Genomic DNA, 144,179 nt, shown 5'->3' on the forward strand with positions numbered 1-144,179 from the left:
TTTTTTCCTTTTTGTCCAGCGTCCAGAAACGCTGGACGGTTTGAGTCTGGCACAAACAGTGAGGTGGGCCCTGCTTAGGTGGGCCACCAAATGGGGTATGGTGTGGGTACAATACACACAAAGTGGGCCCCACTTGTAGATGGTTTGGATGGAATACATACCTTGTGGTGGGGTCCATTCAAGTGGGCTACAAAACCTCATTATCATCACACATTAAAAAAAAGAGAGGGAGAGAGAGAGATAGAGAGTGGGACACGCTTGATGGAGGGACCCCGGCACTATGGGCCCTCCCTTGCACTAAATCATACATCAAGTGGGTCCCATTACATGTGGGCCCATTAAAATTAAATCCAACGGTGGAGATCCCTTCTCCACTAAATTAGATGGTCTAGATGACCCTAAATATGCAAGAAAATAAACATCATGATGGGGTCCATGGAGAATGGCCCCATCATGGAATGATCATGATGATCCAAGTGGGCCATTGGCCACATCTTAGGGTCCAAAGTGAGATCCAAACCATTGATCGGTTGGCCTCACTTGGCCCATCTTAAAAACATCAAAAACTACCCTATCAAGGCACCCACCACTTGATCTTCTTGCTCCCTTGGCTTCCTTAGCTCCTTGTGCTTCTCTTTGATGGAGGAAGATGAGAAATGGATGGTTGAGATGAGAGATGAAGGGGTAGGAAAGGTGGGCCACGCTTGAAGCTTGGGAGATAAGGGGAGTGACTCATACGTATGAAATTTTTCTTGCTTGGGGAGAGTTTTGAAAATGAGAGAGAGACTTGTAAAGGGAGAGAGAGAGGGAGTGATGGGTGATGGAGTGATGGATGTGGTGGTGATGGGTGTAAGAGGCTCCTTTTTGACTTTTGGGGCAAAAGTTGTAAGAGAGGGTATAGGTTGTAAGAAACTTTTTTGACTTTTGGGGCTTGCTTGGGAAAGGGTGAAAGGTGATGTGTACTTGACATGATGGGATTGATAGGTTCATGTGACACCTTGTAGAGATTTCTTCGTAATTCGCACGCGTGGCGTTTTTCTCGCACCGAACGCTGGCCCACATCTCCCAACTAGGGTATCGCCTCGGCGCGCAAGTCCCGGCATCGGAACCGCGACGATGACGCGGTCGCTAAGGTATAAGTCCTGGGTTGAGCCGACTCGGGTTGACGGCATGAGAATTAAGGTCGCGCGTAAATACCGGTTAAGGGTCGAAGGTTGCTGGAATTCGACCGGGAAGACCGCGGAAGCTTATGGAACGGTACGGTCTAGGATACGGGGCTTACAGCTCTCTCCTCCTAATAAAAATTTCATCCTCGAAATTTACATAATCATCACAGCTAAGCAGAACTTACAAGGAAGAAGAAACATATCATCACTATATAAAATCAGAGATAACATACAGAATACAACACATGATCAATCATCAAAAAGATGGGGATAATGCTCTCGGATCTCAGCCTCGAGCTCCCAAGAAGCCTCCTCAACAGAATGGTGACCCCACTGAACCTTCACCAATGGAATGACCTTAGTTAGGAGGACCTGCTCCTTCCGATCAAGGATACGGACTGGCTGCTCGATGTAAGAAGCGTCCTCACGAACCTCTAACAGTTGCCGATCGATAACAGGAACGATGTCTGACCCACAATTCCTCAACATGGAGACATGAAAAATATTGTAGACGCCAGACAACTGAGATGGCAAGGCAAGCCGATAGGCCACGGTGCCAACGCGCCCAGTGATCTCAAAAGGTCCTATGAATCTCGGAGCAAGCTTGCCCTTCGCTCCAAATCGAACTATGCCCTTCATGGGTGAGACCTTGAGATACACATGGTCCCCTACATCAAACTCAAAGGGACGACGCCGACGATCAGCAAAACTCTTCTGCCGGCTCTGAGCTGTGCGCATCCTCTGCCTGATGATATCAATAGCCTCTGACGTCTCCTGCACAAGCTCGGGACCTAGGAGACGACGCTCTCCAACCTCGGTCCAACAACTCGGTGATCTGCATGGTCTGCCATATAGTGCCTTAAAAGGAGCCATGCCGATGGTCGCCTGATAGCTGTTATTGTATGCGAACTCAGCCAATCGTAGATGCTCATCCCAGCTACCCTCGAAATCAATCGCGCAGGCCCAAAGTATATCCTCAAGGATCTGGTTGACCCTCTCGGTCTGGCCATTGGTCTGCGGATGGTACGCGATGCTGAGCTGCAAATCAAAACCCATCGCTCTTTGAAAGCTCCCCCAAAACTGAGATGTGAACCTCGGGTCTTAATCAGAAACGATCGAGACTGGAACGCCATGCAGTCTCACAATATCCTCGATGAATAATCTCGTAAGCTGGTCCAGAGGCTAAGTCGCACGTATCGCAATAAAATGCGCCGACTTCATCAAACGATCCACAATAACCCAGATGGCATCATGACTGCGCTGAGTCCTCGGCAAGCCCATAATGAAATCTGTCGACACGTGCTCCCACTTCCACATCGGGACACTCAACGGCTGCAATAGACCAGGGGGTCTCTGATGATCGGCCTTAACACGCTGGCATGTGTCACACTCGGCCACAAAACTGGCGTTCTGACGCTTCATCCCCGCCCAAAAATACTGTCGCCTCATGTCGTGGTACATCTTCGTCGAGCCAGGATGGATAGAAAACCACGATCGATGTGCCTCGGTCATAAGATCTCTGCGTAACTCAGGAATATCCGGGACACATAATCGGCCTCTGAAGCGAAGTCCACCATCAGTACCAATCTGCCTGACCCTTAGATGTTGCCTCTACCATATAGCTCTGCAACGACTCATCAACCTGCTGAGCCTCGATCACCCTTGTGACAAGAGAGGGTTGAATCGACAGGCTCGATAACTGCACAATAGAAGACTGTAAGCCAAACTCAAAGTCGTACTCTGCTATATCCTCGAGCATCCGCCACTCTTAAATCATTATATGCGCCACCAGGCCTCGTGGCTGACGGCTGAGGGCATCCGCCACCACGTTCGCTTTACCCAAGTGGTACTGGAGATCGAAATCATAGTCCTTCAGGAGCTCTATCCAGCGTCTCTGCCTTATGTTCAACTCAGACTACGAGAAGAGGTACTCTAGGCTCTTGTGGTTAAAAAAGAGCTCGAACCTAACCCCATAGAGATAGTGTTTCCACACTTTCAGTGCGAAAACAACTGCAGCCAACTCTAAATCATGCGTGGGGTAGTTCAGCTCATGGACCTTGAGCTGGCGAGATGCGAAGGCCACTGGTCTCCCGTACTGCATCAGGACAACACCCAAACCAATATGCGAGGCATCAGTAAATACAATAAATCCGTCACTCCCAGAAGGAAGAGTGAGGACAGGAGCGGACGTCAGACGGTCCTTTAACTCCATAAATACTCGCTCGCAGGCATCGCTCCAAATAAACTCTGCGCCCTTCCGGGTCAACCTGGTCAACGGGGCTACAATACTAGAGAAGCCCTCAATGAAACGCCGGTAGTAGCCCGCTAAACTAAGGAAACTACGGATTTCGGACGCAGTCGTGGTCTGGCCCCACTGACGCACTGCCTCAACCTTTGAGGGGTCCACTGCGACACCCTCCCTTGTCACCACGTGACCGAGGAACTTCACCTCCTCCTGCCAAAACTCGCACTTCTTCAGCTTTGCATACAACTGGTGTGCGCGGAGGGTCTGCAATGTAACCTCCAAATGCTACTCGTGCTCCTCACGAGTCCTCGAATAGATCAGAATGTTGTCGATGAAGACTACAACAAACTGATCGAGATACAGACGGAAGACCTCGTTCATCAACTGCATGAACACTGTTGGCGCATTAGTCAGTCCGAAGGACATGACCTGAAATTTGAAATGACCATAACGCGTCCTGAATGCTGTCTTCGGAATGTCCTCCTCTCGGACCCGAATCTGATGATAACCGGAACGCAAGTCAATCTTCGAAAAGAACTGTACACCTGCAGCTGATCAAACAAATCATCAATCCTCGGGAGCGGGTACTTGTTCTTGATCGTGACCTTGTTGAGCTTGCGGTAATCTATGCAGAGCCTCAACGAGCCATCATTCTTCTTCACGAAGAGTACCGGCGCTCCCCACGGCGAACTGCTCGGATGGATAAAGCCTAACTCGCGCAACTCGTCCAACTGCTTTTGCAATTCCCACAACTCCAATGGTGCCATACGATATGAGGCCTTTGAAATAGGCGCAGTACCGGGCACGAGATCAATCTGAAACTCGGTGAGTCGATGAGGCGGTAAACCTGCAATCTCCTGAAATACATTGGGAAAATCGTAAACCACAGGCAACTGGTCGATGCTCACCGCCATGGGCTCCTCTATGGCACACGACATTAAACAAGACAACGGCTCTCCTCTGGGCTCAGCAATAAGCTGGAACTACGACAAGTCAGGTATACAAAACGTGACTGTCCTCGCGGAACAATCCAATATGGCGTGATACTCGGCAAGCCAATCCATGCCTAGGATGACGTCGAACTCGGACATCGGCAAAACAAAGAGGTCGGCAGGCAAAAAGATATCCCCAACCAGAACAAGGCAAGACGAGCAAAATCGGCCTAACACTGCAGTCTTCCCCAAGGAAATTGATACTGTCAACTCCTCACGAGCAGACTCTAATGGCAAACCAGTCGATCGGCAAAAACTCTCAGCCACAAAAGAATGAGATGCACCAGAATCAAACAACACACGTGCAATACATACAGATACTGAAAGTATACCCTCAACGACTCCTCCAAATGACTGAGGATCCTGCTGGGCCGCATAGAATCGAGCCTGAGCTGGCTGAGGAGGTGCCTGTCCCCTCTGAGCGTGCTGCTGCTGCTGCTGTCGCTGAGGCGGTCAAAACTGCTGCCTCTGCTGCTGCGGTCTCGGAGGCTGGTGCTGATGCTGTTGCTGAGGTGGCCTCGGTGGTGGGGGCTACTATCGCTGCTACTGTGGGGGTCTCTGGTGCTGCTGCAGTGGTGGAGGCTGCTGGGGACCTCTCTGCTGCTGCTGATGGGGGCGAGGACACTCCCACATACGGTGTCCTGCCGCACCGCACCTAAAATAAGTGCCGGTGAACTGCCTCGGAGGTGGTGCTAGAGGTGCTGCTGGCGCTCGGAAGGCTGGGCGACCTGTGCGCCTCTGCTGTGGTCGACCCTGCTGGGTATCACTGGAAGGAGCCTGCCTCTTTCGGTCTCTCCTCTGACCGCGATCAGACTGAGAACCGTCCCACTCAGCCTCAAAAATCTGGGCCTTTCGCACCACTTCCTCGAAGGTAGGGAGCTCATGCCTAATAACACGGCCTCGAAGACTGTAACGCAAGCTGCCCTCAAATCTGCGGGCTTTCCATTCCTCATCATCTACTAAGTATGGTGCAAACCTGGACAGTGCTACAAAACAAGCAGCATACTGAGCCACTGTCATATCGCCCTGCACCAAGGCCTCAAACTCCAACGCTCGTTGTCGTCGGATGTGATCAGGAAAATACTGTCGGTCAAACCGATCCACAAAATCCTCCAAAGTCCATACAAAGTCAGCGCCTACTGCTCGGGAGACTGATACCCACCAGTGCTCAGCCTCACCATGAAGGAGGAATACAGCTAATCAGACTCGCTGTTCAATCGTGCATCCCATCGTCTCAAATATCTTCTCTACATCGGCGTGCCATCTCTCAGCTACGGTCGGGTCTGGCTCACCCTGGAAATGCGGGGGATCGAGTCGTCGGAACTCTCGAAGGAGGGCACTCGCACGCTCCTGCTCTGCCTGCGCTGGTGAAACAACAGGGTATCTACCCTGCCCCTGAAGTGTGGCCGTCACAGCCTGCAGCATCTGCTGTAACTGGGAAGCACTCACGGATACGGTCGGCTCCGCACCGGTCTCTGGTGGAGGAGCTGCATCCATAGGCTGGGCAGCATGAATCCCTGGTAGAGGAGCGGCATCCTCAGGCTGGGCAGTAGGAATCTCGGGTGGTGGAGCAGGAATCGTAGGTGGTAGTGCGGGGGCTGCAAGTGGTGGAGCAGGAGTCGATCGAGTCACTCTCCTACGCGGCGGCATGTCCTACAGAAAAAAAAGCGAAGGCGCCTAACACTTTGAAAACTCTCGAAGGCACGCTCGTTAAGGGTCGGTAATAAAAGATCGCTAGGCTATCCGAATTAAGGACTTAAATCATTCATAACAAACATGTAATATTGTTCTTCATTATGCCCGAGTTATGCTTTGATACCAACTTCTGTCACGCCCCAAACTCGGAAACCGGGCTTACAAAATTCCTGATCGCCGAATCCGGCGCCGACAGCCTCCATAGAACCCCATTCTCGGCTTCCAGCTCCCATTTGCCAGGTTTTGATCCTGGGATGCTACAAAGAGGATTTTCAACATCAGTTTGATTCGTAATAAGCATAACCAAAGGCATAACCCACAAACAACAACCAAAAACTCCATCACATTTTCACTATAATAAAAAACTTTACAAGTACAATGAGCATAAAGGGAAATACAATGATGATAGACCAAAAGCTCCAAAAAGATCTGTTACGTGCTCAAGCCTCAGCGCTGCTGCGATCCAACGTCACCTGTACGCAACGGTCGTGCATAAGCTTATGGAAAGCTTAGAGGGTGGTGAAAGTGTATGCTCAAGGTGGTAATGCAGCCATGCAGTATCTGAGTAATATGGAACATGCTGATGAATGCCAAGAATACCATTAGCCGTACCAAAGCCATGCGGTGCAAAGAATGATGTCGGCCATACCAAGGCCATGTAAATGCGAAATGCAACTCAAGCATACAAACCCTCATCTAAGTCTACATGTCAATACGGCTCAAATCTGGAATATCACCGTAGTACACTTTAACCCAGATTGCTACCCCATCGCGCGTAATAAGATGAGTGGAAAAGATCTCACTATCCGTCTGCCAATATCGGGCTCGGCTCGTCAATAGCGGACCCATTCCTCAAGCTGGTCAGACTCAGCCTAGCATTGCCCCCTACTCTCTGGCGGGTAAGGCGCACCCCCTTCCAACCGACCACGACACAGTGAAAAGCCAACCGTCTGGTAATCGGCACTCGGCGCTCATGCACCCACTCGGTCTAGACGTTGGAGCAACCTCTTGGTACCATAAGGGTTTAGGGACTTTCACCTAAGGATATCTATCGCACCCCATGTAGAACATTATTTCCGGTATCCAATCCTGTCAACCACGATACGTCTGTGGAGGCTACGGCCCAGACGTCGCTAGGGCGTACAGTAATACATATCACACAATGCGAATGCATGAATCACACTATCCAGTCATACAGTAATCCTGCGCGTATCGTGCGCTCATATAAGGCAACACCCCTTGTACGGGAGCCCCTAAACAATTTGCCCGAAGGCATATGCGATGATCAGTCATTTCTCATATCAAGCATACGTATGATGCATATGATCATGAATCATGGAACTAAACATATTATATAGGATGGATGATGTTCATAACAAAGATGGGCCTAGACGGCCTACACATTAGACGTACGAGGCTAACAATAGGCCCTTGAAAAAGGCATAATGCGGACATTTAACCAACACTATACTTGCAATGTGGACGTCAAACCAACATTGCTCCCAAGGCACGACTGTCACAAATATCATTACATAAATTATGTTGGGATCACACATTGCAATGGACCTTAGGTACATCCCATTGGGCCTTAAATATATCAAATGAGCCAAATCACATGGGCCTTATATTCATTAAGTGGACCACATCAATGGGCCGCACCAATGGGCCTTATGTACATTGCAATGGGCTATAACCCGTGGGCCTTAGAGTGCATCAAATGGGCCTACTCACATGGGCCTTATGTGTATCAAATGGGCCTCGCCAATTGGGCCCCATACGTGCATCAAATGGGCCTCAACCCATAGGTCCCAATGCATCTTAATGGGCCTTAACCCATGGGCCCCTAATACGTCAAATGGGCCTCGACCCATGGGCCTTACATATAAATCAAAGTGGGCCTCAACCATGGGCCACAAGTAAACTGAGATGGGCCTTGAATACATATCAAAGTGGGCCTCGACCACGGGCCACAAGTAAACTAAGATGGGCCTTCAATACATATCAAAGTGGGCCTCGACCACGGGCCACAAGTAAACTAAGATGGGCCTCCAATCACCCGTAAATTATATATAATCTAATATAATATATATATATATATAGTACATAAAATATTATATATAATATAATATTATATATATATATACATATATATATACACACACGTACACACCCACCCACGCACGCACAGGAGCCCACCCACTCAACACAAACATCACAGTGGGCTCCACCGTCCGCCTGGACGGTGGCAGCAACACATATATCACTGTGGGCTCCATGTGGGGCCCACCATAATGTTGATATATCATCCAACCCGTTGGGAAGGTCAAGTAGACCGAGATGAAGGGTGAGAACAAATTTCACCCTGATCCAAAACTTCTGTGGACCCCAAAAGGATTTCAAAGGTAGAGGTTCAATCCCACTGTTTCATACGGTGTGGGCCACCTGAGTGTTGGATGGACTAGAAATTTTAAGGGGGCCCACTGCTGGGAGTGTCCCACCTCATGAACGGATTGGATGACAAATAAACATCAAGGTGGGGCCCACGGCTAGAGCCGTGGGTTGCTGACTGCCAGCCCGCCCGTCGTTCGCCCGGGCGCTGGTACGCAGGCAGCGCTGCTGCGTTTCTGACACAGCAGCAGCAGCTGCTGTGATGTTTGTTTTTATATTTTTTATTTCTGTTTTTCCGTGGTTTTCGCAGGTGGGGTCCATATTTTGACAATTCACTCCGTCCAATGGCCTTCCATGGCTCAACACGAGCAAAACAAGTCTAATATTGGACATATTTTGGCGTATAATAATTTCAGGGAAGGCTTCAATGGTGAAAACCACCATTTGATATAGTGTGGCCCGCCAAAACCTCGGATTGACTTTGTATTTCGGTTCAACGCCTGAAATGGGGTTGAGAAGGGAATGGACGACATGGATTGAATACATGCATCAAGGTGGGGCCTACATGAGTGGGCCACCCTAAAGCTTGGGAAGAAGTTGATATTTGCATTTTTTCCTTTTTGTCCAGCGTCCAGAGACGCTGGACGGTTTGGGTCTGGCACAAACAGTGAGGTGGGCCCTGCTTAGGTGGGCCACCAAATGGGGTATGGTGTGGGTACAATACACACAAAGTGGGCCCCACTTGTAGATGGTTTAGATGGAATACATACCTTGTGGTGGGGTCCATTCAAGTGGGCCACAAAACCTCATTATCATCACACATAAAAAAAGAGAGAGGGAGAGAGAGAGATAGAGAGTGGGACACGCTTGATGGAGGGACCCCGGCACTATGGGCCCTCCCTTGCACTAAATCATACATCAAGTGGGTTCCATTACATGTGGGCCCATTAAAATTAAATCCAATGGTGGAGATCCCTTCTCCACTAAATTGGATAGTCTAGATAACCCTAAATATGCAATAAAATAAACATCATGATGGGGTCCATGGAGAATGGCCCCATCATGGAATGATCATGATGATCCAAGTGGGCCATTGGCCACATCTTAGGGTCCAAAGTGAGATCCAAACCATTGATCGGTTGGCCTCACTTGGCCCATCTTAAAAACATTAAAAACTACCCTATCAAGGCACCCACCGCTTGATCTTCTTACTCCTTTGTCTTCCTTAGCTCCTTGTGCTTCTCTTTGATGGAGGAAGATGAGAAATGGATGGTTGAGATGAGAGATGAAGGGGTAGGAAAGGTGGGCCACACTTGAAGCTTGGGAGATAAGGGGAGAGGCTCATACGTATGAAAATTTTCTTGCTTGGGGAGAGTTTTGAAAATGAGAGAGAGACTTGTAAAGGGAGAGAGAGAGAGGGAGTGATGAGTGATGGAGTGATGGATGTGGTGGTGATGGGTGTAAGAGGCTCCTTTTTGACTTTTGAGGTAAAAGTTGTAAGAGAGGGTATAGGTTGTAAGAAACTTTTTTGACTTTTGGGGCTTGCTTGGGAAAGGGTGAAAGGTGATGTGTACTTGACATGATGGGATTGATTGATTAATGTGACACCTTGTAGAGATTCCCTCGAAATTCGCATGCGCGGCATTTTTCTTGCACCGAACGCTGGCCCACATCTCCCAACCAGGGTATCGCCTCGGCGCGCAAGTCACGGCATCGGAATCGCGACGACGACGCGGTCGCTAAGGTATAAGTCCTGGACTGAGCCGACTCGGGTTGACGGCATGAGAATCAAGGTCGTGCGCAAATACTGGTTAAGGGTCGAAGGTTACTGGAATACGACCTGGAAGATCGTAAAAGCCTATGGAACGGTACGGTCTAGGATACGGGGCTTACACTTGGTATGTTGTATGGAAAAATCTAGAGGAACCTAGGGATGACATGTGGTTGGAATTGTATGATTTGCATGTTTATTTCTCTTTGATGTTAATCTTGCCTCTCTCATGATCTAGTGTATGGATGATTACATGCTCATGTTTGGTTGATTTCTTTTTCTCATATGTGTTATTTCATATTGTGTATAATTCATTTGCTCTTATGTATTTGATCCCTTGAGGTGTAGGAAGTACTTAACTTCTACACCAACCCACACCACACGCATACACCTTATTCATGATATTAATAGTTTGTTTGCTAGAAAAATTTGAATTGTATGTTGAGCAACACGAGAACATGGTGTTGAATATGCTTGTTGTTACATTGGTAGTTGACATGCTATGAGTCACTATTCCTACCCTTGGGTTGGTCAGGAACATGAGGAGAGCGAAGGTGGTTCCGTTGGTAGGACCACCTTGAGGCTAAACCCATGGGTTTAGGTGAGTACATGTGGGCGACAGTAGTTAGACTACATGGGTCGCTTGTATCCGATGACGTTCCGCCACATACTTGCCTGGGCTCGTGCGGTTTAGCCCACTGGCTGACCTACCTAGTTTGTTAACCTTGTTTGCTCACATATGTATGAAAACTGGAATACTCTACCACCATTGTAGCCCATCGATACCGGATGGAATATTGATCCACAGTCTCGTTAGCCGGGCATGGTGGAATGAGACACTGTGTCCGAGCTGTCGGCCTACACTAGGGTGATGAGCCTCCCCGTAGTGACTGCGAGTGATCCCACATTCAGCACATCCATGTGCTTGAAGTCGGAGATGGGGGAAACCCGACGGGGTCAAGGATCATGGGGTCTCGGCCTCACATATTGGGGGGCCCTGGCCTCGCAACTAGTTTAGGACATTTGATATATGGGGTGTATCAGATTCTCAAATCTGCTGGATGAATGGACTTAACTAAGAACTTAGTTAACATCATCATTGCACGACATTAGCTAGGTTGGCGACTCGGCAGTCGAGGTAGCTCTGAGGGAGTGTTGTCATACGCGATCGTTAGATGGAGTCGCTCGAGGGAGCGTTGTGGCGAGGGCATACATCATATCATCCTGCATGCATGCGCATTAACAAGACTAGATAGATGTTTATGATTGATTGATTTTCATTAAATTCTTATTATAATTTATGCTTGTTACAACTTATGGCTAATAGCACCCGCTGAGTTGATCACTCACTCCCACTCTGGGACGGTGTTTTAAAACACCAACCAGATCCGTTCATAGATACAGGTGATGCAGATTTCATGGAGCCTGGCGACGCGAGCCTCGAGGAGGAGGACGAGTTCTCTTACTTCCAGCCGATGTACGGGCCCTCGTCGGATCAGTAGATGGGTCGTTGGATCGCCGAGCAGCGGCTCAGCTTTATTCTTTTGGTCATGCCATTCTTTTTGTGATTTTGTTGGGCGTCACCTTGTGCGCCATTTGTATTCTTTTGGTCATGTATATATAGGTATAGTTGATTTTCTTCTATTTCAGTAGACTTGTGTGGTTGCACTTCATGTTCCAGGAAATTTCAGAATGCGCATTTTGACTGGATTAATCGCATAGTAATGAAAACTGGTTATAAGTGACCCCGGGAACTCGGGAGTCGAGCATATGCACGACCCCCAATTTTCAGGGTGTTATATGTACTGGTCAACTTGAGATTTGGATAGCTTCACTTTTTGACCTACTCTGTAAAATGAGCTCGTAAAATGGATAGATGGCATAGATATTCAATGTATACAATTAAATGGGTCCCACTCACATAGGGAGATCCGAAGTTGTCGGGTTCTTTCTTTTATACTCGGATCACATGGCATAGTACACAACACCAATGTTGGTATTGTGTTCTACTAAAAATTAAAAAAGAAAGAAAGAAAAAAACATTTGTCGGCTTCACCGTTATTAGGGTTGGGCAAGTGACGACTAGGTAAACCTGACTTGTCCGACTCTATATGGACGGAGTGGGTGAGTCGATCCTAATCGAGCTGACTTCATCCAATCCGAACTAAAAACGAGTTGAGTTTGAGTCACCTAGTAATTCAACTCGACTTGACCCAAAATCCAACTCGGTACTCACTCGACTTTATCCGAAACTCGACTTGTATATATATATATATAAACTTAGATATGACATTTTAAATCTGAGATGTCGTGTAGCTATGGAGAGGCTGCAATTTTAACAAGTGAATCTCGATTTTAAGTTGTGATTTTAGCTCGTGGATACCCAATGCACCCGACCCAACTCGGTCCGACTCGACCCGAATCGGTACTTGTGATGATTCAGTCCGGATTAATCCAGGCTAGACCCAGACTCGGATCGGGTTAGGCATGTTGGACTCGGTACTAAGTTACGTCGAGCTCGGGTCAGGCTATTTCAAAACCGAATTGAGTCGGGTTAGACCTAACTTGGTCCAAATTGACTCGATGCCTACCTCTAACCCTGATGGTTGTTTTTTTATCCACACCGTTTATCCATTTTGCCTACTTACATCAGGACATGAGTCTAAAAATATATAGATCGATATCTCAGGTGGACCACACCATAGGAAAAGTGGTGATTGAACACATACCATTACATCGGGTCATACTGTGATGTTTTCTGAAAAATCAACTTGGACCACAAGGCGCATCATCCCATTTTGTGCCATAGGCTAAAAAAATCAGTTCTATAATTCAGGTTGACCACATGATTGTAAACATTGTATAGAAAATCCTTGCCTTCCAAATTATTTCCATTAGTCTGGCCCAAGTGATTCATGTATCGATATGATTTTTGGTAAAACGCTTTTATTTATTTTTTAATAATCTAGTTGTTGCAGTGGATTTTGATGTAAGTATAATGTTTGACCCTTTAAAATGAAGGTTGGACATCTCACTCCCAGCTATTTCCTTTAGTGCATATCTCTAGGCTTGATATGGGACTTAATAGCCAATTGTCATAATAGATATTACATAAACACCGCAATGGGGCCCGGAAAAATCAAGAGTCACGCCCATATTATATATATATAAACTCTCTTTAAAATTGAAGAAATATGGGGGATTGAATTTTTGGCGGGAGCCCATCATGATGTGTATGCAAAATCTACACTGAAAATTAGATTTGTGATCATTTAGGCCCGAATCTAAATTTTTTTTTTTTTTTAAAAAGGTTAACATGAGATTCATGTAAGCCACACTAAAGAAAATATTTGGAAGAGAGACATCCACCCTTGAAACTTATAGGACCCACCATGATAATTATATAAAATAATCTAATGGAAGCCTATCATTTTGTCTAATGAAACTCTATCACTTTGTTTATTGAAACCCCGTCATTTTATTTGACAAGCCGCCACTTTATCTAGTGAAATCTTGTCATTTTGCGGAATAACATCATCACTTTGTCTAGTGGAACCAAGTCACTTTATTCAAAAACTCGTCATTTTATCAAGCAAAACCCTATTAATCTGTCTAGCAACCCTATCACTTTATCTAGTGGAACATCATCATTTTGTCTAATGAAACCCCATTACTTTGACCAATAATCACGTCACTTTGTCTAATGAAACCCCATTACTTTGACCAATAATCACGTCACTTTGTCTATTAAAACCTTGTCACTTTGTCTAGCACACGTTTCACTTTATTTAGTGAAATCCCGTCACTTTGTCCAGTAACCTCGTCACTCTCTGTCATCCCGTCACTTTGTACAGTAACCTCGTCACTCTCTGTCTAGTAGAACCCTGTCACTTGATACAGTGGAACTTTGTCACTTTGTCCTACTGAATAGTCTCTTTTTCTAGTAGAACCTCATCACCTTGTCCTATAACCTAATCACTTTGTCTAGTGAACCTCGTCACTTCGTCCAACAACCTCGTCACTTTGTCCAGCAACCTCATCACTTTGTCTAGCGGAACCCAGTCACTTTGTCTTACAGCCTCATCACTTCGTTTAGTGGAACCAGGTCACTTTATCTGGTAATCCATCACTTTTTCTGATAATCTATAACTTTGTCTAATGGAACCCTATTTATTTTGTCTCATTTAACCTTATTACTTTGTTTAGTGGAATCATGTTGCTTTGTCAGACAATCTTGTCACTTTGTTTAGTATAACTCTATCACTTCGTCTAATAATCCCGTCACTTTGTCTAATGACTAAAAAAAATTATCGACAATGGATGACCTATATTGTCGATGGCCCCACATGATTTAAGGCCCATGTTAAATTGTCTTATTACCATGAAAGTTATTCAGTATATATTGTTCCTAAAAACCATGCTTAATTATCTTGATGTTTGGTAAATCTTGGGGGTTGTACCTCACTGGGATAGTCATTGATACTATCAAACCATATTCAGTGCGTAGGAAATGCAGATGATGGGTATGTTGATGTTCACTTGGGTTTTTGGAAAACGAGTACTGTACTCAAGTTTTGGGAACCGGGGTGTTATAGACGTGATTATTGGTCAAAGTATTGAGATTTTATTAAACAAAGTGACAACGATACACTAAATAAAGTGATAGGGTTGTCAGACAGATTAATAGGGTTTCTTTTGATAAAATGATGAATTTTCGAATAAAGTGACTTGATTCCACTAGGAAAAGTAACGATGTTATTCTGCAAAGTGACAAGATTTTACTAGATAAAGTGGCGGCTTGTCAAATAAATTGACGGGGTTTCAATAGACAAAGTGACATGTTCGTTTGACAAAGTGATAGGGTTCCATTAGAAAAAATAATGGGGTTCCATTAGATAAACTAATGCGTCCCTTTTATATAATCATCATGGTAGGTCGTATAAGTTTCAAGGGTGGATGTCTTTCTTCCAAATATTTTTTTTGGTGTGGCTCACATGAATCTCATGTTAACCTTAAAAAAAAAAAAAATTATTCGGGCCTAAATGATTACGCATCTAATTGTCAGAGTGGATTTTGCATATACACATCATGGTGGGCCTCCGCTAAAAATTCAATCTCCCATACTTCTCCAATTATAAAGAGAGAGAGAGAGAGAGAGTGTGTGTGTGTGTGTGTGTGTGTATATATATATATATATATATATATATATTGTATGGGGTGTGACTCTTGATTTTTTTCCGGGCACACTGCGGTGTTTATGCAATATCTATTATAATCATTGACTATTAAGTCTCATATTGAGCCTAGAGATACGCACTAAAGGAAATAACTGAGAGAGAAATGTTCACCCTTTATTTTAAAGGGTCAAACAATATACTTACATCAAAACCCACTTCAACAACTAGATTATTAAATTATTATTTTTTAAAAAAACATTTTACCAAAAATCATACCGATACATGAATCACTTGGGCCAAACTAATGGAAACAATATGGAAGGCGATGATAAAAAATGTGGACCCTAACAAGCTAACAGTGCTTGTATTGACAGTGGGTGTGTACTAACAAGCTAACTAAAAAAAAGAAGGTAGATTTTGTAAATATTTTTTTTTGTCTTATAAAATTGTTGTGAGATGATGTGGCCTAATTAAATTTCATAAGAAATAAATTGGAGGCTGATTAGCTACCAACAAGTTGAATAGCTAGACTCGCTACTGAAGTGATGCCGCCAAGTTCTGTGGGGCCCACCATGATGTATGTGTTGTATCCACACTGTCCATCCATTTGGAGAGATCATTTTAGGGCATGATCAAAAGAATGAGGCAGATCCAACGCTGGAGTAAACCCTACCATAGAAAACAGTGAGGAGAGTTGTAACAACCATAAATTTTGATACATTATATATAAAAAATAAATAAATTAAATATTTAAAGATTTTATTTTTAAATAAAAAATAGGAATAAGTTAATAGTTGAGTTGGTAAAGATATTCATAGTTGAGAAAGATGTTTAGGGATCAATTCTTGAAGTAGTAATAATAATTTCTTATCAAATGTCATTAAAAAAATTTAAATTCAGGATAAAGGAGGATGTGCTCATCCTATCTTATGAGAATTTTCTTTAAAAGGGGATACGGAAGGTTTCTGCATTAAAAAAAAAGAAAGATAGGAAGCCCTAAAGTAAGTTCCAACCCTTAGATTGTTTTAATTTTTTATTATGTTGTTAATTTCTTCTTTATCTATACAATGGATGGTGTGGATCATCCACATGATCATTGTATGGGTGTGTAGAGACAATTTTAATAAAGTGATGCTTTATGATTTTAGATCTGTTCAGTATTATTTTAGGAATAAATTTAATGAGTGCAACCTGATCGAATTAGATTAGATCTATACGGATCATATGATCCTTAAGGCCAAAATATACAAGGGCCCTAATTTTCAGATCAATCTGACCATCAGATGGGTCACATTAGTTAGATCTAGAAGTGTTTAATAAGAGAATCTTAGATTTTTTCGCAAGTGTTAGATCCACATCATTCATCCAATGTGTAGAGACAAAACATATCAAGACCTCAAGAATTTGAATGATCTAATCATCCAATTGGCCACCCCGATCAAATAATTTTCGATCAATTTTATGATCTTAAAAAGGAAATAAGAGATAGAAATATAAAATAGGAATTTTAATTATTTGATCATTTTGGATTTGACCACCTATGAAGTTAATCAAAGGTGGGCCCTACAATGTAATAAAAATATATGAATAATAATATCATTTATATAATTGATAGGACCTTGGAATTCAAACCAACCTAATTACCCTGCAGAGTCTATACTACCAAACTTAGGTGAGTAACCTAACTTGTTTCATGATTCATTAAAATAAAAATAAATTATTTGTGATTGTTTGATTGATTGATATACTGATTTGAATATTTTTTATGATAATTGTACGCTAAATTTATATGTGAATATTTTGATCAAAACAACTATGCTAAATATGAAAAGTATGCATTTATATATCATCAATCATTCATTGCATTGCATAATGCAAGGTCAATCTTAGGGGCCCTCCCTGAAAGAAATGTCGATCCTAGTAAAGCGTTACCAGATGCGGGCTATGCCCAAGCCTACCGAAAGGTAGAAGCCTACCAAATGGGTGGATGCAAGTTGACGACCTCCAACCCAAGCAGATGGACGATCACCCATCTAATGCATTCATACACCATTTGCATCAATATCATTGTGCATACATTTTTATGTTATTTTAATTGCTATGATTATGAACTATGTTGGGTTATTTCACTAAGTCTGGCCAAGTTACCTTTTTATTGATGGAAAAACCGTACATAGGAGACATTAGTAGATGATGTGGTACAAGAACCGAAAGGATCTACCGTACCTGAACATGACCCATGTGAAATGTAGCCATACTTATTTGAAGATGAAGTAGCGGCATTAAACAATTTTTGATTATGTGATTTATTTATTAGCATAGTTTGATTAATGTATAATGCATATTGGTATTGATTTTGAGATTTTAATGAATTATTTAGATTTATTTTATTGAAACAATTTTAGAATCGAATAAACATCATTATAGTATGATGATAAAATAAATGAATGATTTTTAAGGTTTATTTTATTTTAAGGGTCGTCAAGATTTATATATGTCTGGTTGATTGGTGCTAAGTGTTATGTATGTGTGATTGGAGTTGTGGTGGAACTTAGACTGAATGTAATTATTATCTCTAATTAAATTGATTAAGCAATTAAATTAGTACACTTTGTGTACGAGTTACGAACTGAAACTCGGGTCTGAGGGTTCACACTCTATACCTGAATTTCAGGGCATGACAAGAGTGATGTCCACCGTTGAAGCCTTCTTAAGGTCCACCATGATTTTTATTTAAGATCCAACCTCTTCATAAGTTAACACAGACATTAAAGAAGGGAAAACACAAATATTAGCTTGATCGGAAACTTTTGTGGCCCTTAGAAGTTTTTAATGGTGGGCATAACTCTCTCCACTGTTTTCTGTGGTGGGGTCCACTCGAGTTTTGGATTTGATTCATTCTTTGGCTCATGCTGTAACGTCCTGAAAATTGAGGGTCTTGATATACTTGACTCCCAAGTTCCTGGGTATCACTTATAACCGATTTTTACTAATTTGCATTTAATCAGGTTTAGATGCGCAGTATGGAATTACTTGAAACATGAAGCACAACCACAACTAGTTTACTGAAATGAAAGCGGCTAAATATATACAAGTCCAAGATAACATAAATGGGTCACACAAGGCATTGCCCAACAAAATTACAAAAATTTATATAAAAAAGAATGATGAGCTGAATCCAACACTCAGCGATCCAAAATCTGTCTACTAGGCCGATGGAGAACCGACCATCAGATGGAAATAGGATAGCTCGTCCTCCTCATCCAGGCTCAGCCGTAAGGCTCCTCGTACTCAGCGTCACCTACATTTACAGGAGAGTCTGGTTAGTGTTTTAAAAGACCGTCCCAGAGTGGGAGTGAGTAATCAACTTAGTGGGTGCTATTAGTCTTAAGTGTAACAAACATCAATTATATTATGAATTTAATGAAAGACAAACATTCATAAACACCTAACTAATCTTGTTAATGCAGGTGCATGATAAATGATATGATGTATGCCCTCACAATAACACTCCCTCGAGCTACTCCATCTAACGATCGCGTATGACCAGTACTCCCTCATTGCGACCTTAACTGCCGAGTCACCAAATCATAGTTAATGCAATGCATGAGAAATGTTAACCGGGTATTTAGTTAGTTCAGTTCACCAAGTAGATTGGGGAAACTTGTACACCCCACATATCAATACTCTCAACTAGTTGCGAGGCCAAGGCCCCTCAACGTGCGATGCCAGGACCCTGCAATCCTTGATCCCGTCGGGTTCCCCATCCTCAACTTCAAGCACATGGGGAGTGCTGAGAAAAGGGATCCCTCGCGGTCACTACAGGGAGGCTTGTCACCCCAGCGTAGGCCGACAGCTCGGACACAGTGTCTCATTTCACCATGCCCGGCTCACGAGTTAGTGGATCGGTTTCAATGTGGCTATCGATAGGTTACAACGGTTGAAGGGTGTTTCAGGTTCCATACATACGTGAGCAAACATAGTTAACAAACAAGGTTGGTCAATGAGTAGGTTAAACCGCATGAGTTCAGGCGAGTATGTGACAGATGACATTGGGTACGAGTGACCCATGTAGTCTAACTACTGTCACCTATACGCATCGTCCAAATCCATGGGTTTAGCCTCAGGATAGTCCTACTAACGGGACCACTATTTCTCTCCTCAGAATCCTGACCAACCCAAGGGTTTTGATAGTAATCCATAACATGTCAACAATCCGGGTTATCGACTAGCATAAGTAATATTATGCATATATATTTTCCAACATAAAATTTAGATTTTTCTACAAAGCAATGCTAACAATTTTACGAAATAAAGGTGCATGTGTGTTGTGTGGGTTAGTGAGGAAATCAAGCATTTTATATATCTCCTAAAACCAAAAATGTTCACAAAAGGATAGTGCATCAAACATATTATGAGGAAACATCATATAAGATTCGAATAAGGAATGCACAAGCAATCGTCAATTACATACCCAATCTTATTGAGAAACATCAAGCATTTCATCATTACCCCATATTGATTTGAGGGGGATCTAAGGTGTAGGGTCTTGTTTAGGTTTTTTAGATTATCCAAATACATCACTCAATAAGCAAAATCATTAGACTCATATTAAAATTGGTACTAGGTCACCTAAGAACAATAGTCTACACCTTGTGACGTTTCGCCCAACTCATGGCGCTCCTTGGGTTAGAAAATTGGGGAAAATGATTCCTATATCAATTTAGAAGCAATTTGGTAAGATTCATGCAATTTATTTAAGAAAAACCTAGGTTGGGGAGTAAGTTTTGTTTCTTACCTTCCAATCGCAAATGAGGCGAATTCGATAGAAGGAAATGATCGACGCTAGGGCTTGATTGGAGAAGACCGATGAAGGGGAGCACAAAAGCCTCCCCCACCCTACTCTCTCTTCTTCTCTTCCTCTCTCTCTCTTCCTCTTTCTCTCTTTCTCTCTTTCTTTTCTCTAGGGCAAAATCGTATGGGGAGAAGGGGTGCCCAAATGAAGCCCTTTTATAATGTCAGATTTGGTGTAAATGGCCCCAAGGGCTAGGTTTTTACTATATTAGATCTATGGGAGGGTCTTTCTAAACTCTAGTACCCACTATGGGGTGTATATATTAATATACACCGTAGGATAGTTAGCCTTAATAATGATCTACGTATGTATATGATCGGCCTGCCATTTGGATGCGCCGATCGACAGATATGATTAGAAGTCTGTTCAACGGTTACCGTTAGTCGATCGAGGCTGTAGCTATACGGATATGAGCAAGGAAATATTCTTACTTTACAGGTGAAGTTCGGTCGTAAACCGACGGTCGTAAGAGTGGATGACTGTAACAACCCGATCTTTTCAATACCCGAGTATTGAAAGTCCTCGAGTGTTACCATGAAGTTTAACTTGATACATGCATGTGTACGACACCAACTTAGTTATCCTATACCTACATCCATTCCCCAACAAAAATTGAACCATTGAAAATGATCTTCTTTCATAGATCAAGCCATCTGACCGTAAACTTCAAGGTAAGACTCTCTGTCATGAGATCTAACGTATGTGTCTTCCCTTAAAGGAATTGACAAATAACTCCCTATCCATAACAATTTAGATATACGTTCTTTTGTAAGAATTTCTTAGTAACATACTTAGAACTATGTGGAGCCATTAGACTTCTCAAAACTCTTAGATCAGCAATAATTACGAAAATGCCATCAACCTATATCCTAAATTCCAACTCACAAGGTTCTCATGATCTGTTTCGTGTGAAACTTTATACCATGCCTAATTACCAAAAATTAACCGTACACGTCGAATTTTAGGCCTTAGATCACAGTAAATCAACTACTTGACCTCTACATCCGTTCGTACACTTATCAGATCAAGATTCTGATCCGTCCATCTTATTCACACCATATGAAAATGCTTATCCCACCATTAGAATCAGAATCTGAGAAACTTTCATGTATAAGAAAGTCACTCGAATCTAACGTTATATAAGTCTTACCCCTAATCACTCTGGAAACCCACTTTGTGTTTACCTATTCACAAAACTGACCATACATCCACCCATATGCATGGTTAGAGTGCTAACCATAAAGCTTCCTTATTTTTAACAAGTCACCTTACCATCCATCAGGTTTGGATCCGCCAAATGGACCATCCGAATATCAAGATGAATCGGTCATTGTGAAGATCTTCGGGTTTAAGTCCCAACTACCTGGTAACTTGTCAATCGGAGGTATATAAATGTCATTTTGAATTACGGAATGTATAGGCCACTAAAGAAGCATCTTAGACACCCTTGGGAGATCGGGGCCCAAACTAGACCAAGAGAAAGAGCACGAAAAATGAAGAATGCTTGCCAAAATTCAAGAAATTCGGGCGGCGCACTTTGACGTAATGGACGTCGGACGCTGGTTGAGAAATGAATGACAACATCGTAAATATTTTTGAATGCCATTATATAATCCGTTGAAGCTAAAACATACCGTGCGGCCCACCCGATCAACAAATCTGCCCCATTTTTGGACCTTAATCCTAGCAGGGCATGTTAAACTTAATGAGTAGAGTGGATCGTACAACTACAAGTAGTAAAGTGGACTTTTTGAAAAATATCAATTCATTCAAATTTTCTACGTGCATGGGATTTCACGGTAAATGCCATTTAATGTATTATCAAATCGTGCGGCCCACCTAAAGTTCGGATCTACTTCAAATTTTAGACCATCGGTTAACACGGCGTGCCAAAGACGGTGAATGGAGTGGATCTTCTGGAAGATCATCACAGGTGGAACCCCATCTATTTTGAACAACAAGAAAGAAAAGAAACTGTTGCGTGTTGTAAAAGCGGACGAAAAAGGAAGGTGACGGAATTATCACCACATGTTGACTAGTGGTGTGGCCCATCCAAAACTCGGATCTATCCCATATTTTGGCCCATGGCCTAACATTATCATACAAAGCAAATGAAGGGAGAGGATTTGCCTAAGCGATATCAAGAGGGACCCTACATGATGCCACAGCCAATCATGAGAGTGGTTCCAGAGGCAATTAGACGCTGGGCAACATCTACTGTTCAAATATGTTGTGTCCCACTAAAATGCTTAGATCCTTTCCATATCTGAACCCATAAGACTACATGATCTGGCCAAGAGATGAACGGCGTGGATTAGTCACAAACACCCGGTGAGCCTTATGTTTCTGTGCACGTACACCATGGTGTAGTGCACCTGGTGTGCATCAGACGTGCCAGGCAAGCCGACCGGCGCTGACCCGCGCCCTCTCTCGAACTGAGAGATTTCTCTCTCTCCCTCTGGTTTTCAACAGCGGACGGACAACTGTCCGTGTCTATGATCATGGCCCATGAGGGTGGACCCGATTCCATGATCCAATCCGTTCATCTTGTAGAGGGTGAGATTTTGACCACAACCCTGTTGGTCACTCACCTTGAAGCTCCCATACAGGGTTGCAATTTCCAGTGCAAGAGAGCCATTTGTGTTTCTTTCTTTCCCAAAAAAATGGAAAGCCCGGTTTTCTTCCACACTGGCGATCCATGTGAGGGCCTCTCCTCCAATACATGCCCTTGTTTCGGATGTACCAAAACCATTCACGCGCTAATCACGTGCTAGGTTTTCTATGCAAAACCAACACCTATCCCTCCCACGGTTTTGAGAAAACCGAATGGCTGTATTCAATCCGGGCCATCCAGTTCTCATCCAATGGCCCTAGAGAGCTAGGATTTTTCCATAAATGAAGAGGATCGAGCAGCCGCAGCTGCTCTCCATTTTCGCAGCCACAAGCCAAAAACCGACCGTTTCCCTTCCACCAGCGAACCCACCACCCAAATCATCCTAAAGCTTCAAATGAGCTTATCCATAAGCTCCCTAGGGTTCATATGAACCATCCCATGCTGTCAGATCGGAGGAAGAAGCCTCCATTCGAGATCCGCCATTAATGGCGTCATCTTCTTCCTCACCGATCCACCGCACCCGGCAACCCAAACCGAGTCGAATCTGGCCGGATTGGCGTCCTCAATGGGACATTTCTGACTGGAAAAGAGAGAGAGAGAAGATGGAAGAAAGGAGAAAGAGGAAGATGGAGTGGTGCGGTTGTTGCACCGCACCAACACAACCAACTCAAACTGGGCCGAATCTGGACCGACTCCAGATTGAGTCACACATGGGACTGATTCAGTCCAGGCACCACTGGTCCTTTGCACGTCCAGGAGGAGGAAGGAAAAGGAGAAGTCAGTGAGAGAGGAGCAGAGATAGAAGAAAAAAAAAAGGGAAAGAATAGGTGCGGCTGCACCATCACCAAGCTACTGCACTAGCTTGACTCGAGCTGAGTCTTGCGTCTGGCCCAGTCCAGACGTTTCTGATTTTCAGCTTATTGAAAACAGAGAAAGAAGAGGAGAGAGTTAGGGAGAGAAGAAGACAAGTTGAGAGAGTGAGTTGTGTAGCTGGCGAGTCGACTCGACTCACCTGAGTTGAGTTGGCCCATCCTTGAGTCGAGTCCAGCCACCTCTGGACTTCCCAGAAGCATAAATGAAGAAGGAGAGAGAATGGAGGGAAAGAGGGAGTGGAAGAAGAGAAAAGAAGGAAGTGAAGGAGAGCGAGTGGTGGTGAGTCGAGTTGACTCAACCCGAGTCGACTAAGGTGAGTTCACCTTCTCCTTCCTAAATGAAATTCTTTCGATTAAAATTTATCATTACTACTATTTCCATCATTATTAGAATCATGAGTATTATAAATGAATGGCAGTTGATAAACTATCTATATTGATGTTAGTTATTACATATAAGAACTATCATTATTAAATATTAGTGTCTTATTTTGTTATTACTAGACATTATCATTGATGTTAGGACATACTATGCATCTTCACCAAAATAATTGTTAGCATCACTTTAGCTAATATAAATTATAACACTAATGCTAACAATATTTTTTAATTATTAAAATTTAGTGCTCACCACCTAGAGTTCAAACCCTAAAAACCTAGCCTAAACTTACGTAATCTGGACCGTATGTTATGATCCTAGTCGTTAGTAAATTATCCATACAAATATTAGTTAATACATATAAAAGTTATGATTGTTAAAATATTAATATTTTACCTTGTCATTCTTAAGATATCACTATTAACGTTAGAACATACTACTCATTTTCATCAAAATGATCATTAATGTCACGTTAACTAATATTAGGGATATTGTTAATACTAATAATCATTTTAGAATTATTAGTATTATTGTTTGTGGTGGGTTCTTGTTAGGAAATTTAATATAATAGTGGCCATTGTTAATATTCCTAAATTTAATAACCAATTTATCTAATTAATTTTATTCATTTATTATTCCAGTTGATAATATCATTAATGACCACACAAAATAGAGTTCGAATTCCATAACTGAAACCGGGAATCTAAGCCTAAAACTAAACCCTAGGTAGTAGGTAGAACTTGGATCTAATTGTACGAGTTCTTGATTTATGGTAGGATTTGATTTTAAGGGCACGCGCTTCCTAGCAGCCTTAGTTGGCATTGGCAATTCGACTAGTCAGGTGATGATTCTTCCCCCTGAGCTTTCCATCTTCTCATTAGCTTAAGTCATAGTTTTTATTTAAATTTATATTTAATATCTCTCTCTTATAATCACATGTGTTAGTTGGTGGAAATTGAATTGCTATATTGCCTGCTCAACATTCATCTTGTATGATTGTTCATGGATTATTTGTGGATTGCTTATGGAACTTGAATTGGTGCACCAGTGGGAAACCCCCACCTATATGTGTACACCCATACTTGGGATGTAACCCGACTGGTTGTGATAGTAATGGACCTTCGGCTTAGTGGTTATTGAATGGTGGTTTAAATTAACCAGTGATGTGGGCCTACCATCCAGGGTTGTTGTGTCCAACGGTTTTCAAGGATGGTCTTTTATCGCACGATTTTGATACTCGCCCTATGTGGCTTATTTTGATATTTGTGCTTTGATATCGTCGTACGTGTCCTTGTCCTGGTATTTTCCCTATATGGGCTCGATGTTTTTATACGATGCAACCATGCGATGGCAAGCCCCATATGTTGTAATATGATTGACCACTAGTCGATGAGTTTCCATTAAACATCCTAAGATGGTAGGCTCATGAGCCGGGGATGGTGGTAATGGGACACTATGCCCGAGCTGTCGGCCTACGCTGGGCTCTGAGCTCCCCGTAGTGACCTTGAGCTTACCTAAATTGGCTGATTGTAACTGGACTAATAACGGTTTGGCTAATCATGCATCCATAGCATGTTGGCGATGACGGGTGGCTAATCTGGATGCTGTAGCACGTGCCCTTAGGATCTTCGGGGTATCGTTTCGCTAGCTCCCAGACCACCGACTATCGACCCCTGTCCGACTGGATGATTTTCCCAGGTCGATGATTTGCATGGGTGACGAGCCCAAGTCCGGCTGGATGTGCATCCCCAGGCCGATGTGCATACATGCATCCATACATTTAAAAAGATTGCATCATGTATTGTTTTGATTGCTTTGTTGTTTTATAACTATATGCTTACCTGATGCGGCGGTGTGTAATCTTGAGGAGAATTCACACTGAGCTGGCCACTCATCCATCAAATATACAACCGTACAGGTAGTGCAGGTGGCCCTGTATATTGGTGAGGAGCAGGCTATGTGGTTGACAAGGGTGCATGATTCTATTTGCTAAGGGTTGCTACATGATTTTACAATCAGTTCAAGATTGTTGCAGTTTACCTTGTTTCACATGTAATATTATGTCAATTTTGTATTTGTAAGAATGGGGACATTGGTTTGTATAAGTCATTATGGGCAACCACTTGTATATTCTAAATGAAAATTTAAACTTCCCTTTTAGCTTACTTGTCCATTCTACGCTCATCTGCTTACTCTGATAAAGAAAAGAAAAAAAATACGTGAATTTGACCATCCTTTAAGATTAACACTCGGGTTTTTGGGAAACGAGTCATATACTCGGGTCCTGAAAACACGGGGCGTTACAATGACCTAATTCACTTAAGTTTCAGCTCATTCCTTTAGGGTATTTGTACTTCTCATGCACTCGTCCTTTGGCTCAAGTTGAGCGGTTCTGGACAGTACTCAGCTCTGACTCCCGCAATGGATGTCAAGCCCAGTAAGATGGACATTATTCTATAGTTTTAGAACTAGTGGCCCAATAACGAGCAGTCTAGAGCTTGTTTGGAAAATCAGGGTATTTCTGGAATGAATTAGGTCTTGAGATTTCTCGTGGGCAGTGATTAGGGTTTGGATTAACTATGTTTATAGTGTGGCCTATTTATAAGTAGTGAAAGTGGAGATTTGGTCATGTTTACTCTAAACTGTCGGTTTTAGGGTAAAAGAGTAATGATGTTGATTTGGTCTATTAGTCAAGATCCGGGTCTTATCTGACTCGACTTCGATTAGATCTTTAATTTAGTTATGATTGTCATGATTAGTTAGCGATGAGTCGGTTGGATTTGGGCCCTACGTGAGTAAATCATGGGGCTAAACTTGATGTTCAAGTAATCGGGCAGATTCGTTGGCTTCCTACGATTGATTAATCGGACTTGTGCGATTCTTCACTAGCATCACCCATGTATAAACTAACATTGAGGGCTAATGGTCAGTAAGTGACATTATAAGTTAATTACACATTTTTTTAAAGGATTTTTGGAAATCCAAAACAGTGAAAATCCAGGATGTTACACATGCCCAAAAATGATCTCTCCAAATGGATGGATGGTGTGGATACAAAACATACTTCATAGTGGGACCCACATAAATAGGTGATATCACTTCAGTAGTGAGTCTCACTACTCAACGTGTGCTCTGAATCCCAAATGGAAACAGGAGCAGATTGGCCGCTCCCCCTAACACCAACCCGATGGTGGTGGTTAGTGATCTATGAGCCCCACCATGATGTATGTGTTTCATCCATTCTGTTAATCTATTTTTACCTATAATTATAGGGCTTGATCCCAAAAATGAGAGGGATATAAATCTCATATGAACCACACCACAAGAAAATAATGGTGATTGGATATCCATCATTAAAGTCCTCCTAAGGCCGGCCCATTGTACTATTTATTTTACATACAATCTGTTGATTTAGTCATAAAGACCCAGATGAAGGGAAAAAACAAAGATTAGCTTGATCCAAAACTTTTATGGCCCCCAAAAAGTTTTTAATGGTCGGTGTTCATTCAACACTGTTTCATGTAATGTGGTCCACTTGAGATTGGGTTATACCTCATTTTTGGTGTCATACCATAAAACGATATAGAAAAATAGATGGACGACATGGATGAAATACATACATCATGGTAGGCCCACATAGCACCGAGTGGAAGGGGAGTAGTTAATCTGTTTCCAATGGAAACCGTCCGTAGACGCGGATTCACTGGGGAAAGCCTTTTGCAGGAAGTTCCGGCGCGATGTAAGGTGGGGTCCACCATGATGTTTATAAGAAATCTAATCCATTCATCCATTTTTAGAGCTCATTTTAGGATATGTAACCAAAAATTAGGATGATCGAAAACTCAACTGGGCCATCCAAGATGAAACAATGGAGAAAGAAATTCCCACCGTTGAAACCTTCTTAGGCGTCTTGATGTTTATATGCCATCCAAACCGTTTGTAAGGTCATTTTTACTGGGATGAAGTGAAAACACCAAAAAATTAGACCGATGCAAAACTTTTGTGGCCACGTAAATATTTCAACGGTGTTCACTAAATCCCCACTGTTTCCTCTCGTGTGGTCCATTTGAGTTTTGTATATACCTTAGTTTTGGTATAATTTCCTAAAATAATATCTAAAAACGGATGGACGGATTAGATTTATCTCAAACATCGCAGCAGGCCCCATCCAAAATCCTTGCGCCACGAGCTTACTGCAAGAGGCTTTGGCAGGAAATCCGCTTGCAGTGTTTAACGTCTCCGTTAAATGTAATTTTTTAATATATTAAAAAAAAGTGGAGATGTGGCACTTTTAGTGACGTGGACTATGAAAACCCTGGAGTAAGGCAGTTCCTGACACCAGGAAACACCGGATCTGTTCTCACTCGACTAATGCCTGTTTGGCCGGGCAGATCCCGTGGTATTACGAGGGATGGGATCAATTTTAAGATAATGATGGTGATGTCAGTGGATTGTCTTAAGATCCATGGGATTGCTTATATCCCAGGACCAGTTCACTGGGTCTGTTTGGCACGCCGTACATATTCCGGGGTTTTACCTTCGAATCCATCCAACCAAGGGATAGGATCAATTTTAACGATGGTGATGTCAGTGGATTGTCTTAAGATCCATGGGATTGCTCATATCCCGGGACAGGTTCACCAGATCTGTTTGGCTAATCATGCCCATCCCAGGAAATTGCCGTTCCCATCCCTCCTAATACCGTGGGATCTGCCTGGCGAAACAGGCCTATATTTTTAACCGTTAGTAATTAAACCACGTGCTGGTAAGTATCCATACGAATTGATTTTTGTATTTTTGCAATTACAAAACTGCCCTTATTTTACTGCAGTTGGCAGCCTCGGTTCAGATTATTAAGTGCCAACTCCATCCCGAACTTTCACAGGCCACCTTGAAGTTTGTGAAAAATACACTCCGTTCATCTGTTTTTCCAGCTCATTTTAAGGGCATAGGGTAAAAATGACGTAGATCCAAAGTTCAAAGTGGGCTCCTTGGTTGCCCTAAGATATTTCAATGGTAGACGTTCTTTTTCAGTGTTTCCTGTCGTGTGGCCCACTCGAGCTTCGTTTATAGCTTATTTTCGCATATGGTATAAAATGAGCTGATTTAACAGATTGACGGATTGGATTTGCCACCAAATATGTATGACCCATGAATATTTAACGCCTTAAAATGAGATGAAAAATCTGATGTAACATCATGGTAAGCTCCACCAACTAACTGTGGAAGTGGACTGGCTACTCCCCTGCCACCAGCTAATGTTGGGCACCTCATACCAACTTTTTCCTAGGGTGTGGCTTGCCTAAAGTTCTGGATGGTCATGAGTTTTGGGTTCCAATGTGAGCATGAGGCAGTGTATCTGATGGATGGGGTGGATCTCATGAAAGTTTCACCCACATGGCTCTTGGTGCACGTGGCTAGCGGGGTTCTAAGGTAAAAGGAAACAGAACAGCTGATGTCATGCCTGTAGGCCCTGCCGTATGTTGCTGATAATGGGACATATATGGAATGATAAATATATCATTCCACAATTTATATCATTCCACAATTTATCATTCCACACCCCCCCCCAATTCTGGTGCCTTATTATATATTTGTTATCTGTTGATTGAATTGAAATGTTGATGAGAGTATCCTGTGAAGCTCTCTGATTGGATTTGCATAATGTCTTTCGAGAGTTTCAATGATATTCATTGGTGATTAATTGTTGTTTGGAGCTTAAATTCACACAGATGTCATGGATTCCTAAATCTCTTGGAGTTGCAGGGCTTTTGACAGATGAATTGAGGAACTTTTTGGAGCTGAATCTTCCTAAGGAAGGAGAGAAGCCCAAGTTCCGTCTGGGTGTCGCAGAGCCAAAAATTGGGTCACAGATATCTGAATTAACCAAGATTCCTTGCCAAAGCAATGAGTTTGTCCTGGAAATCCTTTGTGGTGTACGCTTACATATCGAGAGGTTTGTCAAGGACCTTAAGGTTTGCAATTTTGCATCTGAGTTCTATATATGGAATTGTCCTTGTTTTCTTTTTAAAATAACAGTTAGTTTATTTCTTTTTCCTGTCTGTTATAGCAAGCCGACTTAGAAAAGGCTCAACTGGGTTTGGAGCATAGTTACAGTCGAGCAAAGGTCAAGTTCAATGTTAATCGAGTTGACAATATGGTTATTCAGGCCATTTTCCTTCTTGATACTCTAGACAAAGATATCAATTCCTTCTCCATGAGAGTCAGGTTTGTTGGCATTCAATGTATATTTTTTGAAAGCATAATTTAGATTCGTTTTCTTATTTGGAAACCGCTTGCTACCTTGTGCTGAGTACCTACCATGGTTACTTTGTCTATTGTTGGGGAAACGATTTAACATGCATGAAATCCATGTCCTCCGTTAGGGGGCATTTGGCGCAGGGCATTAGATGATATTAGGTGGGATAGAATTGCATTGGGTCCCATGTAATTCCATCCAGCATTTAGAGAGGATGGGAAAGGTTGGGATGGAATTGCATTTAATCCCGTGGATTTGCATTTGGTCCCATGCAGGATTTCTGTGGATTTTGAAATCCACTACACATGTAGGCCCCACATTGATGCATGCGTTTATCCATGCTGTCCATTCATATACACTGTTTACACATGACATTCTGGTTATAAATGTGTACAAGTGAATGACATCCGTTGTGAATTTGGTCCGTTGATTACAATTCCATGGTCCACCAAACATGATTTTGCTGAATCCTGTGTTTTCCCGTACCAAAAATTTTATCCCAAACGTGAGATTGGATGGCTACAATACCATGGTATTTCCAAACATGCAATCATTGTGCAATAATGATGGTAATCACATCTAATACAATTCAATACCGTTCAATTCCACGGACCAAACACGCCCTTAGGTACCTTGTTTGGCCTTGATCCCAAAAATCAGGCTGATTCAACACAGGGGGACCACCCCAAAATAATTATACCTAAAACCTCCAAATTGACTTGCTATGGTGTGTTTACCATGTTGTCAAACTTTAGTTGAGATAATGTTGGTTATGCTTAGTGATCCAGATCCAGGGTCCCTGCTAGACACTAGCATCTTCCAAACCCACGACTGGGTCATCAGAATATAAGGGGTCATTTGGCAACCTGGATTTGGGTTCTAAATCCAAAAGACCTTATCCTTATGTTTGGCAGCCCCTTTTCTACCTGGAATTCCAGATTTCAAGCCACTGTAGGTTGGAAAATCCATAGATTCCAACTCAACCCAAGGGTCAAAATTTTCAAACAGTTCCCTTTTGGTGTGGCCCAATTGCCTACTGGAATAGCCTTATTTTAGTGTAGCCCACCAAATACAATTTCCGAATTCTATAGGATTGAAAATCCAGGTTGCCACAACTGACAGAATCTAGACGCAGGGATTTCAATTCCTAGCTGACCCCTAATGGTCTTGGTCAGGATGAAAGGTTAAGGTGGACAACAACCTTGTGCACCAGAGCATTTTATTTATTGCTGTATTACATACTGCTAGAAAAATAAAAAAAATCTGTGATTGAGGCTTTCTTTGATTTATACCTTTCTACTGAGAATGGTACTCTTGGCACTTCCCTGAACTTGTGAAGATTGTCAATGATAACTCTCTTTACGCCAAAGTTGCAAAATTCGTGGTGAACATGTCAGAGTTGACTGAGGACAAGATTCCAGGGTTAGCAGACATACTTGGTGATGAGGATAAAGCAAAGGAGATTGTTGAAGCAGTTAAAGCATCCATGGGTAAAGCTCATGAAATTAATTTGTTTTGCTAGCTGTCTGATGTTCTATTCATCATTTTCTGCTACATTTTCAGGACAGGATTTGTCTCCAATCGACTTGATTAACGCTCAGCAATTTGCACAGAGGGTAACGGACCTCTCTGAATACAGGAAGAGGCTCTATGAATATTTCTTGTTACAAAGATGAATGACATTGCACCGAATTTGTCTTCTTTGATTGGTGAAGTTGTTGGCGCCCGTTTGATTTCTCATGCTGGTAGTCTTACAAATCTAGCAAAGTGCCCCGCTTCTACTCTTCAGATCCTCGGTGCAGAAAAGGCACTTTTCAAGTGCATATTCCGCATCTACTTATGCCTTGATGATGATGAAATGACGCAGGGATGAACGTGATGAGGATAACTACTCCGAATCCACGGAGCTTCTCTGGACTCCTCACAGAGACTTCTCGAATCCACGAGGAAAGAAAACAGAAAATAGAAATAAATTCTAATAAATTCGAAATTGATTAATTGATGAATAAAAACGAGTTTACAACCCTTTAAATAGGGCTACCAAGCAATGGGAAAGAAATTAGAATCAAACTACAACTCAAACTCTTAGAATCCGCGACTTACTATAAATAGTAAACTTACTATTTATAGACGGTCGTGATGTTTACTAGTGCGCAAGGTTTTCGGCCAAAAATAGTAAGTGTCCTATTTGGTTTCACCAACCCGTTCGCCTAATTATTCTAAGCTCTTTTCACGTTGGGCGCAACTCCTAAAGCCCGACGGGTGAAGAGTTATAATCAAACTAAAACTTACTATTTATAGTAAAAACGAAATTAAAACAGAGAAACGATCGTCAATCCAGGGGTTTTTCGCAATTCCGGGCTGCGCAACCCGGCATAGCAGGGTTGGTTGGCTTCAGTAGCTCGTTCTACCCCAAAATCATATATTTTACGTCAGATAACTCATTCCGGATTGCAAGATACGCCCGATTTAAGGTTCGATGGTCTGGATCACTTCCGTCGTCGACCGGGCCTTTTCTGATCCATCTTGGCCATGTAATTGTCCGCGACTTGCTCTACATCAGTCTCCTCTACTTCAAAAGAACTCGTCCTCGAGTTCTCGTCATGCTCTGGTTCATGATACTCGGTCAGGTCCGCGACATTGAAAGTCTGTGAGATTGCCATGTCATCTGGAAGATCAACAATATAAGCGTTATCATTAATCTTTCGGATAATTGGGACGGGTCCAATCTTCTTATTTTTTAACTTGTTGTACGTCCTGGTCGGAAATCTCTCTTTGCGCAGATGGACCATAACGCGGTCGCCCACCTCGAACACTTTTTGTCGTCGATGCTTGTCCGCTTGTTCCTTGTACTTCTCGTTCGAGGCATGTAGCTTGGTCTGCACTTCTGCATGGATGCCCATGATCTTGTCTGCCATATGTTCTGCTGCAATGCTCGTGCACGGGTGCTTGGGTAGAGGGACCAAGTCAAGTGTATGGCGAGCCAAGATAATCTGGAACGGTGATCTCCCTGTCGAACGGTTCACCATGTTGTTGAATGCAAACTCTGCTTGGGACAAGGACAAATCCCACTGCTTCAGTTTTTCTCCTGAAATACAGCGAAGGAGGTTTCCCAATGTGCGATTCACAACTTCGGTCTGCCCATCAGTCTGTAGGTGGTAAGCACTGCTGAATTGAAGTCGTGTATCGAATCGATTCCATAAAGTTCGCCAAAAGTGGCTAATGAACTTCGTGTCGCGATCGGAAGTAATGGTCTTGGGGACCCCGTGTAGCCGAACGACCTCCCTGAAAAATAAATTCGCCACGTGTGTTGCATCGAGGGTCTTCTTGCATGGGATAAAGTGCGCCATCTTTGAGAAACGATCTACCACCACGAACACCGAATCCATGCCGCGTTGTGTTCGTGGGAGATCAAGCACGAAGTCCATTGATAAATCCTTCCAAGGACCGTTAGGCACAGGTAATGGGGTGTAGAGGCCCGTATTCTGAGATTGCCCCTTGGAGGTCTGACAAACATCACAACGTTGTACGGCTTTTCTCACATCACGTACTGCTTTTCTCACATCACGTACTAACTGCGGCCAGTAATACCGCTCTTCCACAAGAGCTCGCGTCTTGTCTCGCCCCAGGTGTCCACCAAGGCCACCTCCATGTAGCTCCTGAATAATCTGCTCCCTCAGAGAACTTTGGGGGATGCATAATCGATTCCCTTTAAAGAGAAAATCGTCCTGTATATGAAGGTCACTGGGGTGACCTTCTTGACACTTTATCCAAGAATCTTTGAAGTCCTCATCCTCTGCATACAACTCCTTGAGACAGTCGAAGCCGACTACCTCGTTGCTCATTGTAACTAGTAGTGATGCACGACGGCTAAGTGCATCAGCCACCTTGTTCTGCTGCCCTGACTTGTGCTTCAGAACGAACGTGAATTCCTGTAAAAACGCAACCCATCTAGCATGCACACGATTCACGTTAGTCTGACTATTAATAAACTTTAATGCTTGATGGTCAGTGTACAAAACAAACTCTCTTTGAATCAGATAATGCCGCCAATGTCGCAGCGCCTGAACAACTGCGTACAACTTAAGCTCATAAGTCGACCACTTCTTTCGAGCTTCGCTGAGCTTCTCGCTGTAGAAGGCTACCAGCCTGCCTTCCTGTGATAATACTCCTCCAATTCCGATGTATGAAGCGTCACACTCAACCTCAAATAATTTGTCGAAATTAGGAAGCACCAAGACCGGTGTTGTAGACAAACGATGCTTGATCTCATGAAAGCTCTTATCAGCTTTATCGGTCCACTGGAACGGTCCTTTTTTCATGCAATCTGTTATAGGCGTGACTATGGTGCTAAAATCTCGCACAAATCGACGATAGAAAGTCGCCAACCCGTGAAAACTCCTCACCTCATGAATGTTTATCGGGATCGGCCATTCCCTAATAGCTCGCACCTTTTCATCGTCCACACGAATGCCTGTGGATGTTACAACAAATCCTAGAAACAATAGGCTGTCAGTTAAAAAACTACACTTCTTCAAGTTGAGGTACAACTTGTTAAGTTGTAGGACCTGTAGCACCTGCCTGAGATGTTTCCTGTGCTCCGCCTCATCCTGGCTATATATCAATATGTCATCAAAATTTACTACCACAAATCGGCCGTGAACGGTTTTAGAACTTGATTCATTAAACGCATAAAAGTACTTGGTGCGTTCGATAGGCCGAAGGGCATGACCAGCCACTCATACAACCCTTCCTTGGTCTTGAATGCCGTTTTCTACTCATCACCGGGTCGAATACGAATCTGATGGTATCCGCTCCTTAGATCTAGTTTAGAGAACACCTTGGCCCCTTCTAACATATTGAGCATGTCGTCCAACCGTGGTATTGGAAACCGATATTTGATGGTAATTTTGTTGATTGCTCGGCTGTCGACACACATGCGTCAGCTTCCATCTTTTTTTGGCGTTAATAATGCTGGTACGGCACATGGGCTCATGCTCTCTCTCAAGAGACCCTTACGGATTAATTCTTCCACTTGCCCCTGAAGTATCTCACACTCCTTCGGACTCATCCGATAATGAGGGCAATTGGGCAGGCTAGCTCCAGGGACGAGGTCTATGTGATGTTGGATGTCCCTTATGGGGGGCAATCCATCAGGTAAATCCTCAGGCCAGACTTCTTTGAATTCGTTTAGCAACAGCCTTAAACTTGGAGGGATGTTTGAGGATTCCTCTTCCTTATCCTTTACTACTACGGCGTATATTTTACGTCAGATAACTTATTCCGAATTGCAAGATACGCCCGATTTAAGGTTCGATGGTCTGGATCACTTCTGTCGTCGACCGGGCCTTTTCTGATCCATCTTGGCCATGTAATTGTCCGCGACTCGCTCTACATCATGAAATAGGTTCTTTCTAGGCAAAATTTCTCTTCTATAAGGGTCCATTTGGGTAAGGGATCCTACAAAATCGGGATTAACCTAAATCCTAATTTTGGTTGTCTCATGCCTTCCAAGTTGGATTAGTATGCGCGAAACCAGTGCTGTCTTCCCTTTATTGCAACTATTTGAAGATCTAATGATCAATGATTGTGATTAAATAGGGGAAATTGCATTAGGATAAATGGATAATATGAATATGACGAGGAGGGTATGGAGATTCCCCATCCAAAGGGGCCCAAAAGCATAAGGAGCTGAAAATAGAGTTTTATTTTTATATTTATAATTCCAATTTGTGCAGTTCAATTATTTTACAAAATCATAGCTAGCAGAAATTAATTTGCAAAGTCACAGTCAGTTTTTTTATCATGCAGGACATGTTTGTGTTCAAAGCTGTGTACTGGCTAATTGGCCCATTCTCAAAACCATTGGAAAGCTTGAGTTTTGCTAATTTAGTTAAACCCATTCAAAATACAAATTTTATAACTATTTTATTTCTACGTGTTTATGATCTCTCTCTCCCTCCCTCTCACACTCTCTCAAAATCAGTACAGGTTCTATCGGTGTGTTATTTAAATGAGATATTTTGAAAATTTCTTTCTAGTTACATTAGAGTCAACGACTCCTTTTTTTCCTTTCAATGAAATGCCCATTGTGAAAGCTCATAACCATTTTTATTATTTGGTTATTGACATATTTAGTTCTTTAGCTATGATTCATGAATCATTGTCTCATCGATATTGTTTGTCTTTAGGGCATTGAAAACCCAAGGGAACACGCCAAAATATGGCCTTATATTTCATTCTTCTTTTATCGGCCGAGCATCTGCACGGAACGAAGGTCGTTTAGCTCGTCACCTTGCAAACAAGTGTTCCATTGCATCCCGTATTGATTGTTTCTCAGGTTAGATTTTTCCTCAGCTTAACTATTTTAACATGGGTCTTTTTGTATTCTACTTCTCTCCCTGTCTGGTGGATTTGTGCTGGACTACAGTTAATATAGTCTTCTTTGTGTAGATATGAATGCCACTGTTTTTGGGGAAAAGCTTCGTGAACAGGTGGAGGAGAGGCTGGACTTCTATGACAAGGGTGTTGCCCCACGGAAGAACTTGGATGTTATGAAAGCAGCTATTGATAGTGCATTAAACAAAGACTTGCAGGAGAAGCAAGGTAAGGGCCTTTGCCCAATGCCCACTGCTACCATACTTGTTTCATGTAGATCAAATTATTGACTGCTACAATTTCCTCATATGTGGATCACCTGTATATCACTTGTATGCTGTACCATTCCAAACTCGCATGTTCAACGTTCGAATTAGCTAACAGATCTGAATTACCATTAGATGATCTTGTAACCAATGTCAAATTCATAATGCTCCACCAAATTAGGCATTCTTCATTGCTTACAAATTTATGTGCTTCAGAAAGTGTTGCAACTATCAAATGACCATTTATCTTCTAAAAGTGTGCATTTTTCCAGTGCTCTTCTAGGAATGTGTATTTTTCTATTGAACTTGGTCCAGAGCCTTTGAAGGCATAGAGCTCACTACATCCTTATTTTTTACTGCACATGTTTCATACTTAGCCGACATATAGACCATACATTCAGCTGGTCCTCAACCATATTGGTCCGATAGGTCACAAAGATGATATTAAGGGCCTGTTTGGGAGCGTGGATTTGAAACCTCCTGGGTTTGAAATCCTCTTGTTGTGTTTGGCACCCTAGATTGAGAATCAACTTTAATCCAAATGTAGCTTTTCATAATATATTTGCAGGGGTTTGAATTTAATTATTAAATCAACTTTAATATCTCTAATTAGTAAACTTATGTAATTTTTGACCCAATGGTTGTAATAAGCCCGCTGAAATAAATACTTTGCCAAAAAATGATGAAATTCCAAGTCACGGATGGGCCACAAGCACAAGATCATGTCCGAGTGACTAACCAATGATTTTTAACCGTTGATTTACATGGACAATGTTTGGACAGTGCTGATCATCGTATTAAAGTAATTATAGTGATGCAATTGATAATCTAATTATTTTAGGATATCATTAGTGGGCCATGTGTCCAATAGATTAATAGTCTAGTGATACACATGTTACACATGCAACTATGGGAATGATTTTAGATGTAATCCATGGTCTCACCTTGGATTTGAAACCCCTTGGATTTGAAACCCCTGGTTACATTATGGTGCCAAACAACTTGGGATTTCAAATCCCCCCAAATCCATGGTGCCAAACAACCCCTAACAGTTTAGTTGGTGTACAAATGACACTAATAGGCAAAACTTAGCAATAATTCACAATAGTCAGGTGTATGTTTTGGCTGATTTACAATTAATGGTGGAGTCACATGTCATCGGCATATTTCATGTGTACAGTATTTGATGTGGTGTTGTAACTTGTGTGCCTTTGGAGGCTACTTGGCTCCAACTAATTTCATCTTTACATGCTTCTAACTTCTTCTTCTTCTTCTTCTTCTTTTGAGAATATACAAGATTCATATTTTGCATTGTGGTTCAACCCTAGAATATGTAGTGTCTTTTAGCCTTTCAGTTTGGACAAGCAAGGTGTTTATGCCTAATCTGACTGCGTTAGATCTGGCGACTCAAATGATGCCACGCGGTAGGGAAATCTCAACAAGAGACAAATGAAAGATCTCTTCAGCTGCCTTATGGCTGAATGTGATCAGAATATGTAAAGTCTTGAGTTTGAAGGGTAAGTTCAATGGGCTACAACAATGCAACATGTGTCATGTCGCGTATCCTGCTTACGTGGCAAAGCCATCTAATACGATAGTGGTCTCCATGACCGAAGATGTGTATGGATTGAAACACAGTTGTGTCAAGTGATGAATTCGATTGATGCACCCTAACATCTCATGGAAGCCTTATGCCTGAAAACGCTCGAAGGGTGGAATAACAACTACACCAAGCTAACCGAGTTTCATAGCGCATTACACATTCGTGTGGAGAAATAGATAGCTATCACCAACACATGGCATGTCGAGTGTGACTCTCGTCCAGGTAACAGGTGTAGAATGTGCGTACAACTAGTGCTCAACCCACAACAAACGACTAGCATACGTGGTGTTGTTAGGACCCAGATAGTTATTTTCACATTAGTAGACGTAAAGAGTGACTACGAAGATTTCTCTCCAACTACCGCCTCAAAATCATATAAATAAGAGAAAGATCGAAGAGCTCTAGGTCCTCGCCAACTCAAGACAAGTCAAATCTACATTGCAACATTGCCTATACTTTTATTTTATCAAATCTATAGTGTAATGCTGCTTATCCTTTTATTTTATCCCATCTTAGCTTATTTTAGACTAGGATAACCTGTCTATGTTACTATGTTTGACTAGCTTTAGCATAATAATGTATGATGGGGACATCTCGTGCACATGCACGTCCCCCTTATGCATGTACGCAAGGAGGAGGGCCCCACCATCGATCTGGATCGATGACGACGTCCAGGGAGGACCCCCTAGTTAGAGGACTGTATTTTAGTTCCTTGGAGTGGACTTGATCGTTATGTGAATCCCACAATGGGTTCTCATGATCGTGGCCCACTATTCCAAACAATTTAGTATTTTAAGTTTTGGTTATTATTATTACTAGGAATATCATGGACGATTTAGATTATTTTAAGTAATAGGTTACGCACATGGCGCGAGTTTTGGGGTATATGATTTTATTATAAATAGGCACCCCTTGTAGTCTTTTTCCTCATTAAAGATGATTAATAAAATTCTGCATTTTCCTGCTTCTCTAATTCTCTGAGTTGTGGAAGCCTAATTGAGTGCGAAACCCTCCCTTCTTCGAAGGGTTAAATACCATGGTGTGAAGCCACACCCATCCCAAATCGTCCCCATCTCCTACCCTCCATATTCCTCATCTTCTACAGTCATCCCCTCATCAAATTCACTAACATTTACAGCTAATCTTTCCCCTACAACAGATTTTCAGAATCTGGCCCTGTAGGAGGGCTAAAACTTTGGCAGAACACTGTGTTCAAACCGATCATCCGTTTGCCTGAAATTTGGAGGGAAGGTGGCCTAACCCAGGCCGACTAGGACCTAGCTTACCGATTCCAGATTCGTGGACCCCACACATGTGCGGGTGCCATCCACGCACGTGCATCATGCCGGTTTGTTGTACACATGCGGGCTGATCAAAGGTTCCCTCTCATCTCTATTTCACTCCTCTCTCGTTTTGTTTCAATAACCCTAATCCTAGATCGTCTCAAATCCCCAAGTTCTATTCCACTTTTGCAGTCCTAGGGTTCCCCGAATTGAAACTTGTGAATCCCTTGGATTGAGAAAATATTTCTATGCATGTGTGAATGAATTTACTCCCCTTTGAACATTGTTTGGTCTATAACTTTAATTGATCCATCCCTAGCATGTGTAGGCTTGGACCCGCATAGATTCCCCTTGTTGAATGCTTGACTTTTTTGTGGGATGTGAAATTTTGTGTGATTGTTTCTGAACTAGTATGATATTAAGCTTGAACTCTTGCATATCATATTTAAATTTCCATGTCCCGCATCAGTGTAATCTTGTTTATCTACACTGCAACGCTTGGCCGACTTAAATTAGGAATAGTGTGATTCCCTTCCATCTACAAGTACTGGATTGTAAGGATGACCTTTTATTTATTATTTATTTACTAGTGTAATTCTCTTGGTCCATGCCCAAGACCAAGGAAGACTTAGATCTAAGGCCTCACCATCTATGCCATAGATGCCGGATCGCAAACAGATATTATTGTAAGTTTTTATTTTCATTTCTATTTAATACAATTGAGTTCCTTCTACTCTCACATTGCACGAATTGGGTTATTTCTGCTATCATGATGAGAACAATTCCTTTTGGTTGAAAGGCAAAAAGAACTTATTAGAAGGACGAACCCTCCATTTTGTAAAATTGCTTGATTTCATTTATAGGTGGCTGAATGGATGGCTGAACTGCTTCGATTCTTGATTATAGACAACCGCTCACGATCTTTCTGTCTATCTCGGCGTTTGGGGTCATAGGTTTTCTGTTCGGATCAAGCTGTAAAAAGTTCTGGCATGCCTGACAGCATATACACATGCCAACAACTGAATTTTGAACCAAACACAAGGCCAATAGATCAGGGGTTAGCTTTTGGTCTGATGTGCCCCACCATGTATTGACCATGACTCCAAATCCCTTAAAAAGTTTGGAAAGATCCTAACCAGCAAATTTGGCCTTCTTTAGATGGATGTGGACCTCTCCTCTTTAAAAGATCCTGGGGTTAGAGCGGCAACTCGGGCAATTCTGGGTCAGGTTGAGGGTCAAACTGAGCCCGACATGACCTCGAGAGGACCTGGCCTGCAACTTGAACCAACCCAAAATCTAACTTGAGGTGCCCAATCTGAACCCAACCTAAATTCCTCCATGCTCAACCCCGAGCCAACCCAACCCAACCCAAATGCATGTGATCATTCCCGACCTAGCCTAACCTGACTCGAATATGCTCAAACCTGAAATCGGGTTGAAGTTTACCAACCGTAACTCGACCCAAGGACCCTGACAAACAGACCCAGCCTGACTCGAACTCGGGCTGTGTCAACCAGGTGTGGGTTAATCCAAAACCAAGTTGCAACCCTTATTAGGGTCGTCCAGTTAAGGAGCTGTTGCTTCCATAGTCTGTCTACTTTGGGGCTTATCAGAATTACATTTTAGATCACTGACCACGGAACTAGGGCCTGGGGATGCTAGACACATCCTGAGGTAGAGGATCATACGAGTCTCCTGGTAATGAATTACTAACGAATACCATGTGCTCACCACTTTCTGCAGCAGCATTTGCACATTTTGGAGGGTTTTTCTCACCTTAGTTTTTACGTATCGAATTGTTCACCATTGATATGGGGTCATATTGCCCCTGTATCCGGCCAATATGGTTTGTATTGTTCAGGGACGACACTGGTATGTCCGGAGATTACATACTGGTATTCGACAGTATGTCAAACATTGGTTTTAACAAATAGTGCACTCCCTTTTGGCACAAAGATAAGTGACACCCTCCCTCATGTATTTTCCCAAATAATCCCTTCTGTTTTCCATTTCAGGTATCGTCTGTCAGCAAAATGTGATTGAACAATGTCATAGCTGTTACAATTGACTGTTGCCAAGGAAAAAGACATTTTTGTGCTCAAGTTGGGAGTGGGTAGGGTTGGGCCTTGGGGTTGGGAGGAAAGAGAAGAGATGTTAGTGGTGGGGTCGGGGTTTTTGCCGGTTTGGGAGGGGTAATATTATCATTTTCAAAAAAAAAAAAAAGTTCTTTTCCAAAAATCTGCTAACCCAATCATGGTTAGTTTTTCCCATCCAAAAACTTAACAGCAGTGTGTTTTTTGGCCACATTTGGAAAAATGCTTGAGGGTGGGTGCTATTTATCTTTGGGCTGAAATAGAGGGTGCCATATGTCATAACCTTAATAAATTAAAAATTAAAAATTAAAAATTAAAAATAGAACACAGGACAGAAGTCAGGGTTCTCTTGTCAAATTTATGTGGAAATGATCTGATGCAGATTAAGGAAAAGCAAGTATGTCGTTGTTTGATTTGTTCTGTATTTGATATGAATGCTTGCAGATGGAGAAAAGACCCAAATGGATACAGATTACAAACCCACACAAGTTTCAGTAAAGAAAAGTAAGAAAAAGAAGGCCAAAAGTGAGGGTGTGGATGGTGTTCCAATGGCAGAGGATAAACTAGCTGAGACTGTGGATGGAGATGCTCTTGATGAGCATGAAACCAAGAAGAAGAAGAAGAAAGAGAAGCGCAAGCCAGTGGATGAGCCAGTTCCCAAAATTTCCAATGGCATGAATGGCTTGGATTATGAACAGAATGGGACTGCTAAAAACGAAGAAAAAGAATTAAGGGTGAAGAGGGTGATGGAAGTGAACTACATACCCCCAGTGAAATGAAGAAGAAAAAGTTGTCGAAAAGCAAGGATGAGTGAGTTTTATATTCTTTTCTTTTTTGGTACCGAGTCTTCTTGAGTTTTGTTTATGTTCTGGGCCTCATTAACCAATGCTTACTCATGGGTCTCATTGTGCAATGCTTGCTCCTTGTTGCGGCCTCAGTTATGCCATATGTATTTTGCCGGAATCTAATGGAATTTTTATAATTTAGTCAATTGTTTATTTCTGTTTTGGTAGAATTGATCCTGTAGTTTCTTAGCTATGTGCTTTTGTCACATTGGTCACCAATCTTTTTATCATGGATGTAGGGGTCGTTTAGCAGGACTAGCATTCTTCAACTTCGTTTGTTAATGCAGATTTATAATCTTGTAAAATCCAGAAATTGTTTGACAACAGACCTTAAAAGAGGGGAGAGTAGTTATTGCAGTTGGAGAGAACTAAAAATCCATGGATTTTACATGCACCTTTTTTTTTCCCCCTTCTAATTTAAAAGGGGCTCCTTTGGGGATCTTCAGTCTTGTTTTTTGAGGGTTCTAAACATGATTTGGATTGAAAATCCTGGGTTCTAATTCCTAACTGCCCAATATCCATGCTACCAAATGATCCTCTTTCTTGAAGGGGGAAAAAAAAAAGGAAAAGGAAAAACTCACTTGGGGCTTGTTTGGATTTATAAAAAGCAGGGGAAAAATTAGTAGTGTTTCTTAGAAACTTATTTCTAGGAAACTGGGAAAGGAAACAATGCTTCCCTTTCCTTGTTCACAAGGTTTTTCTAAAAAGTTTGGACATTTTTCAGTTTGTTGTTTGCAAACAAACATTTTCTAATTTATTTATTCATTTTTCTGAAAGTTAGTCACATGTAGCATTCACAATATATATGATTGTGGCATATGTGTCACGTGTGATATGCTTGAAGTTGTATAGTGGCACGTTGCGCCTGCGTGCGCACATGCACACATATGTAATCACATGTTTATGCAAGGGACTCGAATTCCCGGTAACCCATCATTAGAGAGGTTGCTCGTAACACCGACATGACCCAATGAAAAGGCACCATGCGTCCATATTAGATCTCAGGCGGGTAGTGAAAAAGCACCATATGAAATGACAATATTATCATTTTCAATGTGGGGCCTGCATTTGACACATGCACGTGACTTTGTAATGATATTGTCCAAATTATGTAACTATAACAACAATGTTCATCCCCGATCTATCATAAAAACCATGTCTAGGGGGTTATTGGGACCAAATGGCTTGTTGGCGCACATGACAAGACAATGACCATGTCGATGGCAAGGGAATTAAATCACCCTGGGGTTACATTGAAAAATGTGGCACATATGAGGTTATTAAAAGTGAATAGTGGCACATTTGGATTATAAGACCAAATGACACGATTAAACCCACCATTATCCAAAATCATGAGACAAAATGATGTAGAGGGTTACATTAGCAACTGCAGCACATGAGAGGTTATTAAAGGTGGATGGTTTAACTCTTGAAAAATTTATTTTCCTTCCATCGTAAAAAATAAAATTAAAAAAAAAGGAAAAAAGTTTTTCATAAGGAAGAAAGTGAGAAAATAATTTTATTAATTTTTCAACAAAATAGTAAGTGGAAAATTTTGTTTTCTATAAATTTCTAAAAAAATTGGCTTCACACATGAGGAAAAATTACTTGGATGAAAAAGGGTGCTTTCTTGTCTTTCCTTTCCATGATTCCAAGCAGACATTTGGGCTATATTCATTAGGCATGTGTATGTGGTCGAATTCAGTCAAATAGTTGACATTCCAAAATACAACGACAAAGGAATCTACCAAAAAGAATTTCAAGATTGGAAAATCATAGGCATTGAAATCAATAACACTCAAAGCGGTGCTCAAAAGGATCATCTAAATTCAACAGAAAACATTGAATTCCGTATATGGTGAAGCCCATCTTGTATATGGTTTGGATCATTGAACACATTACTAAATATCATATTATCACATTGTGATCAGAGTTGTATACAAGTTGAACCAAGTCGAGCTTGGCCTAGCTTGGCTCAGCTCAGCCGGGAGGCTACCCCAGCTTGAACGTAGCTCGACTTAGTCCTCGAGCTTGACAGGCCATCTTGGCTCAGTTAGCAGCTTGGGCTAGCCTGATGCAAGTTTTAGCCAAGCTTGAGCTCGATCTTTCGAGCCAAGTTCGAGTTTAGATTTTAAAATTTTTAATATATAGTATATATAATTTATTTAAATATATAAATCTCTATATTAAGTGAACCTGATCCAAGTTGAATCTATTTGAACCGAGTCAAGTTTTGAGCCAAGTCGAGTTGAGCTTGGTGTAGCCCAAATTCAGCTCAAAATTTTTTTGGAGCTCAAAAAATCAGCTGGACTTGGCTCAAACACAATTTCAAGTCGAGTTGAGTTGAGCTTATCCGAGTCGAGTGAGTTAACAGAGCTGATTCGGTTTGCTTACAGCTCTAATTGTGATTCCTCTTGGGATGTATTCAGCACTCAGCCTTCTTAAGTTACAGTGCTCATGGTTGCATTGGGACATTTTGACAGTCCAATCAGTTTCTAAAGTATTTATTTGGTCCGCCACACGTTTCATGGACTGTACATGCAAATATTAATCATTCTGACCAATGACCATTAATATCCAAGGTCTAGATCAGTCTACACAAAAATAAGTTAAATCAACAATTCAATTCAGTTTTTCTTAGGCAATTATAACCATTCTATCTCTGAATTAGAAAAAAGGACGGCTATAAAAAAAGGGCCAAATTAAAGATGGATTGGATCATCTAATCAACCTAACTTTTACATTAGGTGGTCCTCAGGGCGGGCTAACCTATTGAATGGGTTGGATGTGGCTGGGGCATGAACGGTTAGAGTTATGTATTGGGTGAACTCACTTGTAGTCGAATTGGTTCGACCTGCTTGTGTGTCAACCGTCAAAACACGCTGCCAGATAATCAAAATCTCTCTCATATGTAATACATTAAAGCCCCTGCATGTGTACATATGTCTGGAATGAAATTGTCACATGTGTAAAAAATAAATGGACGGTTAAGAGAAAGTGACGGAAGCGGATTGGCTACTCCCCCTGCCACCAGCCCCGTGGCTGATGGTCGGTGCTCTGTGGGCCCCACCATGATGTATGTGTTTCATTCATTCTACTCATCCATTTTTACAGATCATTTTAGGACTTTATACTAAAAATGAAAAGGATATAAATCTCAAGTGGACAACACCACAGGAAAACAATAGTGATTGGATATCCACCATTAAAATCCTCCAAAGGCCTTTATTTGACATCCAATCTTTTGATTAGGTCATACAGGTCCAGATGAAGGGAAAAAAACAAAGATCAGCTTGATCCAAAACTTTTATGGCCCCCAAAAGGTTTTTAATGGTTAACGCTCATTTGACACTGTTTCCTCTAATGTGGTCCAGTTGAGATTGGAATATATCTCATTTTTTTTCTCATACCATAAAATGATCTGGAAAAATATATGGACGGCGTGGATGAAACAATTACATCATGGTGGGGCCCACAGGGCACCGACCGCCAGCCATTGGCTGGTTGCAGGGGGAGTAGCCAATCCGTTTCCGAAAGTGACCGACTTTCCAATATACATGTGCGCGTGTGCGCGTGTGTGGACAGGACCATCGTAAGCTCTATTAATAAAAAAGAAAAAGAAAAAAGTACATAAGATAGAGGGGAGGGGGGCATAGAACCTGACCTCCAAACAGAGAACAAGGTCACACGTTGAACCAACTAAAATACAATCAACATCTGATAAACAGCTGAAAATTAAAAAAACAAACAAAAAAGAAAATGAATAAAAAAGAAGCAGAGTTACAGGGAGAAGCAACACAATTCCTAGATCCAAAAGCAAAAGAAAATCCTATTCACCTTTTATCACCAAAATGTGATTTTTGGGATGTGAGCAATCTTGTCCCGATCTTCTCCTCCATCTCCGTAGCGCTCTGTTAAGAGTGGACATTCATTGATGATCAATTCTTGAAGCATGGTGAGCTGTTGCAACTCCTCATCTGGTAGAGACTCCAACTCCCGACACCAATGGATTTCCAGAGTCTTGAGGGCTTTGAATTGTCCCAACCAACCACAAGGGAACGATTTCAGCTCATTAGGCCCGTGAATAATCAAATGTTTAAGGTTGGGGAGGACGGGTAAGGTCCCTCCCGATGACAACATCCCTTCGTTACTTATTTGTAAAGTCAGCTCCTGGAGGAGCGGTGGAAGGTTGGTTGGCAACTCCTTCAATTTTGGGCATCCATCTATTGTTAATTGGACGGTTTTAATTTAAACTTGTGTACACGGCAGTTGCACGACGTTGGGGTGCATGCGTACGAAGTACCACGCTTCCCTCTAGGTATTAATGCTTGTCAGGTTTACATCGAGAAAATTATCACTGTAAAGGCCACCTTTTATCCAGCGTCTTTTAGGGGCATTGAAAAACTTACCTTGCTAACTTAGACCTTGTACGTACGGACAGAGCCTTTGAGGACGAAAATAACCCGGTCCGTACGTACAATGTGAAAAGCAGTATTTTCGTCCTGAAATGCTCCGTGGAAGGTAAGTTTTGGACTCTTCGTACCAGACGCGGGATAAAAGGTAACTTTTAGGGCCCGTTTGGCCGGGTGGAATGGGAGGGATTGAATGGTATTAGGGTGGATGGCGTTGATTTTTAGGTAATGATGGTGTTGTCAGTGGATTGTCTTGAGATCCATGGGATTGGTATATCCCTATATCTAGTCTGTTTGGCACGCCTGGCCAATCCCGGGATTAAACCTTCCCATCCCTTTCAATCCTTCGAACCAAACACGTCTCAGGCAAATTTGAAAGGAATAGGGTGAATTAGATGGGATTTAAAGGTAATGATAGTGTTGTTAGTGGATTGTCTTAAGATCCATGGGATTGGGATCAGATCAAGGACTCTCTTTGGCACGCCAGGCCAATCCTGGGATTTGACTTTCAATCCCTCCAATACTATCCAATCCCTTCCAATCCGACCGGCCAAACGGGCCCTTACAGTGATAATTTTGATGGCTCCAGTCAATCACAATGCTATGTTTCGCTGTGCGGCGCCACGAGACTCGTACCTCGTAATTCCAATCCAACACCTGTTCACCTCAGTGCGTAAAACACCTGAGCTGTATGTGGCCCACCATGTTGTTTTTTGTGGAATCCACTCCGTCCATCAGGTAATCTCCTCGATGGTAAGTTCTGCTGCCAAAAATCAGCCAGATCATCAACTTATATGGGCCATACCACAGGTAACAATGTGATGGGATGCCAACCATAGGTTTGTATGTGGGGTCACCATGGTGCGTATCTTTCATCAAACCCGTTCATCAGGTGACCGAAGAGAGAATACAAAAGTCATCCTAATCCAAAACATAGGTGGGCCACACCTCGGGGTTAGAAAATACGGGACCTCACCTGATAAACGGAGTGGATTTGACATATACATCATGGTGGGACCCACAGAACTAGGGTATTTCACATTATGGATACAAGAGGTTTTATAATCTTATAGACGATTCTCGGCCACATCAATCGTACTGCGAGAAATCAATGTGCCACATGGTAATCAGGACCATTGTTCTGTGGGCCATATATAAAGATTAGGATGATCGGACTATGGGACCCATCCGATTGATGAATACGAAAAATGGATGGTCAACACAAAGTGGATAAAAAAAAAATCAGCTCGACCTGGCTCAAACACAATTTCAAGTCGAGTCGAGTTGAGTTGAGCTTCTCCGAGTCAAGTCAGCGAGTTAACGGAGCTGATTTGGTTTGCTTACAGTTCTAATTGTGATTCCTCTTGGATGTATTGGTGCCAAAAAACTTTTATGAGAAATGCTTCAGCACTTAGCCCTCTTTAAGTTACAGTTCCTGGTTGCATTGGGAAACTTTGACAGTCCAATCCAGTTTTAGAGTATTTATTTGGTCCATCACACGATTTCATGGGATGGGGATGCAAATATCACACCAATGTGGCAAACGTTGATCATTGGACCAATGACCTTTAATATCCAAGGTCTAGATCAGTCTACACAAAAATAAATCAAATCAACAATTCAATTCACTTTTTCTTAGGCAATTATAACCATTCCATCCCTGAATTAGAAAAAAAAAAGGACGGATTGGATCATCTAATCAACTTGATTTTTATATCAAGTCAGTCTTCACGACAGGCTAACCTATTGAATGGGTTGGATGTGGCTGGGGCATGAAAGGTTGGAGTTATGTATTGTAGTCGAATTGTAACACGTGTACAAAATAAATGGACGGTTAAGAGAAAGTGACCAACTATCAAATAAACATGTGCGCGTGTGTACGTGTGTGAAGGTGGACGGGATCATAAGCTTTATTAATAAAAAAAGAAAAAAGTACATAAGATAAGATAGAGGGGAGGGGGGCATAGAACCTGACCTCCAAAACAGAGAACAATGTCACACGTTGAACCAACTAAAATACAATCAACATCTGATAAACAGCTTGATTTTTTTTTTAATTTTTTAATTTTTATTTTTATTTTTAAAAAAAAAACAAACAAAAAAGAAAATGAATAAAAAAAGAAGAGTTACAGGGAGAAGCAATACAATTCCTATAAACAAAAGCAAAAGAAAATCCTATGCACCTTTTACTAATAAATTATTTTATCGGGGATTTGAGCAATCTTGTGCCGATCTTCTCCTTCGTCTCCGTAGCGCTCTTTTAAGAGTGGACAATACTGGATGATCAATTCTTGAAGCATGGTGAGCTGTTGCAATTCCTCATCTGGTAGAGACTCCAACTCCCGACACCAATGGATTTCCAGAGTCTTGAGGGCTTTGAATTGTCCCAACCAACCACAAGGGAACGATTTCAGCTCATCACTCCTCCAAATAATCAAATGTTTAAGGTTGGGGAGGACGGGTAAGGTCCCTCCCAATGACAACATCCCTTCGTTACTTATTTGTAAACTCAGCTTCTGGAGGAGCGGTGGAAGGTTGGTTGGCAACTCCTTCAATTTTGGGCACCATTTTACTTCTAATTGGAGGAGAGATGGCATAACCTCTCCAACTCCACCTCTCAATTCCCACTCCTCCCAATTTGGCATGTTTATGAAGACAAGGGTCTCCAACTTGGGGAATGAGACAACACATCCACTTCCGTCATTGTTATCAACCCCACTAAACTCAACACCCACCTTTCTCACCTCTCTCATGCCCTCAATTTCAAGGTATTTAAGGGACGGTAATTTCCCAAAACCTGGCAATTGTATACACTCCCAACAACACGAGAGTGTCATCCTGACTAGATGGGAGAACACCGGATCCTCTATCCACTTGGGAAGCGTAGAACCTCCGTAATACTGTATTGCCAACTCTTTCAAATTTGTGTGGGGCTGGAGAAATTCAAGCACGTCCTCTATTTTCTTCACCTCTTCATCCAACAGCTCATCATAGTCTTTCTTGTAGTTGAAGGATAGAGTATGAAGGTGCTGCTTCTTATTCAGTTCTGCCTCTCTAGCTTCGTCCCTGCTCCTGTTTTTGTCCAAGCCGGTAATCAGAAGACTTCCTTGAAGATGATTGAGGTGTTTCAGTTCTCCACATTTACATCCTTCGTTGCCACCCCCAACAATGAACTTTGAAACCGTCCGAAGGCTACTTAGTCTCCCTATACCCTGCGGTAAGTACTCCAGCATGTCGGTGCCTTCTAATTCTAGATGCTTCAGGCTGATCAGTTTCTTCATCCCTCTAGGCAGTTTTCTTAGCTTATCACAATAATTGAGTCTCAATGTTTGTAAATTTAGGCAATTACACACCTCCTCTGGCAACTCTTCTATGCCTGTCCATGACAAATCAAGAAATCTCAAGTGTTTCAAATGTCCCACCGTTGGAGACAATTTCTCAATGCTGGTATAACTCAAGTCCAATGCCCTAAGGCGTCTCCAATGATGGAATGACATTCTTGGCACCATGGAGATTGTTGACTCAAGGAACAACGTCCGCAGCTTGTGGGCCTTATACAAGGTGGCCGAAATGTAAGCCACTTCATCAGCTTCATTAACAGTTTCATCATTGGATAATAAAGAATGGCGGACGTTGTTGAAGTTTAATGAGGCTTTCTTTCCGATATGCACCAGTGAAAAGTCACTTCCTGCAACAGATTGTGCAAGATCATGAACTAAATCATGCATTTTGCACTGGCGTATGTTACCGTCATCATCGGGTTCTGCATCTTGGAGCAATGACCGTCTTAATAAATCATTAAAATACAGCCCACCACTTTTCTCCATATCGCTACTTAAGTCAGAGCCGATGAAACCTTGTGCTACCCATAACTTGACCATCATATCCTTCTCTATAACGAAACCTTTTGGGAAAATAGAGAAATATGAGAAGCACTCCTTCAAAACAGGAGATAAGTCATGGTAGCTTAGTAACAAAGCCGGTAAAACACCTCCCAGGACATCACCTGAGTTCCAAATCTCGTCTCTCAGCACAAGCTCCCATTCCTCTCTCGTGCTTCTAGAGCACATGGCACTCCCTATTGTCTTGGCTGCAAGAGGCACCCCTCCACACTTGTTTACAATTTCCCTTCCAATCGTTTCCAACGCCAAACGCTCTTCTGCATTCCGATGCTCGAACGCTTTACGTCTGAACACCAACCAGCAATCATCATCTGATAAGGCAGCCAGATTGTGTGTGTGAGCCGTTCCCATCGCAAAAGCAACCTTTTCATTGCGAGTGGTTATGATGATTCGACTTCCTAATGCAGCATCTTGGAAGGGAAGTCTCAGTTTGTCCCACTTCTCACTATCGTCACTCCAAATGTCATCAAGTACAAGCAAGAATCGCTTTGCACGCAACATTTCACGGAGGTGAGTTTGCAGTTCATTCAAGTTTAAATTTCCACCCTTAAACTTAGTGTCTGCAGATTTTATAATTGATTCTGTAATCCGTTTCACATCAAAATCTTGTGAAACATACACCCACATCCTCGGGTGGAAATGCCCCTTAACTTTCTCATCGTTGTATGTGAGCTGAGCAAGGGTGGTCTTCCCCAACCCTCCCATTCCAACGATAGAAATGACCAAGGGCACATTTACCTCTCCACGACTCCCCCCCAACAACAAGGGCACCTCCTTTACCTCTCCACTACTCTCACCCACCAACAAGGGCACCTCCTTTACCTCTCCACTACTCTCCCCCACCAACAAAGGCACCTCCTTTACCTCTCCACTACTCTCACCCACCAACAAGGGCACCTCCTTTACCTCTCCACTACTCCCCCCCAGCAACGAGTCTACGATTACTTTTTTTTCATCTCCTCTCCCAACAATGAACAGCTGGTCAGGTAGGGAGCTTGTCTCTCGATCTCTCATCTCACGCTGCCTAACTTCACTATCCATTCTCTCCCTCTCTGCACAATATACTATAAGACCCAATCGGCTCTTCTCTTTTTCAATAGAATCTAATCTACCCCTCACCTCCTTTATCCTACTCCCAATTTTGTGGCGTAACACGACATGATTGAAGCAGTTAACAGACGACAGGAAGCTTCTTACCTTCTTCTTGCTGAAACAGGATCCACTATCTTCATCAGGTGCTTGTGATTTGAGATCTTCCGTAATCCATTCATCTAGTATGTCATCCACATCGTAGGCCACATCTTTGACATTCTCTAACCAGATCGTCACTGCTTTGTCCTTCACACGTCGAGACTCAGCATCTTCAAGCACAGCTTGAATCAAGGCGAAAGTTCTGGAAAGCTTTTCGATCTCATTGGTGACACCCACCAACAAAGCCACCTCATCTCGGAGGACGGTATTCAACTTCTCCACTGCCAGGGAGACGACTGAATCCACCATGATTTCTTTATCCTTGTTTTGGTATGTAGATGGGAAGAAGGGAGGAATTTGAGTTCAAATAGGTTTAGAAATAGGAAATGGGAAGTACTCTTTGAAGACACGGAATATAGAGAGAGATGCAAATGTAGAGAAGGAAAGAAGAGGAGATGGAAAGATGCAAATGTAGAGAATGAGGCTAGCTCTAAATTAAGGCATGCTATGGCTTACCAACCAAAAATCAGGCAAATCCAGGCATCCATGAATAAATCATAGTACACTCCTTCAAGAGCTGCTAGTAAAGTGCTAAATTGTAAGGGACCCACAAATGGAGAAAGATGCGTAAATGATGGAATAAAAGAGGCATCCAAAGCTACTTTTTTCCAAAGATATCCGACACATGGAATCTCGTGACTCACAGACCACTCAAAATTCAAAAATCAACTTCATGAATTCACACTGATGGGCCCACCATCGATGTGCTTGTTAAGAGAGGAAGCTGATTGCGTACGGAGTAAAATCTGTGGGACCCACCGTGATATATGTATTTTATCCCCTCCGTCCATCCGTTTTAACAGATAATTTTATTGCATGAGCTCAAAAATAAAGTATTTAAAAAGCTCAAGTGGACCACACCAAAGTGAAGTACAATCCGTGGGACCCATGTAACTTTGATCTCCTTTGAACCGTTCGTACAACTCGGAGCTCGAGAAGCGTCAGCGCTTGTCGTCGCACGACACGTACCTGCAGCTGCTATATAGCTGGTATGTGGAAATATGCGTATGTAATTTGATAGAAGGGAAACGGATTGGCTACTCCCCTTGCAACCAGCCAATGGCTGGTGGTCGGTGCTCTGTGGGCCCCACCATGATGTATATGTTTCATCAATGCCGTCCATCTAATTTTTTAGATCATTTTATGGTATTATACATAAAATGAGGTATATCACAAGGACCACATTATAGGAAATAGTGTTGAATGAATGTCAACCATTAAAAACTTTTTGGGGCCCATAAAAGTATTGGATCAAGCTGATCTTTGTTTTTTCCCTTCATCTGGGTCTTTATGACCTAATCAACAGATTGAATGTGAAATAAACAGTACAGTAGGCCTTAATAGGATTTAAATGATGGATATCCAATCACTGTTGTTTTCATGTGGTGTGGTTCATCTGAGATTTCTATCCCTCTAATTTTTGGTATAAAGATCTAAAATCATCTTGAAAAATGGATGAACGGAATGGATAAAATCATGGTGGGGCCCACAGATCACCAACCACTAGCCATGGGGCTGGTGTCAGGGACAGTGTTGAATGAATGTCAACCATTAAAAACTTTTTGGGGCCCATAAAAGTATTGGATCAAGCTGATCTTTGTTTTTTCCCTTCATCTGGGTCTTTATGACCTAATCAACAGATTGAATGTGAAATAAACAGTACAGTAGGCCTTAATAGGATTTAAATGATGGATATCCAATCACTGTTGTTTTCATGTGGTGTGGTTCATCTGAGATTTCTATCCCTCTAATTTTTGGTATAAAGATCTAAAATCATCTTGAAAAATGGATGAACGGAATGGATAAAATCATGGTGGGACGGTATTCAACTTCTCCACTGCCAGGGAGACGATTGAATCCACCATGATTTCTTTATCCTTGTTTTGGTATGTAGATGGGAAGAAGGGAGGAATTTGAGTTCAAATAGTTATAGAAATAGGAAATGGGAAGTACTCTGAAGATATGGAATAGAGAGAGAGAGATGCAAATGTAGAGAAGGAAAGAAGAGGAGATGGAAAGATGCAAATGTAGAGAATGAGGTTAGCTCTAAATTAAGGCATGCTATGGCGTACCAACCAAAAATCAGGCAAATCCAGGCATCCAATTAGCACCTTATAAAATTGACGGTTCAGATTGTTTGCACATAAATAAGTCCAACTAACAATCTGAACCATCCGTTTGCTAGAGACTATAATGGATGGTTTATTATTTTAAAGCACTCCTTTTATCAGCCAATCCCATCCATTCCATCCACGGCTTAGAAAATAAACAGCTTTGTAAGAGAAGGAAAACTTATGGAATGCTTCAGCCTTCCTCTCAGTGTCAAGTTTAATTGTAGCCTTTAAAACTATGTTCCAGATCCAGTGAACGGTTCAGATTAATAAATTTGAATCTCCAAATATCTCAATTCTGACATTCATGAATAAATCATAGTACACTAATTCAAGAGCTGCCAGTAGAGTGATAAAATGTAATGGGACCCATCAGAGAAGAAAGATGCGTATATGATGTGATAGAAGAGGCATCCAATGCTACTTTTTTCCAAAGATATCCGACACATGGAATCTCGTGACTCACATAGCACTCAAAAATCAACTCCACGCATTTACACTGGCAGGCCCACCATCAATGTGCATGTCAAGGGAGTTTATACCTGATGTGTGATCATGTTGGCCTACCAAAGCCTGAAAACGGACGGTTGAAACTAAGATTTATAATCGATCTACTAGATTTTCATATGTTACTTTCGTCATGTTGCATTTGCACAGCCTCCATTAGATTAATGCCACCGGTTTGCCGAGACTGGTCTCAGTGGGCACCTTGTTAGTGTTTCATGGAGAATCGGACCTTTTCCCTATGCAACATTCGAGAATTATCAATCTGGACCGTCCATAAGGTCACAACACTGTATATAGTCCTCTATAAAAATTCACAACCATCAAAGCAGCCTTCTCTTTCCTATCAATGACATGCAAAATGGACGATTATGATCATATACAATTAAAGAAAGTCGAGCAATCAGGGTGAAAAATCCATTCAACAGAGTCTACTTCAGCTAAAGTCCAATGTTTCAAAGGTAGGGATCCACCAAGTATTGTGGATCGGCCTGTAAATATTATATGGACCGGATGCCATGAAAAACATTATCTTGGGCCACACACATCTCATTGTATGTTAACCTACAAAGATTTGTTGTCACGCCTCAAAATTCGTGTATAGAGCGTGCATGCTCCTCCCTGAGTTTTAGTGTGTAACTCATGTACAAAATGTACTAGCTTCGAGCGATTTAATCATATGTGAAAATTATATTCATGCTAAATTCCACCTAATTTCATCGAATTCCAGCCACGTATACATTACACTTATGACTAATTAACCAGGTATATATAAATCTTCATGGCTATTAAAATAACATGAATCTTAAACATCGTTCATTTATTATAACGTCATATTATAAATATGTTTATTCCAGACTCATATTCTCTCAATTAAATAAATTCAAATAATTTTTTAAAATCTCATAATCAATATCAATATGCATTATACGGCAATCAAACTATCCTAGCAACTAAATTAGAAATTCGGAAATGGTCTAATGTTGCCAGTTCGTCTTCCACATTTCACATGGATCGTGTTTAAGAGCAGTGGCTTCTTCCGGTTCCTATACCACATGATTATGTACTAACAGCTCATCTGTATAGTTTTTTTTTATCAATAAAAAGGTAAGCTTGTCAAGCTTAGTGAAATAACCCAACATAATTTATAATCATAGCAATTAAAATAATAAAAAGTACTAAATGCAAAAATGTATGCACGATGATATGAATGCAAACGGTGTATGAATGCATCAAATGGGATACTCGTCCATCTACTTCGGTTGGAGATCGTCAACCCACATTCACCTGTTCGGTAGGCTTTCAACTTTCGGTAGGATAAGACATAGCCCGTATCTGGTAATGCTCTAATAGGATCGACTTTTCTTCCAGGGATGGCTTCCAAGATCAACAATGCAATGTGTTTGTTTGATGGATGATGTGTTAATGCATTATTTTCATCACTGTCATAATTACTTGTCTTATTCAGAACATTTATATATGAATTTAACGTACAATTATCATAATTTATACAATTTGGCATAGATAACAAGTGATTTACCGTAACATGCATTCACAGTAGTTAAATCAACAACATTATGACAAAACACTCCAATAAGTATATTAATCAATTAAATTATTACAAACAATTTATTTTAATTCCAATGAATCGTGAGACACGTTAGGTTATTCACATGATTCTAATAGTGTAGAATCAACAAGGTAATCAGACTGTTTTAAATTCAGAAATCCTATCAACAACATTTTATTCATCGATTACATTACACGGTGGGGCCCACCTTTAATAAACATCCTAGGTGGCCAAACCCTACATGACTAAATAATTGAAATTTCTGTATATTATATAATATGTTTATTAAATTATATATATATATATATATATATATATATATATATATATATATTTTAAGATTCTAAAATTGAATAGCAAATGATCAATCGGGGTGGCGTACCAGATGATTGGATCATTTAAATTCTTGAGGTCTTGACATATTTTGTCTGTAAACATTGGATGAATGGTGTATTTGTAACCTCACATACACCAATAGCCCATCTCGACTTTCTACGCCAAGTGATACCAACACGTACGCATAAATCCTTATTAAATACTTCTAGATCTGACTAGTGTAGCCCATCCAATGGTTAGATTGATCTGAAAGTTATGGTACTTCTATATTTTGGCCTTAGGGATTGCATGATACATACCGATCTAATTAGATTCGACCGGATGCACACCAATCAATTTTTATGATAAGAAACTTCACATTGAATTTTAAACTTTTATCATCTTTACATCATATATATCCACAGATCCATGTAATGAACGTATGATTGACCCACACCGTTCATTACATAGATCGAATCAAATTATATTAAATGCACACAAAAAATTAATGAAAGAATGGACAATAAACTTACTGGATCTAAGCTCTCCAAAATCCTCTTTCGCCCTTTCTTAATTGTCATAGGGTGACTTTTTATTAATATCTAAGTTGAAATAAAACTTCTGTTACGACAGACTCCTTAAAAAATTAAGAAAGGCTCATTTGAGGGATTGAGAGATACATGAAAGGTTAGAGTTATATATAAGTAAAGGCTCATTTGAGGATTGAAAAATACAGGAGGATTACAGTTATATATAATGAAAAAGATTAGGAATAGAGATAAGATAGGAGATAAGATAAAGATAAAATAAAGATGATATAAATAAGATATGAGATAAGATAAAGATAATATAGAGATAATTTTTTTCATTACCATTACAATGACCCTTCTATATATTTTACCTTACGGATAATATGATTTACCTTATGGATAATATGATCCATATAAATCTAATTTGATTCGACCAGCTGAGTTGGAGTGAACTATTTTTCCTACACCATCCTTAAAAAGAAAAGCTCATTTGAGATATTGAGAGATACGGGGAGAGTTAGAGATATATGTAGAGGGCACTGATGTATATGCTTTATGCATGCCGTCCATTAATTTTTCTGGATCATTTTAGGCCATTGCCTCTAAATTAAAGCACATCTAAAGATTAAGTGTACCATGATATAGGAAATAGTGAGTAGTGAACATCTACAGTTGAAATTTTCTCAGGGGCACAAAAGTTTTGGATCAAGCATATATATATATATATATATATTTTCATTCATCTAGGTCTGTTTGACCTTATGAACAGGTTGGATGACAAATCAATATCACTGTGGTAGGCCCAAGAAAGGTTTCAATAGAGGATGTCATTATTCCCACTGTTTCCTGTGGTGTGATCTACTTAAGATTTGGATACGTTTAAATTTTGGCCCCATGCCCTAAAACGAGCTATAAAAACAGATGGACAACATGGATAAAACAAATACATCAGGACCCCACAGAATTCTTACAGCGTATAGTTCTACGGCATGGGGTTCACCACGCAATCGAGGTCCGTTACGTTACGGTTCACATGCAATGCAAATTGCATGAGGAATCTAAGGGCCTGTTTGTTAAATCTGAAGTTTGAAGTTTGAATCTTAAGTCCGAATCCGAAGCCTGAATCTAAAGTCAGAAAACTAGCAGTGAATCCAGGGCAACCAGTTTGTTAACTTACATCTGAAATATTTGAAATATGATAATTTGACATATTTTCTATCATTAAAATTTTCATAGATTCCTATGAAATGTTTATTTGCTATCTAACCCATTGATATGGTAAAAAACGACTCCGATCAAGAGACCACATAAATATCATGTTAATCCAAATCTTTTGTAACCCATACAAATCTTTTAATGTACGTGTTTTATCCATGCCATTGTTGAGGGTCAAATATTGCATATCAGACCCCAGTAATTACCTAATGTTATGAATATGATACTATTTAACGACCTGGTTTAATCATGTTTATGTTGCAAGGTGGATTTATAAGCGTAGACTGAAAAAGATGCTAAATACATAGAATTGACACTCCAGAATCACCAAGGCAAGGGACGGATTCCAGGGGACTGAGATCGAAGAATTTAAATGCCAGAGATCTGAGACAATCATGCCACGTATGTTAAACGGGCCCAAAAATCGTCCAGAATGCGAGATCACAGGGTTCCTACCATCCGTTCAGTTCAAAACTTCATATATAGTCTGAGGACCATAAATTAACCATACACGTAAAATTTTATCCATTGGATCCTTATGGAAATGGCCCGACGGACATACTATCCAATGAATCTTTGATTTAGGGCCCATATGATACCTGGATATGCTTCGGTTTTGGTCTCAAACGTTTAAATGAGATGAGAAAATAGATGAACGGAACGGATTCCAAAGATACATAACAATGGACCCCACATGTACATTGCATGTACATAGGGTACACGAGCACAAGAGATGCACTGGATGAAGAATCGGGTCAAACGGAGGCTTGACCGAGCCTTCCTTTAAAAACGAAAATTTCTGTTTTCACCAGCGTCTGCACGACCGGATGCTGGGACATGTAGTGGGCCCTCGCTGTTCATCACAAGGATAATCAGGACCGTTCATTCGGTTCAGGAGGTGTCCAAGATCCTCTCCAAGATCTCCTTATGGTCCCATACATGCACACCTAAACGGATTGTAATCAAACGTAGGACAGACGGCTGAATGGAAAATCCGTGAGCCACACCAAATTTGAGTTGTACCGAGACGTTTCCAACTGGTTTTTCGAGAGGATTACAATGGACAGTGTGGATTTCCCAACCGACCTCAATCATGGACCCCACCAATCAATCAGCATAAGCTCTGTTACGCACGCCCTATTTCAGTGTCCGAAACCGACCGATTTTGGGGTTATTGTACACCTATAGTGATGATAGGACGGTCGATCTGGACCGTCCATCGTGTAGGACTGTCCAAAACTCCCCAAGGGACATTTTTCTTTTGGACAGAATCAAAGGAAAGTGGGCAATTTTCGGCTCGTTTTCTTGGCTACGTAAACAGGATTTACACAAGGAAATTCTTGGCTGCGTAAAAGGTTTTTTTTGTTCGACTTCCACTGCTACAGTTGTCCACCGACTCCAGCAATCACTCCCAGCCGACCAACCTTGCTGGTTCTATATAAAGGAGAGGAGAAAAGAAGAAAAGGGGATCCAAGCTGGGACGTGAAGCATAAGAGAGAGATTAGAGTTTTTTTTTTTTTTTTTTTGTTTTAGTTTTTTTTTTCTGTCTTTTCTTTTAAGAAGTAGTTAATCATACCTGTGGTTAGCTAACCGCCTAGCTAGGGCTAAGAGGTGAAGCTTGTGGCATGATGGGTAGTATTCTACTGCTTGATTTATGTTATATGAACTGATTTTGAGTATAGTTTGATTATAAGGAGTGTTTTCAGTTTTTAATGATTTGTTGTGACTTAAATTACAATGGATCTGCGATAGCTTGAGCATGTTCTAAGCATTATAGGGTTTGTGAATTTGGGAACCCTGTTGTTCACCATCGTCTCCTGGGCATGGTTGGATGACGGAATCCTTCCTAACATTCACACATCCCTTAGATTGGATATGGATTGGTTTAATTCTGTTGTTTGCTTTGTCTCATGGGCATGGTTTTGTGATGGAATCCATTCTAATTTACATTCGTCTTTTCTCTTGAAAACTAGATTAAAAGAAGTTCAGATTTGATTTTCATGGTATATATTCCAACTGGATGAAGATGGGACTCGAAGTCCAGTTGAGTTCTTGAATCAAGCGTAGATCTCCCTGATCTCTACAAGTGGATCCTTGGCACCCTAGTTTCCTACCTTTGATTTTTATAATTTCTAGATTAATACTTTCACCATTATTCCATCATATTCACTTGGTTCAGATTTCATCTTAGTCTAGTTCTAGTTCTACTTAATTTCATATTACGTATAGGTATCAGTCCCTTGGGATTCGACCTCGGTCTCACCGAGTTTATTACTACATCACAACCCTATACTTGGGGAGTGAACAAGTTTTTGGCGATCCATTCATTTTTCCAAATCATTTGAAGGAATGATCCCAAAAATGAGTATGATGCAAATCTCATGTGACACTGAACTTCCATGGCCCGTTAATGGATAATCACCACCGTTTCCTATGCTATGGTCCACTTGATAATTGGATTTGCTTCATTTTTTTTATAATGCCCTAAAATGAGCTTTCAATATGGACGAATGGTGTAGATGTAGTCATATACATCATAGTGGGCCCCACAGTCAGGGTCCCACCCACTTGGTTGGATCAGGGGTCTCACCTAATCTGCTCCCCAGTCTAGAATTGCATGCTACACCCACCAACCAGAAGCGGATTAGCTGGTGTACCACACCGTGGATCGGGCTGGTGGGTTGACATCAGGAAATTCCATGGGTCCCATCATAAGGTATGTGTTATATCCCAACTATCCTTCCATTTGGAGAGCTCATCCTAAGCTTGAACTGAAAAGTAAGACAGATCCAATGATCAAGTGGACCATACTGTAAAAAGTTGTGGGAGATTGAACGTCTACCATTGTAACCCAGAAGTTTTGGATCAGTATGATATTTGTTTTTATTCTTCTTCCAGGTCTTTGTGACCTCATGAATAGATTCGATGGAAAACAAACGCTATGGTGAGCTCTACAAATGTTTTAATCGTGAGACTTATTGTCCCACTGCTATTTCTGGTGTGGTCCATTTAACATTTGGATACCAATAATTTTTGATACCACTCTCTAAAATGATCTCACAAAATTGATGAAAGGTGTGGATATAATACATACATCATTTTGGGTCCATAAAACTTTGATATCCTTTTGAATGTTTGTATAACTGGGAGCTCGAGAAAAGGCAGCGCAGCCCTGGAATCGCAGGACACGTAGCCACACCAAGTACACTAGCCACTCTGTTTCCACCTGAATCGAGCTAGAGACGGGTGGTCCAATAAAGGAGCTTTGTGGGTATACCGTTATGGATATATATTTTATCCACACCGCTAATCTATTTTTTTCATATCACTTTGGAAATTAACACAAAAAACAAGGCAGATTTAAGGCTAAAGTGGACCACACTACAAGAAACTATGGGAATTAGGTGCCTACCATTGAAAACTTCTTGAGGCCACGTAAGGCTCTGATCAAGCTAATTTTTGTGTTTTCTCTTAATACAGATCTGTGTGACCTTATGAAGAGGTTAGATGACAAATGAGCTTCATGGTAGACTTCAAGAAGGTTTTAACGTTTGTCGTTTTATTCCCACAACTTTATGTGGTATGGTTGACTCGAGCGTTGGTTGTGCCTATTTTTCAGGATTATGCTCTAAAATGATATAAAAAAGTTGATGGACAGTGTGGATCTAACACATAAATCTTGGTGGGCCTAGAGAAGTGCGGTGCATTAAAAGTTGGGTTGTGTACTATGTAAAGAAGAAAATCTCTCTTGCTGAGGTTAATATTGGAATTTTTTAAAGACTTGGTGGAGCGCATTCTGGATTCACCGTTAAGATCTTGTAACGCCCTGAAAATCGGGGGTCGTGCATACACTCGACTCCCGAGTTCCCGGGTCACTTATAACCAGTTTCTTTAATATGCGCTTAAATCAAGTTTAAATATGCAGCCTGAAATTTCCTTGAACATGAATCACAACCACACAAGTCTACTGAAAAGGAAGAGATCTAGTATATATATACAGGTTTAAAACATAAATGGGTCGTACAAGGCGTTGCCCGACCAAAAACCGCAAAAGAATAATACGTCCAAAAGAATAAAACTGAGCCCACTGCTCAGCGATCTAAATCCTGCCTATCAAGCCGATGGAGAACCGCCCATCAGCTGGAAGTAAGACAGCTCCTCCTCCTCGTCTAAGCTCGTGCCGCTAGGCTCCTCATACTCCTCGTCACCTGCAATTACGGGAGAGTCTGGTTAGTATTTTAAAACACCGTCCCAGAGTGGGAGTGAGTGATCAACTCAGTGGGTGCTATTAGTCTTAAGTCGTAACAAACATCAATTATATTATGAATTTAATGAAAGACAATAATTTAAAAACACCTAATTAATCTTGTTAATGCATATGCATGATAGATGATATGATGCATGCCCTCACCTCAACACTCCCTCAAGCGACTCCGTCTAACGATCGCGTATGACCAACACTCTCTCAGAGTGACCTCGACTGCCGAGTCACCAACCTAGCTAGTGAGATGCAATAATAATGTTAGTCAAGTTCTTAATTAATTCCATTCATCTAGCAGGTTAGGGAAACTGATACACCCCACGTATCAATGCCCTGAACTAGTTGAGAGGCCAAGGCCCCCAATGTGTGAGGCCAAAACCCCACGATCCTTGATCCCGTCGGGTTCCCCATCCCCGACTTCAAGCACATGGGGAGTGCTGAGAGAAAGGGATCACTCGCGGTCACTACGGGGAGGCACATCACCCCAACATAGGCCGACAGCTAGGACACAGTGTCCCATTCCACCATGCCCGGCTCACGAGACGGTGGATCGATTTTAATTTGGTTATTGGTAGGCTGCAACGATTGCAGGGTGTTCCAGGTTCCATATATATGTAAGCAAACAAGGTTAACAAACAAGTTAGTCAGCCAGTAGACTAGACCGCACGAGTCCAGGAAAGTACATGGCGGAACGGCATCGGGTGCAAGCGACCCATGTAGCCTAACTACTATCGCCCGCACGCACTCACCCAAATCCATGGGTTTAGCCTCGAGACGGTCCTACTAACGGGGCCACCTTCGCTCTCCTCATATTCCTGACCAACCCAAGGGTGGGGTGGTGACTCATAACATGCCAACTATCAATGAATCATCTAGCATACACAACACATGTTCTCATACTTCTCAACATATAATTCAGATTCCCCTAGCAAACAAAGCTACTAATATCATAAACAAGGTGTGTGTGTGTGTTGTGTGGATTGGTAGGAAGTTAAGCAATTCCTACATCTTAAGGAATCATATGCACCAGAGTAATGAATCATACATACTATGAAGCAACACCATATGGGAAAATCAAATAAGACATGAGCATGTAATCATCCATACACAAATCATATGAGAGATAAGAACAACATCATATAAGAACCAAATATGACAAGTATATGCAATCATCCATTGGAATCAAACCATAGGAAAGGCAACAACATTCCATAACTATTTCATGTGAATCGATAAGATCAAAGGTAGAGTCTTTTCTAGGTTTGTCTAGATTCTCCAAATGTATCATTTAAGCAATCAAAATCATTAGACTCATATCATAATTGGTGCTAGGCCACCTAAGAGTAATACTCCGCACCTATAGATCGTTGAAGACTTGGAAAACGACCTAGGAATGAGGAATTTGGGGTCGATCGACTGGAATCCCTAAAGCAACCACTTGCATGTTAGAACTCCAAGCCAATCCCTTCTCAACACATGGGTTTCAAGAAAAGGGATGAGGGATCTTACCTAGATGATTAACGGAGCGATTCCTGTGGTTGTGGTGTAGGAATTTTCTTGGAGAAGGGGTAGAGAGTTGCAAGGTTGAGCTTCCTTGGGCCCCACCATCAACAACACCCTCCTTCACTCTCTTCTTCCTCTCTCTTTCTCCTCATTCTCTTCTCCTCATTCTCTCTTCTCTCTCTTTTAGGGCAAAATCGTATGGGGAGAGGGGGTGCCCAAATGAGACCCTTTTATAATGCCAGATTTGGTGGAAATGGCCCCAAGTGTTGGGTTTTTACTAAACTAGACCTATAGGAGGGTCTTTCTGAGCTCTAGGGACCACTATGGGGTGTACATATTGATATACATTGTACGATAGTTAACCCTAATGATGATCTATGTATGAACATGATCGGCCTACCATTTAGATGCGCCGATCGACAGATATGATTAGAAGTCTGTTCAACGGTCACCGATGGTTGATCGGGGCCACGACTATACGGATATGAGCAGGGAAATATCCTTACTCCATGTGTGAAGTTTGGTCGTAAACCGACGGTCCAAAATCCTCAACTTTGCATAAGAGTGGATGACTTAATTCACTTAAGTTCTAGCTCCTTTCTTTAGGGTATTTGCGCTTCTCATGCACTCGTCCTTCGGCTCAAGTTGAGCGGTTCTGGACACTACCTAGGTCCGACTCCCACGATGGACGTCGAGCCCAGTAAGACGGACATTATTCTATAGTTTTGGAACTAGTGGCCCACCAACGAGCGGTCTAGAGCTTATTCGGAGAATCGGGGTATTTCTGGAATGAATTTGGTAGTGAGATTTCTCGTGGGTAATGATTAGGGTTTTGATTAACTATGTTAATAGTGTGACCCATTTATAACTAGTGAAAGTGGAGATTTGGTCATGATTACTCTGAACCATTGGTTTTAGGCTAAATGAGTAATATGGTTGATTTGGTCTATTAGTCAAGATCTGGGCTTTATTTGATTCAGCCCCGGTTAGATCTTTAATTTAGTCATGATTGTCTTGATTAGTTAGCGATGGGTCGGTTAGATTTGGGTCTTATGTAAGTAAATCACGGGGCTACACCTGATGTTCAAGTGATCGAGCGGATTCATTATCTTCCTACGGCTGATTATTCGGACTTGTGTAGTTTTTTTACTGGTACCAATTCTGTATAAACTAACATTGAGTACTAATGGTCATTAAGTTGTATTATAAGTTAATAAATAAATAAAAAATTTTAAAGGATTTTTGGAAATCCAAAACAGTGAAAGTCTAGGATGTTACAATCTTCTTCGTCGAAAAAATTCAGCATAAAATTAGGGAGCGCTTTCCATGTTCGGTGATAACAAACACCACTAAACACGGAGTGCTTTTCAAATTCTGTATTAAGTAAAAAATTTCATAACATGCCCTCATTACAAGAAAACCACCTGTAAAGCCTTTGCCAACGGTTAGGTAAGTGCCGATAAAGGTGGTGTCGGGAAAGGTTTTACTGGTGGTTTTGCTGGATGTCCTGAAATCTTAGTATAGTACGAGAAAAATGATCAAATGCTACGGATGAAATCCGTAGCCATGAAGATTATTCCGCAGAAAATCCTTCTCATCAACATGTAAAAAAGAAAAAAGAAAAAAGAAAAGGTGATCGTGGTCTCCTACCCTGCCAAGTTGAACAGTTTGCTTCCTGCAGCTTCTCAATTTGTCCCGTCTTTCAGCCTCTTCAGAATCTTAGAGTGGGCTTCTTGGCTGGTCGGGCAGAGTGGCAGGATGTTTAGAGGCTGGCAACCGAGAGGCGGAGCATCACAGATTTTGCTTTAGGCTGGTTCAGTTGCTGTTTTGCCTCCGTAGGCCCTGCTCTTGCTGTATCGCTGTTCCTCTACCGTTTGAAGTAGCTGTCCCTGTAGTGGGGCTACTGCCGTTTTTCTTTATTAGCTGCTGGTTGAATTGGTTGTTGTGGGAGGGAAGTTTGAGCCAGCGGTGTGGTTTCCGGATTGGCTTGTTCGATTTGGGGTCCCCTCGTTTTGAATCCTGGGGATGTCCATCCACAATGTGGCCAAAGTGTGAACTAGTGCAGGTTGACCATCATGGGTGGACTGTGGATGTGTATATGACATAATTTCAAGGTAGAGTACATGTCCATTTATAATGAAATATTTTAAAGAATGTGGACTTGATAACATAAGCAGCATACCTTCTTTCCATTGAAGCCATCAATCCGTGAAACTTTCCCATCGATATGAGACGCTTCCATCATGCTTCTCAACACTATAACAACATATATACATTTGGGGAAAAAATTTTCGATTGACATCAGGAAATTCCATGGGTCCCATCATAAGGTATGTGTTATATCCCAACCGTCCTTCCATTTGGAGAGCTCATACTAAGCTTGAACCGAAGAGTAAGATAGATCCAAGGATCAAGTGGACCATACTTTAAAAAGTTGTGGGAGATTGAACGTCTACGATTGTAACTCTCTTGGGGGTCACAGAAGTTTTGGATCAATATGATATTTGTTTTTATTCTTCTTCCAGGTCTCTGTGACCTTATGAACAGAGTGGATGGAAAATAAACGCTATGGTGAGCTCTACAAATGTTTTAACCGCGAGAATTATTGTCCCACTGCTATTTCTAGTGTGGTCCATTTAACATTTGGATACCAATATTTTTTGATACCATTCTCTAAAATGATCTCACAAAATTGATGAAAGGTGTGGATATAATACATACATCATTTTGGTCCCATAAAACTTTGATATCCCTTTGAATGTTTGTATAACTAGGAGCTTGAGAAAAGGCAGCGCAACCCGGGATTCGTAGGACACGTAGCTACACCAGATACACTAGCCACACTCTGTTTCCACATGAATCGAGCTAGAGACGGGCGGTCCAAAAAAGGAGCTTTGTGGGTATACCGTGATGTATATATTTTATCCACATCGTTAATCTATTTTTTTCATATCACTTTGGAAATTAACACAAAAAAATAAGGCAGATTTTATGCTAAAGTGGGCCACACTACAAGAAACTATGGGAATTGGATGCCTACCATTGAAAACTTCTTGAGGCCACCTAAGGCTCTAATCAAGCTGATTTTTGTGTTTTCTCTTAATACAGATTTGCGTGACCTTACGAAGAGGTTAGACAACAAATGAGCTTCGTGGTAGACTTCAAGAAGGTTTTAACGTTTGTCGTTTTATTCCCACAACTTTATGTGGTAGGGTTGACTCGAGCTTTGGTTGTGCCTATTTTTTGGGATCATGCTCTAAAATGATATAGAAAAGTTGATGGACAGTGTGGATCTCACACATAAATCATGGTGGGCCTAGAGAAGTGCGGTGCATTAAAAGTTGGGTTGTGTATTATGTAAAGAAGAAAATCTCTCTTGCGGAGGTCAATATTCAAATTTTTAAAAGACTTGGTGGAGCGCATTTTGGATTCCCCATTAAACTAGATCTCTTCATGGAAAAAATTCAGCATAAAATTAGAGAGCGCTTTCCATGTTCAGCGATAACAAACACCACTAAACACTGAGTGCTTTCCAAATTCCGCGTTAAGTAAAAAATTTCATAACATGCCCTTATTACAAGAAAACCACTGGTAAAGTCTTTGCCAGCGGTCAGGTAAGTGCCGGTAAAGGTGGCGCTGATAAAAGTTTTACCGGCGGTTTTGCTGGATGTCCTTAAATCTTAAGTATTAGGTGCCCTACGAGAAAAACGATCAAGTGCTACGAATGAAATCCGTAGCCATATAACTTATTCCGCTACTCCACAACCATAGAGAAAATCCTTCTCATCAACATGTAAATTTAAAAAAAAAACGGGGGGGGGGGGGAAGAAAAGGTGACGTGGTCTCCTACCCTGCCAAGTAGAATAGTCTGCTTCCTGTAGCTTCTCAATTTGTCCCCTCTGTTTCAGCCTCTTCAGAATCTCAGAGTGGGCTTCTTGGCTGGTTGGGCAGAGTGGCAGGATGTTTTGAGGCTGGCAACCGAGAGGTGGAGCATCACAGATTTTGCTTTAGGCCGGTTCAGTTGCTGTTTTGCTTCCGTAGGCCCTGCTCTTGCTGCATCGCTATTCCTCTGCCGTTTGAAGTAGCTGTCCCTGGAGTGGGGCTACTGTCGTTTTTCTCTATTAGCTGCTGGTTGAATTGGTTGTTGTGGGAGGGAAGTTTGAGCCAGCAGTGTGGTTTCCGGATTGGCTTGTTCGATTTGGGGTCCCCTCATTTTGAATCCTGGGGATGTCCATCCACAATGTGGCCAAAGTGTGAACTAGTGCAGGTTGAGCATCATGGGTGGACTGTGGATGTGTATATGACATAATTTCAAGGCAGAGTACATGTCCATTTATAATGAAATATTTTAAAGAATGTGGACTTGATAACATAAGCAGCTTACCTTCTTTCCATTGAAGCCATCAATCCGTGAAACTTTCCCATCAATCTGATACGCTTCCATCATGCGTCTCAACACTATAACAACATATATTCATTTCGGGAAAAAAAAATTTCGCTAACAATGTAGGAAAATAAAAAATCCCTGCTTAAGGAAGTAGAGGATCCAGATTCCTTTGGTCCATATGCAATTAAATGGGCAGTAACCACACGGTCCATTCGCATGAACATGGCCATTTTTCTTTTTAGAAGTTGGATGTTATGTATGTATTAATAAATTATTTGTTTTATTTATTTATTTTCACTTAACTCCTAAACTCTCAAATAAAATAAAAAATTCCTATTACGTGGTCTAACTAATATTTAGATTTGATTTATTTTTAGACTCATGCCCTAAAATGATGCAACAAAAAGAATGGACGGCATGAATATATATACAATACATACAACAAGGTAGGCCCCACCCCGCTCCTAATCCGCTCCCCCATTTGCGGAGAGGTGTCTGAGTCAGCACCTTGCGAGTGTTTCATGGAGAATGGGACCTTTGTTTTTTACTCCCTTTTTTTTCTTTTTAATCCTTCGCTACGAAGCATTCTAGAATAATTAATCTGGACCGTCTACCAGGTTCACATCACTGTGTACAGCTCGATCAATGGGATGCCACGTGGTGCTTTTCAATGAATGGTTGTGGCGATGACACGCGTTATATGATTTGCCTTTTCTTTTCGTTTTCTTTGATTTTTACTGTCGTAGGTAGCGTTGGAAAGTGTAGGTCTCATGCACCAAAAATCTCACACGTGCTGGAAAGTTCCGGCGGAGATTGAATTCGACCCTTTTCGTTGTTAAGGAGTTATTTAAACCGCAGACGTGGCATAATTAACTTAAATTAAACCGCCTAAATTGTTAAACCCACTTCAACTGAGTTACAGTCCCAAAATCACATTGGCCAAGCAATCCCGGACTAATTGCTTATGATAGGTGGACACTTATTTGATGAGATAGGGAGGTTGGATATTTTCCGTTTTAATTTTCAAATAAGTGTTTTTTATTTTTTATTTTTTTTAATTTAAATGATATATCTAAAATGGAACCATAATTTGGGGGATTTGGATCACATAGAGCCTAAGGCCCCGGCACGTTTGGCGTGCGGACTGGATACTGGCAAGGTCAGTAGCCAAATCGCTGCTGAAGTGACGTCACCAAGCTCTGTGGACCCCACCATGATGCATGTGTTGTATCCATACAGTCCAACCATTTTTAGAGATCGTTTTATAGCATTGCAAAGATAATGAGATAGATCTAAAGTTCAAGTGGACCCCACCATAGAAAATAGTGGGGACAGTGACATCCACCGTTCAAAACTTCTTACGGGCCACAATAATTTCCGATGAAGCTGATAATTTTGTTTTCACTTCATCTATCTCTATGTTAACTTATGAATAGGATGGATCTCAAAAATACATCACTGTGGGCCCTATAAATGTTTCAACTGTGGTTGTGACGGCTCCCACACTTTTCTGTGGTGGGTCTACTTGAAATTTAGATCTATCTCATTCTCTTTGTAATGCCATAAAACAATCTCTACAAATGGTTGGACGGCATGGATACAACACATGCATCATGGTGGGGCCACAGCTTGGTGACATCACTTTAGTAGTGACTTGGCTACTGACTTTGGTAGTATCCAATCCGCGCCCAGAAATTCGCCAGGCTAGACTTCTTGGTTCCAATATTCAAACACTTGACCTTCTGTCTCATATTATGTTAAATCACCACTTACTCTAAAAACTCGAGCCATTAAAGGGCAATGTATATTAATGGCCTTTAACAGCTTGAGATTACATCAAATAACACTGCCAATGCTATCCAATGTCTGAAATGGTGACCAAGCTGCATTGCTGGTGTCATCCAATGCCTGAAACAGAACCTTTCTTAAAATTTAGAGAGAATAAAGTCCATTGGATCTTGTTATAGTCATTTCCTCTTTTCATCTTAATTTTCATGAGTTGTATTTGTAAGATTCCATTAGATGGTCCGCATGTGATCAATAGTTTAAATCTGAACATTGGATTATTAATATTGAGCGATTCAGTGAGCCCCACTATATTTGTTATCATTGGAAATATTAGGCTTAGAGTAAGATACTATAATCGTAATATACATATATACATATATATATATATATATATATATATATATATATACTATAATCGTAATATACATATATACATAGTTATTAAGCAAGATATGAAAACCTATGGTGTAGAGATATTAGATGAGAGAAGTGTAATGGAAAAACTTCTCTAGCTTTCTTTTCCATAAATATACGTCATACTGTGTTTGTAGTGAGCAGAATCATACACATCCGTAATCATCAGAAGCTGTTTACCCAAATCAAACAGTAGCAATTACTAAAAGTCAGGTCGAGTGCCATAACTGTATCTTGCTTTTTTTCGTGAGCATCCATATTTTATTTTCTGGACCGACTCAGAAAATCCACCCCCTCTAGTAATCTGCCAGCTATGTGGGCCCATGATCTTAAGCATTGTTCTAAAACTCACTGAGTCGACTCAAATCTCAGCCGAGTCACATATTTGAAATGTTTATTAGCTTTCTTAATATCTTTTAGTTTATAATATTTAAATGTTGAGCTGATTAGAGTCGAGGTCTCGTAGTCAACCCAACACAAATGAACATCTACTTGAGTCGCGTTTTCAGGCTTTTGAAGCATGATTTTTGGTGTGTCCCATCAATAGTGGGGACCGTTTTATGAATGATCTGGATCATTGAAATATGGGACCCGGAATAAAAAATTTCATTGGGAACATTGCAACCCATAAATATGAATGGTAAAATCCCATCTAGCAAAGATACATTCCCATATCATACCAAGTATTCCAAACTTCAAATCCATCCGAGTTAATTCAACGAGGGAACTTCAGCTGTATATTTCTTCCTTTCTCCCAAATTCATGCCTTTGTGACTATATAACCTGACATTTCATTAAAACAATAATAAATAAATAAAGAGGGTAAACGTGAAATAATCAGATACAACAGTTGAAGAGATGTTTTTGATGCATCAACTGTGTGCTTGGATGTAACAATACTGCATACTGACCATGATTCTAAGAAAGCTGGAATTGGGCCATCCCAGCATGCAACCCTTGTTTATAAGCAGGCCACTCCACACTCTGGTACACCCATGCAATATCATAGCAGTCCATCAGGTGGGCCCCACTGCATACATGCTACGGTCCATGAACCATGCTGTTACACTCACCATGTGGGCTACATAAACAACTGGACTTCAGATGGTGTGGTCCACCTGATGAACGGATGGCCTTTTAACGCCCCACATCTACAAGGTGGATCCCCACATGATGGACAACATCCAAGCTAGAGGCATGGACTTAGGCCTGATGGGGAGCGTGGGTTTGGAGGACGGTCTTCAACTCTCCCCCACGGTTGAAACGAGTGAATTAGCCATATTTTGTTTTTTCTTCTTTCTCCTTTTGGTACGTATGGATGGGAAGAAGGGAGTTATTTGATGTGTGAGACAGCTAGGGAAGGCTTAGAAGTATCCAATGGCTAAGGACTTTCGTGAGTCAAGAAGAGAGGATAAGGGAATCAAAGAAAGATGCGAATGTAGAGAAGGATAGCATTGGCTAAGAAAGAATGGTTGTAGATTAGCTATTACACCCAGTGGGTATTATCCTTTCCGTGTGGGGCCTACCTTGACGATTGTGTTACATACATCCACGCCACCCATCTGTTTTTCAAGTTCATTTTAGCCCCTTATACAAATATTTAAGCAGATACAAATCTTTGGTGGACCATACCACTGGAAAAAGTGATAATGATCATTAAAAACTTTATCTAAGCCAAAAAAGTTTTGGATTAATCTGATATTTATATTTTCCCTTCATCAAGGTTTGGTTGACCTTATCAACATGTTGGATGGTAAATAAATATTATGTATCTATTTATGATGGGCAAGGAAAGTTTTTAATGGTGAGTATTCAATATCCATTGTTTCTTCTGGAGTGGTCCATCTGAGATGTGAATATTGTTTTTTAAAAAAGAACATCCTAAAATGGAAAGGAAAACCGGATCAACGGCATGGATATACAATAAATTATCAATGTGGGCCCCATAGTAAGGGTAACACCATAACACCCAAGCCGCTCGCGGAACAGGTATTACTTTACCGTGTGAGGCACACATTCATCCACGTAGCCATTCAGTTTTGAGATTTTCCCATTCAGCCGCCAGTCGAAAGGCTATGGACTAAATACTCCTTTTAAACTATTTTCCAACCCTCGCTTATATTTCTCACCGTTGGTAATTAAACCACGTGCTGTTTAGTATCCGTACGAAATTACGAATTGATTTTTGTATTTTTGCAATTACAAAACTGCCCTTATTTTGCTGCAGTTGGCAGCCTCGGTTCAGATTGTTATGTGCCAACTCCATCCCGAACTTTCACAGGTCCACCTGAGAAGTTTGTGAGAAATCCAATCCTTTCATCTGTTTTTCCAGCTCATTTTAAGGGCATAAGATAAAAATGACGCAGATCCAAAGTTCAAAGTGGGCTCCTTGATTGTCCTAAGACATTTCAATGGTGGAAGTTCTTTTTCACTGTTTCCTATCGTGTGGCCCACTTGAGCTTCGAATATATTTTACTTTCTTATATATTCCATTGAATGAGCTGATTTAACAGATTGACGGATTGGATTAGTCACCAAATATGTATGACCCATGAATATTTAATGCCCTAAAATGAGATGAAAAATCTGACGTACGGGGCGGACTTATAACAAACATCATGGTAGGCCCCACCTACTGTCGGGTGATGTGGACTTAAATGTCCAACCATCCCTCCGAAGGCGGACGCAGATTACGTCCTACGCCCGCCCGTCTCGAGCAGGGAACCGGCAGGAGCTTAGAGTGGCCACCGCGATGTATGGGCCTTATCCACACCCTACATCCATTTTTACGTATCATTCTAGTTATAAGACCAAAATTGAGGTAGATCCAATACAGATATGGGCTACACTGTGGGGGTTAAACTTTTACCGTTGAAAACTTCTTAAGGGCCACAGAAGTTTTGGATGGAGCTGATATTTGGATTTTCTCTTCATCCTATTTAAATTTTTGAATAGGTTGGACGGCAAATAAACATCAATGTGGGCCCTATAAATGCTGCTTCCTGTGGTGTGGTCCACTTGAGCCTGGATATGACTCATTTTTGGGATTGTAACATAAAATGATACAAAAAATGGATGGATGGTGTGGATAAGGCCTACACATCACGGTGGCCTCTCAAAGCTCCTGTTTGACCCCAGCTGGAGACGCGCGGGGTTGGATGCAATCGGGCGAACGCATTCAATGCCGTGCAACTCTCGTCCCGTTTACATTAGCAAGGGGCCGTTTGGCACCGTGGATTGGAGGGGATTTGAAGGGGTTTTAAATTCAAGTAACCGGGTGTTTCAAATCCAGGGGGTTTCTAATCTAGGGGTTTGCAATTGACTGTGAGAGCTTGAATTACACCTAAAATCATTTCAATAGTTGCAGGTGTAACATGTGTGCCACTATACATTATTATTCTATTAGGCACATGTCCCTCTAAAGATGATGGGTACCGTCCAAACATTGTCCATGTAAGTAAGCACTGTCCAAACATTGTCCAGCACTGTCCAAACATTGTTCATGTTAATCAATGATTAAAAATTATTAGTTACTCACTCAGACATGATTTTGTGCTTGTGGCCTATTGGAGACCTGGAATTTCATCATTTTCAGGCAAAATATATATTTCAAGATGCTTATTACAACCATTGTGTCAAAAATTACATATCTCTCTAATTAGATATATTAAAGTTGATTTGGTAATTAAATTCAAACCCATGTGAATATAACATGCATAAATACTTTTGGATTAAAGTTGATTTATACTCAGGTGCCAAACATACTGGGAGGATTGCAAATCCAAGGGGTTTCCAATTAAGGGGGTTCCGAATCCAGGGGTGATGATGGGCCAGGACACGATTGCTACGGACGCCACCAGGAGCGACTCTCCATTGGGCAGTGTTCCATCGGCCACAATGATGTATATATTTATCAACACTGGCCATCATTTTTTTCAGATAACTTTAGGGCATGAGCCCAGAAATGAGGAAGATCAAAGTCTCAGGTTGACCACACCACAGGAATCAGTAACTGAACGGCTACCATCAAGAAACTTTTCGGGCGCCTCAAAAGTTTTGAATCAAGCTGGTACTTGTTTCCCTTCATCAAGGTCTTCGTAACCTAATCAACAGGTGGGATGAAAAACAAACATTACAAAGGGCACTAGGGAATTTTTAATGCTGGGCGTTTAGTTACTACTGTTTTTCATTTTTCAGTGGTGTGGTCCACCGGAGATTTGGATCTGCCTCATTTTTGGGCTCATGCTACAAAATAATAATCCAAAATTTATGGATGGCATTGATAAAATATATAATCACTGTGCCCACAAAACACCGTCCAATAGCTCCCCCTAGTATCAGACCGGTTGGACATTTAAGTGGGCGAGCAATACAGACCGTATGTGGGGCCTATGATGATTTTTGTGACAAATCCACTCCATCTGATTTTCCATTTCATTTTAGGGCAACATAAGACAGATCCAAGGCTCAAAGTAGGCCCTGAGATAACCCTAAGTTATTTTAATGGTGGTCATTTTTCCTACTATTTTTCGTTAGTGTGGTCCAATTGAGCTTTAGATCTGCCTCATTTTTTTTGGCTGTGCTCAAAAATAAGATGACAAAACAAATGGATGGGATAGTTTTATCATAAACCCCAGTGCTCCAATGAATGTTTCAATGGTGGGCATTCGATTCCACTATTTTCCATCGTGCGGCCCAACTGAACCCCGGAATATCTCTTCAACGTGGGGTCTACGTTTAACACATGCACGTGACTTTGTAATGGTATTGTCTAAATTATGTAACTGTAATGATGATGTTCATCTTGGGTCTATCATTAAAACCATGTCTACGGGTTATAGGGAACAAATGTCACTAGGGGTGTGCACGGTTACCAAATGTCAGTGGGGTGTGCACGGTTCAGTTCGGTCCAGTCCAAGGGTGAAACTGGAATCGAACCGTTCCCAACAGTTCCAGAACAACTAGAGCTGAAATCAGACCATCTGCACCCTCAAACTGAATTGGAACTGAACCGAAGTTCCACAGTTGTGGGCTTTCCATAATCCAGCCCAATTACATGGGTTTTTTTTTTTTTTTTTTTTGTTTTTTTTTTTTTTTTTTTTTAAATCCAACCTAGTTGCATAATTTTCTTTTATAATCTAGCCCAAGCTTGTTTACCGAAAATTTTCACACAGAGTAATCTTGTCATGATTTGTTTTTTTTATGACTCTTTCTTGTTCCTAAAATGATGTTGTTGCCATTAATGTTTATTCGTGTTGTGATCCATTTGATGAATGGTCTAGTCTTTTATGTTTTTAAAAAATAAAATTTAAATATTTATTGACCAAGGGCTACGATTCAAGTTTTGTTACAATGTTCGATTTTACGATTTGGTTCGATTCTATAGAACTCCAAACTGAGGACTAGACCGAACTAACTGTTTCTTTGATTTTCAAAATCGAAACTGGTGCACATGAGAACTGGACCAAACCATGCAGTTTGGTTGGCTCCAGTCCAATTTACCAGTTTCAAGTGCACCCCTAAATGACACATTGGCACATATGACAATATATTGGCAGTGTCCATGTTAAGGGAATTAAATCACCTTGAGAGTTACATTAAAAAATGTGGCACATGAGGGGATTGAAGGTCGATGATTAATTCTTGAAAATACACACACACACACACACACACACACACACACACACACATATATATGCTCACCTGCCTACCCGAGCACTTGTGAACACCTTTGCATATATGTCATGGCACGGAATCTGAACATTCCATGTGATGCGGTATGGTCGATCTTAGGGGTACTCTTTAAAAGAAATATCGATCCTGGTAGAGTATTATCAGATGCGGGCTATGCCCAAGTCTATCGAAAGGTGGAAGCCTACCTAACGGGTGGATGCAGGTTGACAACCTCCAATCCAAGCAGATGGACGATCATCACATCTGATGCATTCATACACCATTTGCATCCATATCATTGTGCATACATTTTTATGTTATTTTAATTGCTATAATTATGAACCGTGCTGGGTTATTTCACTAAGCCTGGCTAACATACTTTTTTATTAATGGAAAAATCATACAGAGGAGCCATTAGTAGATGATGTGGCACAAGAATCAGAAGGATCTATCGTACCTAGACATGACCCATGTGAAACGTGGCCATACTTATCTGAAAATGAAGTGGCGGCATTAGACAATTTCTGATTATGTGATTTATTTATTAGCATAGCTTGATTAATTTATAATGCATATTGGTATTGATTTTGAGATTTTAATGAATTATTTAGATTTATTTTATTGAAACAATGTTAGAATTGAATAAACATCATTATAGTATGATGATATAATAAATGAATGATTTTTAAGGTTTATTTTATTTTAATGGTCGTCAAGATTTATATATGTCTGGTTGATTGGAGATAAGTGTTATGTATGTGTGATTGGAGTTGTGGTTGAACATAAACTGAATGTAATTATTATCTCTGATAAAACTGATTAAGGAATTAAATTAGTACACTTTGTGTACGAGTTACGAACTGAAACTCGGGTCTAAGGGTGCACAATCTGAATCCGGATTTTGAGGCATGACAAGAGTGATGTCCACCGTTGAAGCCTTCCTAAGGTCCACCGTGATTTTTATTTGAGATCCAACCTCTTCATAAGTTAACACAGACATTAAAGAAGGGAAAACACAAATATTAGCTTGATCGAAAACTTTTGTGGCCCTTAGAAGTTTTTAATAGTGGGTATGACTCTCTCCACTATTTTTTGTGGTGGGGTCCACTCGAGTTTTGGATCTGATTCATTCTTTGGCTCATGCTCTAAAATGATCTCTCCAAATGGATGGACGGTGTGGATGCAAAACATACATCATAGTGGGACCTACATAAATAGGTGATATCACTTCAGTAGCAAGTCTCACTACTCAACGTGTGTTTTGAATCCCAAATGGAAATGGGAGCAGATTGGTTGCTCCCCCTAACACTAGCCCGATGGTGGCGGTCAGTGCTTTGTGAGCCCCACCATGATGTATGTGTTTCATCCATTCCGTTAACCTATTTTTACTTATAATTTTAGGGCTTAATCCCAAAAATGAGAGGGATATAAATCTCATATGAACCACACCACAGGAAAATAATGGTGATTGGATATCCATCATTATAGTCCTGCTAAGGCCTGCCCACTATACTATTTATTTTACATACAATCTGTTGATTTGGTCACAAAGACCCAGATGAAGGGAAAAAACAAGGATTAGCTTGATCCAAAACTTTTATGGCCCCCAAAAAGTTTTTAATCATTCAACACTGTTTCATGTAATGTGGTCCACTTGAGATTGGGTCATACCTCATTTTTGGTCTCATACCATAAAATGATCTAGAAAAATAGATGGATGACATGGATGAAACACATATATCATGGTGGGCCCACATAGCACCGAGTGGCAGGCGAGTAGCCAATCCGTTTCCAATGGAAATGATCCACACGGATTCAATAGGGAAAGCCTTTTGCAGGAAGTTCCAGCGCAATGTAAGGTAAGGTCCACCGTGATGTTTATAAGAAATCCAATCCATTCATCCATTTTTGGAGCTCATTTTAGGACATGTAACCAAAAATTAGGATGATTGAAAACTCAACTGGGCCATACAAGATGAAACAATGGAGAAAGGAATTCCTACCGTTGAAACCTTCTTAGGCGTCTTGATGTTTATATGCCATCCAAGCCGTTTGTAAGGTCATTTTTACTGGGATGAAGTGAAAACACAAAAAAATTGCACCGATACAAAACTTTTGTAGCCATGTAAATATTTCAATGGTGTTCACTAAATCTCCACTGTTTCCTCTCATGTGACCCATTTGAGTTTTGTATATACCTTAGTTTTGATATGATTTCCTAAAATGATATCTAAAAACGGATGAACGGACTGGATTGATCTCAAACATCGCAGTGGGCCCATCTAAAATCCTTGCGCCAGGAGCTTACTGCAAAAGGCTTTGGCAGTAAATCCGCGTCGCAGTGTATAACGTCTCCGTTAAATGTAAATTTTTTAATATATTTAAAAAATAAGTGGTGATGTGGCACTTACAGTGACGTGGACTACTGAAAACCTGGAGTTTGGTAGCTCCTGACTCCAGAAAACACCGGATCCGCACTCACTCGACTATGGCCAATTTGACAAACACCACTTATATTTCTCACCGTTATTAATTAAAACACGTGCTGGTAAGTATCCGTACGAATTGATTTTTTGTATTTTTGCCATTACAAAACTGCCCTTAGTTTGTGAAAAATACACTCCGTTCATCTGTTTTTCCAGCCCATTTTAAGGGTATAGGGTAAAAATGACGTACATCCAAAGTTCAAAGTGGGCTACTTGATTGTCCTAAGATATTTCAATGGTAGATGTTCTTTTTCAGTGTTTCCTATCGTGTGGCCACTCGAGCTTCATTTATAGCTTATTTTCGCATATATTCTATAAAATGAGCTGATTTAACAGATTGACGGATTGGATTTGTCACCAAATATGTATGACCCATGAATATTTAGTGCTCTAAAATGAGATGAAAAATCTGATGTACGGGGAGGATTTGTAACAAACATCATAGTAACCCACCAACTCTGGAAGCGGATTGGCTAGTCCCCTGCCACCAGCCAATGGCTGGTGGTTGGTGCTTTGTGGGGCCCATAATGATGTATGTGTTTCATCCATGCCGTCTATCTATTTTCCTAGACCATTTTATTGTATATGATCAAAAATTAGTTATATCCGAATCACAAGTGGACCACATTATAGGAAACAGTGTTGAATGAACTTTGAACATTAAAAACTTCCTAGGGGATATAAAAGTTTTGTATCAAGCTGATCTTTGGTTTTTCCCTTCATCTGGGCCTGTATGACCTAATCAACAGATTGGATGTCAAATAACCAGTACAGTGGGCCTTAGGAGGATTTTAACGGTGAATATCCAATCACTATTGTTTTCCTGTGGCGTGGTCCACCTGAGATTTATATCCCTCTCATTTTTGGTGTTAAACCTAAAATGATATGTAAAAATGGATAAACAGAATGGATGAAATACATACATCATGGTGAGGTCCACGGAGCACTTCCCACTCAGATTCGGTAGTGATCCCTCCCCTCCAGCACCATGTCTGTACAGGTGCAAGCTATGTAGGCCCACTGACGCATGTATTCTATCCACACCGTGCATTCATTTTTTCTGACTAGTGCAACTCTCATATGGACCACACCCCATTAGACAGTGGTGACTGAACTTCCACTATTAAGAACCTCCTAGGGCCCACTGTGATGTTATTTGCCATCCAACCCATTGATCTGGTCACACAGGCCTGAATGAATGAATGAATGGAAAACACAAATATCATCTCCATTCGAAACTTTGGTAACCTCTCCGGAGTCTTTAATGGTGGGCGTTGGACGGTCCACCTGTTTCATTGTAGTATGGTCCACCTGAGATTTGAATCCTTATTTTTAGAGTCATGCCTTAAAATGATTTTTAAAAATAATGGACGGCACAGATAAAACAAATACAAAATGGCAGGGCCCACGTAACACAGACCAGTAGCGTACTTAGTGGGTCCCACAGTGCTTTTTCCAGAACCTTCCAGTAGCATGGTACTGGAGGGGGCACTTTGAAAGTACTTTCCCATTACACGTGTCAATGCCAACATGTGTATAAGATTTGATTGGCTGGTCAGCGGATCCTAGCCGCCCGCACTCCATCCATCTAAACTCAGGCAAATATGCTCTTCAAGTGGGGCACAAATGTCCATGGTTTGATTTCTCTTCATCCAATTATTGGTTTTGTAAGCCCACACGATGATTCTATATATGGTTGTTACTTTTTAGACTAATAGCGTAATAAACGGCTGTAATCACGCACGCGTGTAACACATCTCTACTGGTAGGGTCAAGTTCCAGATCCAATCAAGACCCTCAAAATTACTAGTCGAAAACAAACATGATATGAAATTGTCTATTAATGGATCTAAGCCATCCATCATGTGTACACGTTTGATAGGATAATCACAAACATCCAATTAATGGCTAGGAAAATAGATGAACCATATTGGTCATAACAGAGAAATTTCATTATAGATCATGACCCTCCAATAAGGCCCACTTCTAGAAATCACTCTAATATGATGATCCTAACCATCTGATCAACGAACTGAAAAATGATGGTCCATATTTATTATAGTAGAATAGGTCCTATCTTTTATCTGAACTTGGACCTCTCTTAAAATATCACTCAGAATGAGTCAAACCATCTTATTAATGCCAAAGAAATGGATTTTTAATATTTATTACACTATAGAACTGTCTAACAATTGTCCATCATGTGGGCCCACTTTGAATCACCATTCCTTTTATATATGATCTAGACTATCCATCATGTGAGACCCAACATTAACTCCTCATCCCTTTAAAAGTCCTCTGATCAAATGATCCTAACCATTCATTCAATGGTTTGAAAGAAAGACGATCCATGTCCGTCGTAATAGAGGGTGTCCAACTGGTGATTGGACCATTCAATGCATGGGACCACCTTTGAATTCTTAGAAAATGGATTGTAAATGTTTGTTATATTGGGAAATGTCATGTTCATAAGTGTATGGGCCCACTTTTCATTACCCACCACTTTCAAGAATCACTTCGATTGGACCATCCTAACCACTGACCAGTATCTAGGGCACGGACAATTCAAATATATCATACTATATTAATGTTTAATTATTGTCCTTGATATGGGCCCCACTTTTGATCTCTTTGTTCTAAAAGCCACTATTATGTGATGATTCTTACTATATGAGGAATGACTTGAAAATTCTTCTTAGGCTGAAAGTATCATTGGTTGAATCTGTTTTTGCGTAGGGATTGCTTGATTGCTAGAGCATTCTTTTGACTGAATGATTGGAGCTACCATATCAATGGGCTGAAAATGATATTTTGTGAAGGTTGGGAAGCAAAGCTTAACCTTATTGAGGGGTTCTAACTTTCTTCTTCCCTCCCTATACCATATGTTGCGCTAGTCTAAGTTGGGGCCATATGATGAATTGTCCGAATGAAATATCAAAATTTCTTTGTTACAATTAATATAGGCTGTCCATTTTCCTAGCCATCAATTAAATGTTCAGTATCATGATTTGATTGAAGTAGATGGATAGGCAATCAAATGCGGACCCCATGTGGTTTATCGATTTTCCTATCCATTTTCACGGGCAATTGAAGGTGGACTTTGCAAATGAAAAATCAAACCTTCTTTGTTATAATATGTGTTGTCCACTTTCTTAGATATTGACGTACGGATGTGATAAGGTCGATCACCGTCTTCTTCAAGGATAACTACTCCAAATCCATGGAGCTTATCTAGACTCCTCATAGAGACTTCTCGAATCCATGAGAAAAAAAAGCAAAAAAATAAATAAATAAATTCTATAAAATTTGTAATTTAATTGATGAATGAAATATATGAGTTCACAACCCTTTAAATAGGGATACTAAGGAATGATAGAAATTTCAGAATCAAACTACAACTAAAACTCTTAGAATTCACAACTTACTATAAATAATAAACTTACTATTTATAGATGGTCATGATGTTTACTAGTGCTCCTATTTGGCTTCACGATGCTATTCTCCTAATTATTCATTACTATTTATAGTAAAAACGGAATTAAAATAGGGAAACGACCATCAATCTGATGGTATCTTGCAAATCTGGCTTGCGTAACCCGGCATAGCAGGGTTGGATGGCTAAAGTAGCTCGTCCTAACCCAAAATCATATATTTTATGTCCAATAACTCATTCTGATTTGCAAGATATGCCTGATTTAAGGTTTGACGATCCGAATAACTTCTGCCATCGACCAAGCCTTTTTTGATCCATCTTGACCATGAAATTGTGTCATGCCCCAAACTCGGAAACCGGGCTCACAAAATTCCCAATCACCGAATCCGGCGCCGACAGCCGCCGTAGAACCCCATTCTCGGCTCCCAGCGCTCATTCACCAGGTTCCGATCCTGGGATGTTATGAGGAGGATTTTCAACATTAGTTTGATTAATAATAAGCATAACCAAAGGCATAACCCACAAACAACAACCAAAAACTCTATCACATTTCCACTATAATAAAAAACTTTAAAAGTACAATGAGCATAAAGGAAAATACAATGATGATAAACAAAAAAAAAGCTCCAAGATGATCAACAAAGCGCTCCTGCCTCAGCGCTGCTGTGCTCCAACGTCTAGACCGAGTGTATGCATGAGCGCCGAGTGCCGATTACCAGATGGTTGCGCTTTCCACAGTGTCATGGTCGGTTGAAAGGGGGTGCGGCCTTACCCGCTCGAGAGGAGGGGGCAAAGCTAGGCTGAGTCTGACCAGCTCGAGGAATGGGTCCGCTATTGACGAGCCGAGCCCGATATTGGCAGGCGGATAGTGAGGTCTTTTCCACTCACCTTATTGCGCGTGATGGGGCGGCAATCTGGCTTGGAGTGTACTAGACCCCGGTGATGTTCTAGAGTTGAACTGTATTGATATGTGGACTTAGATGAGGATTTGCATGCTTGAGTTGCATTCTACACCGCATGGCCTTGGTATGACCGACATCATCCATGCCTCGCATTGCATAGCCTTGGTATGGCTCATGGCATTCATGAATTCATCAGCATATTCCGCATTACTCTGATACTGCATAACTACTACCTTGCACACACACTTACACCACCCTCGTCCCAGGATCGGAACTTGGTGAATGGGCGCTGGGAGCCGAGAATGGGGTTCTACGGAGGCTGTCGGCGCCGGATTCGGCGATCGAGAATTTTGTGAGACCGGTTTCCGAGTTTGGGGCGTGACAAATTGTCCGCGACCCGCTCTACATCAGACATCAATCAAATGTTTGTTATTATTTGATTCAAGCAATATTTTAGAGGGATAAGCAATCAAAGGTGGACCTCACATAATGGATGGCTACATTAACGATTGGACTTCTATTTTATACCCAAGCATAGTTCATTTTACTAGCCATCTATTGGATGTATAATCATGAAAGACAAATGTTTATATTACCTTAAGGTCTGATTGATGTAAATATATAGACCCGTTGAAGATGAAAATAAGTGGTGAGGATCTGCTGATCCATTGAAAAGAATCAGGCTTTGATACAAGTTTTTAGAGTACACGACATCTCTAACATAGACCATTGAAAATATTTCAAAATCAGGTAATTCATGAGCATTAATTAAAACCAATCTTAACAAAAGCAAGAGAAGGTGAATGCCCTCCATCTTCTTCTTTCTCCATCTTTTAATTTGGAAGAATAACAAAAAAATAATAATCAATTTTCATTTCAAAATCTATCAAATATATTATTTACATAATAATGTAACTAATATAGCTATTTAGTGATCAGTCTGCTAATCATAACCTTTAACTAATAAAAAATAATTCTAACTAAAACTAGTAACAAAAAACAAATGACCAAAATAAGCCCATAAAAGCTTTTTTTGAAAAAAAATAAAATAAAATCCCATGATTAAGATAGAGATGATTGTGTGTGGTCCTCCCTTTCGATCTCATTCCATGAGATGATGGTATTTCTCTAACAAAACTGATTCTTTGGAAGCATAAGCAATTTTTAATGTGCCCAACAAATAGATAGACTATTTGTGGTTTTTAAATGGTACCCTATGAAATGTGTGTTGGACCTAGTGGATGGTCCAAATCTATCAATAGGTCTGTTCAACTGTCCACATGCATTTAGGAGCACTATAACTTACAGTGCGGTGAGTGTTTCTCTTTTTATATCTATCTATAAAACTATTAAATAATCAAGGCTGCCCATTAGCCTTTTTCTTTTTGTATTTTTTTTTTTTTAAATGTTGTTTGAGAAATGCTATACCTCTTTGGGGCCCACAATATTAGTAAGCTTCCTTATGTACACCATACAACCCAAAATGTAGCTGGATCCAAAAGTATAGTGGTCCACAACATGGAAATAACATAAAATAACACCTAAATCATCTAACTTCCGTTGGGAGTCTTGCATAAAACTGTAACATCCTGAATTTTCACTGTTTTGGATTTCCAAAAATCCATCAATTTTTATTTTTTTAATTTTATTTAATTAACCTAAATATTACTTAATAACCATTAGCACTCAATGTCAGTGTATATAGGGGTGATACCAGTAAAGAGCCGCACCAGTCTAATTAATCAACCGTAGGAAGCCAATGAATTCGCCCGATCACTTGAACATCAGGTGTAGTGTAACATCCCGCCCAACCAGAACAGTGTCCTGTGGGGTCTACGTAGGATTTGCCGCAGGACCGTTCGTTTATACTACTCATGGTTTGGTGCTACAACTAAATTAAGTTAAGATTGGCCCATTAGAGTAGACCGGTCGGGTTGTGATTGGGCCAAGTGCGGGCCGTCAAGCCAAATGGCCATTTACACTTGGTGACAGCCCGTGCGGGCTATATAGCGACACGGGAAGGTCAGAAAATTATAAAAATTCAAGGGAGCATAGATCTCATTGGGCTTGGGGACCATCGCGGACCACGGACCCAGTGGACACCTAGAAGTGGAATCTGGCACTTGCCAGATGCGCCTCACCAATGCCAAAATTAGAATCTGGCACGTGTAAATAAAACTGAAACGTAAAACATTTCAGCCGTCAGATTTCTTCATAATTTATGATGAGGGTCTAATGTATTTTTCTACACCCATCCACAAAATTCTGGGACCCGATCGTGAAACGGTGACCGTTGATCGCAAATCAGACCCGTGCGACCAAACCCCATATCCGATCGACCCCAAATTTTGCATGGCCCTTCAACGGGCCATGGAGCACCTATCCTATAAGTTTCATGGCCAGAGGGCCACCAGAAATGCCCTAATTTTCTAAACAAGCTCAAAACCGCTCATTGGCGAACCACTAGTTCCAAAACTATAGAATAATGTCTATCTCATTGGGCTTGACATCCATCGTGGGAATCGGACCTGGGTACAGTTCAGAACCGGTCAACTTGATCTGAAGGACGAGTGCATGAGAAGTGCAAATATCCTAAAGGAAGGAGTTGGAACTTAAGTGAATTGAGTCATCCACTCTTATACAAAGTTGATGATTTCGGACCGTCGGTTTGCGACCAAACTTTACCCATGGAGTAAGGATATTTCCCTGCTCATATCCGTATAGCCGCGGCCCTGATCGACTATCGGTGACCATTGAACAGACTTCTTATCATATCTGTCAGTCGGCGCATCCAAATGGCGGGCCGATCATATCCATATGTAGATCATCATTAGGGCTAGCTATCCTACGGTGTATATTGACTTGTACACCCCATAGTGGGCCCTAAAGGATAGAAAGACCTTCTCATTGCTCTAGAGATATTAATGGTTGAGTAAACCTAAGATTGCTTGGGTAATCTCAAGCAAAGAAGCTATGCTCTTAATCCACCAACCCTTTCCTCTCAACTAGCTAGGCTCCATTTCCCTTGACTTGCTTGGGACTGAGCCAGCCTTCCCTGAATGCCTCTCTGGCTATTTGAAACTGAATGAGCCCACTCAGGCCTGTTTGGGAGCATGGATTTGAAACCCCCTGGATTTGAAATCCTCTTGTTGTGTTTGGCACCCTAGATTGAGAATAACTTTAATCCAAAAGTAGCTATTCATAGTGTATTTGCAAGGGTTTGAATTTAATTACTAATCAACTTTAATATCTCTAATTAGTGAACTTATGTAATTGTTGACACAATGGTTGTAATAAGCCTATTGAAATATATACTTTGCCAAAAAATGATGAAATTCCAAGTCTCGGATGTGCCACAAGACATCCGAGTGACTAACCAATGATTTTTAACCGTTGATTTACATGGACAATGTTTGGACGGTGCTGATCATTGTATTAAAGTGATGATAGTGATGCAATTGATAATCTAATTATTTTAGGGTATCATTAGTGGGCCATGTGTCCAATAGATTAATAGTCTAGTGATACACATGTTACACATGCAACTATGGGAATGATTTTAGATGTAGTCGAAGGTCTCTCCTTGGATTTGAAACCCCCAGTTACTTTATGGTGCCAAATAACTCTGGGGATTTGAAATCCCCCCAAATCCATGGTGCCAAACGACCCCTAACAGTTTAGTTGGTGTACAAATGACAGCAAAACTTAGCAATTAGTTCACAATAGTGAGGTGTATGTTTTGGCTACTTTACAATTAATGGCGGAGTCACAATATTAACAGTCCGCATGTCATTGGCATATTTCATGTGTACAATAGTTGATGTGGTGTTATAACTCGTGTGCCTTTGGCAGCTACTTGGCTCCAGCTAATTTCTTCCTTGCATGCTTCTAACTACTTCTTCCTCTTCTTCTTCTTCTTCTTCTTTTTCTTTTGAGAATATACAAGATTCATGTTTTGTATTGTGGTTCAACCCTAGAATATGTAGTGTCTTTTAGCCTTTCAGTTTGGACAAGCAAGGGGTTTACGCCTAATCTGACTGTGTTAGATCTAGCAACTCAAATGATGCCACCTAGTAGGGATATCTCAACAAGAGACAAACAAAAGATCTCTTAAGCTGCCTTATGGCTGAATGTGATCAGAACATGTAAAGTCTTGAGTTTTTAGGGTAAGTTCAACTGGCTACAATAATGCAACACGTGTCGTGTTGCGTATCCTGCTTACGTGGTAAAGCCATCTAATACAATAGTGGTCTCATGATCGAAGATGTGTATGTATTGAAACACAGTTGTGGCAAGTGATGAATTCGATTGATGCACCCTAACATCTCATGGAAGCCTTATGCCCGAAAACACTCGAGGAGTGGAATAACAACCACACCAAGCTAACCGAGTTTCATAGCGCATTACACATTCACATGGAGAAATAGATAGCTATCACCAACACATGGCATGTCGAGTGTGACTCTCGTCCAGGTAATATGAGCAGAATGTGCATACAACTAGTGGCCAACACATGACAAACGACTAGCATACGTGGTGTTGTTCGGACCCAGATAGTTATTTTCACATTAGCAGATGTAAAGAGTGACTACGAAGATTTCTTTCCAACTACCTCCTCAAACTCATATAAATAAGACAGAGATCGAAGAGCTCCAGTTCCTCGCCAACTCGACACAAGTCAAATCTACATTGCAACGCTGCCTATCCTTTTATTTTATCAAATTTATAGCGCAACGCTACCTATCCTTTTATTTGATCTCATCTTAGCTTATTTTAGACTAAGACAACCTGCTTATGTTACCATGCTGGACCAACTTTAGCATAGCAGTGTAATCTTGTCTATCTACACTGCTATGCTTGGCTGACTTAGATTATGAATAGTGTGATTCCCTTCCATTTACAACAAGTACTGGATTGTAAGGATGACCTTTTATTTATTTATTTTAGTAGTGTAATTCCCTTGGTCCATGCCCAAGACCAAGGAAGACTTAAATCTAGAGCCTCACCATCTATGCCATAGACACCGGATTGCAAACAGATATTATTGTAAGTTTTTATTTTCTTTTCTATTTAATACAATTGAGTTCCTTCTACTCTCACATTGCACAAATTAGGTTATCTCTGCTATCATGATGAGATCAATTCCTTTCGGCTGAAAGGCAAAAGAAACTCATTATAAAGACGAACCCTCCATTTTGCAAAATTGCCTGATTTCATTTACAGGAGGCTGAATGGATTGCTGAATTGCTTCGATTCTTGATTATAGGTAACCGCTCATGATCTCTCTATCTATCTTGGCATTTGGGGTCATAGGTTTTCTGTTCGGATCGAGCTGTAAAAGGTTCTGGCATGCCCGACACTATATACACATACCAACAAATGAATTTTGAACCAAACACAAGGCCAATAGATCAGGGGCTGGCTTTTGGCCTGATGCGCCCCACCATGTATTGACCATGACTCCAAATCCCTTACAAAGTTTGGAAAGATCCTAACCAGCAAATTTGGCCTTCTTTAGATGCATGTGGACCTCTGCTCTTTAAAAGATCCTGGGGTTAGAGCGGCAACTTGGGCTATTCTGGGTCAGGTTAAGGGTCAAACTGAGCCCGACCCGACCTCCAGAGGACCTAACCTGCTACCTGAACCAACCCAAAATCTAACTCAAGGTGCCCAATCCGAACCCAACCTAAATTCCTTCATGCTCAACCCCGACCCAACCCAACCCAACTCAACCCAAATCGACCCAAATGCATGTGATCATTCCCGACCTAGCCTAATCTGACTCGGATATGCTGAAACTTAAAGTTGGGTTAAAGTTTACCAACCATAACTTGACCCGAGGACCTTGACAAATAGACCCAGCCTGACTTGAACTCAGGTTGTGTCAACCAGGTGCGGGTCAATCCGAAACCAAGTTGCAGCCCTTATTAGGGTTGTCCCGTTAAGGAGCTGTTGCTTCCACAGTCTGTCTACTTTAGGGCTTATCATAATTACATTTTAGATCACTGACAACGGAACTACGGCCAGGGATGCTAGGCACATCCTGAGGTAGAGGATCATACGAGTCTCCTGGTAATGAATTACTAACGAATACCATGTGCTCACCACTTTCTGCAGCAGCATTTGCACATTTTGGAGGGTTTTTCTCACCTTGGTTTTTGCGTATCAAATTGTTCACCATTGATATGGGGTCATATTGCCCCTGTATTAGGCTAATACAGTTTGTATTGTTCATGGACGACACACGGAGATTACATACTGGTATCCGACAGTTTGTCAAACAATGGTTTTGACAAATAGTGCACTCCCTTTTGGCACAATGATAAGTAACACCCTCCCTCATGTATTTTCCCGAATAATCCCTCCTGTTTTCCATTTCGGGTATCGCCTGTCAGCAAAACGTGATTGAACAATGTCATAGCCGTTACAATTGACTGTTGACCAAGGAAAAAGTCATTTTTATCCTCCAGTTGGGAGAGGGTAGGGTTAGGCCTTGCGGTTGGGAGGAAAGAGGAGATGTTAGGGGTGGGGTCAAGGTTTTTGTCGATTTGGGAGGGGTAATATTTTCATTTTCAAAAAAAAATTGTTATTTTCCAAAAATCTGCTAACCCAGTCATGGTTAGTTTTTCCCATCCAAAAAATTAAGGGCAACGTGTTTTTTGGCCACATTTGTAAAAATGCTCCAGGGTGGGTGCTATTTATCTTTGGTCTGAAATAGAGGGTGCTATATGTCAAAACCTTAATAAATTTAAATTTTAAAATTAAAAATAAAACACAAGACAGAAGTCAGGGTTCTCTTGTCAAATTTATGTGGACATATGATCTGATGCAGATTTAGGAAAAGCATGTATGTCGTTGTTTGATTTGTTTTGTATTTGATATGAATGCTTGAAGATGGAGAAAAGACCCAAATGGATACAGATCACGAACCCACACAAGTTTCAGTAAAGAAAAGTAAGAAAAAGAAAGCTAAAAGTGAGGGTGTGGTTGGTGTTCCAATGGCAGAGGATAAACTAGCCGAGACTGGATGGAGATGCTCTTGATGAGTGTGAAACCGAGAAGAAGAAGAAGAAATAGAAACGCAAGTCAGTGGATGAGCCAGTTCCCAAAATTTCCAATGGCACGAATGGCTTGGATTATGAACAGAACGGGGCTGCTAAAAAGAAGAAAAATAATAAGGGTGAAGAGGGTGATGGAAGTGAACTACATACCCCCAGTTAGGTGAAGAAGAAAAAGTTGTCCAAAAGCAAAGACTAGTGAATTTTATTTTCTTTTCTTTTTTGGTACCTAGTCTTCTTGAATTTTGTTTATGTTGTGGGCCTCATTGACCAATGCTTACTCATGGGTCTCATTGTGCAATGCTTGCTCCTTGTTGCGGCCTCAGTTATGCCATATGCATTTTGCCGGAATCTAATGGAATTTTTATAATTTAGTCAATTGTTTATTTCTGCTTTGGTAGAATTGATCCTGTAGTTTCTTAGCAATGTGCTTTTGCCACATTGGTCACCAATCTTTTTATCATGGATGTAGGGGTCGTTTAGCAGTATTGGCATTCTTCAACTGCGCTTGTTAATGTGGATTTTTAATCTTGTAAAATCCAAAAATTGTTTGACAGCAGACCTTAAAAAGAGTGGAGGAGAGTAGTTATGAGAGTTGGAGAGAACTAAAAATCCATGGATTTTACATACACCTTTTTTTTCCCCTTCTAATTTAAAAGGGGCTCCTTTGGGGATCTTCGGTCTTGTTTTTTGAGGGTTCTAAACATGATTTGGATTGAAAATCCTGGATTCTACCTAACTGCCCAATATCCATGCTACCAGATGATCCTCTTTCTTGAAGGGAAAAAAAAAAGGAAAAGGAAAAACTCACTAGGGGCTTGTTTGGATTTATAAAAAACAAGGGAAAGTAAATAGTACTTAGGAAACTTATATCCAGGAAACTGGGAAAGGAAACAATGCTACCCTTTCCTTGTTGACAATGTTTTTCTAAAAAGTTTGGACATTTTTCAGTTTGTTGTTTGGCAAAACAAACATTTTCTTATTTATTCATTTTTCTGAAAGTTGTAGTCACATGTAGCATTCACGATAATTTTTTTTTAAATTTTAGTTTTTAGTTTTTATTTTTTATTTTTTAACCAAAGGATTTCATTGATCAGGCAAAATTACAAAAAAGAGTTTTCGGGAGGGGTTGCCCTCCTATCATGTGCTATACATATCTGATTTTTTTTTTAAACACCGAACCTGGCACCGTTTTGTCTAGACAATAAGAACCTCTCGCCTGCCTAGGGAGATCAAAGGGGACCGAATACAGGTTGGAATTTTGTGAAGCACTACCTTGCCTAGCTAAACAGTCAGCCGGACCATTGACCTCTCTGGGGATGAGGGCAAGGGAAAACGAATCGGTGACCAGGAGGTTGCAGATTCTCTCCTTCCAATATTTCCATTTCCAATCAACAGAGGAGTTACTTAGGATGCAATCAACAACCCACTCGAGTCAGATTCGACAAGGACAGGAGAGAGGCCAAGAAGGACACATAGCTGTAACCCGTCATGAAGAGCCCGCATCTCAGCCCTGTTGTTGGATGCAACGCCGTACCCATTAGAGAATGTGAACTTCATATGGCCTTTGTAATCTCTGCAAATCCCGCCACCCCCGGCAGGCCCTGGATTCCGGATGACAGATCCGTCGACATTGAGCTTGAAGCAGCCAGTGGGCGGTTTTTGCCACCTAACGACCTCACAAACAGCAGGAAAGGGGGTAGGAGCAGCAAAGGGGAGCGCCAGAAAGGGAGGATTCACAATGCAGGGCTTATGCTGTGTAGTACTGTTTCCCAGCCACCAGTAGGTGTTGCGAACGACACATTGAGCTGAGATATTCAAACCCTCAAAACGGGAGTTGTTTCTGGCTTTCCAGATCTCCCAAAGCATGAAGGCTGGAGCTAGCCGAAAGACCTTGGAAGGACAGTTTAGCGGGCGAGGAAACAGCCACCACCAGGCTAACCAATCATGAATTGAAGAGTGAGGAACAGTGGAAACCATCATCAAATCAGCAACTCTGCTCCAGACTTCCTTTGCAAGAGACTCAAGTAGGAACAGATGCGACAACGATTCAGGAACGGGGGAGGAAGAGGAAGACAGCCCCAACTCACAACATTCACACTTTGAAGCTAAAGAGATCCCTTTGCGTTGAACATTCCCGTCGATGGGTAGCGCATTCATGAGCACCCTCCAAAGAAGAACAGATATTTTGGGGGGAAGCAAGGGGTGCCAAACCCACTTAGCCCAGGCCCATCTTTGCCCATGAGTCCTAACCACATCCCATCCAGATTTGACCGAAAATTACCCAGCAGGGCCAAGGGGCCAGATGCAAGCATCTTCGTTGTCAGAAGTGCAAAAACCTTCATTCTCGATGTGGGTCCTAATCCAGGTTGGGAGAGGTACCAGCGCATCCTGCCTCAGCCCGTTGGCATCCAAAAAATCAGCCACCACCAGGTTCTGAACATCTGGGGAAATTCAAATAGAGGGGATCTCCTGCAATGGGCCCAATCCCGACCAGTTATAACTCCAAACGTGTCTGTGTCTGTCATGTGTAATATGCTTGAAGTTGTATAGTGACACATTGCGCCTGCATGCACACGCACACATATGTAATCACATGTTTATGCATGGGATGAGAATTCCCAGTAACCCATCATTAGAGAGGTCACTTGTAACTCCGACATGACCCAATTAAAAGGCACCATGCATCCATATTAGATCTTAGGCGGGTAGTGAAAAAGCACCATATGAAATGACAATATTATCATTTTGAATGTGGGGCATGCATTTGACATCTATCATAAAAACCATGTCTAGGGGGTTATTGGGACCAAATGGCATGTTGGAGCACATGACAAGACAATGACCGTGTCGGTGGCAAGGGAATCAAATCACCTTGGGGGTTACATTGGAAAATGTGGCACATATGAGGTTCTTAAAAACAAATAGTGGCACGTTTGGATTATAAGACCAAATGGCACGATTAAACCCGCCATTATCCAAAATCATGAGACAAAATGATGTAGAGGGTTACATTGGCAAATGCGGCACATGAGAGGTTATTAAAGGTGAATGGTTTAACTCTTGAAAATTTTATTTTCCTTCCATCATTAAAAAAAAAAAAAAAGAAGTTTTTCTTAATAATGAAAGTGGGAAAATAACTTTATTAATTTTTCAACAAAATAGTAAGTGGAAAATTTTGTTTTCTATAAATTGCTAAAAAAAAATGGCTTCACATATGAGGAAAAATTACTTAGATGAAAAATGGTGCTTTCTTGTCTTTCCTTTCCATGATTCCAAGCAGACACTGGGGCTATATCCATTAGGTATGTGTATGTGGTCGAATTCAGCCAAACAGTTGACATTCCAAAATACAACGATGAAGGAATCTGCTGAAAAGAATTTCAAGATTGGAAAATCACAGGCATTGAAATCAATAACACTCAAAGCGGTGCTCAAAAGGATCATCTAAATTCAATAGAAAACATTGAATTCCATATATGGTGAAGCCCATCTTATATATGCTTTGGATCATTGAACGCAACCCTAAATATCATATTATCACATTGTGATTAGAGTTGTACACAAGTTGAACCAAGTCGAGCTTGGCCTAGCTTGGCTCAGCTCAGCCACGAGGCTACCCTAGCTCGCACTTAGCTCGGCTTAGTCGTCAAGCTTGACTGGCCAGCTTGGCTCTGTTAGCAGCTTGGGCTAGCCTGATCCAAGTTTGAGCCAAGCTTGAGTTTGATCTTTTGAGCCAAATTAGAGTTCGAGCCTACAAATTGAGTTCGAGTTTAGATTTTAGAAATTTTAATATATAATATATAAAATTTATTTAACTATATATATATATATATATATATATATATATATATATATATATATATATATATATATATATATATATATATTCTTGAGTTCCAAATTTTATTTTATTTGTAGCTCAAATTCAGCTCAAAATTTTTTCGAGCTAAAAAAATCAACTCGACTTGGCTCAAACACAATTTCAAGTCAAGTCAAGTTGAGCTTCTCCGAGTCAAGTCGAGCAAGTTAACTGAGCTGATTCAGTTTTCTTACAGCTCTAATTGTGATTCCTCTGGAATGTATTCGTGCCAAAAAACTAATTTTATGAGAAATGCTTCAGCACTCAGCCATCTTTAAGTTACAGTGCTCCATTTTTAGACTATTTATTTGGTCCATCACCCGTTTCATGGGATGGGCATGCAAATATCACACCAATCTGGCAAACGTTGATCATTCGACCAATGACCTTTAATATCCATGGTCTAGATCAGTCAACACAAAAATAAGTAAAATCAACAATTCAGTTCACTTTTTCTTAGGCAATTATAACCATTCCATCCCTGAATTAGACAAAAAAAAGGACGGATTGGATTATCTAATCAACTTGATTTTTATATCAAGTGGTCCTCACGACAGGCTAACCTATTGAATTGAATGGGTCCTTACTCTTGCTCAGGTGGTAGACTCTGAAGAGTTTCAACTCCCGGTCAAGGGTTCGAGTACCCGTAGGTGGTGAAATTCCACTAGCGTGAGTGTGCGTGTGTAAGAAAAAAAAGAAACAAAAAACAGAAAGAAAAAAAAAAAGCCTAACCCATTGAATGGGTTGAATGTGGTTGCGCACGAAAGGTCGGAGTTATGTATTGTAGTGGAATTGGTTCGACCGCTTGTGTGTCAACCGTCAAAACACTGCCAGAGGTTCAAAATCTCTCTCGTGTAATACATTAAAGCCGCTCACTAGGTGGCCCCTGCATGTGTATATGTCTGGAATGAAATTGTCACACGTGTACAAGATAAATGGACGGTTAAGAGAAAGTGACAGACTATCCAATATACATGTGTGCGTGTGTGAAGGTGGACGGGACCATCATAAGCTTTATTAATAAAAAAAAGAAAAAAGTACATAAGATGGAGGGGAGGGGGGCATAGAACCTGACCTCCAAAACAGAGAACAAGGTTACACGTTGAACCAACTAAAATACAATCAACATCTGATAAACAGCTTTATTTTATTTTATTTAAAAAAAAAAAAAAACAAACAAAAAAGAAAATGAATAAAAAAGAAGAGTTACAGGGAGAAGCAATACAATTCCTATAAACAAAAGCAAAAGAAAATCCTATGCACCTTTTACTAACAAATTATTTTATCGGGGATTTGAGCAATCTTGTGCCGATCTTCTCCTTCGTATCCGTAGCGCTCTTTTAAGAGTGGACAATACTGGATGATCAATTCTTGAAGCATGGTGAGCTGTTGCAATTCCTCATCTGGTAGAGACTCCAACTGCCAACACCGATGGATTTCCAGAGTCTCGAGGGCTTTGAATTGTCCCAACCAACCACAAGGGAACGATTTCAGCTCATCATTCCTCCAAATAATCAAATGTTTAAGGTTGGGGAGGACGGGTAAGGTCCCTCCCGATGACAACATCCCTTCGTTGCTTATTTGTAAAGTCAGCTCCTGGAGGAGCGGTGGAAGGTTGGTTGGCAACTCCTTCAATTTTGGGCACCATTTTACTTCTAATTGGAGGAGAGATGGCATAACCTCTCCAACTCCACCTCTCAATTCCCACTCCTCCCACTTACTCATGTCATTGAAGACAAGGGTCTCCAACTTGGGGAATGAGACAACGCATCCACTTCCGTCATTGTTATCAACCCCACTAAACTCAATACCCACCTTTCTCACCTCTACCATGCAATCAATTTCAAGGTATTTAAGGGACGGCAGTTTCCCAAAACCTGGCAATTGTATACACTCCCAACAACACGAGAGTGTCATCCTGACTAGATGGGAGAACACCGGATCCTCTATCCACTTGGGAAGCTTCGAACCTCTGTAAAGCTCTATTTTCAACTCTTTCAAGTTTGTGTGGGGCTGGAGAAATTCAAGCACGTCCTCCATTCTCTTCGCCTGATCTTCATCCAACAGCTCATCACCTTCACGCATGTAGCCTAAGGATAGAGTATGAAGGTGCTGCTTCTTATTCAGTTCTGCCTCTCTAGCTTCGTCCCTGCTCCTGTATTTGTCCAAGCCGGTAATCAGAAGACTTCCTTGAAGATGATTGAGGCGTTTCAGTTCTCCACATTTACATCCTTCCCTGCCACCCCCAAAAATGAACTTTGAAAGCGTCCGAAGGCTAGTTAGTCTCCCTATACCCTGCGGTAAGTACCTCAGATCATCTGAATTTTCAAATTCTAGATGTCTCAGTTTAATCATTTTCTTCATCCCTCCAGGCAGTTTTTTTAGCTTCCAACAATGATTGAGTCTCAGTGTCTGTAAATTTAGGCAATTACACACCTCCTCTGGCAACTCTTCTATGCCTGTGCGAGACAAATCAAGAAATCTCAAGTGTTTCAAATGTCCCACCGTTGGAGACAATTTCTTAATGCTGGTATAACTCAAGTCCAATGCTCTAAGGCGTCTCCAATGATGGAATGACATTCTTGGCACCATGGAGATTCTTGAGTCAAGGAACAACGTCCGCAGCTTGTGGGCCTTATACAAGGTGGCCAAAATGTAAGCCACTTCATCAGCTTCATTAACAGTTTCATCATGGACAAAAAAAGAATGGTGGACGTTGTTGAAGTTTAATGAGGGTTGCTTTCCGATCTGCACCAGTGAAAAGTCACTTCCTGAAACAGATTGTGCAAGATCATGAACTAAATCATGCATCTTGCACTTGAGTACGTTCTTGGCCCGGTCGAGTTTTGCATCTTGGAGCAATGACCGTCTTCGTAAATCTTCAAAATACAGCCCACCAATTTCCTCCACATTGCTACTTGTGTCAGAGCCGATGAAACCTTGTGCCACCCATAACCTTACCATCATATCCTTCTCTATCCTAAAACCTTTTGGGAAAATAGAGAAATATGAGAAGCACTGCTTCAAAACGGGAGGTAAGTCACGGTAGCTTAATAACAAAGCCGGTAAAATACCTCCAAGGACATCACCTGAGTTCCAAATCTCGTCTCCCAGCACAAGCTCCCATTCCTCTCTCGTGCTTTTAGAGCACATGGCACTCCCTATTGTCGCCGCTGGAAGAGGCAACCCTCCCAACTTGTTTACAATTTGCCTTCCAATCCCTTCTAACTCTGAACGCTCTTCTGTACTCCGATGCTTAAGGGCACTACGATAGAATAGTAACCAGCAATCATCATAAGATAAGACTGCCAATTTGTGTATGTGAGCCCTTCCCATTGCCATAGCAACCTTTTCACTGCGAGTAGTTATGATGATTCGGCTCCCTGCTCCACCGGTTTGGAAGGGAATTTTCAGTTTGTTCCACTTCCCACTATCTTCACTCCAAATGTCATCAAGCACAAGCAAGAATATTTTGTTGCGCAACATTTCACGGAGTTTATTTTGCAATTGATCCAAGTTTAAATTTTCACCCCTAAACTCAGTGTCTACAGATTTTATAATTGATTCCGTAATCCGTTTCACATCAAAATCTTGTGAAACATACACCCACATCCTCATGTGGAAATGCCCCTTGACTTTCTCATCGTTGTAGGTGAGCTGAGCAAGGGTGGTCTTCCCCACCCCTCCCATTCCAACGATAGAAATGACCAAGGGCACATTTACCTCTCCACTACTCCCCCCCACTAACAAGTCTACGACTAGTTTTTTTTCACCATCTCTCCCGACAATTAACGGCTCGTCGATTAGGGAGCTTGTCTCTCGCTCTCTCATCTCACCCTGCCTAACTTCACTATCCATTCCCTCCCTCTCACCACTATGTACTATCAGACCCAATCCGGTAATCTCTCTTTCAATAGAATCTAATCTACCCCTTACCTTCTTTATCCTCCACCCAATTTCACAGCGGAACTTGAAATGATTGAATAAAGTAACATAGGAGAAGAAGCAAGTACCAAGGAAGCTGAAACAGGAGCCATCACCTTCATCTGGTGCCTGTGGTCTGTGAGCTTCTGTTGACCACTCATCTACTATGTCGTCCACATCATAGGCCACGTCTTTGACCTTCTCTAACCAGATCTTCACTAGTCTGTTATTCGCGCAGCGCTGAGACTCAGCATCTTCAAGCACAGCTCGAATGAAGGTGAATGCACTGGAAAGCTTTTTGATGTCACTGGTGACATCCACAAACAAAGCTACCTGATCTGGGATGGTGGTCGTCAACTTCTTCACCACAGTCGAAACGAGTGAATCAACCATATTTTCTTCTTCTTTCTTTCTGCTTCTGGTATGTATGGGTGGGAAGGAGGAGGAATTTGATGTGCGAAAGAGCTCCGGAAGTCTTAGAAGTATCCAATGGTAAGGACTTTCGTGAGGCAAGAAGAGAGGATAAAAGAAGCAAAGAATGCTCTGAGAGAGAGAGAGAGAGAGAGAGAGAGAGAGAGAGAGATGCAAATGTAGAGAAGGATAGAAGAGGAGAAAGAATGCTGGGATCCAAATGGTGGAGATGGTTGAGAAGATGAGTATTGCAATGGTTGCCTTTTAATAATTCCAAATAGTAAGGACTTTCGTGAGTCAAGAAGAGACAGGATAAGAGAAGCAAAGAATGCTCTGAGAGAGAGAGAGAGAGAGATGCAAATGTAGAGAAGGATAGAAGAGGAGAAAGAATGCTGGGATTCAAATGGTGGAGATGGTTGAGAAGATGAGTATTGCAATGTCTAAGGAGCGTGGTTGCTTTATAACAATACCAAATAATTTAGGTCATGGTCTAAGGACGCGGTTTGGTTAGTGTGGCTGCCACTAGCCCGGTGGTCGGTGCTATGTGGGCCCTACTATGATGTATGCGTTTTGTTGGTGCCGTCCATCCATTTTGACATATTATTTTAATGTTATTTTAGGTATTGATTCCAAAAATGAGGGGTTATAAATCTCAGGTGGATCAATGTACAGAAAAACACTAGTGATTGAATGTCCACCGTTAAAATCCTCCTAAGGCTCATTGTATTATTTATTTGACATCCAATCTTTTAATTAGGTGATACAGACCCGGATGAAGGGAAAAAAAAAACAAAGATCAGCTTGGCACAAAACTTTTATGGCCCCAAGAAGTTCTTAATAGTGGACGTTAAATCAATACTGTTTCCTTTGATGTGGTCCACCTAAGATTGGGATATATCTCAATTTAAAAATTTTACTATAAAATGATCTATTTTCCTTTGATGTGGTCCACCTAAGATTGGGATATATCTCAATTTAGAAAATTTACTATAAAATGATCTATAAAAATAGATGGACAGCATGGATGAAACACATACATCATGGTGGGGCCTATAGAGCACCGACCATTGGCTAGTGGCAGGGTCGCTGGCCAATCCGCTCTCATGCTCTACACACAGTATTGTCGAACCAGATATTCTTCCAAATGCTATGGCGTTCATCTATGGAACGGATGGGATAAGTGGACTATCTAAAATTTCAGTGGAGCGGATTAGCTGTTACACATTGTGGGTATTATCCTTTCCCTGGGGCCTACGTTGAAGAATGTTTGCATATATCCACGCCACCCATCGGTTTTTTAAGTTCATTTTAGACCTGCATAAAAATATTTAAGCAGATCCAAATCTTCGGTGGACCACACCACTGTAAAAAGTAATAAATGACCATTAAAAACTTTGTGTGGGCCAAAAAAACAGACCTTATTAACAGGTTGGATGACAAATAAATATTATGAATCTGTTTATGGTAGGTCAGGGAAGTTGTTAATGGTGAGTATTCAATAACCATTGTTTTCTGTGTTGTGGTCCACCTAAGATTTGTATATACTTGTTGTTTCAAACCACGTCCTAGAATAGAAAGGAAAACCTAATGGACGGCATGGATACACAATAAATTATCATAGTGGCCCCATGGCAAGGGTAACACCACAACACCTAATCCACACGCATAATAAGTATTACCATTACCTTGTGGGGCCCACCTTGATTAATGTACTGTATATCTACATCTCCATCCTTCTTCTTTTTTTTCTGACTTAGTAGCCTGTCATTATGCTATAGCTATGATTTATTAAAATAATGACTTCATCAAACGTTAAAATACAAATATATTAAAATAAAACTTCCATTTTTTTTTCCTGAGTTAGTAACCTGTCAATTATGCTAGCTGTAATATATTAAAATGATGATCCCATTGTACATAAAAATATAAATATATTAAAATAAAACTGTCATCTTACATAAAAAAAAATATGATCATACATTTGAAAATCAACTCAAGGAAATAGAGAAATGTTCTCCCCTGTACATGACTTAACAGACCCACGGTGTGGAGTAGCCAACCATGGCCCCCACATGTTAGAACCATCGATTGCACCACTTGGACAGTTCAATCAATCAGCCCGTCTTCCAGTTAGCTCCTAAAAGGCATGTTATATGTTGCCAAGAAAATTCACACTCATCAGACAACTCCAGGCATATCCAATCAATAACTTATAGAATGGGTGGTCGAGATTGTTCACACATAAATAAGTTAAATCAACAGTCTAAGCCATTCATTTGTTAGAGACCACCATCGACTGGTTATTGTTTTAAATAACTACGTTTATCAGGCAATCCTATCCATTCCATCCACAGCATAAAAAAACAAACGATGTTATCGAAGGAAAACTTATAAAATGATTCAACCATCCACTCAGTGTTAATTTAAATTGTAGCTCTTTAAAACTATGTTCCAGATCTAGTGAAGGGTTCAGATTGTCCGATTGACATCTTCAAATATCTCATGTGAAGAGGGACGTACATGAAGGGGTCTGTGGGGCTCATCTTAATGTATGTGTTTCATCCACAGTGGCTATCCATTTTATCGGATCATTTTAAGGTTAGAGCCCAAAACCATAGAATAATCCAAGCTCTAGTCTACCACACACAGTGGGGATTGAACGACTACCATTGAAAATATCTTGGGAGCCACAAAAATTTTGATCGGGCTGATATTTGTGTTTTCCCTTCATCAGCTCCATGTGACCTTGTGAACAGGCTGGATGGCAAATAAAAATTACAGTAGGCCTGGGATGGTTTCAATGGTGGGGCATCATTTTCAACAATGCTTCTAGTGGTGTGGCCCACTTGAACCTTGGATTTGATTCATCTGTACGCTCAAAACCTAAAATGATCCGAAAAAATAACTGGACAGCATGATAAAACACATACATCACACAAATTCTAAAATGGTATCCAATGCAAGGTAGGCAGCTCCATTTTTTAAATCATAGCAGACACGACAGCAGATTAGGTGCGCCTCTGTCACCTATGACGGTGCGGCCATTTTCTGAGGCACCCCGGTGTATGTATCTTATATCTGTGCCGTTCAACCATTTTCTCATATATCATTTTAAAGCGTTGGTTAGAAAATGAAATAGATCCAAATCTCAAGTGGACCATCTCTTGGGAAACAATGATGATTAACCATTTCAAACTTCTTGTGGCCCATAAAAGCCTTGGATCAAGCTGATATTTCCCTTTTCCCTTCATCAAGCTGAAAAATCCAATCAACAATCTGAGCTATCCATTTATTACAGACCATCATCAATGACTTACTCTTCTAAAGCAACCCTTTTATCCCGCCATCCTATCCATTCCATCTACCGTTTAAAAAACAGATGGATATGTAAGAGAAGGAGAACTTATGAAATTCTGTAACCATCTGGTCAGTGTCTGTGGCCCTTAAAAGCTATATTCCAGATCTACTGAATGGTTCAGATTAATCAATTGGAATATCTAAATATCTCAATTCCGACAGTCATGAATAGAACAAGGTACGCTACCATGCGATAGCGGGTTATAAAATGTACCAGGACCACCGAAGGAAAATTAATATATATATATATATATATATATATGCATGCCGGGAGCGGACTAGGTGAGAATCCTGATCCACCTCCGTGGGAAACGGATGGGCCACTCCTCTGGGCTAGCAGTAGGTGCTCTCTGGGCCCCACTACGAAGTATGTCTTTTGTTTATGCTGTTCATCCATTTTTACAGATCATTTGAGGGCTTAAAACCAAAAATGAAAGGGATATAAATCTCAGGGGGACCACACCACAGGAAAACAATAGTGATTGGATATCCACCGTTAAAATCCTCCTAAGGCTCATTGTACTCTTTATTTGACATCCAATTTGTTGATTAGGTCATACAGACCTAGATGAAGGGGAAAAACAAAGATCACCTTGATCCAAAGCTTTTATGGCCCAATAAAGCTTTTAATGTTCCACGTAGGCGGCTACATCATGCAAATTCTAAAATAGTATCCAATGCAACGTAGGCGGCTACAATTTTTTTCAATCATAGCAGACACGACAGCAGATTAGGTGGACCTCTGCGCACCTAGGACGGTAATGCCATTATCTGGGGCACCCTAATGCATGAATCTTATATCTGTGCCGTTCAACCTTTTTTTCAGATCATTTTAAAGGGTTAGCTAGAAACTGAAATAGATCCAAATCTCAAGTAGACCATCTCATGGGAAACAATGGTGATTGACCGTTCAAAACTTCTTGTGGCTCATAAAAGCCTTGGGTCAAGCCGGTATTTCCTTTTTCCCTTCATCAAGCTGATAAATCCAATCAACAATCTGAGGTATCCATTTATTAGAGACCATCATCGATGGCTTACTCTTCTAAAGCAATCATTTTATCCGGCTATCCTATCCATTCCATCCACTTTTTAAAAAACAGTTGGATAAGTAAGAGAAGGAAAACTTAATATATGCTGTAACCATCTGCTCAGTGTCTGCAGCCCTTAAAAGCTATATTCCAGATCTACCGAACGGTTCAGATTAATCAATTGGAATATCTAAATATCTCTATTCTGACAATCATGAATAGAACAAGGTGCACTACCATGCGAGAGCGGCCCGTAATGATTATAAAATGTAAGGGACTAGCAAAGGAAAATATATATATATATATATATATATATATATATATATATATATATATATATATATATATATATATATAGAGGAACGCTCAGCTACGCACCAATTCACACGTCATTACCCGTCGGATAAGGTAGACGGTCTGGATAAAGGCGCTCTTAGCGCGAGCTTAAAAAAGCGAGTTTCCTTATCTCGCACGCCTCTTCACCCACTATCCGAATGATGCGGCGAAAGCCTTTTCACATAAAATTCTTTCGCTGGGATACTTAGGTGGGTCCCACCAAGATGTTAATGATAAATCCACGCCGTCCATGCATTTTTAAAAATAATTTTATGGTATGAACCCAAAACTGAGGTAGATCAAATTCTTAAGTGGGCCACACAGTGTTGATTGAACTCTCACCATTAAAAACTTCCTGGGGTTACCTAATTTTTGGATTAAGCTGATATTTGTTTTTTTTTTTTTTTTCCATCATTCAGGTCTGCATGACCTAATCTACAGATTGGATGTCAAATAAATATCACAGTGGCCCCTAAAAAATATTTAACGGTGAGAATCATTATCACCGCTGCTTCCTGTGGTGTGGTCCACTTGAGATTTGGATCTGCCTCAGTTTTGGGATAATGCCCTGAAATGATAAGGAAAAATGGATGGACGGGGTAGATTTCTCAAAAACATCATGGGTGGCCCTACCTAGATTTCTAATGAACTTTGCAAATTGGGGGCAGATTTGATTTCCCATGAAAGCCTTTTGGTAGGAAGATCCTGCGCAAGGATGCTGGGTGGGGCCCATCACCATGTTTTTGGGAAATATACTCCATTCATCCGTTTGTCGAGCTCATTTTAGGAAAATCTACAAAAAACAAGGTGGATCCAAAACTAAAGTGGGCCACACGAGAGGGAAAATTGGAGAAAGAAATAATTACCGTTGAAACCTTCCTGGGCTCTGCCTTGATGTTTATATGCCATCAAAACCGTTTATAAGGTCATTAACACAGGGATGAAGTGAAAATATAGAAAATTTATCTTGAAAAAAAGCTTTTACGATCATAAAAATATTTCAATGGTTCTCACTGAAACCCTACTGTTTCCTCTCGTGTGGCCCAGTCGAGTCTTGGATCCACCTCGTTTTTTGTCGCTTGTCGTAAAATTAGCTTGCAAAACGGATGAACGGAATATATTTTCCAAAAACATGGTGGTGGGCCCCACCCAGCATCCTTGCCCAGGAACTTCCTGCCAAAGGCTTCCGCAGGAAATCCGCGTCACCACAGATGTTGACGCGGATTGGATACTGGCGTAGGTTTAGCCAGAGACTGCTGGAGTGACGTTACCAAGTTCTGTGTGCCCCACATAATATATGTGTTGTATCCCCACCGTCCATACATTTGGAGAGATCATTTTAGGATATGGTCCAAAGAATGAGGTAGATCCAAGGCTGCGGTAGACCCCACCATAGAAAACAGTGGTGAGAGTGATGCCCACCGTTGAAACCTTCAAAAGGTCCACATAATTTTTATTTGAGATCCAATCTGTTCATGTGTTAACGCAGGCATGAAAGAAGGGAAAACACAATTGCCGTTCATCTAAACCGTTGTATGAGGCAGCTAACCTTCATTCACAGCAGCTGCTACTTATGAGCAGCAGATGGTAGTTTACACATGGCAGTTCTCTAAAGCGCTCAGCACGTGTGAGCCTCAATCAAGTATGCATCCTTCACCTTATGATAAGAGCCATCCATTTCATCTTACTTGATCAGTGCACGGTCCACTGTTTTGCACCATCTCACATCAGATCTAGGCCCATATTATAACCACTTTCCAGGCCCATATGATGGTCCAGATGGATGTCCATCCCATGGCCCATGGTATGGCCCACATGCTGTCCAATTGTGAGGGCCACACGCTGTCCAGATCTGCGTCCACTTAATGTCTCGATCACAGGTTATTTCCACAGCCCAGATAAGGTCCAATTACAGGCCAAGTTATAGCATGATCATATATATTAGCTAATATTTGTGTTTTCCCTTCTTTCATGCCTGCGTTAACACATGAACAGATTGGATCTCAAATAAAAATTACGTGGACCTTTTGAAGGTTTCAACGGTGGGCATCACTCTCACCACTATTTTCTATGGTGGGGTCTACGACAGCCTTGGATCTACCTCATTCTTTGGACCATATCCTAAAATGATCTCTCCAAATGTATGGACGGTGGGGATACAACACATATATTATGTGGGGCACACAGAACTTGGTAACGTCAACCCAGCAGTCTCTGGCTAAACCTACGCCAGTATCCAATCCAATCCGCGTCAACCTCTGTGGTGACGCGGATTTCCTGCGAAAGCGGATTTCCTGCGAAAGCCTTTGGCAGGAAGTTCCTGGGCAAGGATGCTGGGTGGGGCCCACCACCATATTTTTGGAAAATATATTCCGTTCTTCCGTTTTGCAAGCAAATTTTACGACAAGCGGCAAAAAATGAGGTGGATCCAAGACTCGACTGGGCCACACGAGAGGAAACAGTAGGGTTTCAATGAGAACCATTGAAATATTTTTATGATCATAAAAGCTTTTTTTTAAAATAAATTTTCTATATTTTCACTTCATCCCTGTGTTAATGACCTTATAAACGGTTTTGATGGGATATAAACATCAAGGCAAGGCCCAGGAAGGTTTCAATGGTAGGTATTTCTTTCTCCAATTTTCCCTCTCGAGTGGCCCACTTTAGTTTTGGATCTACCTCGTTTTTGGTAGATTTTCCTAAAATGAGCTCGACAAACGGATGAACGGAGTATATTTCCCAAAAACATGGTGGTGGGCCCTACCCAGCATCATTGCGCAGGAACTTCCTGCGAAAGGCTTTTATATGAAATCAAATCTGTCCCTAATTACGCACGCAATTTGCAAAGTTCATTAGAAATATAGGTAGGGCCACTCATGATGTTTTTGAGAAATCTACCCCGTCCATCCATTTTTCCTTATCATTTTAAGGCATTATCCCAAAACTGAGGCAGATCCAAATCTCAAGTGGACCACACCACAGGAAGCAGCGGTGATAATGATTCTCACCGTTAAATATTTTTTAGGGGCCATTGTGATATTTATTTGACATCCAATCTGTAGATTAGGTCATGCAGACCTGAATGATGGAAAAAAAAAAAAACAAATATCAGCTTAATCCAAAAATTAGGTAACCCCAAGGAAGTTTTTAATGGTGAGAATTCAATCAACACTGTGTGGCCCACTTAAGAATTTGATCTACCTCAGTTTTGGGTTTATACCATAAAATTATTTTTAAAAATGCATGGACGGCGTGGATTTATCATTAATATCTTGGTGGGACCCACCTAAGTATCCCAGCGAAAGAATTTTATGTGAAAAGGCTTTTGTATCCAGACCGTCTACCTTATCCGACGATTGATAGGAAGGTTCGCACATAATGACGTGCGAACCGGTGCGTAGCTGAGCGTTCCTCTATATATATATATATATAGAGAGAGAGAGAGTCATGCTCCCCTGCGCACCTACGCATGTGCGCACTTTTGCACACGTGTCATGGGTGTCTAATCTGAACGGTCCATGTGATGCGGAATTCCATGAAACTCCATGTGACAAATTTTCCCCCTTATCTAAAATTCTATTGGGCCATAACAAAGAGAAATGCAAATCATGGGAGGAAAATGTTTTCATTTTTCATGAGCCATCTAAGTTTTAGATCAAAGTAAAACTTGGGCCCAGGGGGTTTTAGGAGGTTCTGCTTCACATGAACGGTTCAGATTTTGGATCCACATCACGTAGGATAGGTTCTCAAAAAAGTTCGTTCGTAGTAGGTACGACCTGGTTCGCAGGTGAGCGTTTCCGTGTGTGTGTGTGTCTATATATATATATATATATATATCGGGAGAGGATTAGGTGAGAACCCTGATACACAGCCGTGGGTAACGGATTGGCTACTCCCCTAGGCTAGTGGTAGGTGCTCTGTAGACCCCACTATGAAGTATGTTTTTTATCCATGCCGTTCATCTATTTTTAAAGATCATTTTAGGGCATAAAACAAAAAATGAGAGGGACATAATTCTCAGGTGGATCACACCACAGGAAAACAGTAGTGATTGGATATTCACCATTAAAATCCTCCTAAAGCCACTGTATTTTTTATTTACATCAAATCTGTTGATTAGGTCATACACACCTAGATGAAGGGAAAAAACAAAGATCAGCTTGATCCAAAGCTTTTATGGCCCAATAAAGCTTTTAATGTTCGACGTTCAATTAACACTGTTTCCTGTAATGTGGTCCACTTGAGATTGGGATTTACCTCATTTTTGGGATCATATCATAAAATGATCTAGAAAATTAGATGGACGGCATTGATGAAACACATATATCATGGTGGGGCCCACAGAGCACCGACCATTAGCCATTCGCTTGTGGCCAGGGAGTCACCAATCCGTTTCCACCGCGGTGGGTGAGACCCTGACTGTGGGCCCATTGTGATGATGACATCCACACCTTTCATACATATTGAAACTTCCTTTTAAGCTATGATCCAAAAATGAAGCAATTCCAAATCCCAATGGATTATAGTGCAAGAAACAATGGAGATTGACCATTAAAAACTTCTTATGGGCCACGGAAGCTTTGGATCAAGATAATATTTGTATGACCTCTTCATCTAGGTGTTTGTGACCTTATCAAAAGGTTGGATGGCTAATATATACTTTGGTGGAATCCATGAAGTTCGTAATAGTGGGGATTCAATCACAACTGTTTCCTATGGTGTGGTCCACATAAGATTTGAGTCAACTTCATTTTTGATATCATGAACTAAAATAAGCTTTAAAAATGGTTGGACGTTCTGGATTTAAGTTAAATAAATCAAATTGGTCCCCACAGTCTGAGTACCACCCACCTAGGTAGATCCAGGGGTATTCACCTAATCCGCTCCAAAAATACCTAACCGAAAGGATTGCATCCTGTGGCAGATGCACCGTGGGACCCTGATGTATTTGTTTTCCCCACACCAGGACAATGACGACCAATGTTGTTGGCCCCACAATGATTTTTATTTTCTGTCCAACCTATTCATTGAAATCTATAAGATTTGGATGAAGGGAATATATAAACCTAAGCTTAGTATAACTGCCGCTGCTCTTATTATTATTTTTAAATGGTAGCCGTTCAATCCCTACTGCATGGTCCACTCGAGACTTGGATCTGTCTCAATTTTGGGCTCATAGTATAAATGATTTGAAAAAATATATGTACAATATGGATAAAACACAGTCATCAAGGTGGGCCCTACATAGCCTCTAACTTCATCCGAATTCTAGAAGGGATTATCTCCTGCGGCTATTCTTTTCCAAATAGATCAGACATGAGGAATCTCGGGACTCATGGAGGACTCCAAAATTAACTTGATGCATTCACACTAGTAGGCTCACCGTGAATGTGCTCGGTCAAGATAGATTATATTTGATAAATGATCAGATTGGCCCACCAAAGACAGAAAATGGACGGTTGAAATTAAGATGAATAGTCGGTCCACTAAATTGTTCTTTGTGTGTTACTTTGGCCACGTGGAATTTGCACGGACATAGGAAGTTCCTTTAGTTGAAAGCTACGTGGAGCCCACATAGATTCTCGTGCTGAATCCGCTCCATCAATTTGTTTCTAAACATGATCTTTATAAGGCATGAATCCAAGAATCAGGCAAATCCATAAGTTGGGTGGGGTACAAAACACGAAAGAGTTAGAACTGAAACTACACCAATGAAATCTTCTTGGAGCTGACCATAATGTTTATATGCCGTCTAAACCGTTTATAGATTCGAGCTTTTTCGAGTCAAGTGAACTGACCGAGCCAACTCGACTGGTGTACAACTCTTATAGCATTATGGCTAAGAAGCGTGGTTGCATTTTAACAATATGAAATAGTTTAGGTCATGGTCTACCCACAGCATTGTCGAACCAGATATTCTTCCAAAAGTTTGGACCGTTCATCTATGGAACAGCTGGGATAAGTTGACTATATAAATTTTATGCCGAGCGGATTAGCTGTTACACTTTGTGGGTATACCCTTTCCATGTGGGGCCTACTTGGATGAATGTGTTGCATATATCCACGCCACCCATCTGTTTTTCAAGTTCATTTTAGCCCTACATATAAATATTTTAGCAGATCCAAATCTTTGGTGAACCACACCAATGGAAAAAGTGGTGAATGGCCATTAAAAAAAATTTGTAGGCCAATATTTTTTTTGATCAATCTGATCTTTATATTTTCCCTTCATCCAGGTCTTATTGACCTCATCAACAGGTTGGATGGAAAATAAACATTATGTATCTGTTTATGATGGGCCTAACTTTTTTTTTAATGGTGAGTATTCAATAACCATTGTTTCCTGTGGTGTGGTCCACCTGAGATTTCAATATGCTTATTTTTTGAAGCCACAACCTAAAATGGAAAGAAAAACTAGATGAACCGCGTGGATATACAATAAATTATCAAGGTGGGCCCCATGGTAACGGTAACACCATAACACCTAATCCTCTCGTGGAATAGGTATTACCCTTGCTGTGGGGCCCACCTTGATGACTATTTTGTATATCGATCGTGTCCATCCATTTTTTTCTGAGCTAGTCCCCTGTCATCATGCTAGCTGTAATACACTATGGATAAGGATTCCATTGTATCTAAAGATGCACATATATTAAAATAAAACTTCCATTGTATCTAAAAATGCACATATATTAAAATAAAACTTCCATTGTATATGATAATATTCTATCGTACATTTGAAAATCAATTCATGGAAATATAGAAATCTTCTCTCCTCTCCTCCGTCTTCTTCTCTTCCTTTCAGCTATATGACTCAACGGATCCAAGGCTTGTATTAGCCGACCATGGCCCCTACATGCTCAGTGTTCAGATTGATGATTGGAATTTTAAAACAGTAGCTCTTAAAAATTATGTTCCAGATCCAGTGAAAGGTTCAGATTAATCGATTGGAATCTTTAAATATCTCAATTCTAACAATCATGCACGTAATAAAGTAAACTCCCATGCCAGAGTCAAGCGGCCAGTAAAGGTTATGGATGAGTTTGGTTAGGGACGCTGCTACTAGACGGGTGGCTAGTGATCCGCGTTATGTGGACCCATCACGATGGATGTGTTTCATCTATGCCGTCTATTCATTTTTCTAAATTATTCTAGGGCTTGATCCAAAAAATTAGGCAGATCTAAAACTCAAGTCAACACCACATCATAGGAAAACAGTAGTGATTGAATGTCTACCATATTAAAAAGCTCTTAGGGCCCACTGTAATGCTTATTTGACACCATCATGTTAATTTAGTCATAGAGACCTAGATGAAGGGAAAGTACAAATATAAGTTTCATCCAAAGCTTTTGTGGCCCTAGGAAGTTTTTAATGGTTAGCTTCAATCCACATTGTTTCCTTTGCTGCGGTCCACTTGAGATTTGGATCAAAACTGATTAACAGCGTGCATGAAACACATTATCTATGGCAGGCCCACAGAGCACCGAACACTAGGCAATTCATGTCCTAAATGGACAGTTATATAATGTAATGGGTCCCACCGAAGGAGAAAGATGCCCATATCATGTGAAGAGTGGATGTCCAGGTAAGGGTTTTGTGGGACCCACCGAAACCTAGCCTAACCTGATTCGGATATGCTCAAACCGTAACTCGACCGTAATTCCATCCAATGTTGTATGTCCCACCATGATTTGTATTTTCTGTCTAACCTATTCATACAATTTTATAGATTTGGACGAAGGGAAAAGATAAACCTAAGCTTAGTATATACTGCCGCTGCTCTAAGTATTTTTTTTTTTAAAAAAATGATAGCCATTCAATCCTTACTGTGTGGTCCACTTGAGAATTGGATCTATCTCAATTTTGGGCTCATCATATAAAATGATTTGAAAAAATAAATAGACAGTATGGATAAAATACATTCATCAAGGTTGGCCCCACAGAGCCTCAGACTTAGTCCGAATTCTAGAAGGGGTATCCCGGGCGGCTATTCTTTTCCAAACAGATACAGACAGGAGGAATCTCATGGCTCAGAGAAGACTCAAAAATCAACTTGATGCATTCACACTAGTAGGCCCACTGTGGATGTGCTCGATCAAGAGAGATTATATTTGATAAATGATCAGATTGGCCCACCAATGATAGAAAATGGATGTTTGAAATTAAGATGAATAGTCGGTCCACAGAATTATTCTGTATGTGTTACTTTGGTCACGTGGAATTTGCACGAGTACAGGAATTTCCTATAGTTGGAAGCTACGTGGGGCCCTCATATATTCTCATGATGAATCCACTCAGGCCATTGGTTTCTAAATATCCTAATTAGATATAATCTAAGAATCAGATAGATCCATAACTCGGGTGGGCTACAAAATACAAAAGAGTGAGAACGGAAACTTCACCAATGAAACCTTTTTGGAGCCAACCATAATGTTTATATGCCATCCATACCGTTCATAGAGTCATTACCAACCGTTCATAGAGTTATTAAAACTCTAGTAAGCTGTAGAACCGCCATAAAAAGCTTTCAATGGTGGGCGTTCAATCCCCAATGTATGGTTTGGCGTGGCCCAACTGGGTTGTGTATATGCCTGATTTTTGGATTCATGTCTTCTAATAATGTTTAAAAACTTATGGACAGAGGGGATTTATCACAAAATCTATGTGGGCCCCACATAGCTTCCCACTATATGAAACTTCCTTTGGTAGGGGCACAGGCTTTGCGCCGGCTCCATTAGGTTTCGTGGTGAAGCATTCTAAATGATCGATCCGACTATCCATCGGATTCACAGAACTGTATACAGCATGGTCAGATGGGGTGCCACGTGGTGCTTGTCAATGGACGGTTATGGGATGATCGCCTGTTATTGATTTTTACTCTGTTTCGTTGTTGGGGAGTTATTTGATACTCTTATAGCATGTGATGCTTGATACCCAGCACTCATTTGCTGCAGACATGGCATGCATTAACTCAAATTAAACCTTTCAATTTGTTAAACTTACTTTAATTGAGTCACAATTCTAAAATAAAATTTTCTGAGCAATTCCAAAATCAGATTTCCATTATGTCAGATTTAGAGTTTCTCTGTGCTTGTGTATCATCCATCACACCCCAGAGTATTAAAGTTTCTCTTAACATAAGTTCCAGTGCTCCTGGTTGAATTGGGAGACATTTTGACAGTCCAATCCGTTTCAAGACAATTTTTTTCAAAAATAAAAAATAAAAATTTAACACACGCACACACACTCACGCTGGTGGAATTTCACCACCTATGGGTACTCGAACCCTTGACCGGGAGTGGAAACTCCTGAGAGTCTACCACCCGGGGCAAGAGTAAGGACCCATTCAAGACAATTTATTTGCTCTGCCACACGTTTCATGGACTGTGCATGCAAATATCATACCGATATTAATAATCATTCGATCAATGGCCTTTAGTATCTATGTTCAAGATCGTTTACACAAAAATAAGTCAAATCAACAAATCAATTTACTTTTGTTAGGCAATTATAACCATATCATCCATGAATTGGAGAAAAGGACGGCTATAAAGAAATGGCCAAATTAAAGATGGATTAGATCATCTAATCAATGTTATTTTTCCATCAGATGGTCCTCAGGATGGACCAACCTATTGAATGGGTTGGATGTGGCACGAGCATGAATGGTTGGAGTTATGCATGGGGCAAACTAACTTGTAGTCGACTTGGTTGGACCTGCTTGTGTGTAAACCATCAAAACACCCCCCCAGAATGCTGGGTCAAATGGTGATGATGGTTGAGAAGAAAAGTATAGCAATGGCTAAGAAGCGTGGTTGCGTTTTAACAATGCTAAATAATTTAAGTCATGTTCTACCCAAAGCATTATCGAACCAGATATTCTTCCAAAAGATTGGACCGTTGATCTATGGAACGGCTGGGATAAGTTGACCATCTATATTTTCTGCGAAGCCGATAAGCCGTTACACCTTGTGGGTATTACCCTTTCCATGTGGGGCCTACCTTGACGAATGTGTTGCATATATATCCACGCCACCCATCCATTTTTTTAAATTCATTTATCCCCTTATACAAATATTTAAGCAGATCCAAATCTTCGGTGGATTACACCACTGTAAAACAATGGTGAATGACCATTAAAAACATTTCGTAGGCCAAAAGGGTTTTAGATCAATCTTATATTTATATTTTCCATTCATTCAGGTCCGATTGACCTTATCAATAGGTTGGATGACAAATAAGCATATATATATATATATATATATATATATATATATATATATATATATATATATATATATATATATAGTAGGCCTAGGAAAGTTTTTAGTGGTGAGTATTCAATAACTATTGTTTCCTGTAGTGTGGCCAACTTGAGATTTGGATATGGTTGTTTTTTGAAACCACATACTAAAATGGAAAGGAAAACCGGATGAACAGCATGGATATACAATAAAATATCAAGGTGGGCCCCATGGTAGGGGTAACACCATGACACCTAATCCACTTGCAGAATGGGTATGACCCTTACCGTGTGGGGCCACCTTGATGAAAGTATTGTATATCCACGTTGCCATCCATTTTTTTTCAGAGTTAGTACCCTGTCATTATTCCAGCTGTAATATATTAAAAAAATGACTCCATTGTACATAAAAATACAAATATATTAAAATAAAACTTCCATTGTTTATAAAATACATATCATACAATCAACTCAAGTAAATAGAGAAATCTTCTCTCCTGCACATGACTCAACAGACCGAGGGTGTGGAGTGGTTAACCATGGCCCCCACATGTTAGAATCATCTATCGAGCCACTTGGACAGTTCAATCGGTCAAAAAGGCATGCTATGGGTTACCAGGCAAAAATCACACTCATCAGACAACTCCAGGCATCCAATCAATATCTTATAAAATGGGCGGTCGAGATTGTTCACACATAAATAAGTCCAATCAACAATATGAGCCATCCATTTGTTAGAGACCAGCATTGATTGCTTATTGTTTTAAATCACCACTTTTATCAGGCTATCCTATCCTTTCCATCCATGGCATAAAAATAGACAGACGGCTATATTAGGGATGGAAAACTTAGAGAATTCTTCAACCATCCGCTCATTGTCAATTTTAATTTTAATATTAACTCTTAAAAACTATGTTCCAAATCTAGTGAAGGGATCAGATTGATTGCTGGGAATCTTCAAATATCTAAATTCACAATCATGAGCGTAACACAGTACACTCGTGAGAAAGCCACCGGTTAAGGTTATAAAATGTAATGGACCCACCAAACGAGAAAGATGCCTATACCATGTGATGAGGGGCCATCTTGATGTATGTGTTTCATCCATACCGTCCATTCATTTTTGTCGGATCATTTTAGGGCAGGAGCTCAAAAAATAAGGCAAATGCAAGCTCTATTGTATTAAATATTGAGAATTGGAGCACTACCATTAAAAACTTCTTAGGTTCCTCAAAAATTTTGATCAGCCTATTCGTGTTTTCACTTCATCTATTTGACCTTCTGAACAGGTTGGATGGAAAATAAAAATCACGGTTGGCCTAGGAAGGTTTTAATTATGGGTATCATTTTCGCTGCTACTTCCTATGATTTCGTAAACTTGAGAATTGGATCTAACTCATTTGTAGGCTCGATCCCAAGCATGCTGATTGCGTACAGAGTAGCTCAGTACGTAAACTCTGTGAGGTTTACCATGGTTTATATATTTTATCCACTCCCTCCATCCATTTTACCAGATATTTTTAAAGCATGTGACAAAAATTGAAACTTATGCAAAGCTCAAATGGACCACACCACAGGGAACAGTATTAATTGAACTTCTACCATTGAAAATTTCTTGGGGGCCATCAAGTTTTGGATCAAGATTATATTTGTTTTTTCCCTTCATCCATGTCTTTATGATCTTATGAACATGTTGGATGACAAATATATATCACTGTGGGGCCTAGAAAGGTTCCAACTCCCATTGTTTCATGTGGTATGATCTACTTGAGCTTTGAATATGCTTCGATTTTGGGCTCAACCCCTTGAATGAGTTGAAAAAACGAATGGACGGTGTGGATAAAATGTAATGGGACCCGCAGAAGGAGAAATGTACCTATATCATATGAGGAGGGAGGTCCACGTGGGAGTATGTGGGGCCATCTTGATGTATGTAATTCGTCCACGCAGCCTATTCATTTTGTAGGATCATTTAAGTGTAGGAGCCCAAAAATAAGGTAAATCCAAGCTCTAGTGCACCACATAGTGGGGATTGAACAACTACGGGTGAAATCATCTTGGGAGCCACAAAAATTTTGATCACCCTTATATTTTTGTTTTCCATTTATTATATACCATCATTGATCGCTTATTCTTTTAAAGCAATCATTTTATCCAGCAATCCAATCCATTGCATCCACGGTTTAAAAAACAGACGGTTATGTAAGAGAATGAAAACTAATGAAATCATTTAACCATCTGTTCAGTGTATGTAGCCGTAAAAGCTATGTTCCATATCTACTGAACGGTTCAGATTAATCAATTGGAATCTCTAAATATCTCAATTCTGAGAATCATGAATAGAACAAGGATAAAATACTGGGAGATAGAGGTGCACATTTTTGACCCGATCCGGCGGATCCGACCCGATCAGACCCGATTAGGCCCGTTCCGAACAGAACCGACGGTCAAGATCGGGCCTGATCGGGTTGGAATTTCCAGATCTGTTTCTTTTCGGGTCAGGTCCGGATAGCCCTATGTCCAGACCGACCCGACCCGTATACCTAACCCGAATGTACCCGACCCGACCCGAACGGCGGGCGGGTGCTATAAAAGATCTTTTTCAGTTTTTTTTTTTACCCTAACTTTTCTAACCTCGTTTTTTCTTACCCTAACCGCACCCGAACGACGGACGAGCGCTACTGCCCGATGGACAATCTTCTTCCTCTCCATTCTCCTCTTCTTCTTCAACGTTCGTTCTGCTACCTGCCCGTCGCCCGACGCCAGTCTCCTCTCCTCCTCCTTGATTGAATCAGGTTTTGGTGAGGATTCTATTTTGAATCTTTGATAGTTTCTTCTTATAAATCCTCTTCTTATTTCTTCTTATTCTAATAAATCCCTGATTGTGGAGTGAATCTGATGCATGTGATCTGCCTTATATCCACGCCGTTCATCTGTTTTGACAGATATCCACGCCGTTCTTCCAGTGTCAAAGGACACACCAGTGTCCAAGTTAGGGATAAAATTCCTTTTATTATCCACACCAGTGTCAAAGGACATACGACGGAAAGCGTCTACTCGTTTTCTTTTTTTTTCTTTTTCTTTTTTTGGTACGACTGAGCGGTTTGTTAATCTCGGCCACTTGTGGTGTATGGCAGACACATGATTGGAAGTAGAGCCTATCAGTCTAGTTAGGGCATTATGCATTAGTTAGATAAATTAATAATCAGTGGCTATAAAATATAGGCAGGTGCTCAGGGGAATCTGTTCTGAGAACGATTGAGTAAGTATTTGTGGCACATGCGCGATTGGCATCTCGCACGTGTCGCTCATCAGATGGGCCCACCCATGAACATGATCTGGTCAAATGATCAGGTCAATCCATTCATGGGGTGTGATGCAGCGTATGAGAAAGGTGAGTGGATTAGGTGAGACCCCGACCTCACCCAAGACAGTGCTGCCCTTACCCTGAGGCCCACCTTGATGTATCTATTCTGTATCCATGCCGTCCATCAGTTTTTACAGATCATTTTAGGGCATGATTCCAAAAATGATGATTCAGTGGTTGGCCGGCATATATGACTAGCTTAGAAGATAAAATAAAGAGCAATTCCAAAAGATGATATCCTGTTTTAGTTGATAAGTATTTAGCTACTCTAAAAGTAGCCCATATGGAAATGGATCCATAATTGTGATCTTTTCTTGTGTTTGGTTCCGTGGAAGTATTTAGAAATGGTTTCAAGCAAAAGAGGTGTTTTTTGTTTTCTCCATAAAACCTAGCTTGTGAACTCCAGGGAAACATATTCCCTCCCCACGGTCTAATTTTTTTAAATTCCCTCCCTCCCCACACCCAAACACAGTGTCCAAAATCCTTAGATTATTAGTTTCTCAATACCTAAACATAATTAGCAAAATATCTTTCTCATAGAATGATTCCTAGATTCCAAGGAGGCAAACAACCATAGAATTTTCATCACTTCATCTGGTTTATGCATGCAGGGTTTTGGGTCTTGTTGCCAATCATTATAACTGATAAGACATGATTGCCTTGTTTTGCTATTATTGCTATTTCCACTTCTGTTTGTTTCATGGAAAAAGACATGAAAACTCTCTCTCTCTCTCTCTCTCTCTCTCTCTCTCTCTCTCTCTCTCTCTGTATTTTTTTTTTTGTTTTTTGGTTTTTCGTGGAAGCACATCATATGGGTTGTATTCTAGTCAATGGCATCTCAGGTTTTTGCCTGCTGGTCACTAAAATTGAATTATGGCTATGGCAATTACCTATTTGATTCTAGATTATGAAATATCTATTAGAGTTGCAGTGTAGTTGATATATCTGAAAACTAGCTTTGAATGTTTTAAGTTACAGCTGAGGTAAAGTGAGAGCAATGATTGTAGTTGATATATTTGAAAACTAGCTTTGAATGTTTTATCTTGTCATGTTTCTTTAGAATCTTCGAATTTGCCAAGTTTCAGTGATGGACTCAGTTTATTGCTAGTGCTATAGATTTATCTCAGGACCAAGGAAAATTTTACTTTCTTGAAGAAATTTGTGAAATTTTCAGATGCAGTGCTCAATTTCTCATGGTAGATTGATTTCTCTTTTGAAGTGTTAGCTTTTCAACATTATTAGAGAGTTTTTATTTTAATTCCTGGGTTGTACATGTGCCAAGGCATATCAAAATGTACAATGTTCCACATTCACAGGTAGCAGTCACTAGGCTGAGCATGATTAAGATCATTGAATTGTTGGAATTGTTGTGTCGTGGCCCATTGATGCAACCAGATGGTTACAAATGCTGTTAGATCAAAGCTCGGCTACTTGATCAGATATCAGGTGCAAATTAGGATAATCCAACTGTCCTAATCAAATTCACCTCATATGTCTAGATTCCTGCCTTTCATACTGTAGATCTGGATCTCTTCGAAGGGTCCCAGTTGTCTTAGTTGGTGATTTAGACCAGATTAAGGGATAGATTAAATATACATATCAAAGGATTCATTTGGATTTTGTGGTGCACCCACCATGCAATTGAATGCTTGTAATTGAACAAGCTTGTGAAGGAACTAGTGTTTAGCCAATTGGTTATTAAATTAATTTCTAGTGGCTTTTAATAAGGGAATTGACCAAATATAGCTTCATCAGTGCATTTTGGGTGTTATACCGTAAATTAGGGGCTGACCCCAAATAGTTGGTTTCAGTGACTTCTCACCCCTACTCAATTTTCTTAGAGGAACAAAAATCAAGCTAATACTCTGCTCAAATGGGCCAGGTAAAATCATTTTCAAAATCATGAAAATATTGTATAACTTGCATGTCTAAAGGTGCTTATAGGGCTAACAATTGTATAATTAACTAATTGTATTACATTGCTTCTTCGCTTTTCTCATTGTATAGTTAGCTTAATATGTATTACATTTTTTCTTCTTAAATTATTATTGTGACTTGTTGGTTTATAGTTGTGACTTGTGATTGTTATTCGTAAGTTAGATAATTAGTTACCCGTTTGAGGATTTCTATGTGGCTATACATAGATATGGTGTGTTTTTGGTGGCATAGAAATCGCTCAAATTGTCCCATTTTTGGACAGTTCAAGGTTAAATGGATAGTATGCTTTCATATAACATATTTAAATGTTCATCCTAATCCGCGGTCCATCTCCTCGTTTCTCTCTAGATATGTTTCTTTCGTTTCGTATCCAATGTCAAATATCTTTACATTGCTTTAGATATTTGGCATTAGAATGTAACGTAAGATCAACTTATCTGAGAGGCATGGGGAGATGCTGCCGGATTTTCGGCGTGGATGTTTAAATGGGAATATGAAAGTATTGCAATCTATCTAACCTTGAATGGGTAACTAAATTAGAATTTAATTGTTACTTGTAAGTTAGATAATTAGTTATCTGTTTGAGGATTTGTATGTGGTCATACATAGATATAGTGTATTTTTGGTGACATAGAAATCGCTCAAATTGTCCCTTTTTGGACAGTTCAAGGTTAGATAGATAGTATGCTTTCATATAACTTATTTAAATGTTCATGCCTGATTCGCGGTCCATCTCCTCGTTTCTCTCTAGATATGTTTCTTTCGTTTCGTATCCAATGCCAAATATCTTTACATTGCTTTAGATATTTGGCATCGGAATGTAACGTAAGATCAACTTATCTGGAGAGGCATGGGGAGATGCTGCCGGATTTTCGGCGTGGATATTTAAATGAGAATATGAAAGTATTACAATCTATCCAACCTTGGATGGGTAACTAATTTAGGATTTAGTATGACTCTGTTAGCATTAGATTGCTAATGCTAATATGATTTAGTATATTTCAACTATCAGATGGAAAGCGAGGGTCTTTCCAATACCCTATCCCCGGCCCCTGGTGGTCGATCAATTACATCACCGATGATCCTTGAAGATGAAGGATTAGGTGTTGAACATGAAGAGGTGCCCGTCGACATGGTTGATACTAGTACCACATAGTCACATGTTGCGGGAAATACGAAAAAGAGGTCGGCAGTATGGGAAGATTTTGAAGAAGTAACCCTGAAGAACGGCCAAGTGAAGATACAATGTAAACACTGCAAGAGTCAGTACGCTAAGCAAGCAGATGGTTCGACCACAACATTGAAGAAACATCTAGCAAAGTGTCTTAAAAAAGCAAGAAGTGGGCTAAGGCAACAAACACTTTCATTTTCACAATCTGCAGGGGGTCCATCAGTGTCCATCTACAAGTATGACAAAGAGTCAGTGAATGAGTGGATGGCTAAGTTAATTATTTCAGATGAAAGACCATTTCAGATGGTAGAGAATGTTGCTTTTGTTGGACTAGTCAAATGCCTTAACTCCAGATACGAGAAGGTCTCTTGTACAACAATCAGGAGGGTGTGTATGAAGATGTATGAAGGCGAGAAGGTCAAGTTAAAAGGAGAGTTAGCCACGATTTTCCAAATTAGCCTGACATCAGATTTGTGGACGGCATCCAATCAACGAAAGGGGTATATGTCCCTAACTGCTCACTACGTTGATGCTGAATGGAGTCTTTGTAAGAGAATAATAAACTTCCGTTATCTTGCGCCTCCTCATAGTGGTTTGATGATTTCAGACTGCATACACAGATGTCTAATGGAGTGCGGAATTGAGAAGAAGATTTCGACAATTACACTAGACAATGTCTCTGCAAATGATAGCATGATAATGAATTTGCGCAACTAGTTTAAGGCCACTAGTGACTTGTATTTTGGTAGAAAGATATTTCATGTTAGGTGTTGTGCCCACATCCTAAACTTGATTGTACAAGAAGGCCTTAAAATAATCGATCCCACGATCGAAAATATAAGAGAGAGTGTGAAGTATATGTGGGGGTCACCTTCACGATTACATGCATGGAATGAGATCGTGAAGCGGTTGAATTTGTCAACTCAGAGAACAATGAAGTTAGATATCACGACACGTTGGAATTCAACTTTTGAAATGTTGGATTCAGCGATAGCTTTGAGACCTGCCTTCTCTCACTATGCGGAGCGTGATAGTGCGTATATTTAGCTACCTTCTGAAGATGACTGGTCAAGAGCTGAATCAATTCGTAAGTTCCTTTCTGTTTTTTACAACAGCACGAAGAAATTTTTAGGCTGCAAGTATCCAACAGCAAATATATTTCTGCCTAAACTTTGGAAGGTAAAAGATGTCTTGCGTAAAAGTAGTAGTGGACAAGACTTTTTACACTTCATGACCATAGGTATGCAGGTAAAGTTTGATAAGTATTTGTCTGAGTGTAGTCTGTTAATTTGTATGCGTGTGCCGCAAAAGAACAATCTTCTCATGTGGGTTCTAGTTCTGCTATTGATGAATCGCAAGAAGACACGATAAATGATTTCATGTCTTACTAGTCTTACTATACACAGTTGAAAAGGACTCAAGCACAGATGCATAGATCAGAACTTGAAGAGTATCTCAAGGAGGATATTCTAGTTCTAAACAAGGGCGATGATTTTGACATTTTGGAGTGGTGGAGGACGAGATCTGGTAAGTTGCAGTACCCTGTGCTCTCATTAATGGCACGCGATATATTATTAATTCCAATTTCAACTGTAGCTTCAGAATCCGCTTTTAGTACGAGGAGTAGGGTCATAAGCAAGTATAGAAGCTCACTTACACCTGAATCGGTTGAAGCGCTCATTTGTACTCAGGATTGGCTGCGTCCGATGTGGGGGAAAGAGACCTCTATTGATGAGGAGTTCGATGAAGAGGAGAGCGACAAGATTGAAGAGACAGTGCCTGCAGCTGCAATATGATTTTAATGCCTTTTAATTTTGTTATATCATGTTATTTGTAATTTTGTTAAAACAGTTACATTGAAATTTTATGGTTATGTTTTATGGGTGGATGAATATTTCTCTTTTTTCATTAGTATTATTCAATTAGATAATGTTGTTTAAATCTTTTATTATATTGTTAGGTAATTGCGTTCATTCATAACTCTTTTTTTTTGTCCTAAGCTAACCAGATATACAGTAGATATGTCATCGAAAGATGATGCATCGGCGGATATTTAGGATTATGGAGTCCAAACCTACTCCCAGGATGGAAAGATAAAGTTGAAATGTAAGTTGTGTAGAAAATAGTTTGTCAACAAAACAAATCGACTCAAATTATATTTGGCTTGTTGGGGAGGAGATGCCACACCTTGTAGCAAAGCTTCTCAAGAGGTCCGAGATTTATTTGGAGTCATTCTCGATTCTAATACAAAGACTTCCCACACCCCTCACCCTGTAACTACAACCAATACAACTAACCAAAGAATATATAGAAGTAGGCCTCTTATAAATGAAGAAGGGTTTAGCAGAGGAACTGCAACTGCCTCTAGCTCTAGTTCCAGGCCTTCCACAACCACAATTAGTAGAGAAGAGGAACAAGATAGAATTTTAAGGGAGCAAGAAGAACGAGATTATATAGAGGCCATCAAAGAAAGCATGCAAATGGCATACAGATCAAGAAGTACCAGATAACAACATCCACCTCTGAGACAACATGATGCTGAAGCAGGCACAAGTAGACCATTAAAGTTTGTTAAAAGTCTTGCAGCATTTTATAGGCTATTGGGAATCCCGTACAAATCGGATCATAAAAAGCGTCTAAAAAAAGTTCTTACATCTGTGAATGATGACGATGGGAAGGGATTCCCACCATCCGATTCAGCAGAGGTGAACAACCATTTTTTGGACACATCAAGCTCGGAGTCGCCCAAGAGTTCTCCTGCAGTTGAATCAGTAAAAAGAGAACCGAAGGATGAATCTGGCGACGAAGGTGGAGGTGGAGGAGGGGGTTACTATTATGGACAAGGTTCATTTAGTTACATGCCACAAAGGCATTCATCATATAGAGGGTTTTGAATGTATGAAAGTTTTACCTAATCTATATGTCAGTATGTACTTGTTAGGTTTTTTTACTTTTGATTTTGGGCATGATGTTGGACATGGTCTATGTTAGTATGTGCATGTTACCTAATCTTTTTCTTTTTCTTTCTTTCTTTTTTTATTATTTTTTAAATTTTAGCTTAAAGTGTGTTTGGTACCAAATTTCATGAAAATCTGCACCAAATTAGACTGATTAGTCATGAAATTTCATGGTATTTGCCGCAACCATAACAATTTTTTATCCATACAACTTCTTAACATCTTGGTTGCACTAAATATCGTGTCTAATGTGGCACAAAATATCATGATATTTTCATGAAATAATGGTGCAATCTAACACATTGTCTCAATAACTTTTGTTTTGTGAGCTATTGATGGTGATTTTCAAGGTAGCCACCATCAACTTTTAGGAAATCCTCCACATCCATGAGCAACCTCATCCACACATCTAAATACTTCTTAAGACACATGCCCATGAGTTGGATGTTTTTCCAAACCACAAGTTTTTCCAAATGTGGCCTACTTATTTGTTTGGATGTACAAGTCAACTGAATTGCAAGTGTTCCATCTAATCAAGAGATATAATAGGTTGTTTATATCTACTCGAAATATTGCCTAACTATCCATCCCAAATTGCAAACGAGAACCAACATGAAACACCCGTTCACAACTAAATTTTTTTCTGCTTGTATCATTGAATTCTGAATTCGTCTGAGACACAACAGCAATCAATGCTACTTGTTCTCATCGCTTACATGTTGTGCTGAAGGTTGCATCTTTTTTTATAGTGTGCAGGAAAGGTGAAGATATGAACTTAGTCAAGAAGCTTCTCTATAAGAAAAGAGTTTCATAACGCCTCCAGCATAAAGTAAACAACTCTCATCATGCCTAGTTAGAATCCACGAATGCATATCTCCCATCATTCGACAACAGTGGATGAGAATATGGTATGTATCTCCAAACTGAATCTTCAAATCCTATTTTGAAACATGTTGGGATTCCATCCATTTTCCTTCGACAATGGGAGATAGGTACAACCGACTCTCCAAGCACGTGAAGTGAACACTACCTCTTGATTTAATATTTATGAGGAACTTTGGGTACTCATCAACAAGTTATAGTTTTAATACAAGTAGATCACAAGTCCCACGTGTATATCCCACTGGACTAGACCACAAGTCTGAGTCCCACATGGTCACATGTAAGCCTAACATGGGTCCACATGGAGCAACTGTTTATTTTATTTTTAGTTTCATGCCTTAAAATAAATGTAAAAAGTCTAAACTACCCTCACTTAAGGGCCAATTAGACTAATGCCTAAGGTAGGGGTGTTGTACTCTTTTCCTTTTATTAAGGTTTTAATCATTGCTAGGTTAGAATTGGGAGGTGTGACTTTTATTTAGATCTTGAATATTTAGAAAAATTAAGAAGCTTGTTCTCTTTGCATGAATTGCAATGGCTGTGTGTGTTGTTTCCTTCTGAAACTTTGCATGCGTTGCTCATGCGTGTGGATCACACTACTACACTCATGATCATGATCTTTTGATCATTCACTCAAATACATAGACCTCTATTTTGGCATTTAGCTTTTGTGCTTTGAATCTAAATGCATTATTTGTTATCAAAGCAAGTTCTATCCTCTTGGGAACTTGAAAAATAAGGTATTTTTCATTTCTTTTCTCCATCTCCTAGCATTCCATCCCAAACCCATCTTTTCCAATCCCTGCCATTTCCATCCCAAACACTTGCAATTCAGTTGACTTGTACATCCAAACAAATAAGTAGGCCACATTTGGAATAATTTATGGTTTGGAAAAACATCCAACTCATGGGCATGTGCCTTAAGAAGTATTTAAATGTGTGGATGAGGTTGCCCATGGATGTGGAGGATTTACCTTTGGAAGCCACCTCAGTTTTGCCCATGGATGAGGTTAATAACAATGCAATTTGGCAGGGCAAGGGACTGAATGCTTTTAGGAAAATTTGTGGCCTTTTTTTTACAAAAAATGTTTTACTTCAATTTATTTTCTTTTTATTTATTTATTGTCTTTCTGATATTTTTCTGGTGGGTTATTAGATGAAGATTTCAAAATACTATCGCTATTTTGTGCAAGAAGTAACATTCGATCTCTCGTAGAATTTGGGTTTGTTAAGTTCTGCAAGAAGTTCATATTGTGGCCATCAACTGATTTGATTGATTATGGAAATGGTTATGAATAAGAGAAATTTTATCTTGTGGTGCCATCTTCACTACACACGTCTAGACATGTGATGATCAAGATATTTCACATGGTGGTCGCCACTTTGGATTCCCAAAAGTCAAAGATTAGATGATTGCAACTGTTTCAATTTTCTGCTATATATGGGCAATTGTCAATTTTCATTTGAGCTGTTGTTTTTCTGGCCACCTATCAATTGCTAGGATGTTTGATTGTTGTGATTTTGGAAAAATGGATGGACAGCAGTGACAAACCCAGACATCATGGTGGATCTTCTGGAGCTATGCGTATTACTTCATGATGCCATGGATGTGCATTTGCATGGCTATGTTCTTGGTGAAGACCGTGAAACGGATCCTGTTCGCAGAGGTGAGGAGCCACGACAAGTATTCATCCATCCATCATTACCTTCTGCTTTCATGTCTGTTTCACAATTCCCCTTGTTTTTCTGGGTTGGCAATGTCGGGTCATGAACATCATCTGTTCCTTGTTATTACAATAGTCTCTCTGTAGGTAGCTGATTCTTTTTTTCATGTGATGGCAATATGCTCACCTATTCAGCGATCATGCGGTCATGATTTATTGCAGGTGGGGCGCGAGGGAGCCATAGAAAGAACAATAATTTCTTTGTTGGAGAAATGCTACTTTGATGTGGACTTCATACAAATTCTATTTCAGCCTGGCTGTTCATGTACTGAACACATGATGGGAAATTGTTGATTTGGTGGGCCACTTTTGGATGGGATCACTGGCCTAGAGTGTGGTGATGGAACATTCCTAACCACATGATTTAGGGATTTGCTGGTAATGTGGGTATGTGCTCCTTAAACCGTCCCATTCCAGGCTGGTGTTTAGATGGCTACTGCAGTCTCAATCACACTGATCTCAGATTCAACAAGAAGAAGCGATGTCATATCAAGGTACAAAATCTCTCTCTCTCTCTCTCTCTCTCTCTCATATCAAGGTACAAAATCTCTCTCTCTCTCTCTCTCTCTCTCTCTCTCTCTCTCTCTCTCTCTCTCTCCTCTTTTTTGTTTTTCTTGGATCGGATCCGAACCTGGGCCAATCCGATCCGACTCGGTTTTCCTGACCGAGTCGGACTCGGATCGGTCCAGGGCCACATGGGTTAGGATCGGATTGGGTCAGAGGACCAGGACTCGGTCCCGGTTCTGACCGAGTTCGGGTCAGGCCATGCAGAACTCGGATCTGGTCGAGTTGGGCCCAATCCGATTCGACTCGGTCCGATGCCCAGCTCTACCGAGAGAGGATTAGTTGAGACGCCAGATCCACCTTGTTGGTTGGGACCCCAGACTGTTTTTTTTTTTTCCAAAAAGAGTCTCAAATTTTCATTGACATGGAGAAAAGAGCTTACAAAAACACTAAGCAGTGGCCTCACAGTCTGGTTGGGACCCTAGACTATGAGGCCACTGTAATGTATGTGATGACATCCACACCATCCATCCGTATTGAAAGCTCATTTTTAGCTATGATAAAAATTAAATAAATAAATGAAGTACACCATTCATCCGTATTGAAAGCTCATTTTAAGCTATGATAATTTTTAAAAAAATAAATAAATGAAGTAATTCCAAATCCCAAATAGACCATAGTACAGGAAACAGTGCTGATCGACAATTAAAAACTCCTTATGGGCCACAAAAGCTTTGGATCAGGATGATATTTGTGTGGTCTTTACATTTAGGTGTTTGTGACCTTATCAAAAGGGTGGATGGCAAATAAACATTATGGTGGAATCCATGAAATTTGTAATGGAGGGGATTCAATCACAACTGTTTCATGTGGTGTGGTCCACCTAAGATTTTATTCAGCTTCATGTTCCATATCATCACCTAAAATGAGCTTTAAAAATGGTTGGACGGTGTGGATTTAAGGTACATGCATCACAGTGGTCCCCACAGTCAGAATACCACCCACCACGGTGGATACAGGTCTCAACTAATCCGCTACTAAAATACCTGTTTCCTATGGTATGTGGTCCATGTGATAATTAGATGTGCTTCATTTTTGGGATAATACCCTAACATGATTTGGAAAAACGGACGGTGGATATAGAATACATACATCAAGGTGGGCCCACGGTAAGCGTGCAATGTCTTGGGTGAGTCCGGTGTCTCACTTAATCCGCTCTCAACGGGAGGATACATCTTTCACACATGTTACACCTTTTGCTTTCAAAATGCAATTGAGTGATTGTAGTTGAACATTTGTCAAACGAGTCTTGATTTTTGGTTAATCCACGTTGATGATTGTTGGCGCCATCAGATTTACAGTCCTGTATCAGAACAATTTTTTTTTTATTCGAACAAAAAATTTATATTCCATCTAATAGGGTAAGCCGGAGGGCCTAATAAACATTCGGGCTGGACCACCTCAACAAAAAAGGGAAAGGGGTCTGCCTATCGTGACAATTTTCCAGGCCACAAAAAATCGGATTAAAAGAAAGGAAAGAAGGAAACAGAAAATGAGCGGAGGGATCCTTAGCTCATTTTGGGAAAGGAAAGAAATAAACAGAAAATAACCGACCCAAGGCCCGTCCGATCCATAACCATCTCTCCTCGAGATAGGAGAGGAAGATCTGCTGGAAATGTGAAGATCCTGTATCAGAACATGTGATGGAAGATTTTATGGACATTTTTGGCTGCTTATTTGCAACATGTGTGTACATTTTCAATTATTACAACTAATAGGATTTTTTTTTTGAGTTGTATGTGAAGGGTGTGGGGTGGGAATGATTTAGATAAGAATTGGGAATGAGTTAGTTCGGGCATGTGATTCAACTCGCCAAGTTAGAAAGTAGTTTTGAGGCAAGTTAAATGGCTAGTGTTTTGGGCTTTGATTGGAAAAGTAGTACATTTAAGTAAATGAGTTTGGGCTCTGTTGAACCCTTTCCAATCTAACCAGCCTGCATAAACATAAACAGGTTGGTCCAAATGACTTGAAGAAAAACCTGAAACAAATTAAAAGAATGTGTATAAATACATTCACATGATGTTTGTATCTGTTAATTGGGCACGGTTAGAAATGCCTTTAGCCCATATTCCGTTAATCAAAATTGAGTGGTAGTGTTGGGTCAGCCAGCCCAATCCAATCAGGTTGGGCTTAGACTGGAATTCTCAGTCCATTTAGGAAATGATCAGGACAACAGGGGTGGCAATGGGTCGGGTCAGGTTGGCCCATGGGTCAACTGGCTTTACCCACTTTTGAAGCAAGCTAGGCCAAACCAAATAGGTAGCAAGTTGGGGTCAGGCTAGAAATGTGATCCTTTGAAGTAAATGGGGCTTGGATTTGAACCTTACCCAACGTTTTCAAAAGTTCGGATTTTAAAATTCCCCCAATGAATATCAATGCGCACCATGCTTCTGAAAACACACACACACACACACACACACACACAAAACCACACAAAATCAATCACATACCTTAATGTAGACGACTTGACTTTGCCACTGTCAATCGTCCAATGTTAGAAGTCTCTCTTTGCTCTATCTCAGATATAGGAGCAGGGAACCACTATCAACCTTTTTGTTAGTGGCCAAGGGCTGACCTGAGTCATCCACTAAGTGGATCCCACACACTCCTGAGCGTGCGCACATGTGAGAGGGTGGGTACAGCCCAGCTCTCTCTCTCACACACACACTCTCTCTCTCTGGCTCTGCAGGTGGCATCATGATCTTTTGGATTTTTTTTTCCTTCTTCCTTCTTTTGTGTGTGTAGGGGGGTATGTGCAGGTGGAGGGTACCACCATAAGCTTTATTAGTAAAAAGAAAAATTACATAAGATGGGAGGGGGGCAAAGAACCTGACCTCCAAAACAATTTACAAGATCATATGGAACAAACGAAATGGCAATTAAACATCTGATAAACAACTTTTGTTTATTAGCAGATACAAACAAGGCAAAAGAAAAGCTGTCATTGATTTCCTCTTATTGGGCTGGTTCATCAAAATTACTCAATTATGATACGAGGGATGTGGGCAATCTTGTCTCGATCTTCTCCTCCATCTTGGCAGCGCTCTTTTAAGACTGGACAGTTCCAGATAATCAATTGTCGAGTTTTTCATCTTGGAGTAATGAGCGTCTTAGTAAATCATCAAAATACAGCCCAGCAATTTCCTCCATATCTCTACTTCTGTCACAGTGGATGAAACCTTGAGCTACCCATAACTTGACTATCACATCCTTCTTTATATCGTAATCTTTTTGGGAAAATAGAGCAATACGTGAAGCACTGTTTCAGAGCAGGAGGTAGATCACGGTAGCTTAGTAACAAAGCTGGTAAAATGCCTCTTAGGACATCACCTGAGTTCCATATCTCACTTTCCAAGACAAGCTCCCACTCTCTTCTTGTACTTCCCGAGCACATGGCACTCCCTATTGTCTTCGCTGCAAGAGGCATCCCTCCACACTTCTTTACTATTTCCCTTCCATCTCTTCCAAATCAGAATGCTCTTCTGCACTCCGATGCTCAAAGCGCTCTACAGCTGAACAATAACCAGCAATCATCATCGGACAAGACTGCCAATTTGTATATGTGAGCCCTTCCCATTGCAATTGCAACCTTTTCACTACGAGTGGTTATAATGATTCGACTCCCTAATGCACCAGCTTGGAAGGGAAGTCTCAATTTATCCCACTTCTCACTATCTTCACTCCAAATGTCATCTAGTACAAGCAAGAATCTTTTCCCCTGCAACATTCCACGGAGGCAAATTTGTAATTGATCCAAATCTAACTTTTCACCCTTAAACTCAGTATCCGCAGATTTTATAATTAATTCTGTAATCCGCTTCACATCAAAATCTTCAGAAACACAAACTCACATTCTCATGTCGAAATGCCCCTTGACTTTCTCATCATTGTAGGCGAGCTGTGTTGGGGATTTGTGCTGCGGAATCACATAGATCTAAATTTAAGAGAGCAATCCAAGAGCAACAAGCATTCACAAGAGAACACAAAGATTTAACGTGGAAAACTCTTGCGGGAAAAAACCTCAGCACAAAGCGACAGATCTCCACTATAAAAGCATAAATTACAAAGAGAGAGGACTTACCCGATTCGAACAACCTCGAATCTCACCCTTGCTACACCCTTTGATAACCCCAGAACCCTTTAGAATACCTTTAGGAAGCCTTAGAATACTTTAGAATAACCCTAGGGAACCCTATTTATAGTTTACAAAACTCCACTTATGCACCTAGTCCGGAAAAGTTCGGAAACCGCCTCAAATTTACGCAGTTCGCGCAGGATCTGCGTAACCTCGACTAGTCGAAGGAGGGCCTCGACTGGTCGAGCAACCCGCTCGACCGGTCGAGCCTGACCCTCAACTGGTCGAGCATCACGGACACCCAAAAAACAAGCTCGCTGGACTTTGAGTCGAGCGTGCCTTGACTGGTCACGCAGCTCCCTCGACCAGTCGAGCATATCAAAAACGTCAAATTTAAGACATCTGACAATAATCTCCACCATGTCTTCAATCTTCAACCGTGTAGCTTCTTAACCTCTTCTCTTATTTCTACATTGCATCATAGCTTCAATCAACGCTTCTCGTCTACACTCCGTCATTCTTTTACGCCATCGCCAAGCCCAAAGAAGTTGCATAGAACTTGAACTTTTCTGTAGGAACGACCATGGTGAGCATGTCTGCTGGATTCATGCTGGTGTAAATCTTTTCCAATGTTACGCCTCCTTCCTCAAGCACATGTTGGATAAAGTGGTGACGAACATCAATGTGTTTAGTACGTGAGTGATAAACAGAATTTTTAACCAAATTGATAGCGCTCTTGCTATTACAGTTAATTGGCACGACATCCTGCTGAAGTCCCAACTGATTTATCATACCTCTAAGCCAAACACCTTCTTTAAACGCTTCCATCACTGCCATATATTCTACTTCGGTCGTGGAAAGAGCCACCATGGACTGAAGCTTTGACATCCAACTGATTGCTCCACCTGATAGTATAAACGAGTATCCTGAAGTAGACTTCCTGGAATCTATACTGTTTGCATAGTCGGAATCCACATACCCTATCAACTTTGTCCTTGTTTTCTCAAAAGTTAAGACGTAGTCTTTTGTACCCCGAATGTATCGAAGTAGTCATTTCACCGCTTCCCAATGTTTCTTGCCAGGGTTTGACATATATCTGCTCACAACACTGACTGCCTGTGATATATCTGGTCTTGTACAGACCATGACATACATTAAACTGTCAACCGCATTCGAATAAGGCATATGAGACATAACCTACTTTTCCTCATCTGATTTATGACATTGTTCTAAGGAAAGTTTAAAGTGAGCCGCATGGGGAACACTCATCGGCTTTGCTTGATCCATCCCATACTTGATCAGCACCTTTTCAAGGTAATCTGTCTGTAAGAACTAAAGCCTACTGATCTTCTTCCTATTTCTATGAATATCTATACCGAGAACCCTCTTTGCAGCCCCCAAATCTTTCATCTCAAATGTCCTGATAACTGAGTCTTCAATACATTGATTTCAGACATATCATGACAGGCGATCAACATATCATCAACATACAGTACTAGGATGATGAATTTTCCATCACTCAGTTTCTTGTAATAGACACAGTGATCGTATTCACTCCAAGTAAATTTCTGACTAATCATGAAATAATCAAATTTTTTATACCACTGCCTAGGCGACTGTTTCAGGCCGTACAACGACCTCATTAACCTGCAAACCTTTTTCTCTGCCACTTTAATTTCGTAGCCCTCTGGTTGCTTCATGTAGATCTGCTCTTCCAATTCCCCGTGGAGGAATGCAGTCTTCACATCCATCTGTTCCAGCTCGAGATCATATTGGGCAACCAGTGCCAATATGAATCTGATAGATACTTGCTTAACCACCGGTGCGAATATATCTGTGAAGTCGATTCCTTCTCTCTGAGCATAATCCTTCGCTACCAACCTTGCTTTGTATTTATCCTATTTTCTTTTGAATAACTACTTACATCCGATCACTTTTCGGCCCACAGGAAGCTCCATCAGCTCCCATGTGTGATTTTTGTGCAATGAGTCCATCTCATCGTCCATAGCCGCCTTCCACTTTTCTGCATCAGGCTCATCAAGAGCCTCCTGAATAGTAGACGGGTCCCCCTCATCTGTAATGAGGGCATATGCAATATTAAAGTCATTCCTATATCTTGCCGGTAACCTGGGATCACGCGGTGGGTTTCTTCTCACAGGTGGCTGCTCCACCTGATCTTGTACCTCTGTCTGCGCGTCTATCACTGCCTGAGTATCATCTGAGCCAATCCGGACATATACGATCAACTTTCTGGTTCCTCTTGCTCCTCTTGATCATTCTTGCGAAATATGAAGCTTTCATTGAATCTGACATCACGTCTAGTGATGATCTTGCGTGTGACCTTGTCGAATAACCTGTAACCTTTCACACCAATGCCATAACCAACGAAGATGTACTTTTTGGCTCTATGGTCTAGCTTATCTCTCTCAACTGACGGTACATGAGAGTAAGCTTCATAACCAAATATGCGTAGATCTGAGTAGTCGATTTTCTGACCACTCCATACTTCATTTGAAATTTTACATTCAATTATCGTCGAAGGAGATCGGTTCACCAAATAACAGGCCATGTTAACGGCCTCTGTCCATAGGTCCTTACTCAACATAGTATTACTTAACATGCATCTGGCCCTTTCCAGGAGAGTCCGATTCATTCGCTCATGTAACGTCTCGAAAAAAATCCGTACAAAGACCCGAGTACCACCTCAGGCAGAAATCACTTAGGACCAAATCCTTTAGAAATTAGACAAAATTAACTAAGTGTTAAACTAGATAATGGGAGACCAAGATCAGCAGACTATGGTGAGAGCTACGGGAGATGAATCAGATCTTCAACATCAACCAGGCAGATCAGCAGCCTAGTCATCAACAAAATAGGGGCAACAGATCAGCCCACGAGGCTCTTGATCTTTGGGTGGATTTAGGAGGTGAAGCCATTGCTCCTGAAACAGATTTTTCAGATTGCTCAACTAGCTCCCAGGAAGATAATGCATTCAAAATAAAGGGGAACAAGCTACGAAAAAACAAACAGAAAAAGAAATTCAACAAAAGGAAAAGCCAGAGATTACTGACCTTGCAGCAACGGGCCGGGCAAAAAGGATGGTTCACAGATGATTAGTCTACTTTCTTAGAATGTTCGCGGGGTAGGTAATTCTCAAACGATCCGATTTCTGAAACGGTTTACCAGGAAGCACAACATCGGAATATTAGTCTTGCAAGAATCGATAATCCAAGAGTCAAAGTGCCTAGCTGTGACTGCCAAGCTGGGATTTGACAATCAGATTTATAAAGAAGTGGTGGAAAGAAAAATCTGGGTTTTGGCCAAGGGGCATATTCAAATTCAAACAATCCGGGCTGACAGCCAATACCTTTCTCTTAGGGCTGCTGAGGACAGTCTCCCTCATTCTCTTTTCATTACGGTAGTGTATGCCAATTGCTTCCAAAATCATCGCATGGCTCTCTGGGACAAGCTTCAGAACACAGCTCGCTCAATGGTGGGCCCGTGGGTGGTCTGTGGTGACTTCAACATTACCATCAGCCCAGACGAGAGGCTAGGTGGCACGCTGCGGACGACATCAGCTATGTCAGAATTTCAGGAAGCAATCACCGACTCGGGGCTGTTGGATGCGGGATTTTCGGGTTCCCCCTACACATGGTGCAACAACCGAGTTCGGAGAAGTAGGAGATGGGCGAGACTCGACAGGATTCTTTTCAATCCAGATTGGATGCGCATCTTTCCCAGCTGTACAGTGGTGCATTTAACGAGATCTCACTCAGACCATTCCCCTATCCTTCTCACCTTTCAAGCTCAACCATCGACATTTCCTCGGCCTTTTAAATTTCAGCGAATGTGGACCACCCACGACGACTTTCTCTCAACCGTCAACGATTCCTGGAATGAAGAAATCATCGCAATACCTATGTTCAAGTTCTTCCTCAAGTTGAAAAAGCTGAAAAGTGTGCTCAAAGCCTGGAACAAAATAATGTTTGGAGATGTCACTAGTAACATCCAGGCAGCAGAACAGGACGTTCTCAAGGCAGAACTCTCTGTCATCAATTCGCAATCAGAAGAGGACTCCATCAAATTCAACCAGGCCAAAGCTAAGCTGGAAAAGGCTCATCTCCAGGAGGAGATATTCTGGAAACATAAGTCAAGGATTAAATGGCTATCGGAGGGAGATAGGAACACTCGTTTCTTTCACGATTGATCAGTGTTAGACAGACGCAGAAGATTGCAAATTATGAAGCTGAAACGGCCTTCTGGAGAGCTAATAGAGAAGACCGAGGACATTGGGGAGGAAGCAGTTTCCTTTTTCAGGGATCTGTTCACGTCCAATGCTTCCAATCAGATTGGGGATATCGTCAATTGTATCCCCCGTATCGTGACTAGCCAGATGAATGCTGATCTTAAGAGGCCTCTTATGCATGACGAGGTCAAGGCAGCCACGTTCTCCATTCCGACTAACAGCGCTCCTGGCCCCGATGGTTTTGGTGGTGCGTTTTACTCATCGTGTTAGGACATTATTGGGCAGGATCTCTTCAAAGCAGCCACCGACTTCTATAAGGGAGGGCCAATCCCCAGGGCATTTCAAAGCACACTTCTATGCCTCATCCCCAAAAAAACTAATCTGGAACGAATGACAGACTTCAGACCCATCAGCTTGTGCAACTGCATCATGAAGATTTTTTCGAAAATCATGGCTAATAGGCTAGCAATCTTCCTCCCCGACCTGATTTCTGAAGAGCAAGGTGCTTTTGTTAAAGGAAGGTCCATTGTCGAGAATATTTCTATTGCCAGAGAGATGGCTTATGAGATTGACCGTAAGGTTTTTGGCAGCAACATGATTATCAAAGTTGACATGGAGAAGGCATACGATCGTCTCAAATGGGGATTCATCGCGCAGGTTTTCAAAAAATTTGGTTTTGATCCTCAGTGGGTCACAGGAGTTCGACGGTGCTGGGAAGACGTGGTTTTCCGTTCTTATCAATGGCAGCAGTTTTGGCTTTTTCAGCTCATCCAGGGGATTGAGACAGGGAGATCCGCTATCTCCTTCGATTTTTATCCTTGATGCTGAAGTGTTTAGCAGGGGCTTATCTATGCTCTTCTCTTCAGGATGCTGCCATCCTTTCAAGCTGCCCCAAAATTGCCCAACTATATCACACCTATTTTTCACAGGTTACCCAATGTCAGAACTCTTCTCAAGTTCATCAACCAATATGAGAACGCCTCAGGCCAAAAAATGAATGCCTCGAAGACATCATTTATAACTCCGTCGAAAACAACCAGATCCAAGATCCAAAAGCTGCAGAACTTGACGGGGTTCAAGCAGGTGTCGCTCCCTACCATGTATCTTGGCGTCCCACTCTCAAAAGGAAGATGTCCGGCTCCTCTCTTGCATCAGCTAGTCTAGAAAATTCTTAGCAAAATTGAGGGGTGGAAGGCCAAGCTTCTCAACCAGGCAGCAAAACTAGTTTTGATCAAACATGTCTTAACTTCAATCCCCATCCACATGCTATCTGCCATTAGCATTCCCAGACCCGTCTCCAAAAAAATCGAAACGGCGATAGCTAATTTTTTCTGGGGGTCATCAGAGAGAGGCAACAAAATGCATTGGGTCAGCTAGAAGACTTTGTGCACCCCCATTCACGAAGGAGGTCTAGGCATTAGAACTTTCGCGATACTACGCAGGCATTCAGGATTAAGATGGCTTGGCGGCTTCTCCAGGGTAAATCTCAATGGGCCAATTTTTTCTTTGCGAAATATTTTCAGAAGATTGTTGCAGCAAAAGGGAGTAACTGTTCAATCAGCTCCTCCTCGTGGAAAGAAATGTTCAGGAATTTGCAGTTCGCCATCCTCCATTCAAGATGGCTGATAGGGGAAGGGAAGATAAACATTTGGAACCAGAACTGGACGGGCAGTGGCCTTCTAGCAGGAGCCGCTGTCAGGACAATTCCCCCTCACCTCACGGATGTGTCAGTCAGGGACATCTTTGCTCACCTAGCTTCCTAAAATTTAAGCAACATTCAGCCATACATCTCCGCAACAGCATTGCAGACAATCTCAGCTCTTCCGATTGTTATAACTGACAGGTATGACAGGCTCATTTGGGACCTCTCTACTTCCGACAATTTTTCAGTCAAATCTGACTGGATTGGCATCAGGCACCATCTTCCAACTCTCCATTGGACCAAATGGATTTGGAACAAATCCCTTCCCCCAAAAATGAGCATTCTCATTTGGAAAGTTTTGCATGAGGCCATCCCGGTGGACTAATCAGTTCAGAGACGAGGCATTCTGTTAGCATCGCGCTGCAGTGTTACAGACCGACCGCTCCCTGATCCCAGTCCTCAGCTGATCCGGCGGTCCACAGTCCTCACCCTGCTCCCAATCAGGCTTCTAGCTTTCAGGGATCTCAGCAGCTAGCAGATCGTCCGCAGGTTCCATCTCCTCTCTCCGCACATCAGCCCCAGAATCCCAGACCTATCGCCCATCAGTCTCTGCCTCCCAACCCGTAACAGCAGGGTCGCCAGCAGCCTTCTGCCTTATTTCAATCCAGTCAGAACAGGGGCCAGCGCGACCCGGTCAGCTCAGCGGCTGGAGACGTGGAAACCCAGAATCACCTCTTCAACCAAGGTGAGATTGCAGCTCAGATATGGAGCCACTTTAGCAGGTTCTTTGGTGTTGTCGATTTCCCCAATCAGACAATCTCTTAGCGGATCCAACTCTGGACGACCAAAGCTAGTAAGAAATCCAGAACTTCTTATCTCACTGGTCTGGTCCCTAGTATCATAACTTGGGAAATTTGGCTTAGTAGAAATCAGGCTCGCTTCGAAGGTAATGCAATGTCCGCGCATAATATCCGATTCAACGTGTACTGCTGGCTGTATGAACTGGGCTCAACCATTACGGTCCCAGACAGGAATTCCTTGACGAACCTAATCACTCTTCAAGCCCTCAGGATCAACAAAACTCAATTTTCTCCACCCACACATCTTATTATAGTTAACTGGTCACGGACCCCTTAAGGCTGGCTTAAATTGAATGTTAATGGCTCTTCGAGGGGTAATCCGGGCCCGAGCAGGGGGGAGGAATCTGCCAGGATCACCATGGCAAGCTCATCTTTGCCTTTCACAGAAACTATGGCCATTCTTCGAACACTATTGCTGAGGCCCGTGCCATGTTAGATGGCATCAAGCTTTGTTCCAACTTGGGCCTTTCCAACATAATGGTGGAGACTGACTGAAAGACCATTGCAAATTCGGTTAAAGATCCTAGTTGTCCAAGTTCGTGGAACATTTGGTATATCCTAGGAGAGATTCAGCTCTATAGTCGGCCCTTAAATTTCCATTTTAGCCACATCTTTCGTGAGGGGAACTTGGTAGCTAATGCCTTAGCCAGGATGACTAGTGAAGGATGCCCAAATAGAATGTATAATTCACGTCCCAACCTTCCTAGACTAGTGCGTGGCTTAATGGCTATTGATAATATCGGCATTGGGACAGTTAGGCGTCAGTAGCTGGGTCTCCAGATTGTTCTCCGTGTTCTTTTTTTGAGGCAGCTTTTGTACAATTTTTTTTTCTTATATGATGGGAGGGGTCCTATCCTTTTTGTTGGGACCCTCTTGAATGGATGTAAACTTTCATATGGAATGGATTTCTAGAGGTTTCTTTTTTAAAAAAACTAAATTACCTGTGAAATTAGCACTAATCACTTTAAATACGATCTGTAAGACCCAAAATGCGTAGAACCGTTAACGTTACATTACCTAAAAACTTAGGATCCATCTCAAAACCCAGTTGCTCTTAGGAGCGTCACGAAACTCCGTATCGGACCTGGACCGCACGTTGAAAGTTCGATTACCACGAAACTATACCGTTATGACCGCCTCACTAGACTTGACAACCATCTCGAAAATCAAGTCCTAACAGTATTCAGAAATGTATAACTTGATCCCAGAACGAAGTGTGTGAGAAACGTGAATATCTTTAGGAAATGAACTAAACCTTAAGTGAATTGAGTCGTTCACTTCCAGGTCAAATCTAAGGATTTAGACCGTCGGAATCTGACCCAATTACACCCTCGGATCAAGAAAAAGTTTCAACACATGTGAGTGTACTTGTGGCCCTGATCGAATACCGGTGACCGTTGAACTGAAACTAGTCCTCCACGGTCGATCTGTAAATCCAATCAGACCGAAAACTTAGCCTGACATAGATCCAATGTTAAGGAACTTCCCCCTGACCATAGGTAGAAAAGGGGCCTCCAGATGTACTCCGTTGGATCGAAATAGCCTTTATTTGGCTATAACCTAAGTATACCATGGCCCTGGGGCCATTCCCATCAGTTCTGGGCCTATATAAGCTCCTTAAACCCTCTCTCTCCCTTCACATACGAATTTACAAACCCTAGAGAAAGAAGAGCGAAGAAAGAGAAGGAAAGAGAGAGAAAGTGAGAGAGAAAGTGGGTGAGTGTTCCTGGGATTCTTCCCTGCCGCCCCACGTGCTGAATCAACCTTTCCATAGCGCTATATGGGCGATTCCAATTCCATTTTTAGGTAAGAAAACCTAACCCTAATCTGTTTTAGGGTTTCAATAGTGTAAGTTATGGAATAGCTAACCTATTTCATGCTATAGGTGGCCGTCGTGTCATAGACAAAGACTTGACATACAAACTGAGTTTGATACTTGTTTATCGGCGAAAGGTGCTGACTATAAATGTTTAGGTTATGGTTTTCAAGGCTTTCAATGTCAGAAATGATTTATGTCTAACTTGATTACTATCACCTATGCGTAGATATGAAGTTTTCCGTGTATTACACATATATGTAAACTATATTGATTTTACATGCTTTTTATGTGTTTGTTGAAATGTCTGAATGAATAGGGAATTATGATCTGTGCTTATTACGATTGTCGTTAGAGAATGCATGATGGTTGTACGTATGACAACTTCTAGGTAGAAGGATTTGCTATAATGTGTTTTAACTGATTTATTACATGTATGTAATATGTGTAGTCTAAGTGTTTGATAAAATGCCTGAATGAGAAAATGCTTGCTTAAATGTATGTAATGAGGGTGTTGAGATCGGATTCTCAATCCTCGTAGCTATGGTTATAGTTTCCTTTATGTAACCTATATCGCTACTACGTGCTTTATGGTTGAAATGCCTATGTATGCTAACATGTACACTACGTGTTGTTGAAATGATCAAATGAGATTTATATTTGATTTTAGTTGTCACATGCTGTCTTTGGGTACTACATGCGTATATAATTGCTTAGAGTATGTTTGGGGCTACGACGTAGTCCAGGCGATCGGTAATAATTTCCGAGTTAGTGGCCAAGGTTGTTTCGCCACACCAAATAAGTTCGAGGAATTCGAGTCATACGCTGCTAGTCGACAGTGGTTAGGCCACGGGGAGTGTTTACGTGCTCAATGTCGATCAACTCGACGTATGCTCGTACCAGTCGAGCTTGTCAAGTAACCCGATTGGCTTAATGTATGTTCACCATGTATGGACGCTACTGTTTGAATCTAAGGTACCAACTTACCAGAGGAAAGCCCGTATAACCTTGGTACCTCGATCTGCCAAGACTCATGAGCCGGACGTGGTGGAATGGGACACCGTGGTCGAGCTATCGGCCTACGCCAGGATGACGAGCCCACCCGTAGTGACCAGTGAGCAACCTAAGCTCGTGAGCCGAATACGGTGGTATGAGACACTATATTCGAGCTGTCGGCCTACGATTAGGTGACGAGCCATTCGTAGTGACTTCGAGCATACTTTGAGACTGCGCTGAGGCGATGAGCCTTTTCGTAGCAAATAGAATATAAGCTAGGCCTGCATTGAGGTGACGAGCCCTTTGTAACGACCTGGAACCGCAACATCATATGAGACTAGCTAGGACTGACGACCCTAGAATGGATCATTGTTTGGGAAATGATATAAGGGAGGTACCTTAGCTTCCCAATCCTACTGTATGAAAAGGTCTAATAAGAACTCAGTAATCACGCTCATACACCGCATTGCATATGCCTTTAGCATTGATGTTGAACACGGAGGAAGGGGTGCATGCCGCGACCGTAAGAGGAAGATCGCAGAGGGAGTGCAGGCGAGGGCATGCATCATTAATACATATCATGTTTGCATTAACCAAAGTACTTAGGGATGTTTAATTGTATTGCTTTATCATTACTGCTTGATTGAATTAATAACATGTTAACATTTGCCTTATTGTTTCACTGAGTTGATCACTTACTCCCACGTTCTTGGACGGTATTTTAAACACCAACCAGACCCTGTTATAGTTGCAGATGATGGTGATGCTTATAAAGCGGAGCTGGACTTTTATGACGATGAGGAGGAGTTCTCCTACATGCAGTTATCAGGCGGGTCTATGTAGACCATGTTCTGATCGACGGGGTTACAGGGATGCTGATTAGACGCCATTACACTTGTCATTTTTCTTGCACTTTTAGAACACCCATGTATATTCATTTTGTTCATTTTTGGAGTATACATGTATATATTTAACCTAGTAACATGTTCACACTCTAGAGATATACAACAGTTTATATATCTTATACATCTATCACAGTTTTCCGCTTGCGTAATTTAACTGTCTCTGGAGTATGATATGCTGTTTTGGTATAATTCCATTCATGTTTAAGGCACTAATACGGATAACATTTAATCATCATTATCTATGTTGCATAAGTGATGTGTTAAAACTCGGGAGTTGAGTTTGTGCTCGACCCCCAATTTTTAGGGCGTTACAGCTCAGCCACACCATTTTGCTCGGGCGTGTGGCATACTGTGTTGTGCCTGATGATCCTTTCATCCTTGTAATACTCATTAAATTCAGTGGAAGTAAATTCTCCACCATTGTCAGTCCTTAAAACCTTTATTTTTCGCCCTGACTGTTTTTCCACCATTGCCTTCCATTGTTTGAAAATGGTGAAAACTTCGGATTTACGTTTCATGAAGTAAAACCAAAATTTTCTAGAGTAGTCGTTAATGAATGAAACAAACCATGACGACCACCCAATGGAAACTTCTGGCGATGGCCCCCATACGTCAAAGTGCACATAATCAGGCACTCCCTTACAAACATGTTTGTCAGATTTAAAAGAAAATCTAGATTGTTTACCATATATACAATGCTCGCATATATCTAAATCAAAATTTTTAAAAACTGTAATCAAACATCGATCAGAAAGTACCTTCATGCCCCGCTCGCACATGTGGCCCAAACGAGCATGCCACATACGTAGAGACGTGGAGTCTGTAATAGCTGTTGCCACTCCACTTACTGAAGTACTCTTAATCAATCTGTAAAGATTTTCATACCTTTGCGCTCTCGTAACCACGAGTGCCCCTTTTGAAACTTTAAGGACACCATCAATACCGGTGAACTTGCACCTTATAACCTCGAGTGCACCGAGAGAAATCAAACTTTTCTTCAGATCAGGAACGTGCTTGACGTCAGTCAAGGTACGCTTCATCCCATCAAACATCTTGATGCTCACCGTGCCAATAGCGACAACATTACAAGCATTGTCATTGCCCATAAAAACCTGTCCACCATCACATTCTTTGTAACTGGCGAACCAACTCCGATGATGAGTCATGTGATATGAAGCTCCTGTGTCTAGAATCCACTCATCTGCATGATTATCGTGAAAATGTCCGATCATGGACACAAACAGAACTTCACCACCACTTGTCTCTTCATCAAATGTGACAACATTAGCCTCCTTGGAAGAAGCTGCTGAATTTTCTTTCTTCACTTTAGGATTTCTACAATCTTGCTTCATGTGTCCAGACAACCCACAATTCCAACACTTTAATTTTCCTTTGCCCTTGCCCTTGGATTTGGATTTAGGCCTTGAGGATCCTATACCTCGCTCAAAATCTCTGCCCCTCGTAATCAGTGCATCGGAAGATGCCCCCATGTCACCGTTTAGCTTTCTCATAGCCTTCCCTTGAAGGGTTGAGATAATGGTGTCAACACTTAGGGTTTTATTTGCGGTGCACATCCTGTCCCTGAAAGACTCATATGATGCAGGAAGAGAATTCAACAATATACATGCATGTTCCCCATCTTTGACCACTTCCTCCATATCCAGCAATTTGCATATCAATTTATTAAAGTTGCTGATATGGGCTTCTAAATCCCCACCCTCTGCCATCTTGAAGGTATAACACTGTAGCTTCAAGTGTAGGTGATCTTCAGAGGACTTCTTTGCATAGATGTTCTCTAACTTCGCCCACAAACTAACCGCAGTTTTCTCCCTCAAAATATTATAGAGAACTTCATCCATAAGACATAAACGGATAGAGGCTAAAGCATTACTATCAAAGTTTTCCCATTCATCATCTTTCATGGTAGATTTCCACTCCTCAAAGCTTTAATCTCGCCTTACTTGGTTAACAGGCTAATCATCTTAACCTTCCATAACTCAAAATAATTTTTACCCAAGTACTTCTCAATATCAAACTTGTCGTTTCCTATTATTACTAATCCTGCAGATTCAGATCTGTGCCCCAACGATTTCTCTGATACCACTTGTTGGGGATTTGTGTTGTGGAATCACACAGATCTAGATCTAGGCACTACGCCAAAACAGTGAAAAAAGGACAGTTGAAAACCGTCTCAAATCTCAATAAGGGACGATTTTGAACCATCGTAAGGGCCGTCCTATTTTGTTGCGTCGTATTACTTTAAGGACGGTCATAAACCGTCATTATCAATGGACATTAATAGGACGGTTATGGACCGTCTGTAAAGAAGGACGGTCATGGACTGTCATTAAAGATGTACGTTACAAAGATGGTTACGGACCGTCATTAACGGTGGACACAAAGCACAGTTATGAGCTCTTGGAAAATTTACTATTACAAACTCTTTAAAAAAAGGACGGTTATAGAACGTCTGTAAAGAAGGACGGTCATGGATAGTTATCAAAGATAGATGTTAAAAGGACGGGGACCATCTCAGATTTCAATATTTTAGAAAAATATGGACAGCCGAAGTTTGGAAAATTTCTTGCATCAAAAAAAATAAAAAAAATAAAAAAATCAGTAGGAATTTCCTTTTTGTGTTTCTTTCATCTAATAAAAAAAATATTCAACCAACAAAATATTATAATTTAGAATTAGGAAAAATTGCAGAAACTTCATTTGCTTCTTTTTTTTTTTCCAAAAAAGTGGGCACACTTAAAAATAAAATTGATCATTCCGGATCAAAAGTTACGATCAATTTACGGTCCACCTTTTGGCACAACCATGCTAGGAACATACTTGTGCCATGTACTACATCAATAATTAATTTATATAATACAATACATAATATACATATGTATTAAGGAGAAATTAAAGGAATTTTAATCATTGCAATTAAAATTAAAGGTTTTTTTTTTAATTATTACATTTTTTTTCTTTTTGGCAATGGCAAAGATGAGATGGAGATGAAACGTGTATTTGGGGTAATGGGCCTTTCCTTATCCAATCATAATTTTTAGCTCTTGGTTAAAATGGCCCACCTAAAATGGAGTTTTCCAAATCAATGGATGATTTTGATTACCAACTGGAACCCACATGAGTCCAACAAGGAGATGAAATAGTGTGCCTATACCCTTTTTTTAATGGTCCACAAGCAAAAGGTCTAAGCCAGTCTATGAATTAGGCTGTTGGGCCGTTTCTAGTTCTTGGCTAAAATGGGCTACCCAAATTGGAATTCC

The 144,179-nt window shown here is 40.9% G+C and overlaps 4 protein-coding genes across 11 annotated transcripts; 2 read left to right on the forward strand and 2 right to left on the reverse strand.

Annotated features, from left to right (window-relative positions):
* Nucleotides 1-29,727: 29,727 nt before the first annotated feature.
* LOC131250844 (nucleolar protein 56-like) lies at nucleotides 29,728-30,568 on the forward strand. Its single transcript, XM_058251201.1, has 2 exons — nucleotides 29,728-30,129; nucleotides 30,225-30,568. Exons 1-2 carry the CDS (start codon nucleotides 29,887-29,889, stop codon nucleotides 30,423-30,425), a joined length of 444 nt encoding a protein of 147 aa, XP_058107184.1. The 5' UTR covers nucleotides 29,728-29,886; the 3' UTR covers nucleotides 30,426-30,568.
* A 1,472-nt stretch (nucleotides 30,569-32,040) lies between these two features.
* Nucleotides 32,041-90,987, forward strand: LOC131250843 (uncharacterized). 3 transcript variants are annotated; one of them, XM_058251200.1, is made up of 5 exons: nucleotides 32,047-32,231; nucleotides 36,605-36,753; nucleotides 36,867-37,019; nucleotides 90,433-90,530; nucleotides 90,637-90,987. In XM_058251200.1, the coding sequence occupies exons 1-5, from the start codon at nucleotides 32,086-32,088 to the stop codon at nucleotides 90,757-90,759; spliced, it is 669 nt and encodes a 222-aa protein (XP_058107183.1). In that variant the 5' UTR covers nucleotides 32,047-32,085; the 3' UTR covers nucleotides 90,760-90,987. The 3 variants fall into 3 exon arrangements, with proteins under 3 accessions (XP_058107182.1, XP_058107181.1, XP_058107183.1); XM_058251199.1 differs by lacking the exons at nucleotides 90,433-90,530; nucleotides 90,637-90,987 and adding an exon at nucleotides 42,481-43,039 and having other exon boundaries at nucleotides 32,041-32,231; nucleotides 36,605-36,690; XM_058251198.1 differs by lacking the exons at nucleotides 90,433-90,530; nucleotides 90,637-90,987 and adding an exon at nucleotides 42,481-43,039 and having other exon boundaries at nucleotides 32,044-32,231.
* Nucleotides 49,366-52,800, reverse strand: LOC131250841 (disease resistance protein RGA2-like). 6 transcript variants are annotated; one of them, XM_058251194.1, is made up of 3 exons: nucleotides 52,051-52,800; nucleotides 51,958-52,008; nucleotides 49,367-51,918 (listed from the first exon to the last, which is right to left on the reverse strand). In XM_058251194.1, exons 1-3 carry the CDS (start codon nucleotides 52,693-52,695, stop codon nucleotides 49,483-49,485), a joined length of 3,132 nt encoding a protein of 1,043 aa, XP_058107177.1. In that variant the 5' UTR covers nucleotides 52,696-52,800; the 3' UTR covers nucleotides 49,367-49,482. The 6 variants fall into 6 exon arrangements, with proteins under 6 accessions (XP_058107175.1, XP_058107177.1, XP_058107178.1 ...); XM_058251195.1 differs by having other exon boundaries at nucleotides 51,958-51,982; nucleotides 52,043-52,800; XM_058251192.1 differs by having other exon boundaries at nucleotides 49,366-52,008.
* A 4,740-nt stretch (nucleotides 90,988-95,727) lies between the features above and the next one.
* On the reverse strand, nucleotides 95,728-98,775 carry LOC131251877 (disease resistance protein RGA2-like). Its single transcript, XM_058252871.1, has one exon. The coding sequence runs from the start codon at nucleotides 98,773-98,775 to the stop codon at nucleotides 95,728-95,730; it is 3,048 nt and encodes a 1,015-aa protein (XP_058108854.1).
* Between the last annotated feature and the right edge of the window lie 45,404 nt (nucleotides 98,776-144,179).

Source organism: Magnolia sinica, chromosome 7 (assembly GCF_029962835.1).
Source record: "Magnolia sinica isolate HGM2019 chromosome 7, MsV1, whole genome shotgun sequence".
In the NCBI taxonomy this organism is placed as follows: domain Eukaryota; kingdom Viridiplantae; phylum Streptophyta; class Magnoliopsida; order Magnoliales; family Magnoliaceae; genus Magnolia; species Magnolia sinica.

Coding starts and splice junctions, on each gene's coding strand:
- LOC131250844 (XM_058251201.1), top strand. CDS start 29,887: ATGTCATGGATTCCTAAATCTCTTGGAGTTGCAGGGCTTTTGACAGAT. Junction 30,130..30,224: donor GGTTTGTCAAGGACCTTAAG/GTTTGCAATTTT, acceptor TGTCTGTTATAG/CAAGCCGACTTAGAAAAGGC.
- LOC131250843 (XM_058251198.1), top strand. CDS start 32,086: ATGAATGACATTGCACCGAATTTGTCTTCTTTGATTGGTGAAGTTGTT. Junction 36,754..36,866: donor CCGTATTGATTGTTTCTCAG/GTTAGATTTTTC, acceptor TTCTTTGTGTAG/ATATGAATGCCACTGTTTTT. Junction 37,020..42,480: donor AGACTTGCAGGAGAAGCAAG/GTAAGGGCCTTT, acceptor GAATGCTTGCAG/ATGGAGAAAAGACCCAAATG.
- LOC131250841 (XM_058251191.1), bottom strand. CDS start 52,695: ATGGTGGATTCAGTCGTCTCCCTGGCAGTGGAGAAGTTGAATACCGTC. Junction 51,919..51,957: donor AGGTAAAGGAGGTGCCCTTG/TTGTTGGGGGGG, acceptor AATGTGCCCTTG/GTCATTTCTATCGTTGGAAT.
- LOC131251877 (XM_058252871.1), bottom strand. CDS start 98,775: ATGGTTGATTCACTCGTTTCGACTGTGGTGAAGAAGTTGACGACCACC.